General features: G+C 45.2%; 3 long non-coding RNA genes across 3 annotated transcripts; 2 read left to right on the top strand and 1 right to left on the bottom strand.

The window, feature by feature from the left end:
* The first annotated feature begins 15,174 nt into the window (after positions 1–15,174).
* On the top strand, positions 15,175–18,506 carry LOC139256804 (uncharacterized). The gene is made up of 2 exons (XR_011592201.1): positions 15,175–15,343; positions 17,117–18,506. It is a non-coding gene; the product is annotated as an uncharacterized lncRNA (long non-coding RNA).
* Positions 18,507–55,751: 37,245 nt separating this feature from the next.
* Positions 55,752–113,331, bottom strand: LOC139256802 (uncharacterized). Its single transcript, XR_011592199.1, has 2 exons — positions 113,109–113,331; positions 55,752–55,920 (listed from the first exon to the last, which is right to left on the bottom strand). It is a non-coding gene; the product is annotated as an uncharacterized lncRNA (long non-coding RNA).
* Positions 113,332–113,408: 77 nt separating this feature from the next.
* Positions 113,409–123,930, top strand: LOC139256803 (uncharacterized). The gene is made up of 3 exons (XR_011592200.1): positions 113,409–113,504; positions 120,900–121,030; positions 123,675–123,930. It is a non-coding gene; the product is annotated as an uncharacterized lncRNA (long non-coding RNA).
* The last annotated feature ends 20,249 nt before the right edge of the window (positions 123,931–144,179 follow it).

Genomic DNA, 144,179 nt, shown 5'->3' with positions numbered 1-144,179 from the left:
CTTCTCGGTCTTTCATCAGCGCATACGTCTTGGAATCACAGCTGGTCGGTAGATGTGCCCTCCGCTTGCCAGCCGCTTCCTCTCCCAGCCAGTCCTTCGTGCTGAATCTCTGCTGAAGCCTCTCAACGAAATCGTCCCAGGCCTCACCAACACAGTACCGTTCCTCTGTGCTAGCGGTGGCCATCCTCATGGGTTGCTGATTCCCGTTTTTCGTCGCCAAATGTAGTGTCCTTACACTTTACTATAGAATCACATGAGGGCATGTACTGCAGACAAGGTCACTACATGACCTGAACCTTTATTCCCAGGACCAAGAAGTGCTGACCCTGCATGGGACCTCCCTTTATATATCTGGATGACCAGGTGAGGAGTGTCTCCCACAAGTTCACCCCCTGTGGTCAAGGTGTGCATTACTCAGGTGTATACAATGTACAGTGTTGTTACATAAAGGTTACAGTTATGTGAAGGTTACAAACATGACAACCTGTGTGTGTGGTCACGCTCCCTTGGGCCATACATTGGTCCCAGAGGCACAGGCTACATGGTCGGGTAGCCCGCTGGACCTGGGTGCTTCCGACGGGAGGTTGCCCTTGTTTTTGGCGGCATGCATGTAAATCCCGGCATTGCACATCATTACTTCGTTTACTCTCACAATACATTGGTTCTGACAGCAATCACCTGAATTATCATGGTTAGTTACATTTACAAACTTGAAATTGTCAGTGACATCTTTTACATATGTATCACCATTATCACTGTATAAAGAGTGGAACTGTCCCTTTAATTGTGATGGGTTGCTGGTCTCCTTTAAGAGGGCCTTGCAATCTTTACTTCAGGTGCTTCACCTCGTGGTTCGGGCACCATCTTCTTTCTCTCCACAAGGTAGGCTGCGGTGATCTTTTTCTCCCCAGGTTCTGCCACGGAAGCAGGGAAATTGCCTTCTGCGCCGATTTTTTTCCTCCCAAGTCCTGCTACTGGAGCCTGGAAGGTGAGGTCGGGTCGTTTCAGCTGGATCATCTCTCAGTTGGGTTGAGTGGTCTGAGTCGTCTCCACACAGTCGAGTTGAGCGGCTGGTTTTTCAGGTGCTGTGCTGGATCCAACTTCAGAGCCGCGGAGGACGTCGATCGCTGGAGGTTGGGGGTTTTCCCAGCTCCAACGGATCTTTTTCATTGATCTTCTTCCTAATAGCGTTGTACCATCACCAGCAACGATCCACAAAGGTAACTTGTGTATCGCGCCGTCATGGAACACCTGGACATCCACTCTGCCAACGACTGGGATGGTGTCGTTTACATAGATGAGCTGCTTCACTTGGATCGGGATCATTTTCGGTCGTTCGATTGGATTATCCCAGAGTTTCTCAAAGGCCGCTTGATTCATCAGTGACTGGTTCGCCCCTGTGTCCACCTCCATCGTGACTGGAACACCGTTGATTTCAACTTCCATTTTCAACCAGGAACTCTCGGTGATGCAGGTAAACACTGTGCACCTCATTGTGGGGCTGAACTGCCTCATGGACTCTCTTCATCGTCGCTGGAGTCCAGATTGTAAAGTGCTTACTCTACAATATGAAACCACACGGGCACATTCTGGGGACAAGGTCACTCTGTGACCTTAACTCTTTATTCACTGGACTCCAAAGACGATGACCCTGCATGGGACCTCCCTTTTTATACCTGTGTGATCAGGTAAGGAGTGTCTCCACAAGTTCACCCCTTGTGGTCAAGGTGTGCATCTAGGCATACAATAATACAGTGGTGTTACATTGTGGTTACATGCATGACACAGATGATCGGCCAACTCTTCATCGACTCGGTGAGTATGATTTCTCTTGCACATTCGCTGGAGGTGGCCCTTCGTGTTACAGCTTTTGCCTGTATAGTTTTTATAGCAGTACTGGTGGGCCCTGTGATTTCCTCCATAGTGTCAGCATGGGGTTAGCCGGTTGGTCCCATGTGGCGGACTCAGGGTTGCAGGACTTGGGGTTCTGTCCTCTCGCCCCTGAGAGAGACTGCGTTCAGCAGCCCTGCCTCTAAAAGGCACCAGTCGGTTCACAGTACTTGCCGGGTTAGAGTCCTGGGGGTGAGTCATCCGCTTGGAACCGCAGGCCGTTCTGAGCTCCTCATAGGTTTTGGTTGTTGTCTTCGCTGGGGCTTGCAAGTTCCTGATGAGGCCATAGACGGTGGGCCCATAACTGGTGAGCAGGATAGCTCTGTGCTTATCGGCCAACGAGGCCGGATTGTCTCCCGCCAGGTTGTTCGCAATAAAGAAGTGGTCGAGCCTTTCAACAAAGGCCTCCCAATCTTCCCCATCGGCAAATTGTTGAAACTTCCAAGGTTAGCCATTTTCGCGTGGAAATTCGTAATCTCGTCACCAGTTGTAATATCTATAAGCACTCTAGGCAAGGTACTTGAACTCTGGTGGCCTTAGTCCTTTTATTACAACTCCTGAGTGAGGGTACAGCATGGTGAGCTCCCTTTTATACCTGGTTACCTGTTGTGTACAGGTGACCCCTAGGTCTCCACCAGTTGCACCCTCTGGTAGTACAGGGATAGTGTATACAGTGTGAAGGTACATCCAGTAGTCTTATGTAACTGTTCATTGAGTGTACAGGGAGTAGACTTATGTTATACATACATAACACAAAGGATCTTAGAGGCCACGGGAACCCCGGGAAGCCTTTACATTCATAAAGTAAAGGCCTTTCCAAGAGAGAGCCCAGAGGGGAAGGCAACCAAAAGGCTGATGACCTAGCCAAGGAGCGAGCTAAAACAAGAGTGTTTTGGAGCCCATACGGGTCCAGCCCAGTAGCAACGATCCGGGACAATGGGGGAACACAATGGAGTGTAGGGGTAGCATTGGCCCCAGACTTAAGGAAAATTCAGGCACAGGATCCCATCCTCAGGTTGTCCTGGAGCAGCTGGTTAGGGGAGAAAAGGTAGAAGGCCCGTTCAGGGTAGCGGGCATTACTTTAAAGGAGGGAATGCTTTTCAGTGGAGATCAGTGGGTGGTTCCAGAACAGCACCAGAGGGAATTCCTCCAGATAGCCCACGGGGGCCCAGGAGCAGGACATCCAGGGCTGGAGACTACCTGGCAGAGGGTAGAACAGGCAAGGTGGTGGCCACAACTGAGGGAGGTGTGCACAGCGAACAATCCCGATCCCCAGAAAAGAAAGGTTCCCATGGGGCACACGAGAAGGGTAGAGGGACCATGGCAGTCGGTACAGGTCAATTACATCGGGCCATTGCCCACCGCAAAGTGGAGTTACAAGTACTGTTTGGTCCGAGTGGATGTTTTATCAAAGTGGGTTGAAGCCTTCCCTTGCCAATCATTGGCAATGGCAAGGATCTTGGTAAGGGAACTGTTCTCTCGGTGGGGACTGGTCCAGATCATGGAATCTACCAGGGGAGCCACTTCATGGGGCAAGTCATGCCGGCTACCTTAAAAGTGTTCAGGATAGAAGGAAAATGGCATGTGGCTCTCAACCCACAGTCATCGGGGGTTGTGGAGTGACTTAATCGGACCATCAAAGAAAGGTTGCAGAAGAAAAGAGGACAGTCCTTGAAAAAGTGGCTGTGGTTCTGCCGTTTGTGTCATGTATCCTATGTGGTTACTGCTTGTACTATTACAAGGTGCGCCACCAGAGGGCACTGCAGTGGGAGACTTGCAGGTTACCTGTGCAGGTGTGCCAGGCCTAGTATAAAAGGCAGGCCACCATGTGTGATCCTCACTCTGGAGTTGCATTAAATGGACTAAGGCTACTACAGTTCAAATACAACACATTGTCTTGTGGAGTCATTATCAGAGCATCTGAAGACATAACAATTGGCGATGAGATTACGGACCTTCACGCGAAAATGGCTACCTTTGGTGCGTTGCAGCAGTTCGCCGATGGTGATGATTGAGATGCCTTTGTGGAGAAGCTCGACCATTTCTTCACAGCAAACGACCTGGCAGGCGACAATCTGGCCACAGTGGCTGATAAGCGCAGAGCTATTCTGTTAACTAGTTGTGGGCCCACCGTCTATGGCCTCGTCAGGGACTTGCTGGCACCAGCGAAAACAACGACCAAGACATACGAGGAGCTTGTAACGCTGATCCAAGAACAACTCAAGCCCAAAGAGAGCATCCTCACAGCCAGACACCGGTTTTATACCCACCGATGGCCCGAAGACCAGGAAATCGCGAAATATGCTGCAGACCTCAGGAGGCTGGCGGCACCGTGTGATTTCGGCGACCACCTCACCGAAGCGCTGCGGGATATCTTTGTCATTGAAATCGGCCACGAGGGCCTTCTTCACTGGCTACTATCTGTGGATACCAGTCACTCTGCAGAAGGCCATCTCTGTGAGCCAAGCATTCATGATCTCGACCTGCGGCTCTAGGCGGATGATGCATCCTCAGGACTCAAACTCGGCAAGTACTGTGCACAGAATAGCGCCTTTTAGAGACTGGATTGTAGAATGTGTATCTTCTCAGGGAAGAGAGAACATGCCCCCGAGTCCCTTAACTCAGAGTCCGCCGAGGGGGGCTAATCGAGTAGCACCATACTGGCGTTGCGGAGGGAATCACAGGGCTCACCAGTGCCGCTTTAAAGACTATGTATGTAAAGGCTGCAGCACAAAGGGCCACCTCCAGGAATGTGTAAAAGAAATCTGACTCATTGTGTTGATGAAGAGTCTGCAGATGGCCATGACTCCAACGTGGATTATGAAGCGATAGTCAGAGGGGCAGCTCAGCCCCACGTTGAGGTGTATGGCATGTTTACCTGCACCACAAAATGTTTCCCATTGAGGATGGAAGTCGAGATAAATGGCGTTCCAGTCTTCATGGAAGTGGACACGAGGGAGAGCCAGTCAGTAATGAATCAAAAAGTTTTTGATAGGCTATGGGACAATCAGGCTGAACGATCCAAGTTGGTCCCGGTTCAGGCAAAGCTGCACACCTACACCAATGAACTTATCCCAGTCGTTGGTAGTGCGGATGTAAAGGTACTCCATGACGGCGCGGTGCACAGGTTATCCCTGTGGATTGTTGCAGGTGATGGACCAGCGGTACTCGGAAGAAGGTGGATGGAGAAGATCCATTGGAGCTGGGAAGATTTCATCCCTCCAGCTATCGACGTCCTCCGCACTCAGAGGAAAACAAGCCCTCACCTGAGGTTGGATCCGGCACCAGAGAGCAGACCAGCACAGCACCCGAGGCACAGACCACTCAGCACGACTGCGTGGAGATGATCCAGCTGAGATGACCCGAACGCACCTTCCAGGCTCCAGTGGCAGGACGCCGGAGGAAGAAAATCGGATCCAGAGGTGACTTCCCAGCCTCGGTGGTAGAACCCGGGGAGAAGAGGATCACAGCAGTCGACATCATGGATGGAAGAAAGATGGCGCCCAAACCACGAGGTGAGACGCTGAAGAAAAAGATGGCGGCGGCCAGACCACGAGGTGCAGTGCTGATGGAGCAACACGTGGTACCAAACGGAGAAGAGGATTGGGGTAAAGTTAGCAAGGCTCTCTTAAAGGAGGCCTGCAACCCACCACACTTAAAGGGACAGTTCCACACTCTCAATCAATGTAATAGCAACTGTGAGTTAGATGTAAAATGTGTAATTGATGATCAGAGTTGTGTACATGCAATAAGCAAAGAAAAGTCACGCAATCGCGATCGGAGCTACAGGTTATTTACAATGAGTAATGAAATGTTGTGCAATGTCGGATTTCAACTGCATCCAGTCAATGCAGCGGGCAAACACCCATCGGGAGCACACAGGTCCAGCGAGCTACCCAATGCTGTAGCCTGCGTCCCTGGGACCAGAGGGATGCACCACGGAGTTTGGCCACATGCAGCTAATATATAAAAGCTGCAGAGCGAGCGATCTCAGGAGGGCAATGGCACTGGTATCAATACCCTGCCCCCGATCGGCTTCACCTCTCAGGCACCCGATGGCACCAACTGCCACGAGCCTGAAAGAGCAAACCGCGCTAAGTCGCAGCCCCCAGACCCTATCACCACCAAGGCCACACCCGAGAACGAAGGGTCACCCGCAACAGTTCGTCCAAATGAGACTGGGACCAGCCAGGATCCCAAACCAAATAACGCCCAGGAAAGCGAGTCAGCAATTCCCTGTGCACTGCTAGACGACTGCTCCTCAGGGAGTAGCAGCGACCCAGAGTGCAAGAAGAGGCCAGGGTGATCACAGGAGCAATGGCAAAAGTCCCAAGAGCAGGCAACTTAAGCCAACTGGGTTCCCACTGCCAGCACTGGGCACCACGCCACCACCAGACTACCTGGACACCATCCAGCAGTTCTGGCACTAGTTTGCCCTCATGTACCGGTGCTGACCCCAGCACTGACTCCAAGTATATACCTGCCCATTCAAATGTACTTGCCTCACTACGGTACTACAAATGTAATACTGTAAATGCAAATTTTTTTTTGGACTTGAATGTATATGAATGTAATGAGCCAATGGCACAATCTGTAAGTGAGGGGAGGGGTGGGCAGGAAGTGAATGGAGTGGTCATGGATGCACAAACAGAAACCACCAGCACCTCTACTGCCAACGAAATACCACCTACTCACCCAAGATGGAAACGACCCTCCAAAGGTCAACCAGATAGAGCTAAGCGCAGAGCACAGTCAATGCAAAGGCGATTTGCACTAAGGACTTGGGGGAGAGTGATGTCATGTAAACATAGAAACATAGAAATATAAATTAGGTGCAGGAGCAGGCCATTCGGCCCTTCGACCCTGCACAGCCATTCAATAAGATCATGGCTGATCACTCAACCTCATTACCCCTTTTCTGCTTTCTCTCCATACCCCTTATGCCTTTGGCCGTAAGGGCCCTGTCTAACTCTCTTTTGAATATATCTAACGAACTGGCCTCAACAACTTTCTGAGGTAGAGAATTCCACAGGTTAACCACTCTCTGAGTGAAGAAGTTTCTCCTCATCTCGGTCTTAAATGGCTTACCCCTTATTCTTAGACTGTGACCCTTTGTTCTAGACTTCCCCAACATCGGGAACATTCTTCCTGCATCTAACCTGTCCAATCCGGTCAGAATGTTATATGTTTCTATGAGATCCCCTCTCATTCTTCTAAATTCCAGTGAATATAAGCCCAGTTGATCCAGTCGCTCCTCATAGGTCAGTCCTGCCATCCCGGGAATCAATCTGCTGAACCTTCGCTGTACTCCCTCAATAGCAAGAACGTCCTTCCTCAGATTAGGAGACCAAAACTGAACACAATGTTCCAGGTGTAGCCTCACCAAGGCTCTGTACAACTGCATTAAGACCTCCCTGCTCCTGTATTCAAATCCTCTAGCTATGAAGGCCAACATGCCATTTGCCTTCTTTACCACCTGCTGTACCTGCATGCCAAACTTCAATGACTGATGTACCATGACACCCAGGTCTCGTTGCACCTCCCCTTTTCCTAATCTGTCACCATTCAGATAATATTCTGTCTTCCTGTTTTTGCCCCCAAAGTGGATAACCTCACATTTATCTACATTATACTGTATCTGCCATGCATTTGCCCACTCACCTAACCTGTCCAACTCACCCTGCAGCCTCTTAGCATCCTCCTCACAGCTCACACCACCACCCAGCTTAGTGTCATCTGCAAACTTGGAGATATTACATTCAATTCTTTCATCTAAATCATTGATGTATAATGTAAATAGCTGGGGTCCCAGCACTAAACCCTGCGGCACCCCACTGGTCACTGCCTGCCATTCCGAAAAGGACCCGTTTATTCCGACTCTCTGCTTCCTGTCTGCCGACCAGTTCTCTATCCACTTCAGTACATTACCCCCAATACCATGTGCTTTAATTTTGCACACTAATATCTTGTGTGGGACCTTGTCAAAAGCCTTTTGAAAGTCCAAATACACCACATCCACTGGTTCTCCCTTGTCCACTCTACCAGTTACAATCTCAAAAAATTCTTAGAGATTTGCCAAGCATGATTTCTCTTTCATAAATCCATGCTGACTTGTATCGATCCTGTCACTGCTTTCCAAATACGCTGCTATTTCATCTTTAATAATTGATTCCAACATTTTCCCCACCACCGATATCAGGCTAACCGGTCTATAATTCCCTGTTTTCTCTTACCTCCTTTTTTATAAAGTGGTGTTACCTTAGCTACCCTCCAGTCCATGGGAACTGATCCAGAGTCAAAAGAATGTTGGAAAATGATCACCAACGCATCCACTATTTCTAGGGCCACTTCCTTGAGTACTCTGGGATGCAACCTATCAGGCCGTGGGGATTTATCGGCCTTCAATCCCATCAATTTCCCTAACACAATTTCCTGACTAATAAGGATTTCCTTCAGTTCCTCCTTTTCGCTAGACGCTCGAACCCCTAGTATTTCCGGAAGGTTATTTTTGTCTTCCTTAGTGAAGACAGATCCAAAGTATTTGTGCAATTGGTCTGCCATTTCTTTGTTCCCCATTATAAATTCACCTGATTCTGACAGCAAGGGATCTACGTTGGTCTTCACTAATCTTTTTCTCTTCACATATCTATAGAAGCTTTTGCAGTCAGTTTTTATGTTCCCAGCAAGCTTCCTCTCACACTCTATTTTCCCCCTCTTAATTAAACCCTTTGGCCTCCTCTGCTGAATTCTAAATTTTTCCCAGTCCTCAGGTTTCCTGCTTTTTCTGGCCAATTTATATGCCTCTTCTTTACATTTAACACTGTCGCTAATTTCCTTTGTTAGCCACGGTTGAGCTACCTTCCCCATTTTATTTTTACTCCAGACAGGGATGTACAATTGTTGAAGTTCATCCATGTAATCTATGTATCCTACATGGTTACTGCTTGTACTATTACAAGGTGTGCCACCAGAGGGCACTGCAGTAGGAGACTTGCAGGTTACCTGTACAGGTGTGCCAGGCCTAGTATAAAAGGCAGGCCACCATGTGTGGTCCTCACTCTGGAGTAACATTAAATGGACTAAGGTCACTACAGTTCAGGTACAACACATTGTCTCATGGAGTCATTATCAGAGCATCTGAAAACATAACAGTTTGTCCTGATGGGGGTCCGAGCCAGCCTCTCCAGAAGCACGGGGTATTCCCTGCATGAGCTCATGACTGGTAGGGTTATGCGCACCCCCACCCATGTTCTGGCACCGGTTCTCACAGCGGGGCATGTGAGAGAGATAAACAGGGACAAGTTTGTCAAGAATCTGTTCGAATACTTGAAACAGATTCATTGGCAAGCTGCCAGCAACATGGGGAAGCAGCACTGGAGCAATCAGTTGCTGCTTGAGCTCCGGAGAACCCACGAGTGCAAGATAGGGGATCAGGTCATGGTCCGCAATTACACTGGGGTGGGCATGTTTGAGCCTTTGTACATGGGACCACACAGCATCGTAGTTAAGGCCAGTCCCATGGTGAATGCGGTTAAACTTCCGAAGCGCACAAAGTGTTCCATGTAAACCAGTGCAAGTTGTTTAACCCGGGCGAAAGAGCGAGAAACAGAAAGAAGCACCAAAGCGCTGTAAACAGCATGGTGGACGCGGGTCTTCCTCCCATTGTTTGGGAGTGAGGAGCCCGTGGTGGTGGTGGTTGGAGGAGTAGGAGGATCCCACGGCCGAGAGTACTGTGGTCGCCTCCTTACACACCGCCGAGGAGCCGTTAAAGGCCCAGGGTCTCAGAGACCTAGCGTAGCCACCCAGAGACGGGGGGCAGTGTATATAGTTTCCTTCTCAGTTTCGTGTTTTTACAGAGTGTGTTTTGATGTGGAGGTATACCTTCTCACGGAAAAGTTGCTGTTTCTTTGTATCTTCACAGGAAATTGAGAGAAAGATGGAGACAACCCTGGTAATCGTTTTTTGGAGCTTAGCCGGAACAGGGTATAGCAGGAGGGGGGGCGCCTAGTTGTCCTTCCTCTACGGATGTACTGGGGGGAGCGGACCCACCGTGACATAGTGGGGTAGGACAGGGGACACAGATGGGATGCAGCCTACTTCCACGAGGGAATGTGGCCAGGGTGGCTGGGGTCAAATTCGACAAAATACTCCAGCCACGCCGGGCTCACATACGGGGAGGCTTCCAGACCGCATCCCAGACTGAAGGTCACAGCCACACGGATTAGGGCGACCGAGGACTAGCGCCTATGCTTGAAGTGCAAGGGACACATTCCCTTGGGACGGTGGTGGTGGCTCAGGAAATTGAGTCAGGACATGGGGAACCAGACAGCGGATTGGGAACGACTGGGGAACGATACATACTGACAGATCACGGGGTCAAAGGGGGGAGTGGAAGTGTGCTGGGACAAGTGGTGGAAGGAGGAACAGGGAATTTGTGTGTGTATATGTGGGGGTCAGAACGGATCTGCCCAGCAGGTGTGTCGATTGCCTTTTCGAGGCAATGGCAGGACGTCGGGGCTGGGATCAGATGGGATTGGAGTATGGACTCCTGCGTGATCCCAGACCCTCCCAACACAATAAATGCCACTGAACTTGTCGCACACGAGAGGAAGCCCCTGCCCACAGCCCCACCGGTACAGACAACAGAAGTTAGGTGTCCAGCCACCACACCAGGCCCAGGGAATGGTTTAGTTTTAGTCCCGATGGGAAAGGTTTTATTCCAGGGGGTGCATTACGGGGTCGCTTCGGTCATTTTAAACCTAACTGGGGGTACATCTGCTCAAGTGGTGTCCAAAAGAAACTGAGCAGCTGCATGAGGCGCTCATTAAAAAAATGTTCCGCCAGTTCTTTGAATTCAGTTACGGGGATGTGAGTTGGGAAAGATTGTACGATATGGGAGTGAGGGATAACGTTAGTCCGGGGAGACAGAGGCAAGGGGTGCTCAATGATGTCGCCATGACGTTTAGCGCGGGTACATCTCTCGTCAATAGTACGGACGACGTGCAGCTGCAGATGCAGATCAGTGGTTTAAAGGACCAGCTGTGGAAAATCCTGGGGGAAGGGAACGCTGTGGTAGGGTCAGAGTTAGAGGACCAGACAATGACTGTCCATTTAAAGGAGGTTATCGCAGGGCTGGAGACACATGCAAAGACTGTAAATGCATTAATAGGGAAGGACAGGAATGCCTCGGCACAGGCAGCACGAAACAAAGTGTGCGTGTTGTACGGTGTTTGGTTGCTGAGCGAGGGGCGCAGTCATTTAGACAACCTCCAGCAGGGTGGCGTTCCGTGATGGATCAGCAACCAGCACCACACAGCACTCAGCCCGTACAGTAATTCGATGAGCCCGTGTCAGCTCTGTCTAGCCTCCGAAGCCTACCCAGTCCCAGTGGATTGTGGTCGGTCCAACCACACAATCATGGGAATAGTGTTGTGTATGCCGGTAATGAGCAGGACATCACAGCCAGCGTCGGTATACAGAGTGGAGAACATTGGGGTCATACGGGAAGGGGTGCACGTGCGGTATCATGCGGTCCCACCATTTGTTATAAAGTGGGAGCACGCCATGACTGGCACTGACCTCAAGGGGTGCCAGAGCAGGGGTGCACACATCATATTGTGTCCCCAGCATTTGAACGCTTTCGATCGGCCAGAATGCGGGTTTGAATCAGAGAGTCGAGAGCCCATCAATTGCACCATGGATGTGAGGGCCCAGAGCCACGTTCCACCTCAGGTAACATATGTGGGCAATGGGACATTCTGCGTAACCACGAGTGTGGACCGGTATCGAGTGCACCGGGACACTTGGTGTCTGGTCACCGACAGCACTTGCTGCTTCAAACCCCACGCCGAAGTTCAAGTGGCACAGGAACGTATTATTCCGATCCCAGAACCATCCACAGTACACATTACGGTAAACGACACGATCCCGAACCTGCAACAGCACATTACCCAGTTTGGGTATCAGATTCATTTTCTGCCGGAACACCTAACAACATTATTAAAGGCCATCGAGCTATCCCAAAAACATTATTTCACACTGGAACAGACGAATTGGGACACAGGGAAAAGAATTAAAGGGATAAATTCCCCGCTCTGGTGCGACCTTGGTATAAGTGTGGAGGTTCCTCGGTGGATCCGGATATGCTCACATGCTCTCGTCATTGTACAGTTTTTGATTGTGATATACCTGTTGTGTATTTCTTGTAAAAAGAGAATTCAGGCGCTCCGGATTCGATGGGAGGCCGTAGTTAAATAACCTTGAATGTAACTTCCTGTATCTATATGGTAACAGTGCGATGCACGTTTGTATTTCGGGGACGTATATTCGGAGTGTTTTAAAAGTAAAAAGGAGAGGATTGGGTGGGAACCACGATGCTTACTCACCAAAGGACATTGATATGTTCTAGTACTCTTGAAATATCATAGGGGGAACTGTAGTCATCACGTCCCCAAGAATTGGACATTATCTGCACATTGCGTTTTAATATTTCTCACTGCAGAAAAGCTGTTTATGGGAGGGGCCCAGGTACTTTTCCATCCACGTCTGATGGGCAGGGGGTGGTCTGGGAAGACAATGGCCTGGATAAGGCAACTCACCACAGGCAATGGGAAAATGGAGGGTCCATTGTTAAGCAATATGAACTCGGCAGAGTTAGATCAGATGAACTGATCAGTGATCAAGCTGGATGAGATAACCCTGAGAGGCGGGAAACCAGAACACTAGAAAGCCATTAAGCCGCAGACCGGTTGGAAGCGTAAACCCCTCACTGGACTCAAAACAGGAAGCCTCAAAACAAGGAAAACTTTATTGGTCCAGGAGAGGCAAACAAAAAGGATCCTTGAAACAAGGAAAAACTTTATTGGGCCAGAAGAGGCAAACAATTTTTGCATATAAAAGGGGCCGTGTGACCACATCTCTTTCTCTCTTGCTCTCGTGTGTTTCACCTCTACCAGAACCAAGCACTCCGTGTGGGACGGAGAGAAGAAACCAGTACGGCACCAGAAGAGACACGTTTTCGCTAGGAGAAGCAATGAGTAAGCCAACGAATTGGTGAGCATCATCCCTGCCCACGCATCTTTAAGATCACAGCCACTGTGTGAGGAGATGTAGTGGGTTCTCCCAACCAAGCCTTAGTAAGGGTTTTAGTGGGGAGGTTTTTGCTGCAAGGACCATGGGACATATACTGTGGATCCGAGCAGAGGGTTTCGACGTTGGGTACTTTGCGATAGGGGCGGTTCAGACATGCCAGGGTCACTTCTGTTTTGGACGCAGTGGGTCTGATCCCGTCTGCTGCTACCCTCTTCCCCAGGAATTCTACCTCTGGAGCTAAGAAGACGCACTTCGCCCTTTTCAGTCGCAGCCCTACCCGGTCCAGGCTGCGTAGCACCTCCTCCAGATTGTGGAGGTGTTCTTCAGTATTGCAACCAGTGATGAGGATGTCGTCTCGAAAAACCACCATCCTCGGAATCGACTTGAGGAGGCTTTTCATATTTCGCTGAAAGATCGCGGTGGCCGAACGAATCCCGAACGGATATCTGTTATACTCAAACAATCCCTTGTGTGTCGTGATAGTGGTCAGCTTCTTCGACTCACTCGCCAGCTCCTGGGTCATGTAAGCTGAGGTCAGGTCCAATTTTGAAAAATGTTTGCCACCGGATAGCGTCGCAAAGAGGTCCTCCGCTCTCGGTAGTGGGTACTAGTCTTGGAGTGACACCCGATTGATGGTGGCCTTGTAATCGCCACATATCCTGACCGACCCATCCGCCTTGAGCACCGGCACGATCGGGCTCGCCCAGTCACTGAATTCGACTGGTGAGATGATGCCTTCCCTCAGCAGGCGGTCCGATTCGCATTCTATCTTTTCCCGCATCATGTATGGCACCGTTCTGGCCTTGTGGTGTATTGGCCTGGCGTCCGGGTTTATGTGAATCACTACCTTGGTCCCCATGAAAGTGCCGATGCCGGGTTGAAATAATGAGTCAAATTTGTCCAAGACCTGTGAGCACGATACTCGCTCCTTAGAAGAAATTGCATTGACATCGCCCCATTTCCAGTTCATGACAGCACGCCAACTCCTCCCCAGTAGTGCAGGACTGTTCCCCGGGATACTCCAGAGTATTGTATTGTACTACATCGTCACTGTGTTTATTTGTTTTGCTGTGTTGAGGTAGCTTTAATAAAAGCATTGCCGGTTGTGACCAAGGTATTTGTCTGTGACTCATTCAACTGTTCAGTACAATAATCACTACCAGGTTGAGAACTATTGTAACTTGGGGGTGCATCTAAAACACTTACACATCCCAGAACAAATAATTAAAAAAAAATCTCTTTGTATTCTCCCTTGTATTACTGTCCCCTGCTATCCCTGTACTTAGTGTACACCTCTTTTCGTACCCTCAATTGTTCCCTTATGGCTTTATTCAACCTTGGAGTCTCATTAATGTTTAGCTTGTTCTTGTTTTTTAGTGGAATATATTTTCCTGGACTCTGTTGAACACCGTTTTAAATGTTTTCCCCTTCTGTTCTCCATTACTGTTTGCCAATATTGTTGTCCATTTTATTTTACCAAGCTCTATTCTCAGCCCTTCAAATCGGCTTTTCTCCAATCTATTATCCTGATCTTCATCACACTTATGTCCTTCTCAATTATTATCTTAAAGCGTATTATATTATGGTCACTATTGCCTCGATGTTTGTCCAATTTTACTTTTATCTGCTCTGGTTCATTCCCCATTACTAGCTCCAATCTCGAATCCTCCCTTGTTGGTCATCTTACCAACACTCCTGCAGTATCCCGGCAGTGATCCGCTCCCCCCACCAGCGCTCCATTGCTGCCAATCCATCTTAAGTGCATCAACAGAGCATGCACCGCCGATGTGCTCCCCACCCCCGAACGCAAAATTCTGTCCTGAAAATGTTGCTGCCGCCGATCGGTGCCACGAACAGCTTTTTCTATCGGTGCACTGTGCTTGCAGTGCTTGTAAAATGACGGTGCGCCTGCCATTAAAGGGGAGGACCTATTGCCGCAACCACCATCTTATTTTTTTGTTGGCCGAATGACATGTCAGGCCGACAGTTATGCCTCCGGATTTGGCCGGGCCATCAACAGGCAGCCTGGCACACCCTCTTGGGTGCCAGGCCACTGACCCGGCCGAAACACTCACTGGTGGTCCAGTGGACCTAACTTAAAGAATCGCAGAGCTCGCAGTGGCCCTCCCCTTTAAGTGAAGGGGAGAGACGTGGTGATGCGCCGGCGTGGTGACATCATCAGCGTTATGCTGATGAGTGGTAGCGGTGGACACTCCGCCCGCCTCCCACTTCCGCCCCCTCTTACTGAACTTCCGCTGCCATTATCACCGACTTCCAGGCTGCTCGAGAAAAAAAGCCAATGAGCAGAACTTCGTGCAAGATGGCACCACATCTATCATTGCATTAAAACAGTCGAAACATGGTAGGTGTGCTGTGTTTTTAGCGGGGGGCAATTTCGGCCACAAACTGGTCTGTACAACAATAAAACAGAGGAACTGGAGGCAATAATATATTGCGATGAAGCAGACATAGTAGGGAATACTGAAACATGGCTACAGAAACATTGCAGGGTATAACATATTTAGAAAAGATAGAGAGGGTAAAGGAGAGGTGGAGTAGCTGTACTTATAAGGAATATGGCAATAGAAAAAGTGAAGCAGCTACTGGTAAGACAGAAATAGAATTCATGTGGATAGAGATAAAATATAATAAAGGATTGATCACTTTAATAGGGGTAGTCTACAGATGACCTAATAAAGGAAAGGATGTGGAGAAAAATATATGCAAACAAATTATGAAAATGACTAAAAAACATGGAATAATAATCATGGGGGATATCAACTACTCCGATATTTATTGACCAGAAGAGGTAGTCAAAGAGTAAAGGGAATGGAGTTACCACAATATGTACAGGATTCCTTTCCAACCACATAAGAACATAAGAACATAAGAACATAAGAATTAGGAACATGACAAAATGGCGGCCATTCCACTCGGCTGCGTGGCTGCCAATTTCCGGCAGTAACAAGCCTAAAGGGAAGGGGCAATTTTGGCCCCTTTAACTCACTTTATTTTTAACCATCTTTTTACACTCTTGTTCTATAATTCTATTTATTCCCTGGCCATCAATGTCCTCCCTTACTTTATTCATTCCTATGCTCTCCTTTCCTGTTTTGTTTATAATTAGGCTAGTTTTATTTCTTGTATATCTTTACCCTATCCTACTAGTTTAAAGCCTTTGCCACCCCCCTATTTACCCTTTCCAGTAGAACACGGGTCTCATCTCAGTTCAGGTAGGGCCCATCCCATCAGTACAGCTCCTTCCTATCCCAGTACGGTGCCACTATCCCATCAAAAGGAACCCCTCTTTCCCACATGTTATACCCTATCAAAGGTGCCAGAAATGTCATGGTCTGTAACTTTACAGTGTGCACTGAGATAATCGCTCCAGGATGTGAGAGTGTCACAAGATGATGGATTTGGTTTAAAGCCAATTTGAGACTGTTCCAGATTCTGGGCTTTTCCGGACTTTCGATTTGTTTCTGACGTCACGAATCCGGAAACACCCGAGCCCAGGTTCGGGTATTTCTGAATTTCGGAATGTCAGAAAGGGGGGTGGGGGGATTCCCGCCGAGGAGCTGTTTGGGCCATTCGGCCCCGCCGAGGAGGTTGTTGTCAGGTGGGCACCGCCGATGATGCCGTCGAGCCGGCCACGCCGAGGATGTTGTCGGGCGGGACCCTGCCGAGGATGTTGTCGGGCGGGACCCTGCCGAGGATGTTGTCGGGTGGGGACCCTGCCGAGGATGTTGTCGGGCGGGACCCTGCCGAGGATGTTGTCGGGCGGGACCCTGCCGAGGATGTTGTCGGGCGGGACCCTGCCGAGGATGTTGTCGGGCGGGACCCTGCCGAGGATGTTGTCGGGCGGGACCCTGCCGAGGATGTTGTCGGGCGGGCCTGACAAGTCCCTGGTGTAAGGGCAGCGGCGGTGAGGTGAGTGGGGGGAGGCAAGCGGCGACGAGGCTCGGCCCGAGGTTGGGCAGCAGTGGGGCCCCGAGGTCGGCAGGGTCGTCGGGTCCGAATTCCGGAACATTCTGGTTCCGGATTCTCGACACTGCATCTGTACTAATCTACATTATTGGATCTGACTATGATCCTTAGTTAGAAATAGGTTCACGTTTTGCTGCTTCCTTTTCAGATAGAACACGAATCGTCAGGAACAGTTAAATTAGATCAACCAAAAGAACAGTCAAGCCTTCAGACAGGTTTTTGAGATTTGGAGCATCGATGCTATCTATGTCAACAGTCTTTCTGCGATAAGCTTATGAAGGAATTGTCTAATCGAGGTTACCAACACGATAAAGAAGTGTGTTTTTTCTCTCGGAACAGAAAGCTCAAAGTTGGAAGTAGAAGCTTACTGCATGTTTTACAATAAGAACTATGAAACCTCATGTGTAGTCCAGGATATGAGTTGTTTTTTTAATGTTTGCTGCAGGACCTCAGCAAAAATTTCCCCCCCCAACTACTTCATATATTTGTTAATTCTTTCCTCCTCCACATCTTTTCCTCAGTTATTTATGGAATCCAAAACTAAAAAAACTCCCCTCACTTCCCATGGTGTTCTTGTGGTTCTTGCCGAAGCTGTTGTTGGTGTACATGTATTGTGGCTAGCAATAAAGAATCCAATAGATAATTTCCTGGAATTTCTCAGGGGAGTTTGGCAGAAAATTGACGGAAACCCTGTTGAGAAAAATAAATTTATCCGAGGGAAATTAATCAAGTAAAGTTAAAACCATAAGCAAGGCTTACAGTAAAGACAGAAAAGACACATGTTGCTGAGTACACGGAAAACTGCTGAACTCGACACTTTGAGAACAGAATGCTTTGGCACCTCTGAACTCATTAATCGGTTTACTGTTATCAAGGCTAGAACAAAGCGCAAAGCAAACAGAGCCCATTTGTTACAGGATAAATTCTCCTTAGAAAGGGTCATAGCTGGGGTCAAGGGACTCTCAAGAAGATTGTACTTGGGCATGTGCCAGATACTAACAGCTTATAGTAGTAAAACCAAGACAAATGGTTGGGGCTGGAGACAGTAATCGTAGAAAAAACAAACTGCAGAGGTTAGCTAGGAGCCACATAGTGTTGTATGAGATAACGGGAGACAAAGACTGATTGAGGACACTCCAGGTGTGTTTGGTAAACCTCTTCAAGGATGAAAGAATCACACAAAACAAATGGATTTGGAGAGGAGTTCACAGAAATGATGTAGCACATGACTAATCAGATAAGAGGCGTACAGGATGAATTGCTGGAATTGTATGTACCAATGAAATCATTGTAATTGTATTAACCAATGTAATCGTAGTAGGTAGGCGAGGATTTGTGACACATTAGGGGAAACAACCAATGGAACACTTCCGCGCTTAGCTTCATGATTTTGTATGAATTTTGACTGTATTTTGAATGTATAAAAATAGCAGCCGGAGGTTGTTTGGAGAGAGCGGTGGAGGTGTATCCAGTGCAGGACTGGTGCGAGCCATCTCTCCCTTGATCGTTCGAGTAAAAATAAACAACTCTTCTCCATATACAGACTTGTGTTGAGTGTTATATTTAAATACTCCACAACAATTGGCGCTGTGAGCAGGGTACCTACGGGGAACAGACAGATGGGCGTTCATAGAGCATCACGAGTAAGTATATTTAAACTACCACTCATAATCCGATGTAAGCTTTTACGAAACATGTCAATTGTCTGGGGTACCTGAATCTGTGAAAAGTCTGTTATGGTGCAAAGGACTTGGGGTAATTTAAATGTGGTGTATATCCGTCACTATATAAGTCAAAGTGAGAAACCGGTAGTGGTTGCAAACTCTAGGTTTAAGGAACTAGATCAGGGAGACAATCATTATTGTTAGTCCAACCGGACGTTAGAGTTGTCCAAGGGCTTGGAGACAGTTCACAGAATCCGATGACGGGGTAGACATGCCCAAACGTGAGATTATAAGGTATGGATGGGATTGTAGACTCTAGGGAGGGACAATCAGTATCTAAGAATACAGTTTAAATCGATAGGAAAATTGCGGTGGGGCCGTAGACTCTGGGTTTAAGTGAAATCAAATAGAGGGACAGTTAGTATCTGAGAATACAGTGAAACCGATATAGGGGTAGACGTATGTCGTATAAGGATATGCTGGACTGGGGGCCGGATGACTCCCTGAGTAGATATTTTTCAGACGACCATAAGAAACTGATAGTGACTATGTTAAGTGACGGATGGGATCCCAAAGAAGACCCCACTAAACAAAAAGAATGGTGGGAGAAACAAAAACACAAGAAAACCGCTAAGGCAGGGTTGATGGTGGTTCATCAGTGCTTACAGTATAAGGCCACAATTGGAGGAATTGTGCAAATTAAGAGTAGAAGTAAGTAGTTTAAAAAAGGCACGGGCGATTTGGACCCCAGGACGATGAGGACACAAAAGTAAGCCGTAATGAAAAGGACACACAGGACGAGGCTGTGTGACCCAGTGTCCGCCACGGCGCCTGATTGGTCCGACTGGCCCAACAGTGAGGAGGCTTCCGTGGCTTCGCTGATAGTGTAGGCGGGCGGGTGAGCCAATACCCAAATAGCTAATTATAAAAGTTTTACTCCTATGGAAAAACAGGACGTACTAAGATCTCTAGGTGCTTTAAAACTCCGGAATAAAAATGTAGAATTTTGGAAGTGTTTACAGGAGATGTGTGACATACATGACATGCATGAGCAGGATGTGTACCAACTAGTAAGGGCGAAATGTCTGCGGGATAAATGGAACGGTCTACAAAATCATTTTACAGCAGGAGCCTGGTTCCCAGAGGTTAGACAAATGGCCTATGACCAGTTCCAGACAGCTGTCCAGACTGCTTTGGGGGACAGCCAGCCCAATTGGGGATTAATTATGTTAGTAAAACAGCACAAAGGTGAGAATAGTAGCGATTATGGGGAAAGATTGTGGACAGCATATCGGGAATCATCGGGACAGCTCAACCCGCAGCGAGACGATATCCCCTTTTGCAGGATGTTTAAGGATGGGTTGACCGCCGAGCATCAGAAGATCCTCAAAATGGGGGTCGTAGCGGCCAATAATTATAACGACATAGTAAGGTGGGTGTGTGAGGTTGACCATGTAACCAAAGCCGGCGGTAAACAAATTAAAACTGAAGTAGCAGCCACAACGGGAACATCACAAGATGGTCTGGAGTGCTATAAATGTGGGAAAAAGGGGACATAGAAAGTCTGAGTGTCGGTCAGCCGCACAGCAGTGTCAGAATTGCAATAAAACTGGACACACTAGCGAATGGTGCTGGGTGACGGGCAGGGCTCAAGAGGGAAAGGGACCAGGAAAGGGAACCGGGAGAACCAGAACGGACAACTGAACAAAAGAGCAGCTGCTCCAGGCCTTAAAAGACCTGGCAGCAAAATGAAGTCCAGCGGCCTCCCTTCAAGGAAGAGACGACCCGCGTATCCATGTGACAGCGGTGTTAGGGGGCCAGCAGTGCGATATGTTAGTTGATATGGGGGCATCAGTCTCTATTACCGACCTTCGCCTACCCACCACATGACACCATGTCGGTGAGGGGAGTAAGAGGCTCGGTCACAGTAGCCAAAGTAAGCGAGATTATTTTGTTAGAATTAGCTGGGATCCTACTACCGGCCCAATTTTATGTAATGCCCAACAACGAGGGCACAATATTAGGGATAGACTTATTGGATCAACTAGGAGCATTAGTAGACCCCAGGGGAAAGAAAATAGTATGGATAAAGGCGAACGGTCAGAAAACTAATACCTTCGAGGAGAAGAGTAATTTTGATGGGCATGCTAACGTGGGAAGTGTCCAACTTCTTGAAAGGGACTGGGGGGGCACTGGACAAGTGGGGAGCTATGTGTGAAAGTGTAAAAGGAGTTTGGGCTACCTCAAAACAGGACTGCGGGCTGGTAAAATGCAAGCCTGTGGTGATCCCAAGACCCGAACACTGCCAATACCCGTTAAAACCAGAAGCCACACAGGCTGTGAGACAGATAGTGGGGGATTTACTGAAAAGCGGTATACTCCGAGAGGTAGAGGGATCAACAAATTTCCCTGTTTGGCCCGTACGAAAGCCGGACGGATCGTACCGGGTAACTATTGATTATACCGCCCTCAATAAGGTGACTCCCCGTCAACATCCTATCGTGGCCAGCCCGGCCACAATATTTAATGCATTAAAAGCAGAACACAAGGAATTTACCGTATTAGACATAGCCAATGGATTCTGGTCCATGCCCTTGGCAAAAGAGTCCCAAGATGAGTTGGCGACCATCAGTACACCTGGACACGGGTTCCACAAGGGTTCCACTATAGCCCGGCCATATTACACCGGACTATGAGTCGAGCCATAGAAAAGGTGGTTTTAACCCCGAACAGGAGTACTATACTACAATACGAAGATGATCCACTGATAGCATCCGAGGACGATAGTGGGCACACAGGAGCCCTTATAGAGATCCTGGAAGTCCTGCAGGACGCAGGATTCAAAGTAAACCCCAAAAAGGCACAGATCGGACAAGCCGCGATACAGTACCTGGGACACGAGATATCCCAAGGAACTAGGACCATGTCCAATGATAGGAAGGAGGTCATTAAAATCATGCTCCGACCAAAGACAGTCCAAGGAGTGCGTAAGGTCTTGGGGCTCTAACTATTGCAGGAGTTTTGTACCTAACTTCGCGGCAATCGCAGAACCAGTACAGCGGCTGGTGAAGGGGGGAAAGCCATCCCTAGAAATCATAGAGTGGGGCCCCAAACAGGAAACAGTATATGGTAATCTAAAGGAAGCCTTAATGTCAGCTCCAGGGCTGGGACTCCCAAACATGGATCTCCCGTTTCATATATATTGTGAGAACCAGGGAGGCTTGTATGGAGCCGTGGTGACACAAATACATGGGGATAGGATGAGACCCACAGCTTACTACTCAACACAGCAATCACCAATGGCTGCCAGCTTGTCCAGATGTGTGGCCGCACTGGATTGTGCCACATGGGCCGTCAAAGTTAGCCAACCCTTCATAATGACAGGAGAGATAATACTGCACACAAAACGCACACTGGTGGAAATGTTAAATACAGGGAAGCTCCGGGCCGTCTCCAACATCCACCGGGCAAAATGGGAGGCAGTCCTATTACCACATGATGAGTCAGTGAAGATAGTTAGGGTCACTGGGGAAAACCCCACAGAGGGAGGGGAGGCCCACGAGTGTGACGCACTCGAATGGGAAGACTCTCCAGGGAATCTGAGCGAAGTAGCCCTTGAAGACACGGACCTTACACTCTACGTAGACGGGTCTCGACAGTATGTAAATGGCCATCCCCGTACAGTATGGGCAGTGGTGGATCAGAACCTATAGGTAGTGATGCAAGGAGCACTAGACGGAGGTCTCTCAGCTCAGGTAGCCGAATAAACCGCATTAACCGAAGCCCTGTTATTAGCTGAAGGGAAGACGGTGAACATATACACAGACAGTAGATATGCTTTTGGGGTGGTGCACAACTATGCGGGGAAGATGAGGACTTGTCACCTCAGGAGATGAGGCCATCAAACATGATGGCTGAATACAACGACTGTTGGATGCTGCTAGTAAACCCGCTAAAGCGGCCGTTATAAAGGTCAAGGCCCACCAGCAAGTGCTAGATGAGACTCAGCGGGGAAATAAAGCTGCAGACAATGCTGCCCGAGAGGCAGCTACGTCTGCCGAAGTAGAAGTAGATCTAGTTTGCAGCTTTACCACAGAGGAAGACATAAACACAGTAAAGTTACATACAGATGTAAGTGTTAGAGAAAAGAGAGAATGGGAAAGAAAGTGAGGAATAGTAGGTACAGATTCGGTATGGAGGAAGGATGGAAAGGTGCTGGCCAACTCCTATATAAGGAAAATGCTCATGGAACTGCATCACAGCATCAACCATGGGGCCGACATTGCAAAGTATTGTCAGCGATGTATCACATGCGCACAACACAAGCCAGGAAGGGCCGTAAAAATAAAGATGGTCCACCAACCATGGTCCCGGGGGGCATGGGAAAACGTACAGATAGATTTCACGGGGCCACTGCCAAATTCCTGAGGACAAAAGTACTGTTTGGTAATTATAGATTTGTTTACCTGATGGGTGGAAGCCTTTGCAACTCGGAATTACACAGCCACCACAGTAGCACAGATCCTAGCAGAAGACGTAATTCACTGCTGGGGAATACCCACCCAAATTGACTCAGGTCAAGGAATTCATTTCACGGGTCAAGTAATGAAAGAAACTTGCAAAATATTCGGCATTAAACAGAAGTTCCACATCCCATATCACCCCCAAAGTTCTGGGATGGTAGAAAGAATGAATCAGACCCTTAAAACTGCCCTGAGCAAAGCAATACAGGAAACAGGGCAGGCATGGCCTGAACTCCGACTGACAATATTAATGAGGCTACGTACCAACCCAAACAGAACCATGGCACTAACCTCGTATGAATTAATGACAGGGCGTGCAATGAGGTTACCAGAAGGAATAGTGACAGGAGGAGCTGAATTAGGCCCCTTACGAGACAGAATCAAAAAGTATGTGATGGAATTGAGTGGGCAGTGGAAAGGTATGTGACAGGAGGTCCGAGAAAGACAGAGAGAGGAGGACAAAGACGGTGGGACAAATACCTCAGCTATAATCCCTGAGGTGGGAGCTAAGGATCTACGGTTAAGGACGTGGCAGAGAAACCAGGATTCGCACCGAGGTAATAATGGGAAATGTGGAAATGGCTGAGACCTTAAACAATTATTTTGCTTCCGTCTTCACAGTGGAAGACACAAAAACTATGCCAAAAATTGCTGGTCACGGGAATGTGGGAAGGGAGGACCTTGAGATAATCACTATCACGGCGCGGGGGGTAGTGCTGGAGAGGCTAATGGATCTCAAGGTAGACAAGTCCCCTGGTCCTGATGAAATGCATCCCAGGGTATTAAAAGAGATGGCGGAAGTTATAGCAGATGCATTCGTTATAATCGACCAAAATTCTCTGGACTCTGGGGAGGTACCAGCAGATTGGAAAGCAGCTAATGTAACTCCTCTGTTTAAAAAAGGGGGCAGACAAAAGGCAGGTAACTATAGGCCGGTTAGTTTAACACCTGTAGTGGGGAAAATGCTTGAAGCTATCATTAAGGAAGAAATAGCGGGACATCTAGATAGGAATAGTGCAATCAAGCAGACACAACATGGATTCATGAAGGGGAAATCATGTTTAACTAATTTACTGGAATTCTTTGAGGAAATAACGAGCATGGTGGATAGAGGTGTACCGATGGATGTGGTGCATTTAGATTTCCAAAAGGCATTCGATAAGGTGCCACACAAAAGGTTACTGCAGAAGATAAAGATACGCGGAGTCAGAGGAAATGTATTAGTACGGATAGAGAATTGGCTGGCTAATAGAAAGCAGAGAGTCGGGATAAATGGATCCTTTTTGGGTTGGAAATCGGTGGTTAGCGGTGTGCCACAGGGATCGGTGCTGGGACCACAACTGTTTACAATATACATAGATGAACTGGAAGAGGGGACAGAGTGTAGTGTAACAAAATTTGCAGATGACACAAAGATTAGTGGAAAAGCGGGTTGTGTAGAGGACACAGAGAGGCTGTAAAGAGATTTAGATAGGTTAAGCGAATGGGCTAAGGTTTGGCAGATGGAATACAATGTCGAAAAATGTGAGGTCATCCACCTTGGAAAAAAAAAACAGTAAAAGGGAATATTATTTGAATGGGGAGAAATTACAACATGCTGCCGTGCAGAGGGACCTGGGGGTCCTTGTGCATGAATCCCAAAAAGTTAGTTTGCAGGTGCAGCAGGTAATCAGGAAGGCGAATGGAATGTTGGCCTTCATTGCAAGAGGGATGGAGTACAAAAGCAGGGAGGTCCTGCTGCAACTGTACAGGGCATTGGTGAGGCCGCACCTGGAGTACTGCGTGTAGTTTTGGTCACCTTACTTAAGGAAGGATATACTAGCTTTGGAGGGGGTACAGAGACGATTCACTAGGCTGATTCCGGAGATGAGGGGGTTACCTTATGATGATAGATTGAGTAGACTGGGTCTTTACTCGTTGGAGTTCAGAAGGATGAGGGGTGATCTTAGAGAAACATTTAAAATAATGAAAGGGATAGACAAGATAGAGGCAGAGAGGTTGTTTCCACTGGTCGGGGAGACTAGAACTAGGGGGCACAGCCTCAAAATACGAGGGAGCCAATTTAAAACCGAGTTGAGAAGGAATTTCTTCTCCCAGAGGGTTGTGAATCTGTGGAATTCTCTGCCCAAGGAAGCAGTTGAGGCTAGCTCATTGAATGTATTCAAATCACAGATAGAGAGATAGATTTTTAACCAATAAGGGAATTAAGGGTTATGGGGAGCGGGCGGGTAAGTGGAGCTGAGTCCACGGCCAGATCAGCCATGATCTTGTTGAATGGCGGAGCAGGCTCGAGGGGCTAGATGGCCTACTCCTGTTCCTAATTCTTATGTTCTTATGTTCTTATTATGTACACCATATGAGGTGTTAATTAATGGCGATACATGCGCTTGCTTGAATATGAAAGGTAGGGGCTGATGGAAACACTGGTCCCAACTGAAAGAATATAAGGGTACGGTGGATGGCGGAACCTCGGCTACTCCCGGTAATCCACTCCTTAAGGTACGCCTTAGAGTATAACGAGTGGAGGGACGCATTAATAGATGGACTTTTCAGGGGATTAGGATTAATATTTGCAATATTCGGAGTACTGGTCTTAAAAAAATGGATCTGGAAAAGGGCACGTCCGGAGAAACGGTGCTAACAATTTGGCTGAAATAGAAATGATAAGGATCTCTTTGAACCCTGGGACGCCAGGCTGTCATCTCTTAACAGGAAGGTGTGGCTCGTTGTGAAGATCCTGGTGGGCGCAAAAATCCCCATGAGCCTGGAAGGAACCGTCAGGAGGATACTACGAGACTCCAGTTGCATAGGAGACAGAATTTATACGGAAAAAGGAGCCCTCTGCGGGAAGTGCGAACAAGCAGAACTATACATGGTATTGAATCCAAACGACCCTAAGGGACGCAAATGGAAAAATGGTATCTGGATATGTATGGACACTAGTCCAGGTTTCATGGATGTATCACAATAAAATATAACAGCACCGAGAAAGGATGGACTCCCCTCGAATCATGTGCGAATGGGGTCGAGTTTGAGTCGGGGTGGAGGGGGACCATCTGGGTAGCCCGATTGCTGAGTTCGGCATGGGAAGGGATCATATATAAAGCAGTCCCTACTACCACAGCCCCAGTTACTACTGCCCCCCTGGAATGCCCAGATATGACCGGGGGGGCTCCAGGAGGGCTCGCGATGAAACAAACTAAAGACAGAATCCACTTCAGGGTGCGACAGCGGGTGATTACGGTATTTTTAAACCTGACGGATTTAACTATCCCCAGTTTCTGTGGACCAGAATGGTTGCACTTTATAAGAATTTGACACTATGAGCCTTGCAAGGGCCAGAGTCAAACACCATGAAATTTCTGGTGACCTGAAAGACGAGGAGAAAGAGGGCGTATTAGAAATGGGCTATGCGGTTGGGGTCGCGACAGTCAACATGATAGACATTCAGGCTATAGAAGGGCAAGTCAGTACTTTAACCCGTACCTGAAAGGACTGTTAGAAAGAGGAGATAACAACAAGCTGCAGACCCAACTAGGGGATGGGGCCGAACGGGAGATACTGCAGGTAGCCCACACTTTGAGAGATCATGCAAAGACCATTAACCTATTGAAAGACCGAACCGCTAAGGCAAGTGCGGCCGCCGTATGTGACAGGTATGGAGCATGGATGCTGGCCTCAGTGGAACATAATTTGGAACAGTTACAGAACGGGGAGGTTCCCGGACTGGATAACTAATAATGTTTTTTAAATTTGGACACTGGATAAAAACCCTATCCAAACCTGTCAGGTTCGGAGGAATAGCCACACATGGGTCCCTGAGATTAGATGCGTCACTAGCCACCAGAACATAATAGGGTTCGTAGTAAGCATTCCCCAGTATAACCTTATTAAAGGACACGGTCTATATAAGGTTATAAACATAGGGGAAGTAAGAAACCAAACACGAGTAAGGTACTACAAGCCGCATCAGTATGTTGTTAAATATAGGAATAAGACCAAGGGCGTGTCTATAACAGATTGTTCTCAGAATAACCAGGTTGTGTTATGCTGAGAGTCATTTCAGGAGGCCAAGGATGACTATGGATGGCCTGCCAAGCAAAGGAATGTGTCTTAAGCACCACACCATGGGCGTTGGACTAGGAAACCATAGCGTCATCATAAGGAGATGGGCAATGGTGTGTCAGCATGACAGCTGCTAACCTGACTGTGGGAGGGGAAATAACATGCCCCATCAGACGCCCTAACTTCTGTCTGAAGCCCAAACACGAAATCAACATAAAAGGGTATATATTATACCCAAGTTGGGGAAAGAAACCGTCAACGGTAGGGGGTAGGCATGATAAAAGCGGGGTATAAAGGTTTTGAGGAGCCACAAGGAAAACCAATCCCTAAGTTAAGTGGAGCAGATTGCATTGGAAAGGAGTGTGTTTGAACAACGAAGCAAATACGTCGTCTTGGAGGAACAAATCGAAAAACTTCAAAAGGACACTGAAAAAGAACTGCTGAACCACCGTGGTATGCTCGGTTTTACAATCTTGGACTAAATATGAACATACACCCTTGGATTAGAATTATATCCCATGTGTTGATCATAGTGCAGCTGGTAGTGGTACTGATACTCCTGGCAGAATATGCAGGCAGATACAAGAGACGCAGAATGAAAACCTTGGCTAAGGCCATGAACAAGGAACAGAGGAAGCTTTAGCTAGTTCCACATAAGGGGGAGCAATCACAAAAATGGCACGAGTACCTGATATGAGTCGTGAGTGTCCCAATCCTATTGCCTGATCAACGAAGTCAGGGTGGGAGACACACGAGTCTAGGTAAGAAAAAAAAATTATTGGTCATGGTGGGTATTTGGGGTAACCATCTGATCAAATGGGGATTGTAGAGGAAAACAAATTAATCAGAGGAAAATTAATCAAGTAAAGTTAAAACCATTAGCAAGGCTTACAGTAAAGACAGAAAAGACACGTGTTGCTGAGTACAAGGAAAACTGCTGAACTCGACACTTTGAGAACAGAATGCTGTGGCACCTCTGAACTCATTAATTGGTTTGCTGTTATCAAGGCTAGAACAAAGCGCAAAGCAAACAGTGCCCATTTGTTACAGGACAAATTCTCCTTAGAAAGGGTCATAGCTGAGGTCAAAGAACTCTCAAGAAGATAGTATCTGGCACATGCCCAAGTACAAGCAGCTTATAGTAGTAAAACTAAGAAATGGTTGGGGATGGAGACAGTAATCATAGAAAAAACAAATTGCAGAGGTTAGCTAGGAGCCACATAGTGTTATACGAGATAACGGGAGACAAAGACTGATTGAGGACACTCCAGGTGTGCTTGTTAAACCTATTCAAGAATGAAAGAATCACACAAAACAAATGGATTTGGAGAGGAGTTCACAGAAATGATGTAGCACATGACTAATCAGATAAGAGACATACAGGATGAATTTCTGGAATTGTATGTACCAATGAAATCATTGTAATTGTATTGACCAATTTAATCATAGTAGGTAGGCAAGGACTTGTGACACGTTAGGGGAAACAACCAATGGAACACTTCCGCGCATAGCTTCATGATTTTGTATGTATTTTGACTGTATTTTGAATGTATAAAAATAGCAGCCGGAGGTTGTTTAGAGAGAGCGGTGGGAGTGTATCCAGTGCAGGACTGGTGCAAGCTGTCTCTCCCTTGATCGATTGAGTAAAAATAAACAACTCTTTTCTCCATAGTCTAAGGATAAGGGGTAAGCCATTTAGGACCGAGAAACTTCTTCACCCAGAGAGTGGTGAACCTGTGGAATTCTCTACCACAGAAAGTTGTTGAGGCCAATTCACTAAATATATTCAAAAGGGAGTTAGATGAAGTCCTTACTACTCGGGGGATCAAGGTGTATGGCGAGAAAGCAGGAATGGGGTACTGAAGTTGCATGTTCAGCCATGAACTCATTGAATGGCGGTGCAGGCTTGAAGGGCTGAATGGCCTAATCCTGTACCTATTTTCTGTGTTTCTATGTTTCCATATACAGACTTGTGTCGAGTGTTATATTTAAATACTCCACAACAAACACTAAGAGAGAACCCCTTAGGAAATTCTACCCCCAAACTAATTGAAATAACCTTATTAAAGTAACACTTTTAATTAGCTTGGGGCTATATAACAAAACATACAACCAACCAGACTGCCTCAAGAGAGTTCCTCAACTTTAATCTGGAAATTTTTCTACTCCTCCATCTCCTGTCCTTGTAGTCTTTCTGAATCAGATTGCCAATATTAACATTAATTACTGTGTAATTCTGAGCAGATTTGAACTGTGGACTAACATCAACTAAGAATTAGATTAAGATTACCTCAATTCCTTTCTTAATTTCCTTAAAACCAGTAGTCTGAGTTGAATGGAAACCCAAATAGAATCATAGAATGATACAGCACAGAGGAGGACATTCAGCACATTGTGCCTATGCTGACTCTTTAGAAGAGCTATCCAATTAATCCACTCCCCTGCGCTTTCCCCATAGCCCTGTAAAAATGCAGTCAGTGCATTACAGATCACAACTTGTTCTGTAAAGGAATGTTTCCTCATGTTGCCTCTGGTTCTTTTGCTAATCACTTTAAATCTGTATCCTCTGGTTACTGATCTTTCTGTCACTGGAAACAGTTTCTCCTTATTTACTCCAGCAATGCCATTCATGATTGTGAACACCTCTATCAAATCTCCTGTTTGATAGCCAAAAATCTCTGCCAAAAGGAGAACCACCCCAGTTTCTCCAGTCTCTCCACACAACTGAAGTCGTTCATCCCTGGTACCATTCTAGTAAATCACTTCTGAACTCTCTCCAAGACCGAGACATCGTTCCTAAAGTGTGGTGCCCAGAATTGAACACAATATTCCAGCTGAGGCATACTCAGTGTTTTATAAAGGTTTAGCATAACTTCCTTGTTTTTGTACTCTATTCCTCTATTAATAAATTCAAGGATCCCCTATGTTTTTCAACAGTCTTCTCAACTTGTCCTGCCACCTTCAAAGATTTGTGTACATACACCCCATAACAATTTAAGTTCATATTGCCCCTCCCCATTCTTCCTACCAAAATATGCCTTCACACAACACTGCATTAAACTTCATCTGCCAGGTGTCTGCCCATTTTACCAGTCTGTCTATATTCTCCTGAAGTATATTACTATCCTCCCCATTGTTCACTACATTTTTGAGTTTCATATCATCTGCAAACTTTGAAATTATGCCCTGTATATTCAAGTCCAGGTCATTAATATATATGTCAAAAGGAACAGTGGTCCTCATACCGATCCCTGGGGAATACCACTGTATATTTCCGTTCAGTCTGAAAAACAACCGTTCACCACTATTCTCTGCTTTCTGTCCCTTAGCCAATTTTGTAACCACTGCCCCTTTAATCTTATGGGCTTCAATTTTTCTAACAAGTCTATTTTGTGGTACTTTGTCAAATGTCTTTTGAAAGTCCATATACACAACATCAACCGCACTACCCTCATCAACCCTCTCCATTACGTCATCAAAGAATTCAATCAAGTTAGTCAAACACACCAGATCTAAAAAGAAAATCAAGTTTCCCATTTTACACTTGCACTAAATTCTTTGCTCACGTTAGTGACTGGAGGAATGTTTCTAACTCATTGCACCACCCAATCACCCTCCCCTCTACTCCATAGCCATGTATGAAATGAAGCATGACATGCAACTACATTTTAAGTGATGAGATTTTGCAAAAGAAAAGATAACATGGAATATGTAGTGATATGGAACAAATAAGAGGGACATTTAGCTTGTCACTAAAACAATTATCCAAGCATACCCAGGTAGTAAAGAAACAAATCAAATGCTGGACTGCATAGCAAAGGGTATAACATAAATAAAAATGGCAATTTTAAAATTGAATGGGACATCAGTCAATGAGACCACATCTCAAGCACAGTTCTGGTCACCCACATCGAAAGGGATATGTTATAGGAGAGGGTTCAGCACGTTTTACAAGATTATTACCAGAACTTACAAAATAGAGCTTTGAGGAAAAGGTGAGCCTCGGTGACCCTGGATGAGCCGAGATGGTTAAGGGGGGGACTTGATTGAAGTTTTTAAGATTCTGAAGGGGACAGATACATTTTTTCGATGTATGCTGAATTCCAAAATGAGGAAAATAGATAAGGAAAATAGGCAACTTCAACAAAGTTTGTTTAGCAAAGGGTTGGTCAACATATGGAACAAATTGTCAGTGCAGGTGAGTAAAAGGGAAGTACACAAGTTCCTTTCAAAGGATTCATGATTATTAGTAATTGTTCATCTTCTTTGGACCAGAAGAGACAAAGGAAGAGAAAAGCAATCTCTTTGTAAGAACTGGCATCACAAAGTGTACACAAAAATCAATACAATCATTGTAAACAGAAGTTGATCCTGGCATATTAATTAAGTAAATATTCTTTAATCATATATACATATCACATAGATAACAATTACATTTTGAAAACAATTAATTCATTAAAAAAATGAACATACATGATTGTCTTTCTGGCATATGCTATATATCAATATAATTCCCAGTAGGGCCTTCTTTCTATATTCTTGCCAGAAAGAACACTGTCTCCAATAGAAGATATTCAGAGCCAATTCTGACTTACTGCTTCAATCATGCTCTTTATGGCTGCCATGTATGGCAGATTTATCATGGAGGTATTTTGCCAACCTTTTGTCTTATCCTATACCAAAATGGTTATTTTTAGCAAAATTAATCAGTGTTTTAACATGCTGGTAGGAGCTTGTTTACAATAAAAAATTGCAAAAATCTAACTTTGTTCTTTTTTTTTAAGAATTTCAGCATATTTTTTCATTTTGAAAAAAGATAATTTTCTAAACGGTGGAACCGTAATTTAAAAACGAATCAGAAGGAAATGGATAGTGTGGTGCTTTTAACTTAAGGTAAATATTTCCAGTAGCTAAAAAAATGTTTTTTGCAAAGGTTTAAGCAAAGTCTCTGGCAATGCTACAGAACAGATGGATAGAACACTTGGATTCCTACTTGCCTGAATGCTCAATCATTGAGTTAGTAAAGCTTCTCCTGCTGTAATGTAATAAATGCAGGCATGTTGCGATTGTGATCTTTGTGAGAGGAATATCAATTGACAGATTCTGATCCCAAGCGAATCTGTCGAAGCCAGAAATCTTGTCTAGGGACTTTTTTTTATGTTAGGCCTGTGGATTGTTGGTAACTAAAGTTGCCTTAGGAGGCTTCTTAGTTGGGAACTCTTGGCAAGAAATGAAAGCAAGGCTAGCAATATAAAATTTGCAGAAAGCAAATCACAGCCAATGTTCCTGTTAAGCTGCGTGGCCGCACAATGCTCTGGAGGTCCTACAAAGGCCGCTTGCTGGGTTCACAATGGAAATTAGAATGGGTCACGCATTTTGTTAAAGGGGTCATGTGCCCCCCCAAAATTAGAAGGATCATTGATCACAACATATCGGGGGGAAAATTGCAGTCAGAGGTTTCCTTCATATGAACGCTTTCGACCCGAAAATACCGGCGTGACCTAGGAACCCGGTCGGAGGCCTAGATTCACTGCGCAGTGCATAGGAAGATGTCTTCGAGGTATGCACGTACAAGCTGGAGTCACATGGGCCTGGACCATCGATCACTATGCAGTATTCTCATTGATAAAAATGGGAGCTCTGTTTGTACGGACTCCCATTACTATCAATGAGAAAAAACCCTAAAACACCAAAACACAGCATAATAAATAAATAAAACGCTTCACATATTTAAAATTAATTAAAATTAAATGTAATTAAATGTTTTAGAAAAAATAATATTTTTTAGATTTTTTTTTAATGTGTTTTAATAGTGTTAAAAATGAACTTACCTTAATGGACAGGATTTTTAATACAAAACTGAGTGTTTACATTTAATTTTTATAAGTTTTAAAACTCTTACGCTGGTAAAGGTAAGCTATACACTTGGATTTACCAGGCGTAAAAGTTTGAAGGCCATTCTCTGGGCATTATTTGAGCAAATAGAATCGAAGGCAACAAATCAAATAACTAGGGCATGTAGAGAGGGCTTTAAATTAAATAGTGGGGGGAGGGTGGGGGAGCGTTCAGGTGAGCGAAAATGTTAAAAGTCAAAGAACAAGGAGAACGCAATAGAGCAGGGTAGCGGTAGGAGAAATGATAACCAGAGTGTGACAGGAAGGAACAGAATGTATAAAAATAAGAGAGTGTATCAGAAAGTGGGGTCAAAGCAGGGAAAAATAATAAAAAGACAAAATTTAAAGCTCTGTATACATGCAGCATTCGTAACAAGATAGAAAAGTTGACGGCACATATAGATATAAATGGGTATGATCGGATAGCCATCACAGAGATGTGGTTGCAAGGTGACCAAAGCTGAGAACTGAATATTCAGGGGTATTTGACAATTCAGAAGGATTGAAAGAAAGGAAAGGGAGATGGGGTAGCTATGTTAATAAAGAATGATATCGGTACAGTAGTGAGAAATGTTATTACCTCAGAATATCAAGATGTAGAATCAGTTTGCGTGGGGATAAGAAATAATAAGTGGAAAAAGTCACAGATGGGTGTAGTCTATAGGTCCCCTAACAGTAGCTACACTGTTGGAATCAAGAAATAATGGAGGCTTGTACAAAGGTACAGCAATAATCATAGGTGATTTTAATCTTCATATTGATTGAACAAATCAAATTGGTCAAGATAGCCTTGAGGAAGAGTTCATAGAGTGTATCTAGGATGGTTTCCTTGAACAGTATGTTGCAGAACCAACCAGGGAGCATGCTATCTTGGAACTGAGACTGTGTAATGAGATAAGATTAAAAAATGATTAATAAAAAGAAAGAGTGGTCATAGCTTGGTTGAATTTCAAATTCAGATGGAGGGTGATAAAGTTGGATCTCAATCCAGTGTCCTGATCTTAAATAAAGGCGATTACAAAGGTATGAAGTCAGAGTTGGGAAAAGTGGACTGGGAAAATAGATTAAAGTGTAAGACGGTAGATAAGCAGTGGCAGACATTTAAGGAGATATTTAATAACTCTCAACAAAAATATATTCCAATGAGAAGGAAAGACTTTAACAGAAGGGAGAACCATCCGTGGCGAACTAAGGAAGTAAAGGATGATATCAAATTGAAAACAATGGCATACAATGTTGCCAAGATTAGTGGGAGGCCAGAGGATTGGGAAATTTTTTAAAACCAGCAAATGGCGATTAAAACTAAAATAGAGGGAATATAGATTCTGAGAGTAAACTAGCAAGAAATATAAAAATAGATAGTAAGAGCTTCTACAGGTATATAAAAAGGAAGAGAGTAGCTAAAGTAAACGTTGGTCCCTTGGAGGATGAGATTGGGGAATTAATAATGGTGAACAGGGAAATGGCAGAGACTTTCAACAAATATTTTGCATCATTCTTCATGGTATAAGATACTAAAAACATTCCAATAATAGATGCCCAATAGAGGAACTTAAAACAATCACTGTCACCATAGAAAAAGTACTTGGTAAAATAATGGGACTAAAAGTGGACAAGTCCCGTAGGCTTGATGGCCTGCATCCGAAGGCCTTAAAAGAAGCATCTGCAGAGATAGTGGATGCATTGGTTGTAATCTAACAAAAATTTGCTGGATTCTGCGGTGGTCCCAGCAGATTGGAAAACTACAAATGTAACACCCCTGCTTAAAAAAGGAGGCAGAGAGAAAGCAGGAAACTATAGACCATAGAAACATAGAAACATAGAAAATAGGTGCAGGAGTAGGCCATTTGGCCCTTATAGCCTGCACCGCCATTCAATGAGTTCATGGCTGAACATGCAACTTCAGTACCCCATTCCTGCTTTCTCGCCATACCCTTTGATCTCCCTAGCAGTAAGGACTACATCTAACCCCTTTTTGAACAGTGAATTGGCCTCAACAACTTTGTGGTGGAGAATTCCACAGGTTCACCACTCTGTGGGTGAAGAAGTTTCTCCTCATCTCGGTCCTAAATGGCTTACCCCTTATCCTTAGACTGTGACCCCTGGTTTTGGACTTCCCCAAAATTGGGAACATTCTTCCTGCATCTAACCTGTCTAAACCCATCAGAATTTTAAACGTTTCTATGAGGTCCCCTCTCATTCTTTTGAATTCCAGTGAATACAAGCCCAGTTGATCCAGTCTTTCTTGATAGGTCAGTCCTGCCATCCTGGGAATCAGTCTGGTGAACCTTCGCTGCACTCCCTCAATAGCAAGAATGTCCTTCCTCAGGTTAGGAGACCAAAACTGTACACAATACTCCAGGTGTGGCCTCACCAAGGCCCTGTACAACTGTAGCAACACCTCCCTGCCCCTGTACTTAAATCCCCTAGCTATGAATGCCAACATGCCATTTGCTTTTTTAACCGCCTGCTGTACCTGCATGCCAACCTTCAATCACTGATGTACCATGACACCCAGGTCTCGTTGCACCTCCCCTTTTCCTAAACTGTCACCATTCAGATAATAGTCTGTCTCTCTGTTTTTAACACCAAAGTGGATAACCTCACATTTATCCACATTATACTTCATCTGCCATGCATTTACCCACTCACCTAACCTATCCAAGACACTCTGCAGCCTCAAAGCATCCTCCTCACAGCTCACACTGCCACCCAACTTAGTGTCATCCGCAAATTTGGAGATACTACATTTAATCCCCTCGTCCAAATCATTAATGTACAATGTAAACAGCTGGGGCCCCAGCACAGAACCTTGCGGTACCCCACTAGTCACCGCCTGCCATTCTGAAAAGTACCCATTTACTCCTACTCTTTGCTTCCTGTCTGACAACCAGTTCTCAATCCATGTCAGCACACTACCCCCAATCCCATGTGCTTTAACTTTGCACATTAATCTCTTGTGTGGGACCTTGTCGAAAGCCTTCTGAAAGTCCAAATATACCACACCAACTGGTTCTCCCTTGTCCACTCCACTGGAAATATCCTCAAAAAGTTCCAGAAGATTTGTCAAGCATGATTTCCCTTTCACAAATCCATGCTGACTTGGACCTATCATGTCACCTCTTTCCAAATGCGCTGCTATGACATCCTTAATAATTGATTCCATCATTTTACCCACTACCGATGTCAGGCTGACCGGTATATAATTCCTTGTTTTCTCTCTCCCTCCTTTTTTTAAAAAGTGGGGTTACATTGGCTACCCTCCACTCGATAGGAACCGATCCAGAGTCAATGGAATGTTGGAAAATGATTGTCAATGCATCCGCTATTTCCAAGGCCACCTCCTTAAGTACTCTGGGATGCAGTCCATCAGGCCCTGGGGATTTATCGGCCTTCAATCCCATCAATTTCCCCAACACAATTTTCTGACTGATAAGGATTTCCCTCAGTTCCTCCCCCTTACTAGACCCTCTGACCCCTTTTATATCCGGAAGGTTGTTAGTGTCCTCCTTAGTGAATACCGAACCAAAGTAATTGTTCAATTGGTCCGCCATTTCTTTGTTCCCCGTTATGACTTCCCCTGATTCTGACTGCAGGGGACCTACATTTGTCTTTACTAACCTTTTTCTCTTTACATATCTATAGAAACTTTTGCAATCCGTCTTAATGTTCCCTGCAAGCTTCTTCTCGTACTCCATTTTCCCTGCTCTAATCAAACCCTTTGTCCTCCTCTGCTGAGTTCGAAATTTCTCCCAGTCTCCGGGTTTGCTGCTATTTCTGGCCAATTTGTATGCCACTTCTTTGGCTTTAATACTATCCCTGATTTCCCTTGATAGCCATGGTTGAGCCACCTTCCCCGTTTTATTTTTACTCCAGACAGGGATGTACAATTGTTGAAGTTCATCCATGTGATCTTTAAATGTCTGCCATTGCCTATCCACTGTCAACCCTTTCAGTATCACTTGCCAGTCTATTCTAGCCAATTCACGTTTCATACCATCAAAGTTACCTTTCCTTAAGTTCAGGACCCTAGTGTCTGAATTAACTGTGTCACACTCCATCTTAATAAAGAATTCTACCATGTTATGGTCACTCTTCCCCAAGGGGCCTCGCACAACAAGATTGTTAATTAGTCCTTTCTCATTACACAGCACCCAGTCCAGGATGGCCAGCCCTCTATTTGATTCCTCGACATATTGGTCTAGGAAGCATCTCTAATACACTCCAGGAAATCCTCCTCCACTGCATTGCTCCCAATTTGGTTAGCCCAATCAATATGTAGATTAAAGTCGCCCATGATAACTGCTGTAGCTTTATTGCACGCATCCCTAATTTCTTGTTCGATGCTGTCCCCAACCTCATTACTACTGTTTGGTGGTCTGTATACAACTCCCACTTGCGTTTTCTGTCCTTTGGTATTCCGTAGCTCCACCCATACCGATCCACATCATCCAGGCAAATGTCCCTCCTTACTATTGCATTCATTTCCTCTTGAACCAGCAACGCCACCCCACATCCTTTTCCTTTCTGTCTGTCCTTCCTAAATGTTGAATACCCCTGTATGTTGAGTTCCCAGCCTTGGTCACCCTGGAACCATTACTCCGTGATGCCAATTACATCATATCTGTTAACTGCTATCTGTGCAGTTAATTCATGATAGAGAATTCAAACAGACTGCATTTAGACAGGCTATGAAAATTCACAGACAACAAGTCAGAGATGCTACGTGAGTGGTAGCATGTTGCATTAAGCCATCAATCAACTTGACATTTTAGGACCCTTGGGTAGTGAGCCAATAAGGTCAAAGAAGGCGAGTTCTTTTCTGTAAATTGATCCAGGCATAAATACAGCCATTTTGACCATGTGGTTTCAGTAAGACAAAGGAACTGGCAATCAGCCAGCAGTTTTGTTCCTCTCTGCCAAGATTAAAAAGTTAAAACTACAATCGGAGTTCGTATTTCATTGGAAATTAAGAGATCTAACAATTTTGACGCTGCGAACAGTATCGCTGAGGAAAGAAACTGAATTTTGGACATCGGACCTACATAATGAGGTAAGGACTCCTCTTTTTAAAAAAAGTCCTCGGTCAAAAGTCTAAATTCGCCTCTCCTTCTACGCGATTCCGAAAGCCTCCGGTTTGCGAACCCTCCGGTTGGTAGTCGGCTCGAGGTCCCATGGACATCTAAACTTCGGCGGTGTGTTAGTTAATTAATCACCGACCTATTGATCGGCTAGCAAGCCTACGACTCGAGACCCCAGTAAAGAACTCAGTATAATGGCAGCAGGAGATAAGGGCAAAGAATTGCCTACAACTGTTAAAGGTGGGCAGGCACCAGCTGTAGTTTCACTCGATGAAATCCTCGAACAGTTGAAAGAATACATAGAGCAACAATTCAACTTATCTTAAACCTGTATTAAGATCGAACAAAAGTACGGAACCTCCAAAGGACAATGGTCCTTGGATGAGATTAAAAGCGTCTGGGGAAAAACGACCCTTATGAAAAATAAAGAGCGAACTAGATGGTCCCTAGCGGTTATGGGCCAGATCCGAAACCGGAATGAAATTATAATGCGTTCCCAACATGATCGAGAACTGACCAGTACAAAGGATCAATTGCAAACAGTTTGTGCACAGCTGCGACAGAAAAAGCTTGAACTTGAAAAGCTGGAAGCGGAAGTTAAAGATCTTAAAGGTGAAATTAAAGAATGGAAAAAATCATTAGGTCAAGAGACAGTAATAGGAAAAGGAAAATGTATTGATCAATTCCCAGGGTACCCATGTTTGGATAAATTAAAAGCGCAAACCCGAAGGCACGACCGAGGAATAGATACGGATTCTGAATCTTCCGACAATACAGTGTCGGAGGATGACAAATTAGGGGTGCGCTTTGCCCCGTTTAAAAAAAGACGAGTTGTAGTCAAATCAGAAGAGACTGCGGATGAGGGCGGAACCAAAAAAACAAAGAGAAGGGTGTACGAAAAATACTTAGTTCATGATCCGGCAGACCCAGAGAAAATTGATAAATGGTCCAAGGAATTGCCCAATCCAAAGAAAGGGGGAGTAAAAACGTGGGACCAATTGGACTGCTTAAGAAATATATATCAACTTCATCCCTGGGACGGAGTGCAAATTTTGAGCATAACGGTGCCAAAAACACAGGGAAGAAAATTGCACGACAAGGTAGAAGAAGCTTTGGGGCAGGATGAGCAAGAATTAGACGCAGGATGGGAGGCAATTAAACACTGGCTACAAGCCTTCAGTCCAGCTAAGACAGACTGGGGAAAAATTGCAGCCTGCCAACAGAAAGGAACAGAGGAGGTCCTGGAGTATGACGAGCGGTTTAGATGCACGTGGCTAGAACATTCGGGTATGAATAATACGGATGAGGAAATGGATGAACAAGTGTTTGGACCCCTGAAAGCAGCTTTCGTGGCAGGTCTAAAGCCAGAACTGTCCAAAATGCTTAAGGTAGTGTTACCGGACTGGAAAGGTAGAGGAACTACCTTTGCAGCATTGGTGGATCGATGTAACCAATTAGATCGGGATATGGGAGCTAAAGTCCGAGCTGTACAGGCTATGGGATGGAAATCCCAGGATTCCGATAAACAGTCATTAGGAAAATTACTCGGAAAATGTCATTATTGTGGGAAAGAAGGTCACTGGGCCAAGACGTGCAGGGCAAAACAGAAAGGTCCTGGCTGGGGAAGAGGACGCAGCCAGGGATACAATTCAGCCAACAAACCAGGCTTGTCACAAGATAATGACCTCATAGAAGCATTTAAGCGACTGACAATACAACAACAGAAGGAGTTACTTGGGAAAACAAAAAACGATTAGAGCCCACCCTGGCACTAATACAACAAAGGGGAGATGGGCTATATATAACTGTGAGGGTGGGCGATAAGGATGTGGACTGTCTTTTAGACACAGGGGCGGAATTAACATACTTACCCCTACAATATGGAGACATTTTGCCGTTGGATGGTAGGGCACGTACAGCCTATGGAGTTGGAGGCCATAAAATTGAAATTAAAAGGACAACACCGGTACTTATAGGGCTGGGTCCACATGAACTAGCCACGTCGGTCTGGATAGGCCCAGTAGATCAACTCCTTTTGGGAATGGACATTCTAATCCAAGTAGATTCATCGTTGCATTTCGAGGATGGTCGGGTGCCATGGTCAATTAGAACATTGAAGAAAGAAGAATTGAAGGAACACCCGATATGGGCTAAAGATAAGAACGATTGTGGCCTACTCCAGATGGAGCCTGCGTCATTTACATTATGTGGGATTTACACTGTCCTTATCATCCGCAATCATCAGGACTAGTAGAGCGAATGAATCGAACTCTGAAACAACAGCTTGCCAAATATCACCAAGAAGGAACACGATGGCCCCAGGCACTACCAATAGTGCTATGTAGCATTAGGGCAACCCCGAACAGAACTACAGGTCTAAGCCCATTTGAAATTATAACAGGAAGACCCATGTCACTGCCAGGAACTATCGATTTACAGAAAGCTGATGTTCACTTAATGAGTGACACTTTGTTATCATACTGTCAGAACTTAACCAATGCTATTAGTTCTGTTTCCCGACAGGTATCAGCAGCTTGGGGTAATCCACCCGAAGGAGGACACGACATCATCCCGGGAGTCTGGGTGTATGTGAAAAAGTTGCATAAAGAACCTTTGAGTGCCAAGTAGGAGGGACCTCATCAAGTGTTATTGACCACCCAGGCAGCTGTTAAAGTCCAAGGAAAGAAAGCCTGGATCCATGCTTCACATGTTAAACGAGCACCCGTAACTGAAGCTGAAATCTAATAAGGACAATTACTTTTTGCGAAAATGTATAAATTTACTGTATTATTGATTGTAGGTATTATAGGCATAGGCCTACTTCTTACTAGCCGACCCTCTGCACCAAAGGGAAATAGTAGGGTAGCAAGGGAATTACATGTAAATACCTTTTTATATATGTCATACATTTATGCCAAACAAGGTAACATTTCTAGTTGTTGGGTGTGTGCGCATATTCCTATTCACTCAAAGAGAGGGATTCCCTTGAGGCCAGTTCCCTTGAATATCTCGGAAATGGCTGAGTGGATAATTAATCAAAATAAAACAGGCAATGCGTTTCAGGATACGGAAAACTGGGCATGTAAATGGAAGTCAGCAGGTTACAATCTGACTACCTTTGAAGGGGGATACCAACCGTACTACATTAATTCCAAACGGCCCCCATTTTTTGTTATCACTAATACAACGGGAATAGGAAGACTGGGGGAATCGGTCTGTCTGATTAGAAACATCAAAGGAGGCCAAAATATGGGGTATAGTAACTGCTCCCGGAATTATAACATAATCAAGCCACGGAACCGTCCAAACTGGGCCGATGTTGGAATTTTTAACGTAACGGGGATTCTGAATAAAACAGATGGAAAAGCCTGGACAGGCCCCGGAGTGTTGCTGACAAAGAAACAGCTAACATTCATTGCATATAATAGCACGTATTGGGTGTGTGGCCACAAGGCCTACCCTTGGCTGCCCCAGAATTGGATGGGATCCTGCTATTTAGCCTACATTGTGCCTTATATGTATCATATAAAGTCACTGTCCGAACATTTACACCATCCGAAGAGAACTATCACAGAAACAGAGAGGTTCTTTGCCATCCTGATCCCTGGGTATGGGACCGCCAAACTGGCAAGGGAATCCATTAACATGGCATCCGTTGTGGAACGGGTAGCCAATGATACCTCAGAGGCCCTAGTTAAAATCAATGCAGAAATGGTAGCAATCCGCACAGTAGCCCTACAGAATAGACTGGCCCTTGATTACATCCTGGCTGAAAAGGGAAGTACTTGCACCCTACTCGGAACTGAGTGTTGCACATATATCCCAGATAGCTCCGAAGAAATTACCCACTTAGCGGAGCATATCCAAAAGGAGGTAGAAAAACTTAAGCAACCCCCATCATTCACTTTGTGGAGTGGAGCCACTGAATGGCTAGGTTCAATAGGAACTTCATTGGTGGAAGGTTTAATTCTATTTGTTGTAATTGTTTTACTTTTGTATTGTTTGTTTATGTTGATTAAATGTTGTTGCGACCAGGCGGCTGTAGCTGCTGTCCCACAGGTGAGACACCTTGCAGGTCCCAGCAGACCGTCTGTACGTGGCACAGGAGTATGTTATGCTTAAGGAAAGGTTGTTTACTGGTTGAATTAAGATATTGATTTGGATTAAATTGGAATAGGGTTAATTAACCTACTAAAACCAGACTTCCATTGTGGCCACGATGGAACTCGGGTTGGTGTAAATGTGTGTGGAAGCTACTAGTCCGGACATGTGGTGAAACACATCAACAAATTTTAGAAGGAAACTCTATTAACATGTATGAAATTATTTTGTAGAATGTTTAACCAGTGATACCTGAAGTTTTATGACTCAGTTTGTGAAAGAATCAAAGCGGGGATTGATAGAGAATTCAAACAGGCTGCATTTAGACAGGCTGTGAAAATTCACAGACAACAAGTCAGAGATGCTACATAAGTGGTAGCATGTTGCATTAAGCCATCAATCAACTTGACATTTTAGGACCCTTGGGTAGTGAGCTAATAAGGTCAAAGAAGGCGAGTTCTTTTCTGTAAATTGATCCAGGCAGAAATACAGCCATTTTGACCATGTGGTTTCAGTAAGACAAAGGAACTGGCAATCAGCCAGCAGTTTGTTGCTCTCTGCCAAGATTAAAAAGTTAAAACTACAATCGGAGTTCGTATTTCATTGGAAATTAAAAGATCTAACAATTTTTCCACCTTATTTTGAATACTCCTCGCATTGAGGCACAGAGCCTTCACGCTTGTTTTACCACCCTTTGCCCCTTTAGAATTTTGCTGTAATATGGCCCTTTTTGCTTTTTGCCTTGGGTTTCTCTGCCCTCTACTTTTACTTTTCTTCTTTCTATCTTTTGCTTCTGTCCCCATTCTACTTCCCTCTGTCTCCCCACATAGGTTCCCATTCCCCTGCCATATTAGTTTAACCCTTCCCCAACACCACCAGCAAACAATCCCCCTAGGACATTGGTTCTGGTCCTGCCCAGGTGCAGACCATCCAGTTTGTACTGGTCCCACCTCCCCAGAACCGGTTCCAATGTCCCAGGAATTTGAATCCCTCCCTGCTGCACCACTGCTCAAGCCACGTATTCATCTGAGCTATCCTGCGACTCCTACTCTGGCTTGCACGTGGCACTGACAGCAATCCTGAGATTACTACTTTTGAGGTCCTACTTTTTAATTTAGCTCCTAGCTCCATAAATTCATCTTGTAGGATCTCATCCCGTTTTTTACCTATATCGTTGGTACCTATAAGCATCACAACAACTGTCTGTTCACCCTCCCCCTTCAAAATGTCCTGAAACCGCTCCGAGACATCCTTGACCCTTGCACCAGTGAGGCAACATACCAACCTGGAGTCTCTACTGCTGCCGCAGAAATGTCTATCTATTCCCCTTACAATCGAATCCCCTATCACTATAGCTCTCCCACTCTTTTTCCTGCCCTCCTGTGCAGCAGAGCCATCCACGGTGCCATGGACTTGGCTGCTGCTGCCCTGCCCTGATGAGTCATCCCCCCCCAACAATACCCAAAGCGATGTATCTGTTTTGCAGGGGGATGACCGCAGGGGACCCCTGCACTACCTTCCTTCCACTGCTCTTCCTGTTGGTCACCCATTCCCTATCTGGCTGTGTACCCTTTACCTGAGGTGTGGCCAACTCACTAAACGTGCTATTCACGGCATTCGCAGCATCGTGGATGCTCCAGAGTAAATCCACCTGCAGCTCCAGTGCCGCAATGCGGTCTGTCAGGTGTTGCAGGCGGATGCACTTCCCGCACATGTAGTCATCAGGGACACTGGAAGCGTCCCTGAATTCCCACATATTACAGGAGGACATAACACATGTCCGAGCTCTCCTGCCATGACTTAACCCTTAGATTAACTTAATTTGGCAACAGCAATGATAAAGAAAAAAAAGAAAAACTACTCATCAATCACGAGCCAATCACTTATCCCCTTAACTGTGACGTCACCTTTCAATTTCTTTCTACTTCTTTTTTGCCTTCTCACCCTGCTGCAGCTGCACCGGCTGGCCTTTGATAGGCCGCCTCATGAACTCCCCGCTCGAAGTCCCGCTGCCTCTCCGATGTCAGCCTTTGATAGGCCGCCTCATGAACTCCCCGCTCGAAGTCCCGCTGCCTCTCCGATGTCAGCCTTTGCTAGGCCGCCTCATGAACTCCCCGCTCGAAGTCCCGCTGCCTCTCCGATGTCAGCCTTTGATAGGCCGCCTCATGAACACCCCGCTCGAAGTCCCGCTGCCTCTCTGATGTCGGCCTTTGATAGGCCCCCTCATGAACTCCCCGCTCGAAGTCCCACTGCCTCTCCAATGTCGAGCCTTTGATAGGCCGCGTCACGAACTCCTCTCTCGAAGACCGGCTGCCTCTCCGATGTCGGGCTTTTTATAGGCCACCTCACGAACTCCCCGCTCAAAGTCCTGTTCACTCCCCGATGTCGGGCCTTTTGTAGGCCGCCTCACGAACTCTCCTCTCGAAGTCCCGCTGCCTCTCCGATGTCGGCCTTTTATAGGCTGTCTCACGAACTCTCCTCTCGAAGTCCCGCTGCCTCTCCGATGTCGGCCTTTTTTTAGGCTGTCTCACGAACTCCCCGTTCAAAGTCCCACTGCCTCTCCGATGTCGGGCCTTTTATAGGCCGCCTCACGAACTCCCCGCTCGACGTCCCTTTGAGGATTTTAAATTGACAAGATCAGGATGGGAGTGCCTTGAATGTGTTTGACATTGCATCAGAAGAGGAAGACCATCACCATCAACGGCAGCAACTACATGCTGTGATGGGATCAGCACATACACAGGGGCGAGGTGGACAAAGGGAGGTGCACAGGAGGGAGTTGCATAGGAGGGAGGAAGACAAGAGAGGGCCCGAGGTTGCAGGAGGCAGTACCCACATCACAGCGTTTACAGACAAAGGCTCAGCTTCCTTACTTCCTTGGAAGAGCAGTGCTTCCGCAGGCTGAGGTTGTCATGTGATGTGTTGGCAGATATCTGCAACCTCCTACAGGAAGACCTGTTCCCTGCTGGACCTGATGGCCATGCATTATCAATGGCTGTGAAAGTGACTGCCGTCCTCAACTTTTTCGCCTCTGGATCCTTTTAGGGCGCTACTGAAGACATAACCAGGATCTCCCAGTCAGCTGCAAATAAATGCATAAGGCAGGTCACTGATGGCTTGATTGCCAGGGCCAACAATTATGTACATTTCCTCTGTGATGACAATAACCAGAATGAGTGTGCGCTCAGATTGCGTCTATGGCCGGATTCCCCAGGTACAGGGAGCCATCGACTTCACACGTGTGGCAATCTGAGCACTGCTACAGCAACCAGGAGCTTCTTGCTCAGTACTCACATCTCCCTATGGTAAAATGCTCTGAGACAGTCCTTTGTTTGAGGAAGATTATATGAATGTAAGACATTATTTTAAAAAATGGTCTTTACTCACCAAGTATGCCAGCAACAATTGACACCAGTCCTGTTCCTGATCCTATTTCAATTACATTTTTATCATTGAAACTATTCTCTTTTTGGCTGTGTTCCAGGTAATAACACAACACCAAGGCCTGTGTGATGCAGCAATAGAAATAGGAGTCAGTTTATGTTACGCAGTTTAACATATTTTATTCTATGGCCAGCAGTGGTATTTTTATTTCTATTTCTATTTCACTTTCACTGTTAACAAAGACTTGAAAATTACAAAAATTACAAAAAATACGTCTGGAAAGGGAGCGAGAGTGGCAGCGGCAATAAAAGGAGTGCGGAGTGCAGGCCCGAGACCGGGCTTACGAGTGCACAGGCAAATAGGGAGTAGGTGACCACCAGACAGAAGAGGAAGACCAGGCAGGTAGTGCAGGAATCCCCGAAGTACATCTCGCTCTCCAACCAGTGCAGGTGGGGGTAATGATTCCTCTGGGGAGTGCACCACGGGTGGCTCAGCTGCACAGGGGGAGGAGGAAGAAGAGTGGAAGAGCAATACTGCTAGAGGATTTAATAGTCAGGGGAGCAGACAGGCATTTCTGCGGCCACAGATGTGACTCCAGGATGGTATGTTGCTTCCCTGGTGCCAGGGTCAAGGATAACACCAAGCGGCAGCAGGGCATTCTGAGGAGAGAGTGTGAACAGCCAGAGGTCGTGGTCCATATCGGTACCAATGACATAGGTAGAAAGAAGGATGAGGTCCTGCAGGCAGAGTTTAGGGAGCTAGGAGAGAGATTAAAAAGCAGGACCTCAAAGGTAGCAATCTCCAGATTATTCCCAGTGTCACACGCTGGTGAGAACAGAAAGAGCAGATGAATATGTGGCTGGAGAATTGGTGCAGGTGGGAGGGCTTTAGATTCCTGAGGCATTGGGACCGTTAATGGGGGAGATGGGACCTGTACAAGCCGGATGAATTGCACATCAACAGAGCTGGGACCAATATCCTTGCAGGTGAAGGCTTGTGGGAGAAGAAAAATCATCTGTAACCTGTTTGCAAGTAGCCGCGGGGGATAGGTATTACACACTACAAGCAGTTTGGGATTCAAACAGGAAGTTTAACAGAACTGTGTAAAGTTTGAATTCAAACAGGAGAGGCATCAAACAGGAACAGGCATGTTGAAGGACATTAGCGTTGGCCAATCAGTGAAATGGTCAAGTTATCTCTGGCCAAACAAAAGTGGACATCTGGCTGTTACACGGGATCAGTTTGTTTGAGGTGCTATAAAACCCAAAAGACAAAGGAGATCTTTCTCTTGAGCCAGGCCTTCAACAGGAGTGTGGTCCAGCCAGACACACTGAAAGGCTTTTTAATCTATTGGTCTGATTAGCCATAGGATAATTGTAAACAGTTGGATATGTATATTATGAGAGGCATTGTGCATGACCAGTTAACATAGGAGCATATACATTGCAAAGTTTAAGGTTATTTTTAATTGTACGTAACTGGGGCAATTGGGGCATAGATGTTGTGAAGTGTGAATCTAAAGTCGATAAGCTAGAGGATTTTTAGTTTTGGTTTTTGATTTTAAATCTGTATGCAGTAGTGTTGAGTTCGGAACTTAGTTATTTTTAATCTTTTTAAAAAAGTATTGGAAAATCTCAGTGTTCTTATGTCTTGATGTTCGAAATCCATAGGAAAAAGTCCTACAGCATGGCAACCATGAAGGGGCATTAAGCTAAGAACGCTTACTAGGGGAGGTTAAAAAGAAAGGAATGTCTATGGATGAATTGTTCGTGAAATATATTCACAATAGAATCAGCTCAATTGACCCATGGGTACAGGACATAAGGGAGGGGGAAGACCCCACCCAGGAAGCGAGAGAGTGGACAGAGGGTCCACTCAATAAACCACTGAGGCACAAGGCAGTGTGGCTGATGGCTTACCGCAGGGAGTCACATAATAATCGGTAAAAATTGAGAGAACTAGAGAAGGCGATTGAGGAGTTAAAAAGGAAAGCTAGTGATAGAGAAGCAATGATTAATCGCCTGCTCAAGAAGCTGGAAGAGTCGTGGAATGGCAGAGCAGCCGATAAACTGTGACAGGAAAGCACAATAGAATACTTGCAGTGCCAGGTTACAGAGTGCTCGAGGGGGTGCGGTGACTATAAGGGGGGAGTATAAAACAAATTTTAGGCAGGCCCAGGAGGCTGAGACAGCCAGAACAGCTTTTAAGGTGCTGCAAAAACAAAGAGAGCGTGAGACTGATCACACAAGATGTGTGCAGAAGAGTCAGAAACTAGGAAAAGAACTGGGCATAAAAAGAGATATTATTTGCCTAATGAACCCGGTATGGAACAAGAGGTGGAGGAAAGGGAGGAGTCTAATGACGGGTCCCAGTACAGGAATGTAAGGCCTCCACCTGAGATGCCTGCACACCCGGCACCGATGAACCCCATGCCGGAACAAAGGTTTGTGCCGCCTGAACAGGACAGCCAAACAGGGGCATTGCAAAGTGATTATGTGGTCGCCTATAACACGATCCAGCTAAAAAAAATGGTTCAAGAAGTAGCGAAGCTGGGAGTAAGGGACAATCCTGAGCAGAGGTATCAGGAGATTAAGGTGGCGCAGAAAAAGGTTGTGAAACAGAATGGGCAGAAGGACCATGCGGAATCCAAAAAGAACTTCAAAGAGTTTGAATATAAGATAGGGATTCCGAGAAGAACTGCATTTGCTATATCTTTATGATCCGGAAATGTGTTATGCTGATTGTTTAAAAGACAGGGAAAAAAGAATCAGATATTTGGGGAATGGATGAATTTTCGTTAGTTTGAAAGTCTGTCTTTAAAAGAAAGTTTGTTCTGTTTGTTTTAGCTCCACCCATTTTTTTCCTGGGCAAGAGTGATGTATGGAATGTAGAGAGGCCCCTGTGTGCTGGAAGAAATAAGGTTCGAAGTTAGTTGCTGACTGCTTAAAAAAAAGCAGAAATTAATTTAAAAAGAGATGTTCAGTAGGAATCCAAACCATGAATTGAAGGCATATAGCAGAGAAAAGTGCTAAAAACTGTAGGGGGCATAGATTTAAAGTAATTGGGGGGAGGTTTAGAGAAGATGAGGGGAAATTTCTTCACCCAGAGGGTGGTGGTGGGGGGGGGGGCGGGGGGTCTGAAACTCACTGCTTGAAAGGGTGGGAGAGTCAGAAAACCTCACCACATTTAAAAAAATACTCGGATGTGCACTTAAAATGCCGTAACCTACAGGCATCAGAAATTGAAAATTGGTTGAAGGAAAAATGGATAAATAGTTATGACTGAATCAAAAGGAGAAAAGGGAAACTCATGTCTCTTTTCTACTGTTCTAGTGTTTTTCTTTGATGTTTCAATGTGAATGTTAAAGTTGTAGAAAAGCATGTGCACTGTTCCTTTGTGGGCTGTGGTTCCTCCTTTTTTTCCAAGTTGCATTGGTTAGTTTAAGATTTAGTTCTCGATATGAGGCAAACATCATCAATAATTGGTATTGTTTTTTAAAAAAAAATTTGGACCAATATATGACTGGGGAGAAAAGGATGAAATGCTATTGTGTATGCAGTTGTTTTACTGAATGTTTATTTTAAAAGCACAGAGACTTTGCAAAAGTAAAAGTTTTTTTAAACTGGAAAGGCTGCAAGTTGTGTGACTGAAGTTGACATTGATTGATGGTGTTTGTTTTTGTCAGCTTGTGAAAAAAAGGCAGTTAACTCTTTTCACAAGTAGCTGTGAACTCTTTTAATTCAGTAGATGACACCTTTTGAATATGGGAAATTTTCTTAATTTGAAGAAAATATTTGCTCCTGGGGTAGAAGGAATTTTATGATCATGTTACAAATTAACCCCTCGGGCTCTTAAGCAGAGTCACAATAGATTCTCTGTATCATTTGTTTTAAGTAGGTGACCATCGGGAAGAACGGGTGGAATTGGCGATGCTGTTTAAAGGGGTTGGTGGATTGTGCCTGAGGGATATCGGGAGGGTACACCATCATAATCAACTACACCTGGCCCCGAGTAAAACACAGGAATGGGAGATAGGGGACCAAGTTATGGTCCGGAACTACGTGCGGCTGAGTGTTTTTGAGCCCCTCTACAAGGGACTGTTCAGTATATTGTCTCAAGTGTTCAAATAAGACTAGTTGGCTGTCCATCCCAGAATTAAGATTTGCCTCAGGCCATGGGACTCAAGCTGTGTGCTTCTGGAAGGCTGGGGGAATTGATTGTACCATATTGCTGGATTAGGCAAGTTATTGTTGGAGAAATTTCTGGCCAAAGAATCACACTGGGACATATATATGTGTAGCAAGAAATTGGACAAGAGACCCGACCGAGTGTCCTAATCATCTTCAGCTGGTAATTCAATTAGCTCGGAAAGGGTGGGAAGAATTGCCGAGAGAGAAAGATGGGTGTCCTATTCCATTTCCAGGTCCTAGCAATGGATTGGTGTTGGTTCCCGGTGAGGTAGTTATGTTAAACAATGTCGTGTTGGATGAAAGAGAATTAATCATCAATATATCCAGCCTCAATTTGCCAACTTGGTGTAGTAGGCCTAGTCGAAATTGGCTACGGGATCATTTGGAACAGTTGTTTAAGGGTTGTTGGAGGGAAAACCGCAAACAAAGGGAAGAAGCAGAGAAAAGGGGAGAAGAGATTGTTCGATCACCGAGGAAGAGGAAGAAGCGTAGCTTGTGGAATAACATTTTAACCATGTGGAATTCGGCTATAGGGTGGATTCAAATGGGAGATATAATGAATTTGGATAGTCAATTGAGCCAATTGAGGACCAAGGTACAATGGGCATTAAGTACAGGGGAACATAGGGTCACAACAGCTAGATGCAGAGGTGATACTTACGGTACATATGATCGAGATAGTCCGACAATTGGAAATGCATGCTCGAGCTATAAATGATATCATTAGAGGAGTTCGAAATGCGCCACATGAGACGGCTTTGAATGATGCTTATGTAATGTTGATTTCTTGAATATTCAAGACACACAGGCCAATCTGGATAGGATAGCTGGGGGTAGGGTTTTAATGTGGGCATCAGACAAACACTTACGGGCAGACCAACGGCACGTGTCTAACCGCACAACATATCAGTTAAGAAATCTCACAGTTGTGCATGCAGCCCCTCACGAATGTAATGATTCCAGTGATGATGGTCTCATGGGGATAGTTATCCGGATGCTGGTAATGACTGAACCATCGGTATACATGGTGCATAATATTGGTTTTAGCCAAGGTGGAATTGTGTTCAAATACATAAACCTACTTAAATATGTGATAAAACACAATGGATAATTGTATTCAGTTGATTTGGATCAATGTAAAGTCTGGAGGCGATAGCCAGGAACACTGCTGGCACAGGCCTCGCAGTGGTCCCAGAGCGCGGCACTCCATCCCCAGGTTCCGCACCACTGCGAATGGCAGATGAGAGCAAGGACCAAGATCCTGCTTCTTGATCAGAGAATGTTCCCCCCTAGGCACCCCCTGCTTCTGTACCCATGCAACCACTGCCTCTGCCTTCATCCCCCGCCAATGAGACACCGCCTGAGGAGTTCTTCGGCCAGCCGGTGTGGAGCGAGGAGGGGAAGGGGTAGAGGTGGGGAGAAGAAGGGGAAGGGGGAAAGGAAAATGAGGCGCATGTCCGCAGGTGATGGCTGTGTTATATCTCCATCTGGGTGTATGAAATTTGTTGTAATGTATGTGGGGAGACCACCCTCCCGCTTTGCATTTGTATTTTGTTTTGCTGGACATGTTGACCATTTGATTGATGTCAATGGTGGAAAGAGTGAGGTGTGGGCGGGGCTGGGATGTTTTTGCCCGTGATACTTACGATTTCAGACCAATGTTGGGATAAAAATGTTTTTATTGAAGATAACCTTGTTGCGCATTGTCTCAGATAGCTAGACCGTTACACACTGGTGATTCCTCAACATGAAAGGGTTAAATAAAACTTAACTTCAATCAACATAAACTGTAACTGGCACCAAGGTGATGGCCATCAGTGATATCTGAGCTGCACACACACAGCAGTGTGTCAGCATTGTCACTCACAGCAACGTTCTTTCAGGCAAATCATTCAGATATCAGCTCCTCACATAAGAGTCTTGCAGCTATGTAGCCACTACGGGCCCTTTCCTCTGGTCTGGAGGGGGTCATGGGCATGGTTGCATAGCCAGCCTGATTGTCTGGCCCTAGGTCAGCATCCAGCCCCTTGTCCTCCTCTTCCTCTCTCTCCTGAGGTGGAGTATCAGTCCCATCTGACAATTCTTGACCCCTCCTGATAGCCAGGTTGTGCAGCATGGAGCACATGACCACAAATTTAGCTACTGGCTCAGGGTTGTATTGTAGCTCCCCTCCTGAGTGGTCCAGGCATCTGAAGTGCTGCTTAAGCACAGTTATTGTTTTCTGGACCACATTGCATGTGTCTCTGTGGCTGTGGTTGTATCGCTTCTCGGCCTCGGTGTGGGTGTCACACAGGGGGTTCATCAGCCAGGTGGCTAGGCCATATCGGTTATCACCAAGCATCCAGCATTGTCCTTCTGGCTGACTCTTAAACATGTCAGAGACAGCGCTCTCACACAGGATGTGAGCCTCATCGAAGCTGCCTGGACATTTGGCATTCACTGCCATTATGATCTGGTTGTGGTCGGCAACTAGTTGGACCTTCTGGGAGTGAAATTTTTTTCTGTTACGAAAAAGCTATGGATCCTGAGAAGGTGCCCACATGGTGATGTGAGTGCACTGTATTGCTCCCTGCACCCTGGGGAACTTAGCAATGTGGTAGAATGCTCCATCTCTGTCAGTCTAATCCTCCGTGGTCATGGGGAAGCTAATAAAGTCCATCCTTCGCGCGTACAGGGCTCCCGTGACCTGTCTAATGCAGCGATGGGTGGCATGGTGAGACAGAGGGGAAATCTCGACAGTGGAGGCCCGAAAAGAACCAGACGCATAGAAAGACCTTGACCTCGACTGACACTGATGTCATGATGACAGACTGCATATGTGGCCTGATGAGCTCACATATTTCATTGATCACCACCTTGTGCAAGCACAGTCTCCGAGGGCAGATGTGCTCGGACACGTCGAGGTAAGACCTCTTTTCCCTGTAGGTGCGGAGTGTATATGGTCTGAACCTCCTCCTCATATTTGCACGTCTTAAATTGGGCACATAATGATGTACATCACACATTGAACCAATTGCACTCTGCAGCATATGCATGTTAATCAATGCAGGCTGAGAAATGGCTGGCCCCATTGCAATGAAAACATAATAGCGATTGATCAGAAGCAATAATTTCCTCACTAAAAAACACCTAGAGTAAACCCCCAATAGTCCAGAGTCTGAAAATATGTCTGTTGCAATGGTCTCTTCATCTTAGAAGAACTCCAGAGTCAATCCAAACTCCCCCGAAGTTGAAACAGCCTCTTGAATGAAACGACCTGCGATTTTAAAAATGGTGCCCACATCCCTGTGATTCGTTCAGAACAGTTGCACTTTATCTGGGTGGTGTTTTGGGCGAGTGATATTGTGTGCGAGATGTGTGCGAGTTGATGAAAGTGAAGCTGGGCGATCTCCTGGGCGTTCGTCTTGGCAAATGTGATCTTTACAACAACAAAAAGTGGGCGGTCGGTATTATTGAATCTCGGCGTTAATTACGTGCGGAAAGTAACTTTGGGCGATATTATGGCCGTTCATTTCGCCCATTCTGATGATTCCACCCAAAAAAAGTGGGCGGGTGGTATTATTTTTTCCCGCCGTTACCGCATATGGGAAAAGTAACGCTTGGCGATAAGTGTCTGAAAAATGGGCGTCAGTTTCCATTTTCTGGCTAAATGGGCAATATCTGGGCGTTACACATCATTTCAGCGGTAAAATGGACGTTAATTGGGTTTTATGCATGCACAAAAGTGTAAAATCTAGCCCTAGGTCCCTTGCTTTTTGTGGTTAATAGCAATGATTTAGACTTCAATGTAGGGGGTATGATTAAGAAGTTTGCAGAAGATTCAAAAATTGGCCTGTGGTGGACAAAGAAGCTGTAGACTGCAGGAAGATATCAATAGACTGATCAGGTGGGCAGAACAGTGGCAAATGGAATTAAATCCAGAGAAGTGTGAAGTAATGCATTTGGGGAGGGATAACAAGGCAAGGCAATATACAATAAACGATAGGACACTGAGAAGTGTAGAGGAACAAAGGGACCTTGGAGTGCATGTCCACAGATCCCTGAAGGTAGTAGGACAGGTAGATGAGGTGGTTAAGAAAGCATACAGAACACTTGCTTTTATTAGCCAAGGTATATAATATAAGAGCAGGGAGGCTATGCTTGATCTGTATAAAACATTAGTTAGGCCACAGCTAGAGTACTGCATGCAGTTTTGGTCACCACATTATCGGAACGATATGATTGCACTAGAGGGTACAGAGGAGATTTACAAGGATATTGCCTGAATTGGAGAATTTTAGCTATGAGGAAAGATTGGATAGGCTGGAATTATTTTCTTTGGAACAGAGGAGGCTGAGGGAAGACCTAATCAAGGTGTATAAAATTAGGAGGGGCCTAGATAGATTGGATAGAAAGGACATATTTCTCTTGGCAGAGGAGTCAACAACCAGGGGGCATAGATTTAAGGGAATTGGTAGGTTTAGAGGGGATTTGAGGGGACATTTTTTCATCCAGAGGGTGGTGGAGGTCTGGAATTCACTGCCTGAAAGGGTGCTAAAGGCAGAAACCCTCACTACATTTTAAAAGTACTTGTATGTGCACTTGAAGGGCTGTAACCTACAAGGCTATGGACCAACAACAACTTGTATTTATATAGCGCCTTTAACATCGTGAAACGTTCCAAGGTGCTTCACAGGATTATGATGAGATTTAAAAAATTGACACTGAACCGCATAAGTAGAAATTAGCACAGGTGACCAAAAGCTTGGTCAAAAAGGTATGTTTTAAGGAGCGCCTTGAAGGAGGAAAGAGAGGTAAGGAGGCAGAGAGTTTTAGGCAGGGAGTTGGAAAGTGGCATTAGGCTGGATAGCTCTTTGTAGGCTGGCACAGACACAATGGGTCGAATGGCCTCCTTCCGTGCTATAAATTTCCATGGTTCTATGAAGTAAATCTGGCCATGGTGAGGCCATCCTTGGCTTCCGAGCAGCAATGTGGTGCTGATACCCTCTAATTGTGCAGTGTAAGGTGATTGCGGAGAAGGTTGGTGATGTTGTTGCTGCTGCTGGTGTGCCTGGTGCTGCATGGGATGGGGCTGATTGTGTTTGGATTTTGAGGTCCAAGTTGCGAGAGTATTCAGGGAACCCATGCTGATGGAATAGATAGCAGGTGAAGTAGAGATGACAGAGGTAATGAGGACAGACTGCATGGAGACTAATGTAAAGGCATGGTGAATCTGTTGTGGAAATGCAGCGAGGAAGAGCTTGTGGCTGATGGAAGATATCTCTGTAAAGTGGGAGCTTTTACTGTACATTTGAAGATGACATCTCATCAGCTGATTCAATGGCCACTGAACTTCCGCCTCAGCTTCACAGACATAGTCCAAGACCAGCATGGACCCCGTGGGCGAGCAAATAAAATCAAAAGGTGAGCTCAAATTTATTCTTAATGATCTCTAAACAAGGTCATAATTCTCGGATTGGGTCTCCTGCCGCTGCCTGTCAGGTCAGCTCAGCACTGACAGATCCAACATTGGGAAAGGCGTGTGGCACCGGGATCACAGCCGCGTTCCGACCCGCTGGGGGAAGAAAACACTTTCCCACGCGACCTGCCACCGATTGCACCCGCTGACCCCCTGGAAAATCTCAGCCATTATCTTCAAATGTAAATGGATAATAAATCTGCCCAAATTTTAATTCTTGTCCCCAAAACTTCTGTCCAAAGACTCATTTTATAATAAATCACTTGCCAATATATTGAACTGGTGATGCACTAAGTTAGAATACTTGGGAAACTTACCTGAGTTCCTGATGCAAGCTGCTTATGTGTTGGATGCTGTAAAATTACCTCTATTATGGGGTATCTGACTAATGGGGTGAATAGTTAGTAAAAAATCTCAGTGAAATTTGCTTGGCAAGTCTTTATTCACTTTCCAGGAGGTACAAATTCACAACACAAAAGCGTTTGTAATTGTTTAGAATTTGGTAATGATTGAAACATCACAGGGAGTACCGATGTAGGAAGCCTTGATACAGACATGGATGAAAAAGAGCTGGATGCAGGTCAGGCAGCATCTGTGGAGAGAGAAACAAAGTTAATGTTTCAGGTCAATGACACTCCATCCTGACACGTTAACTCTGTTTCTCTCTCCACAGATGCTGCCTGACTTGCTGAATATTTCCAGCATTTTCTGTTTTTATTTCAGATTCCAGCATCCACAGTATTTTGCTTTTGTAACAGTTCAGAGTAACTGCTCTCAACATCAGGCAGCTTTCAACCCAATGTAGCACCATAGAGCCCTAGCAAAGTTGAAATCAATGGAGGTCAAGGGGAAAACCGTCCAATAGCTGGAGTCATACCTAACACCTAGGAAGTTGGTTATGATTGGTAGAGACCAATCATCACAGCCCTAGGATATTGTTGAAGAACCTCAGGGTAAATTCCTCATGTCCAACCATCATCAGTTACTTCATCAATGACCTTCCTTCCACCATAAAGTCACAAGTAGGACTGCTTGTTGATGATTCCAATGTTCAGTTCCATTCACACCTCCTCTGCAAGTGACAGTCAAGGTCACCTCTTTTTTCGACTATTATCCCCATGCCAGAAACAAATAATTACTTTATATTTGAGACTTTTAATCGGGTCCATGCATGTAAGGCTGTGAATGCAGGAACATTTGCATGTGAAGACTTGGGTGTTAAAGGTCCTATTGTACCTTCTGGATATTAATGGGTAATGTTTTGAAAAATTCCTACAGATTGAGGGGAAGATGGTTGTGAGTGGCAAACATAGCACAGTTCATTCTTACCTTGTCTGATCTGGTAAGGTAATTAAACATCTTCTAGCACTGAGATGTCATGAATTGGATATGGACTGACTGACCTGGCCAGCTCCTTCCATTGTCAATGGAACTGCAAACCATGGAATTATCAGCAAGCAGCCCCATTCCTGACCTTATGATGGATGGAAGGTCATTGATGAAGCAACTACCCTAAGGAGCTCCTGCAGCGATATATTAGGCTGCAATGATTGGTCTCCAACAACCATGAACAACTTCCTTATATCATGTATGACTCCAGAGAATAGAAGGTTTTCCTCTTAACCTTCACTGACCTTTTGCTAGGTTTCCTTGGAACCAGACACAGATGAATGCTGCCTTGATGTCGCGGGTAGTTACTCTCTCCTTTCCTCCTGTATTCAGCTGTTTTCTCCATTCCTGGATCAAGGCTGCGCTGAGATCTGGAGCTGAGTGGTTCCGGCAGAACCCAAAATGAGCATCAGTAAGCAGATTATTAGTGATTAGATATCACTTGATGGCACCATTGATGACTCCTTTCATCACCTCTCTGATGATTGGGAGGAGGTTGACAGGGCAATAATTGGCTGTGTTAGATTTGTCCTGCTCTTTGTGGATAGGACAGCATCTTCACCATTAGTGGTCTGCCTAAAGAAAAGAATGACTTGCATTTATATAGTGCCTTTCATGACCTCAGGATGTCCCAGAGCGTTTACAGCTAATGATGTACTTTTTGAAGTGCAATCACTGTTGTAATGTAGGAAACATGGCAGCCAATTTGCTTGCAGCCAGGTCCTACAAACAGCAATGTGATAATGGCCAGATTATCTGGATTTTTAAAGATGTTGCTTGAATGATAAATATTGGTGTCATGTATGTATGCTTGGGATTACTAGCCACCAGGTGTCACCACTGTCGGAGGTCATTGGGTTGTGCGCACATTTGTGCGGGCCAGGTATAAAAGGCCAGCCATCTTGTAATGTGATCACTTTGGGCCCGAATAAAGTAGAGCCAGGTTTGTACCTGTTCAGAGTTTACAGTATTCAGTCTATTGAGTTATTGCATACACAACATTTGGCGACGAGGTAACAAGAACCTTCGCATGCAAAAATGAGCACAATTGGAATTCTGGAGCGATCCGTGGAGGGAGAAGATTGGGCAGACTTTGTAGCCCGCTTGAACCAGTACTTTGTGGCCAACAAAATGGAGAAAGAGGTCGATGCAGTTCGGCGCGGGCGGTCCTCCTCACGGTTTGCAGTCTGAAAATCTATGGACTCAAAGAATCTCCTCTCGCCCTTAAGTCCAATGGACAAGGACTATGAAACATTGTGTGCTCTGGTACGTGACCATCTCAAACCAGATGAAGGCATCATCATTCTCAAGGTATCGATTCTATACGCATGTTCATTCTGAGAGCCAGGATGTATCGGAATTAGTTGCCGACTTAAGACGTCTAGCTGGACTGTGTAAGTTCAAAACTGCATTGGCAGACATGCTGCGGGACTCCTTTGTAATCGGCATCAACCACGAGGCGATCCTGAGTAAGATACTGGCGGCGGAGACACTGGATTTGAGCAAGGCCATCACGATTGCCCAAACATGCATGACGATGGACAAAAGCTTAAAGCAGATATCATTGAAAAATCGGAACTCAGCAAGTACTGTACAAGACAGTATAGTCATTTGGCAGAGCTGCATATGGCAGGGCCTCCCCGACTGCGTACGCGAAACCTGTGGCTGCTCAAAGTCCACCAACGGGAATGAATCCAATATCACCGTGTTGGCGTTGTGGGGGAAATCATTGGCATCATCAGTGTCGGTTTAAACAATATATTTGTAAACGCTGTTCAAGAGTGGAGCATCTCCAGCACATGTGTCCGCAACTGAGCAAGCGTGCTGCAATACACCACATGGAGGATGATGACCAGTATAACGCGGATCCGGATATGCAATCCGAGAGACCAGAGGAGGAAGTGTATGGACTGTATTCGTTCCTAACAAACAGCCAACCAATAATGATTAATGTAAAACTTAATGGTGTGCCGGTAGCGATGGAATAGGACACGGGTGCAAGTCAATCAATAATGAGCCAGAGGACATTTGACAGGCTGTGGAATACTAAGGCTGTGAGGCCTAAGCTGAGTCCAGTCAATGCCAAGTTGCGTACATACACTAAAGAACTCATAACGGTGCCGTATGATGGTGCGGTTCACGATTTACCATTATGGATTGTTCCAGGCAATGGTCCAACGTTGTTCAGCAGGAACTGGTTAGAAAAAAATCAAATGGAACTGGATCGAGATCAAAGCATTGTCATCGAAGGAGGATACTCCATATGCTCAAGTGCTGAGCAAGTTCCCCTTGCTGTTTGAACCAGGCATCGGCAATTTCACGGGACCCAAAGTGCAGATCCACGTGGACTAGGATGCAAGACCCGCCCATCATAAAGCTCGGACAGTTCCACACATGATGAGGGAGAAGATCAAAATCAAACTGGACAGACTCCAGCGTGAAGGGATCATATCATCGGTTGAATTTTATAAATGGGCCAGCCCCATTGTTCCCGTGTTGAAAAGTGATGGCACTGTCAGGATTTGTGGAGACTACAAGGTTACGATCAACCGAGTTTCGAAACAGGATCAATACCCGTTACCAAAAGCTGATGACCAGTTTGCAATGCTAGCCGGGGGGAAGTCGTTCACAAAACTAGATCTGACATTCGCCTACATGACACAGGAGCTGGTCGACATGTCGAAGAAACTTACATGCATCAACACTCAAAAAGGACTGTTTATCTACAACAGGTGCCCTTTTGGAATTCACACGGCTGCAGCCATATTTCAGAGGAACATGGCGAGTCCGTCCCCAGAACCGTTGTGTTCCAAGCTGACATACTGGTCACAGGTCGTCACTCCACTGAACAACCTGGAAGAGGTTCTACATCGTCTGGATAAAGTGGGACTCAGACTAAAATGCTCGAAGTGCGTCTTCATGGCACCGGAAATTGAATTCCTGGGGAGGAAAATTGCTGCTGACGGTATCAGGTCTACGGACTCGAAAACCAAGGCCATCAAAAATGCACCCAAGCCTCAGAATGTGACAGAGCTGCATTCGTTCCTTGGTCTACTCAACTACTTCGATAATTTCTTACCTAGATTAAGCACCTTATTAGAGCCACTGCACATGCTGCTGAGAAAAGGCGACAACTGGGTTCGGGGTGCGTCTCAAGATAGAGCTTTTGAGAAAGCTACTAATCTGCTTTGCTCTAACAAGCTGCTGGTACATTATGATCCCTGTAAGCGTCTAGTATTGGCCTATGATGCTTCATCATATGGAGTTGGTAGCGTGCTCCAACAAACTAATGAGTTGGGAAAATTACAACCTGCTGCATATGCTTCAAAACATTTGTCAAAGGCAGAAAGTGCCTACAGCATGGTAGAGAAAGAAGCACCAGCCTGTGTGTATGGGGTTAAACAGATGCATCAGTTCCTGTTTGGTCTTCAGTTTGAACTGGAAACAGATCAGCAGCCACTCATTTCATTGTTTTTGGAAAACAAAGGTATCAATACCAATGCATCGTCCCGCTTCCAGAGGTGGGTGCTGACATTATCTGCCTATGATTATGTCATTAGCCATAGACCTGGCACTGAGAATTTTGCTGCTGCATTGAGCTGTCTGCCATTGCCCACACCGGAGGTGGAAACGTCACAACCGGCAGACTTACTGTTAGTCATGGATGCTTTTGAAAGTGAAGGAACCTCTGTCATGGCCCAAGTTAAGACCTGGATCAGCCAGGACCCGATATTATCGGTTGTGAAACGTTGTATCCTTAGTGGTGATTGATCTGCCATACCCAAACAAATGTGTGAGGAGACCAAACCTTACATCCGTTGCAAAGACAAACTATAGATTCAATCAGATTGTATACTGTGGGGTAATCGTGTTGTTATGCCCAAAAAAGGCAGCGAGAAATTTATGCATGATCTACATAGCATGCATCCCGGTATTGTCATGATGAAAACCATTGCCAGGTCTCATGTATGGCAAGCGACAACGGATCTTGCTTCACCAGTATGGAGTTTCAAGAGTTCATGAAACTCAATGGTATCAAACATGTGAGGTCAGCACCATTCAAACCCACATCCAATGGACAAGCAGAGCATGCGGTCCAAACCATCAAGCAGAGTATGAAACATGTAACTCAAGGTTCATTGCAAACTCGCTTGTCACGCATACTGCTTAGTTACAGGACAAGACCCCATACGCTTACCAAGGTCTCCCCTGATGAACTATTGATGAAGAGGTCTCAAGACCAGGCTCTCTCTTATCCACCGTGACTTGAATAATCATGTCGAATACAGACGTCAAAGTCAGCAAGGGTATCATGATCGCGCTTCTGTGTCACGCAACATTTCTGAGTATCCTGATCAATGATCCTGTGTATGTACTGAATTATGGTCAAGGTCCCAAATGGATCGCCGGTACTGTTACGGCCAAGGCGGGTAACAGAGTGTTTATCGTTAAGCTCAAGAATGGGCAGACATGCAGGAAACATGTCGATCAGATAAAGATGCGGCACACGGATGAACTGGAAATTCTGAGGAAAACACAATCATTGACCAACCAACCTACCCTCAGTCATCAGAGGACTCCACTGTCATCAATGAATCTGGACTTTCAATCACTGACATGGTCAATGAATCTGGACTTTCAACCCCTGACGTGGTCATTGCCATTCCCATCAGATCGGCTATCCAGCCCCCAGTCATAACATACTCAGAATGCTCGCCCAAGGCTCGAGTTGAACTGAGACATTCAACTCTGGAGCAGAAAGCCCCGGACCGTCTCTCTTTGTAAAAAGACAGTTACTAATATCTTAGAGGGGGGATATTGTCATGTATGTATGCTTGGGTTTACTAGCCACCAGGTGGCGCCACTGTCGGAGGTCATTGGCCTGTGCACACGTGTGTGCGGCCCAGGTATAAAAGGCCAGCCATCTTGTAATGTAATCACTTTGGACGCTAATAAATTAGAGCCAGGTTTGTACCTGTTCAGAGTTTACAGTGTACAGTCTATTGAGTTATTGCATACACTTTTCTTTAAATAGTGTCATGGGATCTTTTACATTCACCTAAATAGGCAGAAGGGGTCTTAGTTTAATGTTGGTTTCATCCAAAAGACTGCACCACTGATAATGCAGCACTCCCTCAGTACTACACTGAAGTGTTAGCCTAGATTTTGTGTTCAAATCTCTGAGGTGGGACTTGAACTCACAACCTTCTAACTCAGAAGGAATAATTATAAACTCATATTAAAATGGTGTGAACCTTAGAACACTCAACATACTTAAACCACAGTTACTACAGTGATCATTTTCTGACTTTGTACTGCCAATGGGGAATTGCACCTGCTAAGGGCATGTATTGGAAATTCAGGCATATTGCGCATGATTTTCTGACCATTCATTTAAATAATCAAATTTCTGATATACACACCTTTACTTGTGTTTCACAACTTGTTATTTAAAGGGGCACACACCCCGTTTCAAGTGTTTTCACGCCGCGGTGGATAAGGTGGCCTCTTGAGCGAAATTCCACTCTTTGGCTTTTTCTTTTCGGCGGACCGGAAGCCAGTCATAATCGGGTCTGATCTGCGGCGGTGAGCACAGTAGAGGGGTGGAAGTTGGGGGCAGGTGTAGTGACCGCCACTGTCAGTCATCAGCGTAGCGCTGACGACATCATCATGGCGCCGCATCACCACGCTCTGCCTTCACTTAAAGGGGTAAGCTTGCACAATTTTTACAGGGCTACCAGGGAGGGTTTTGGCCAGGCTGCCTGTTGGTGGCTAAGCCGAACTCAGGGGCGTAATTGTCGGCCCGATATGGCAGTCGGTTGACAAAAAATAAACCATGGCAGCCACGGCAGTGCGTCCTCCCCTTTAATGGGAGCTGCACCACCATTTTAAAAGGCTACAGCCTCACTGGACTACCTGAAAAAAGCAGCTTTTGACATCGCCCAACGGGAGGAAGATTTTCTCACCGGAATTTTGCCGCCGGGGGGGGAGGGGGAACATGGGCGGTGCACACTCTGATGATGCACTTAGGATGGATCAGCAGCAGCTGAGCGGTGGGGTGGGGAGGAGCGGATCACTGCCAGGATACCGCAGGAGCAGAATTTTTATAATGGTGGCTATTACACGAAAAGTCGGCGGCCATTGCACTCTGCAGCGTGGCCGCCGAATTCCGGTGGTAACAGGCCTTAAGAAAGGGGCAATTTTGGCCCCAAAGTTACTTGTTCTTAAGAAGTTTTTGGCAGGAGGTGTCAATTGCATGTAAAAATTATTCATTAAACTTACTATAGCTTTTCTGACACACTAACCACAGAAAGAGATATGGTGGTGTAATGGTTACGTTACTGGATGAGTAAATCAGAGGCTTGGACTAATAATCCAAATGAATGGGAGGCCATAACTCACCATGGCAGTTTCTGTATTTAAATTCAGTGTGTTCATACTCTATTTGTTTGTTACGGGACACTAGACAGGCATTAGAACCCTGTGGGAGCTATTCACTGTTGCTGTAAACATGCTGGCTTTGGGACACCATTTTGGGAGTTACTTTACTCTTGGTTCAGTTAATCTGTTATTTATGCACAAAACATAATTTGGCAATGAGGATGAATCAAATGAACCTCCCCAAACCCCAGCCTATCCTCTTCGCACCCGGGGACCCTCCAATTCCGTGGCCGAGATGGATAAAAAGCTTTTCTACGTACATCACAGCGAGTGGGTTAGACGGCGACAACGTAACACCAGCTCGCCGCCACGCAATACTTATCCACTGCCTCAGCACTGAACGCCAATGCATCTTTGGCCAAATCGAAGACACGGGGCTAGAACCTTGACTTTTATTGCCTGCTTAACGCCCACTTAATGCCCATCTTATCGCTGAAATGACGTATAATGCCCAGATATCGCCTATTTTGGCACAAAATGGAAACTGGTGGGCATTATTCGGAAACTTATCGGCAAGCATTACTTTCCCCATGTGCTTAACGCCGAGAAAAAATATTACCGCCCATCCACTTTTTTGGGGCGGAATCAGCAGGATGGACGAATTCAATGGCCATAATATCGCCCAGCGTTACTTTCCTCGTGGAATTAATGCTGAAATTCAATATTAATGCCCAGCCACTGTTTTTTGTCGTAAAGAGCATATTTACCCAAACTAGCGGCCATGGAAATCGCCCATCGTCAATTTCACCACCTTGAACACATATTGCTGACAATATCGCTCGCTCAAAAAACCGCCCACAAAAAATGGAACTAACCGGAACGAATCACAGCGTTATGGACACCATGTTGTAGATCACACGTCGCATCCTTTATAAGGCTGCTGTGCTTCAACCTCGACGGTTCCATCTGCCACAGTTAACTTGTTTTGTTTCTGTCAAAAGGAAAGTGATTGCAACCATCCTCCATTGACTCAGAAATCGAGGCATGAAGGAAGTAAACGTGTAACTCATCACGCCCACTGACATAAAAAGGCCTGCAAAATGGAAATGGGAACCTCAAACCCCTTTCACTAAAATGAAAATTAGGATTTTTAAAGAGGAAAAAACAACACACTGAAACCACCCTTCCAATTCCCCTTCCTGCTAAGAGTTTCACTGGCTTTACTGCCACCCGCCACATCCTCATTTTTCTTGCATCCCTTTCCCCCATCCTATTCTCCCCCCACGTCCTTTTCCACCCTCCCCTTTGCCCCTCTGCCTTAGCCCCTCCCCATCTCCATTTCTCTCTTCCTTCCTCCCCCCCTCTCTTCCTTGCCTCCTTCCCCTTCTCCCTCCTCTGTTGGGGTCCAATCAATTCCCCATTTTCTAACCCCATTTGATCCAAATACTGCACTTGGTCTTGACATCCCGTTTGCAATGCCATAGGAGATCAACTAGTATATTAAAAGTCTTGCGGTCTACAAATCCTACTTCCTGTGTCACTAATTTCACAACTATAACTTTCTGATACTGGGCAATCTCCTGTGGCAATACACATGGGCGTTGGGTTGGATTTTCACTTTGTGCCAACATTGAGCAGTGCCCAATATCCTTGCCTTCTAGAACCCTAAGCCAATTTGAGGGTCTCATTTCCATTTGATCGGTGATCTGCAAGCGCTAAACCAGCGCTAACAGGCAACCAAGGTGGATGGCAACTTCCACGGAATTAAGCCAGAGGTAATAGAGTGAATGGAGTGAGGAGGATGTGGATGGCCAGTAGTGAGTGGCAAGATTTTTGTGGTGCCAGGAACAGCATTCATGAGCAAGACCCCTATAAAGGACCACTGGTTATGCTGCTTAACACCTGGTACCAATGACGGGGCATGCACGTTACACACTTTACTCATTGGTATCCGAAACTTACACTGAACATTTGAACTGTATGGGACCCCAATTAGCACGTTCAAAGTAGCCTCCCCTCTTACGCAAGGATGTAGTGGTGCTGCATGGTATAAGGAATATAAATATGCCAAAAGACTTTGAAAAACTGGGACAGGTTTTGTTAGAGCAGAAGAGATTAAGGGGTGATTTTATGGAGATGTTTAAAATCATGAAGGGATGGGACAAAGTATAGTGAAACGGACCGTTTCCGGTGGTTGAGTGGGACTAGAACAGGACATCAATACAAGATTAAAGTGTGTCGTTCAAAGAGGAGGATGTAGGGTAGGGATATTTCCATTGGGATTCTCCTGCTTGCCTGACATTGTTCATGCTGTTTTTCAGGGATTACGGCGGAGAATCAGGAGAAACCCCAATGGAAATTCACCCCTGTGGACTTAAGAAATTGTAACAGGACAAGATCGACACCAAAAGTATGGCAATAATAACAGGAAGTCAAGTGGTGCAGACAGGAAGTGCACACATTTATATCATGTGACTACCAGGATGGTAGAAGAGAAACTACAGGGACTAGTGTTTTTTTTTGGTCGATCAATTCCGACAAGGGTATCAATATATTAGATAGATATATAGTTTGTGTGAGAGGGATATTTACTATCAATTGCTGGTAGCACAGAAGCAGGCCATTTGACCCATCACATTTTTGCCAGTTCCTTGCTACAGCAATCCACTAATCTGCTCTCTCCTTAAAGTCACGTATCCAATTTTCCTTTAAAATATACCGTGGTCTCAACCACTTGCTGTGGCAAAGGATTCCATGCACCGCCAATTATCTGGGTTAAGAAATTTCTCCTAACCTCTTTCTCATTCCTACTGACGATTTAAAATGAATGAGCCTCATCACTGACAACCGACAGAAATGCTTCCACTAAATCTCCTCTTAGCCCTCTCTGCTGCAATGAAATGATTCCAGTTTCTGATGTCGGTCCTCTAAACTAGATTCCCATTCTTAGCATTTTGATGAACTCTAGCTTCACACTCTCTATGGCTTGAATGTTATTTCAATAATAGGTCATCTAAATCTACACAGTAGTCTAACTGTGGCCAAACCAATGTTTTATACAAATCCACCATTATTTCTTACTCTTTTATTCCATGCCCTTATTTATAAACCATAAAAGGTACAATAGCATAGTGGCTATAATTCCTGGACCAGTAATCCAGAGAACATGAGCTCAAATCCCACCCTGACAAATTATGAATCCGAATTCAGTTTAAAAAAAACTAAAAATAAACGGAGTGACTCCTGATAACAAACTGGAAGCTACTGTAGTCCAACCATCCCCTCTTGACATTCAACAGCATCACCATCGAATCACCAACCATATACATCCTTGGGGGCAGCGGGGGAGGGTGGTCATTGACCAGAAACTCACTGGTTCAGCCACATTAATGCTGTAGCTACTAGACTAGGTCAGAGGCTTGGCATTCTGTGGTGACTTAATTACCTCCTGACTCCCCAAAGCCTCTCTGCCACCTACAAAGCACAAGTCAGGAGTGTGATGGAACACTCTACTTGCTGGATGGGTGCAGCTGTAACAAACCTCAAGAAGCTTGACACCAGCAGTCCGCTTCATCGGCAGCCTATCCAGTACCGTGACTGCAGTGTCATCTACAAGATGCACTACAGCAACTTCTTCAAACGCATCTCACAAACCCACCATCTTCACCAGTTAGCAGGACAAGGACAGCAGATGTGTAGGAACAGCATCATCTTCAAGTTGCCCTCCAAATCACACACCAAGATATAATATACCGTGTATTGCCATTCCTTCATCATTGCTTTGTCAAAATTCTGCAAATCTCTACCCAGGGGCATTGTGGGAGGACCTTCACAACATGGACTGCAGCATTCAATAAAAAGGTTCACCACCGCCTTCTCAAGGGAAACACGGGTGAATAATAAATATTGGCCTTGCCAGTGTTGCCCACATGCATAGAACGAATTAAAAAAAATATTGTATCTACCCAACTTCATCTGCCAGCACTTATACTTACAAGCGATTATATATTTAAACTGACAGTTGTGTTCATTCACATCATTCAGTATTTCCATAAAGTTCCTTGCTTTTTCTCCCAAAGTGTCTTACCCCACCCATCCACATTAAATTGCATCTGCCACTTATCTCTTCCCCTTACTCCGATGCCACTTTCTCCCCCTTCAAGCATGTCTCTTTGTTCCACCACTCATCTCTCCTTTAAAATCCTTGTACACTCAAATCCCATCACAAGTTTCTCCTCAAAATATCCACCCTCCTTTCTAACCCCGACCTCTGCACAGAGTAACTCCACATCCCTTGTGACCTTAATCTCCATCTCAAAGATTATTTTATCCTCTTCCCTCGGATTTCAGTTCCTTCCTGCCCAAATGTGAGGAGCTCACAGACTTCGTCACCAAGATTGAGATCATCCTTTTTGCTGCTTCTGCTGCTTCCCGATGCTCACCAAACCAAGCTTCCCCATAGACTATCCCTGAACCTGTGTCACAGAAAGTTGTTGAGGCCAGTTCTTCAGATATATTCAGAAAGGAGTTAGATGTGGCCCTTATGGCTAAAGGGATCAAGACTTATGGAGAGAAAGCAGGAATGGGATACTGAAGTGCATTGTCAGCCATTATCATATTGAATGATTTCTCCTCCATCTCCCCTCATGCCCCTTCCAAGCTTATCTTGTCCATGACACCTACCTCCTGCTCCCTGGACCCCATTACCACTAAACTGGACGGCCATTCTTCCTGGTCCCCATGCCAGCTGATACTGTAAATGGTCCCTATCCTCAGGTACTGTTCTCCTCCCTTTTCAAAACACACATCCTCATCCTTCAAAAAAAAACTAATCTTGGCCGATCTGTCCTTGTAAACTGCGGCTCTATCTTCGAATATGCAAAGGTAGTGAATGTGATGTCACCTCCCAAATGCATACCCATCTTTCTTGCAGCTCTGTTTTAATCTCTCCAATCACATTTCCACCCTTGTCAGAGCAACAAAACGACCCTAATCAAAGCTACAAATTACACCTTATGTGACTGTAATTGTGGTTCATTTTCCCTCTTTGACATCTCTGCAGTTTTTGACATGGTCAACCACGCCATTCTCCTCCAATGCTTCCCGTCCATTGTCTAGCTCAGTGGAACTGTCCTCACTTGGTACCACTTATCTGTGAATGGTAGCTAGAGTATCTCCAGCAGTGGCCTTTCTTCATGATACTGCAGCTGTTACCTCCAGAATCCAGCAGGGATTCAACCGTTGCACTCTCCCCTTTCTCATCTACATGCTGCCACTAGATGTAATATTCAGACATGGAGTCAGCTTCCACATTTACAGTACAGCTCCACCTCTCCATTACCCCTCTATTGATCCCAACATTGTCTCATTAGATTGCTAGTCCGATATCTAGTCTTGGAAGAGTCATAATATCCTCCAGTTACACGTTAGAAGGCTGATGCCATTGTCATCAGACCCCATTACAAAATCAATTTCAAACCCTCCCCAGCTATGGTCAGAGGTTTAACTCGACTGTTTGCAACCTCAACATCCTAATCAAGCTGAACGTCCAACCACAAATCTTCTCCATAATAGAGATCACTTACTTCATCCTCCTAACATAATCTACCTCCGTCCTTGCCTCATCTCAACTGCTGTTGAAAGGCTCATTCATACCATCATCTCCAGACTCAACGATTCCAAAATCAAAGAGCAAGTTATTATTTAAGTGGAGAAAGATTGCAAAGTGCTGCAGTACAGCGGAACCTGGGGGTACTTGTGCATGAAACACAAAAAGATAGTATGCAGGTACAGCAAGTGATCAGGAAGGTCAATGGAATCTTGGTCTTTATTGCAAAAGGGATGGAGTATAAAAGCAGGGAAGTTTTGCTACAGCTATACAGGGTATTTGTGAGGCCACACCTGGAATACTGCGTGCAGTTTTGGTTTCCATATTTACGAAAGGATATACTTGCTTTCAGAGGCAGTTCAGAGAAGGTTCACTCGGTTGATTCCAGAGATGAGGGGGTTGACTTATGAGGAAAGGTTGAGTAGGTTGGGCCTCTACTCATTGGAATTCAGAAGAATGAGAGGTGATATTATCAAAACGTATAAGATTATGAGGGTGCTTGACAAGGTGGATGCAGAGAGGATGTTTCCAATGATGAGGGAGACTAGAACTAGAGGGCATGATCTTAGAATAAGGGGCCGCCAATTTAAAACAGAGATGAGGAGAAATTTCTTCTCTCAAAGGGTTGTAAATCTGTGAATTTGCTGCCTCAGAGAGCTGTGGAAGCTGGGACATTGAATAAATTTAAGACATAAATAGACGTTTCTTAATCGATAAGGGGTTGTGAGGAATGGGTAGGGAAGTGGAACTGAGTCCATGATCAGATAAGCCATGATCTTATTGAATGGCGGAGCAGGCTCGAGGGGCCATATGGCCTACTCCTGTTCCTATTTCTTATGTTCTTATGTAATGCTCTCTTGGCTGGCCTCATCCTCCACGCTCTGTAAACTTCAGCTCATCCAAATCTCCAAGGCACATATACTATTCCGCACTAAATCCCACTCAAAGGCCATGGACCCCGACAACATTCAAGTTGTCATGCTGAAGAATGAGCTGCACCTCTAGCCAAACTGTTCCAGTACAGCTACAACCACTGGCATCTACCAAACAATGTGAAAAATTGCCCAGTATATCATGTCCACAAAAAGGACAAATCCAATCCGGTGAAATACCACCCACCCCCTCTGTCGACTCTCAATCATCAGCAAAGTGATGGAAGGTGTCATCGAGAGTGCTATTAAGTGATCCTCACTCACCAATAACCTGCTCACCAATGGTAAGTTTGGGTTCTACCAAGACCACTGAGCTCCAGGACTCATTACAGCTTTGGACCAAACATGGACAAAAAGAGCTGAATTCCAGAGGTGAGGTGAGTGCGACTGCCCTTGACATCAAGGCATCATTTGACCAAGTGTGGCATCAAGGAGCCCGAGTAAAACTGAAGGCAATGGGAATCGTGGGAAAACTCTCTACTGGCTGGAGTCATACCTACCACAAAGGAAGATGGTTGTGGTTGTTGGAGGCCAATCACCTAAGTCCCAGGACATTGCTGCAGGAGTTCCTCACGCCAGTATCCTAGGCCCAACCATCTTCAGCTGCTTCATCAATGACCTTCCATTCGTCATAAGGTCAGAAGTGGGGATGTTCACTGATGTTTGCACAGTGTTCCGTTCCATTCGCAACTCCTCAGATAATGAAGCAGTCTGTGCCCGTATGCAGCAAGACCTGGATGATATTCAGGCTTTGGCTGATTAAGTGGAAATAACATTTACGCCACACAAGTGCCAGGCAATGGCCATCTCCAGCAAGAGTCTAGCCATTCCTCCTTGACATTCAACGGGATTATCATCACCAAATCCCCCACCCATCAACACCCTTGAAATCATAATTGATCAGAAAAGTACCTGTACCAGCCACATAAACACTGACAACAAGAGCAGTTCAGAGGCTGGGTATTCTGTGATGAGTGACTCACCTTCTAACTACCCAAAGCCTTTCCACCAATATCAAGGCACAAGTCAGGAGTGTGATGGAATGCTCTCCACTTGCCTGGATGAGTGCAGCCCCAACAACACAAGAAGCTCAACACCAATCAGGACAACACAGCCCGCTTGATTGGCAACCCATCCACCACCTTAAATATTCACTCCCAGTGCACCGTGGCTGCGGTGCGTACCATCTACAAGATGTACTGCAGCAACTCCTCAAGGCTTCTTCAACAGTACCTCCCAAACCCGTAACCTCTACCATCTAGCACAAGAGCAGCAGGTGCATGGGAACACCAACACCTGCAAGTTGCTCTCCAAATCACACACCATCCTGACTTGGAAATATATCGCTGTTCCTTCATTGTCACTGGGTAAAAATCCCAGAACTCCATCCCGAACAGCACTGTGGGAACACCTTCATCACACGCGGTTCAAGACGCTATCCTGTACAACTATGAGAAAGCCTTTCAATCTGTCTGTGTGCTGTGCGGGAAACAGAATTTTTAAAAATTCAAATGAGGTCCTGCTGTTAAATTCAGCAGGACTTCACCCTTTCTCGTATCTCTGAGTTTCCTGACTGTTGACAGTCGCTCCCCCCCCACCCCACCGTAAACATCAGGGCCTAAGAGTTTGCCCACAATTGATATTAGACTAATTGGTATAGAGTTATTTGGTTTTCCTTTACTCACTTCCTGAACAAAGATGTTACATTAACGCTCTTCAGCCCCATGACACAATTTGCATTCTTAAGTTGGCCTGAAAAACTGTGGCCAAAACCTCTGCTATCTTCCTCTAGCTCCTTCTAATATGCCATCAGGACTCAGTGACTTATCCACCTTGGGTTTTGCTAATTTTTTAAGAACCAATTTCTCTTCCATAGTTACCTCCATCAATTGTTCCATCTCCTATTATCTATGTTCCCACTATCACCAGCATTTGTTAAAAAAAAAGAAAATATTTATTTAATTTCTCCTCCGTCATTCCTTCACTCTCCACAATTAGACTCTCTGCTTTATCCCCGAGTGGTACGATAGTTATTCTCTATTCTTTTACATTTTATATACTTATAAATTCCCTTACTATTTCCTCATATTATCTGCTAGTCTTGTGTCACATTCCCACTTAACCTTTTTCACCTCCCTACTACACTTTCTATATTTTTCAGAATTATCTTCAGTATTTTTAGCCTCAACTTTATCATGCATCACCTTTTTAAGGTTCAGTTTTGTTTTAATTTCCCATTCCATAGAACTCTATTTTTTGATGCGTCCTTTTTCATTTTATTGGAATGTATTTATTTTATACTCCATCCATCTCATTTGAAGATTACCCACTGCTGATCTTTCAACCCATTTGCTAATTTTTCTACACAGTTAATTAGGACCTGATCCCTTTTAACTTGGTAAATTTGCCTTTTTACAATCCAGCACCCTTACATTTTGGTCATCGTTATCATTTTCTATTCTCACTATGTTGTGGTCACTATTTCCCAGTTGTTCTACTGTAATTTCAGTTATATACCCCACCAGAACCTAATTAAGCAATAAAAACAGAAAATGCTGGAAATCTCAGTGGGTCAGGCATCATCTGTGGAGAGAAACAGAGTTAATGTTTCAGGTCGACGACCCTTTGTCAGAACTGGCAATAGTTTGAAATGTATCAGATTCTTAAGGAAATGCTGGGGCCCTGAAAGAGGGAGGGTGGAAAGAACAAAAGAGAAGGTCTGTGATAGGGTGGAAGGCAGAAGAGATCTGAGAGACAAATGGGATGATGGACCAAATTGAGATGATAATAGCAAAGTTAGGAAACAAAAGAAGAGTCTGGATAAGGTATGAATGGTGGAATAATTACCAGCTGCCATGGGAAACAAAGAGAAACAACATAAAAATAAAACGGGGGGGGGGGGGGGGGTGGAGTTTTTGTGGAAAAGAAAAGGAGTAAGGGGAACAAAATATAGGCAGGGGTTATGGTCTGAAATTGTTGAACTCGATGTCGAGTCCGGAAGGCTATAAAGTGCCTAAACGAAAGATGAGGTGCTGTTCCTTGAGCTTGTGTTGAGCTTTATTAGAACAGTGTAGGAGGCTGAGGCCAGCGTGGGAGTGGAGCGGAGAATTAAAGTGACAGGCGACGAGAAGCTCGGGGTCACCCTTGCGGACTGAATGGAGGAGTTCCACAAAGCGGTCACCCAATCCGCGTTTGGTCTCCCCAATGTAGCGGAGACCACATCGTGAGCAGCGAATACAATATACTAAATTGAAAGTGTTCTGTATTTAACCCCTTGCAACCTATATTACCGGAGGTTCTACCACCAGAGGTCCTACCTGTTGGGAGTCCCAAGGGATCACAGAATCCTTTATTGTGAGCTTATCAATTGGCGATGAGGTAACGAACAACCGCGCGAAAATGCAAAGAACAGTCGTTATCCTGGAGAAGTTCTCAGAAGGAGACGATTGGGAGGCCTTCGTGGAGAGACTTGACCAATACTTTGTGGCCAATGAGCTGGAAGGGGACGAGAATGCTGCCAAACAAAGGGCAATCCTCCGAACTGTCTGTGGGGCAACAACCTATGGCCTTATGAAGAATCTCCCAGCTCCGGCAAAGCCAATAGCTAAATCCTATGAAGAATTGTGTATGCTGATCAGGGAGCACCTAAATCTTAAGGAAAACGTTTTGATGGTGAGATATCGGTTCTACACGTGTCAACAGTCGGAGGGCCAGGAAGTGGCGAGCAATGTCGCCGAACTAAGGTGCCTTGTAGGACATTGTGAATTTGAGGGATTCCTGGAACAAATGCTCAGAGACTTTGTACTGGGCATTGGCCATGAGGTAATCCTTCGCAAACTGTTAACCGTTGAAACTCCGAATCTAAGTAAAGCCAAAACGATAGCCAGGCATTTATGTCCGCCAGCGACAACATTAAACAGATTTCACAAAGCAAAGAAGCTTCAGCCAGTACTGTGAACAAAGTTACGTCGTTTTCGAGCAGGAATATACATGGCAGAACGTACACACCAGCTGCTGCTGCCCGACCTCAGATGACCCAGAATCCGCCATCAATCGTTAATGTGAGGCAGTTAACATCTTGTTGGCACTGTGGAGGTGATCATCGGCCCCATCAATGCCGCTTCAAGCACTATGCGTGCAATGGTTGCAGAACAATGTGACACCTCCAGCAAATGTGCAGGCGAGCTGCAAACCCTGCAAACCACCATGTTGCAGAGGAAGATCGATCCACTATGGATCAGACTGATTCGGAGATTCGCACTAAGGAGGCAGAAGTGTACGGGGTACACACTTTCACCACAAAATGTCCACCAATAATGTTGAAAGTTGAACTGAACAGAACTCTAGTATCGATGGAACTGGACAATGGTGCGAGTCAGTCCATAATGAGTAAAAAGGCCTTCGACAGGCTGTGGTGCAACAAGGCACACAGGGCCAAGCTCAGCCCCATTCACACCAAACTAAGGACTTATACCAAGGAACTAATCCCTGTAATTGGCAGTGCAGATGTCAAAGTCTCCTATGATGGAGCAGTACACAAATTCCCGTTGTGGATTGTGCCAGGGGATGACCCCACATTGTTTGGCAGAAGTTGGCTGGGATAAATCCGCTGGAACTGGGACGACATCCATGCGTTCTTGTCCGTCGATGCCGCCTCACGTGCCCAGGTTCTGAACAAGTTTTCATCGTTGTTTGAGCTAAGCATTGGAAGCTTCTCGGGGTTGAGAGTGCAGATCCATTTGGTTCCCGGTACACGACCCATCCACCACAAGGCATGGGCGGTACCGTACATGATAAGTGAGAAAGTGGAAATTGAGCTGGACAGGCTGCAGCGAGAAGGCATCATCACGCCGGTGGAATTCAACAAATGAGTGAGTCCGATTGTCCCAGTATTTAAAGAGGACGGCACGATCAGAATTTGTGGGGACTATAAAGTAACAATTAACCGTTTTTCGCTACAGGGCCAGGAGTACCCGCTACCCAAGGCAGACTACCTATTTGCGACCCTGGCTGGAGGGAAGACGTTCACCAAACTGGACCTGATCTCGGTCTACATGACACAGGAGCTAGGGGAGTCTTCGAATGGCCTCACCTGCATCAACACGCACAAAGGTCTGTTCATCTATATCATATGCCAGTTAGGGATTCGGTCGGCCGCGGCAATCTTCTAACAGAACACGGAGAGCCTGCTAAAGTCGGTTCCTCGCACCATAGTTTTCCACGACGACATACTGGTTACAGGTCAGAACACCACCGAACACTTGCAGAACCTGGAAGAGGTTCTTAGTCAGTTGGATCGCGTGGGGCTCAGGTTGAAACACTCGAAGTGTGTTTTCCTGGTGCAGGACGTCGAGTTCTTGGGAAGAATCGCAGCAGACGGTTTCAGACACACTGACGCCAAGACGGAGGCCATCAAGAACGCGCCACGACCACAGAACGTGACGGAGCTGCAGTCATTCCTGGACTCCTTAACTATTTTGGGAATTTCCTACCTGGGTTAAGCACCCTGCTAGAACCCCTACATGTCCTAGGGGGAGTGTTTACTAGTGCTGTTGGGGAGGATTTAAACTAATATGGCAGGGGGATGGGAACCTATGCAGGGAGACAGAGGGAGACAAAAATGAGGCAAAAGCAAAAGACAGAAAGGAGATGAGGAAAAGTGGAGGGCAGAGAAACCCAAGGCAAAGAACAAAAAGGGCCATTGTACAGCAAAATTCTAGAAGGACAAAGGGTGTTAAAAAAGCAAGCCTGAAGGCTTTGTGTCTTAATGCAAGGAGTATCCGCAATAAGGCGGATGAATTAACTGTGCAAATAGATGTTAACAAATATGATGTGATTGGGATTACGGAGACGTGGCTCCAGGATGATCAGGGCTGGGAACTCAACATCCAGGGGTATTCAACATTCAGGAAGGATAGAATAAAAGGAAAAGGAGGTGGGGTAGCATTGCTGGTTAAAGAGGAGATTAATGCAATAGTTAGGAAAGACATTAGCTTGGATGATGTGGAATCTATATGGGTAGAGCTGCAGAACACTAAAGGGCAAAAATCGTTAGTGGGAGTTGTGTACAGACCTCCAAACAGTACTAGTGATGTTGGGGAGGGCATCAAACAGGAAATTAGGAGTGCATGCAATAAAGGTGCAGCAGTTATAATGGGTGACTTTAATATGCACATAGATTGGGCTAGCCAAACTGGAAGCAATACGGTGGAGGAGGATTTCCTGGAATGCATAAGGGATGGTTTTCTATACCAATATGTCGAGGAACCAACTAGGGGGGAGGCCATCTTCGACTGGGTGTTGTGTAATGAGAGAGGATTAATTAGCAATCTCATTGTGCGAGGCCCCTTGGGGAAGAGTGACCATAATATGGTGGAATTCTGCATTAGGATGGAGAATGAAACAGTTAATTCAGAGACCATGGTCCAGAACTTAAAGAAGGGTAACTTTGAAGGTATGAGGCATGAATTGGCTAAGATAGATTGGCTAATGATACTGAAGGGGTTGACTGTGGATGGGCAATGGCAGACATTTAGAGACCGCATGGATGAACTACAACAATTGTACATTCCTGTCTGGCGTAAAAATAAAAAAGGGAAGGTGGCTCAACCGTGGCTATCTAGGGAAATCAGGGATAGTATTAAAGCCAAGGAAATGGCATACAAATTGGCCAGAAATAGCAGCGAACCTGGGGACTGGGAGAAATTTAGAACTCAGCAGAGGAGGACAAAGGGTTTGATTAGGGCAGGGAAAATGGAGTACGAGAAGAAGCTTGCAGGGAACATTAAGGCGGATTGCAAAAGTTTCTATAGGTATGTGAAGAGAAAAAGGTTGGTGAAGACAAACGTAGGTCCCCTGCAGTCAGAATCAGGGGAAGTCATAACGCGGAACAAAGAAATGGCAGACCAATTGAACAAGTACTTTGGTTCAGTATTCACTAAGGAGGACACAAACAACCTTCCGGATATAAAAGTGGTCAGAGGGTCTATTAAGGAGGAGGAACTGAGGGAAATCTTTATTAGTCGGGAAATTGTGTTGGGGAAATTGATGGGATTGAAGGCCGATAAATCCCCAGGGCCTGATGGACTGCATCCCAGAGTACTTAAGGAGGTGGCCTTGGAAATAGCGGATGCATTGACTGTCATTTTCCAACATTCCATTGACTCTGGATCAGTTCCTATCGAGTGGAGGGTAGCCAATGTAACCCCACTTTTTAAAAAAGGAGGGAGAGAGAAAGCAGGGAATTATAGACCGGTCAGCCTGACCTCAGTAGTGGGTAAAATGATGGAATCAATTATTAAGGATGTCATAGCAGCGCATTTGGAAAATGGTGACATGATAGGTCCAAGTCAGCATGGAATTGTGAAAGGGAGATCATGCTTGACAAATCTTCTGGAATTTTTTGAAGATGTTTCCAATAAAGTGGACAAAGGAGTACCAGTTGATGTGGTATATTTGGACTTTCAGAAGGCTTTCGACAAGGTCCCACACAGGAGATTAATGTGCAAAGTTAAAGCACATGGGATTGGGGGTAGTGTGCTGACGTGGATTGAGAACTGGTTGTCAGACAGGAAGCAAAGAGTAGGAGTAAATGGGTACTTTTCGGAATGGCAGGCAGTGACTAGTGGGGTACCGCAGGGTTCTGTGCTGGGGCCCCAGCTGTTTACATTGTACATTAATGATATCGACGAGGGGATTAAATGTAGTATCTCCAAATTTGCGGATGACACTAAGTTGGCTGGCAGTGTGAGCTACGAGGAGGATGCTATGAGGCTACAGAGTGACTTGGATAGGTTAGGTGAGTGGGCAAATGCGTGGCAGATGAAGTATAATGTGGATAAATGTGAGGTTATCCACTTTGGTGGTAAAAACAGAGAGACAGACTATTATCTGAATGGTGACAGATTAGGAAAAGGGAAGGTGCAACGAGACCTGGGTGTCATGGTACATCAGTCATTGAAGGTTGGCATGCAGGTACAGCAGGCGGTTAAGAAAGCAAATGGCATGTTGGCCTTCATAGCGAGGGGATTTGAGTACAGGGGCAGGGAGGTGTTGCTACAGTTGTACAGGGCCTTGGTGAGGCCACACCTGGAGTATTGTGTGCAGTTTTGGTCTCCTAACTTGAGGAAGGACATTCTTGCTATTGAGGGAGTGCAGCGAAGATTCACCAGACTGTTTCCCGGGATGGTGGGACTGACCTATCAAGAAAGACTGGATCAACTGGGCTTGTATTCACTGGAGTTCAGAAGAGTGAGAGGGGACCTCATAGAAACGTTTAAAATTCTGACGGGTTTGGACAGGTTGGATGCAGGAAGAATGTTCCCAATGTTGGGGAAGTCCAGAACCAGGGGTCACAGTCTAAGGATAAGGGGTAAGCCATTTAGGACCGAGATAAGGAGAAACTTCTTCACCCAGAGAGTGGTGAACCTGTGGAATTCTCTACCACAGAAAGTAGTTGAGGCCAATTCACTAAATATATTCAAAAGGGAGTTAGATGAAGTCCTTACTACTCGGGGGATCAAGGGGTATGGCGTGAAAGCAGGAAGTGGGTACTGAAGTTTCATGTTCAGCCATGAACTCATTGAATGGCGGTACAGGCTAGAAGGGCTGAATGGCCTGCTCCTGCACCTATTTTCTATGTTTCTATGTTTCTATGTTTCTATGTGCTACTGCGCAAGGGAGACGACAGGGTATGGGGTAATTCACGAGAGGCTGCCTTTAAGAAAGCCAGAAATCTGCTGTGTTCAAACAAACTGCTTGTCCTGTATAACCCTTGTAAAAGATTAGTGCTGGCTTGCGATGCGTCGTCATACGGGGTTGGGTGTGTGTTACAACAGGCTAACGAATCGGGGATTTTGCAACCGGTCGCTTATGCGTCCAGGAATTTGTCCAAGGCTGAAAGGACCGACAGCACGATTGAAAAAGAAGCTCTGGCGTGCGTTTACAGGGTAAAAAAAATGCACCAGTACTTATTTGGCCTCAAGTTTGAGCTTAAAACTGACCACAAGCCGCTCATATCGCTGTTCTCTGAGAGCAAAGGGATTAAGACTAATGCCTGTGCCCACATCCTAAGATGGGCATTCACGCTTTCGGCATACAACTATGTAATCCACCACAGACTGGGCACAAAGAACTCGCAGATGCTCAGTCGGCTGCCATTGCCCACCACCGTGGTGGAAATGGCACAGCTAATGGACTTGCTCATGGTATTGGATGCATTCGAGAACGAGAATTCCCCTGTCACGGCCTGCCAGATCAGGACCTGGAGCAGCCAGGATCCTTTATGTCCTTGGTAAAAAAACTGTGTCCTCCATGGGAGCTGGTCCAGAGTCCCAGCGGAGATGCAGGAGGCGATTAAGCCGTTCCACAGGCGCAAAGAAAAAATGTCCCTGCAAGCGAATGTCTGTTGTGGGCAATCGCGTGGTCTTGTCCACGAAAGGCAGAGATACGTTCATTTGTGAACTGCACAGCACCCACCCAGGCATTGTAATGATGAAAGCCACAACCAGATCCCATGTATGGTGGCCCAGCATTGACTCAGATTTAGAGTCATGCGTGCGCCAGTGCAACACTTGCTCTCAGCTGACTAATGCACCCAGAGACGCACCGCTAAGTTTGTGGTCGTGGCCCTCCAAACCGTGGTCGAGGATCCACGTGGACTATGCGGGCCAATTTCTCGGCAAAATGTTTTTAGTTGTCGTGGACGCGGATTCAAAATGGATTGAATGTGTGATAATGTCTGTAAGCATGTCCACGGACACTATTGAAAGCCTACGAGCCATGTTGCCACGCATGGCCTGCCTGATGTCCTGGTCAGCGACAATGGGCCATGTTTCACCAGTGCTGAATTCAAGGAATTCATGACCCGCAATGGGATCAAGCACGTCACATCTGCCCTGTTCAAGCCCACATCCAACGGCCAGGCAGAAAGGGCAGTTCAGACCATCAAGCAAAGCTTGAAACGTGTGTCGGAAGACTCCCTGCAGACCCGGCTATCCCGGGTGCTGCTCAGCTACCGCACCAGACCCGACTCACTCACCGGAGTTCCCCCAGCCGAACTGCTCATGAAAAGGGCGCTCAAAACAAGGCTCTCTCTTGTCCATCCTGATCTCCATGATCACGTGGAGGGCAGGCTCCATCAACAAAGTGTGCACCATGACTGCGCAAATTTGTCACGTGATATTGAGATCAATGATACTGTGTTTGTACTCAATTATGGAAATGGTCCCAAATGGCTCGCTGGCACAGTCACAGCCAAAGAGGGGAATAGGGCGTTTCAGGTCAAATTGGCCAGTGGACTAACATACAGAAAACATTTGGACCAAATCAAATTGCGGTTCACCCACAGCTATGAACAAACCGAAGAAGACACCACCAACTTTCACCATCCAACACACACACACACACATACAAAGTGGCAACTGACATCACGGTTGACCACAAAACTCACCATTCCCAGCAGCAAGGCAAGCTCGGCTGCCCAGCAGCCCAGTGAAGAACTAACCAACTCACCCACACCCGCATTTGTACCGAGAAGATCGACAAGGGAGCGAGGAGCCCCAGCTGGTGTAAATAAGTGTACTATTGACTTCGCGGGGAGTGATGTTATGTATTTAACCCCTTGCAACCTGTATTACACCACCAGAGGGCCTACCTGTTGGAGTCCCAAGGAATCCCAGCATTTCTTGGAAGCACATTATATAAGCAGGTCACCCACGAGGTTCCTGCATTCTGGAGTCTCATTAAAGGAGCTAAGGTCACACTTGCTCATTGCACACAGTACTCAGTTTCATCCTTTATTGTAAGCTTATCAGAAAGAAGTACTGACATGTATCTTACATTATTATATATAACTGTATCCTAACATGCTATACATGACTGTAATAAGATATGACCTGTAACCACCAGCATAACTTACCACCAGGGGTGCACTTGCAAGAGACAGGTATATAAGAACAGGTCTCAGGCAAGTGCAGCATTCCAGAGCTGTGAAATAAAGGTGCAGGTCCAGAGTGACCTTGACTTCACTACATGCCTCATGTGAATCTGTACTGAGGGGACAGGACTTTACAGTGGTGACGAGGATAGGATGTCGATTTCCGCAGGCTGTTTTGCAGAAATTGTGAATATACAGGGCATTTGGCCCGCATGTGCAAAAAAACGGCAGCTCGGCTGGTATATGAATCGGATGGGTCGGAAAGCGGACCAGAAGATGGTGGGAACAGTACACAGGACACCGGTGTACAGCGGGTCAACACGATCAATGGCCGCCGCTGCTCCTACAACAGGATGCCTCCCATAATGATGAGGGTACTACTCAATGGGATATCTGTCAACATGGAGCTGGATACGGGAGCGAGTCAATCTCTCATGGGCGCTCAACAATTTGAACAACTGTGGCAGACCAAAATTCACAAGGGTCGACACCAAACTAAGGACCTATACTAAAGAAATCATGCCAGTCCTTGGCAGCTCCATGCTCTCTGTCACACACAAAGGGACAGTGAACCGACTTCCCCTGTGGATTGTCCCCCGAGACCCCCCCCAGCACTGCTGGGGAGAAGCTGGTTGGCAAAACTAAACTGGAAATGGGATGATGTCCATGCCATGTCATTGGAGGAATGGACCCCCTGCTCAACAGTTATAAAACGATTTGAACATCTCTTTCAGCCAGGTGTGGGCACTTTCAAAGGGGCCAAAGTCAAAATCTACATCACACAGGATGCTAGACCGGTCCATCACAAGGCCAGAGCTGTACCCTATGTGATGAGGGAAAAGATTGAACACGAACTAGACAGGCTTCTGCGGGAAGGCATTACATCACCTGTGGAATTTAGCGACTGGGCAAGTCCCATCGTCCCAGTCATGAAGTCTGATGGATCCGTACGAATCTGTGGGGCTACAAATCTACCATAAACAGAGTCTCCCGACAGGACCAGTACCCGTTGCCCAGAGCAGAGGACTTATTTGCCACATTGGCTGGAGGTAAACTTTTCTCAAAATTAGACCTCATATCTGCGTATATGATGCAAGAATTGACCGAGAAATCCAAGCTACTCACCACCATCAACACGCATCGAGGCCTTTTCATGTACAATCTATGCCCATTCGGCATCAGGTCGGCAGCTGCCATATTCCAGCGAACATGGAGAGTCTGCTCAAGTCCATCCCGGGGATGGTTGTATTTCAAGACGACATACTTATCACGGGCAGGGACACCGACTCCCATCTCCGTAATTTGGAGGAAGTACTAAAGCGGTTAGATCGGGTAGGCCTACGAGTCAAGAAATCCAAGTGCCTGTTTCTCGCACCCGAGGTTGAATTTTTGGGCAGAAGGATTGCTGCTGATGGAATCCGCCCAACAGAGTCCAAAACAGAAGCAATTCGCCTGGCACCCAGGCCCGGAATGTCTCAGAACTGCACGCCTTTCTCGGGCTACTCAATTACTTTGGGAACTTTATGCAGAACTTGAGCATGCTGCTGGAGCCTCTCCACGTGCTACTAAGGAAGGGGTGCAATTCATTTTGGGGAGACGCCCAGGAACGCGCCTTCAATAAGGCACGCAACCTTCTGTGTTCCAACAGTGTTTTGACTTTCTTTGACCTAGGTAAAAAGCTAGTTCTCACATGCGATGCGTCAGCGTATGGGGTCGGGTGCGTTTTGCAACATGTCAATAGTGCGGGCAAATTACAACCCATAGCTTATGCCTCCAGGTCACTTTCGCAGGTGGAGCGCGGGTATGGAATGGTAGAGAAGGAGGCGCTCGCGTCCGTATACGGTGTTAAAAAGATGCACCAATACCTTTTCGGGGCCAAGTTCGCATTAGAAACCGACCACAAGCCCCTCATGTGCCTCCTATCCGAGAGCAAGGCAATAAACGGCGTGAATTCAATGGTGGGCACTCATGCTGGCGTCCTACGACTGTACCATAAGGCACAGACCAGGCACAGACAACTGTGCTGACGCGCTCAGCAGGCTACCCCTGGCGGCCACGGAAGGGTCTGACGAACAGGACTGTGAGATAGTCATGGCAATCAATGCCTTTGAGTCCACAGGTTCGCCCATGATGGCTCACCAAATCAGAGCCTGGACGGCCAGCGACCCCACGTTATCCTTAGTAAAAAGATGTGTCCTAACCGGTGGCTGGGCAGAGGCTCGCAATGCCTGCCCCGAGGAATTAAAACCTTTTCACAGGCGCATGCATGAGCTATCACTACAAGCAGACTGCCTGATGTGGGGCAGTCAAGTAGTCATGCCTCTACGAGGCAAGAGGTATTTGTCTGGGAGCTCCACTGCGAGCACCCGGGGATCGTTCTCATGAAGGCCATGGCCAGATCCCACGTCTGGTGGCCTGGTATTGACGCGGACTTGGAGCTCTGCGTCCGAAGGGGCACCATTTGTGCCCAACTCAGCAATACCCCCAGGGAGGCTCCACTGAGCCCCTGGCCCTGGCCTACCAAACCGTGGTCGTGAGTGCACGTAGACTATGCGGGCCCATTCATGGGCAAAATGTTCCTCGTAGTTATAGATGCATTTTCAAAGTGGATCGAATGCACCATTTTAAACTCGAGCACAACCTCCACCATTGTGGAGAGCCTCGCAACCATGTTTGCAACGCACGGAATCCCTGACATATTGGTCAGTGACAATGGTCCATGCTTCACCAGCGCAGAATTTCAAGACTTTATAATTGACCACGGCATAAATCACGTCAAGACGGCATCATTCAAGCCGGCCTCCAACGGCCAGGCGGAGAGAGCAGTGCAAATCATTAAACAAGGCATGCTTAAAATCCAAGATCCCACGCTGCTTCGCCTGTCGCGACTGCTGCTGGCATACAGATCTCGTCTGCACTCATTGACTGGGATCCCCCCTGCGTAACTGTTGATGAAAAGGACTTTAAAAACAAGGCTCTCATTAATCCTCCCAGACATGCACGAAATCGTTGAGGCAAAGCGCCGTAAGCTGACTGAGTACCATGACAGAAATTTGAGGGGGGAGATGGAATGAGATAGGGGACAAAGTGTTTATACTAAACTATGGCAGGGGTCCCAAATGGCTTGCAGGGACAGTATCAGACAAGGAAGGAAACAGGCTACTGGTAGTACAAATGGACATTACAGCCTTCGGGACTCAACACGGAGTTCAACAATTTCACATCATAACCACTGCTCCTATTTTTTTCGGACGGCAGCTGTTGCTGATGCTCCTGCTATTTTCCATTTACACCTCCCCTAGACCCATTACCATCTCCTTCTGCCTTGCATCATTCCTTTTGTCATTTAATCTCTACCACCTTCCATCAATCACAGGTCTTTAAGAACATAAGAATTAGCATCACAGTCGGCCATTCAGCCCCTCGGCCCTGCTCCGCCATTCAATGAGATCATGGCTGATCATCTTCCTCAACTCCACTCCCCTGCACTGTCCCCATATCCCTCGATTCCCTTAATAGCCAAAAATCTATCAATCTGTCTTGAATGTCCTAAGCCTCCACAACCCTCTGGGGTAGAGAATTCCAAAAATTCACCACCCTTTGAATGAAGAAGTTTCGCCTTATCTCAGTCTTAAATGGCCAACCCCTTATTCGGAGACTGTGACCCCTGGTTCCAGACTCCTCAGCCAAAGGAAACATCCTCCCTGCATCTACCCTGTCAAGCCCTGTAAGAATTTTGTCTGTTTCAATGAGATCAATGCGATTTTATTCTTTCCTCCCCTTCCCATCTCTGTACTTGCTTAAAACCTGTTTTACCCAACTTTTCCAGATCTGACGACAGGTCTCAATCAGATTAGACCTGAAATCTCAACACTGTTTCTCCACAGATGTTGCCAGACCTGCTGAGTATTTCCAGCATTTTGTGTTTTCATTCCTAAAGGGTACTTGCTACTTTAAAGATATGCAGGTTTTTGAAAAAGTTCATACATTAATAATTGTGTTAAATGTGAAAAGAAAAAAGGTTTTGTTTGAGCCTGAAGTCAGTTTCATGGACAACTGGCCGGTCAAACCAAAAGGCATCATTGCAAATTTACTCCTGTCCTAGCTACAGCAACCCAACCTTAATAATCAAAGCAGCTCACAGACAAGCTGATAATAGAACATGAATTTCTCATTTTTAATTTTCCAATTGCTAACAGTTTTTTCATAAAAGGCAGACCATAGGTCAATCATTTAATTGATTTGTTCATTATTTCACATGGAATTCCCTCGTGTCCAGAGTAATCTGACCACGGTTTAGTCCAGCCATTTTTGCAATATGTAACCTTTCTGCTTCCAATCTCATCTCTACCATATTCATAATCAAACCAAATGACAAAGACAGAGTTCTCACAGTCACCATGAGGAGATTGGACCAACCAAATTGCAGAAAATCATCTGTTGGACCAATCGGCAGTTCCTGTACTGTCATATAGGAATCTGTTCTTATAAAACTGAAATAATGAACAAAAAGGGATATTCTAACCATTTCCACAGCAGCAGCATTTTAACACAACGAGCAAAATCAGAAAATAACCATACCGAGACACATTAATTTCACCACAAACACGAGATTAGCAGACAAACTAGCTTCTCATCCATCAGTTTTGAACACTAATGGCCACAGTTATCAGTTTCAATGACACAAACACAATAAAAATACATTTAAAAGCCCGCCCCTATTACTAACATCTAAGTAGATATTGAGATTGTCACCAAGTATACGGATGACTTTCACCACACACTGCCTGGTAGAAGCAACTTGCAGCTTCCAGAAATTCAGGAAAGCTCAACCAGAAAGAGTTATCTTCTGGGTAAATCACAGACAAACACTATTTCTTGTATCGCTCTCAAACACAAAAGTGGGAGTTGGCAAACAGCGAGATGGATTAAAAACCACTTCAGGAAAACAGGTTAGTGGAATGGACAGAGGCACAAACGCAATTGAAGGAGTGTGACGAGGAAAAATAACAAATGGGAGTAAACACTCAAGAACGACACTGAAGGGTGGTATTGATGAACAGAGACACCTAGGGGTTCAAATATATAATCTCCTGAAAGTGCCATTGCTGGTAGATAAAGCTGAACAGCATTTTGAATTTTACAAATGGGCAGAGAGTAGAGGAGCATTGTAGTAGTATTTGTGCAAACAGAGTACTGCATGCAGTTGCAGACACCCCATGATGGAAGGATTTAAAGCCATAAGGAGCACATAGCTTGATTCTAGGAATGGGAAAGTATAACTGTAAGTAGAGACACAAGATACACGGGACTATTTATCCTGGACCAGAGAAGGCGAAGAGGAAGTTTATTAGAGAATTTAAAAATATTAAAGGGGTTTGATAGAGTAACTAGAGAGAGTAAAAGAAATATGGTTTCCTCTCAATGGTGAGTCAGTGAAGAGGGGGAAATCAATTTAAAATTCTCACTAAGTGAATGGGAGAGAGATTAGGAGAAACCTCAAAATATTTTGCCTCATGGAATTGTTGAGGCTGAGATTGGTGTGTATTTGAAAGGGAAAATGGATAAATATTTGAAACTGAGATACAGGGCTATGGGGACAGCAAAGTGGTGAGATTAGTTATGGATTACTCCAAAGAGTCAACACAGGTAAGATGGGCCTCACAACAACTTGCATTTATATAGTGCCTTTAATGTAGTAAAATGTCCCACGGCGCTTCACATGAGTATCAAACAAAATTTGACACCAAGCCACACAAGATGATATTCGGGCAAATAGGCAGGTTTTAAGGAGCATCTTGAAGGAGGAGAGCATGGTAGAGGGGTGGAGAATTTTAGGGAGGGAATTCCAGAGCTTAGGGACTAGGCACTGAAGACATGGCCACCAATGGTGAAGTGAAGAGAATTGGGGATGCACAGAGATCGTGGAGGATTGTAGGGCTGGAGGAGGATACAGAGCTAGGGAGAGGGTGAGGCCACGGAGGGATTTGAGAACTAGGATGAGTATTTTAAAATCAAGGGGTTGCCAGTGTAGATCAACAAAGACAGGGGTGATGGGTGAACGGGACTTGGTGCGAGTTAGGATACGGGCAGAGTTTTGGATGAGCTCAAATTTATCCAAGATGGGAGGCCGGCCAAGAGAGCATCGGATAGTCGAATAGCATGGATGAGGGTTTCAACAGGTGAGCTGAGGCAGAGGTGGAGGGGGGGCATGTTATGGAGGTGGAAGTAGATGGTCTTGGTGAAAGAGGATATGGGGTTGGAAACTCAGGTCAGGGTCAAATAGGGAGCCACGGTTAGGAATGGCCCGGTTCATCCTCAGACAGTGGCCATGGAGAGGGATGGAGTCGGAGGCTAGGGAACTGACTTTGTGGTGGGGATCGAAGACAATGGCGTAGGTCTTCCCAATATTTAATTGGAGGAAATTTCTGCTCATTCAATACTGGATGTTGGATAAGCAGCATGACAAATCAGAGGCAGTGGGGGGTCGAGAGAAGTGAATGGACTTATTGTGTGCTGTAAACTTCTCCAATTTATCCTTAGGCACCTCATTCAAGCTTTACAACCCAAACAAATTAACCCCAATCACTGGACCAACTGGAGAAGGACAACCCTGCAAGCAATACCAAGAGAAATGAACTATGTTGAATTTTATAAAATACAGCTTACAAGCCCAATCTCTGCCTCTTTACGTTAATCTTCCACCTAGATCCCCACACACCAGCACCTACCATACAGCCAATCCTGATGTACTGAGCAGTCCTAACAGCAGTTAATACTTCATCCAAAACCCTGATTGAGAATCTTACCTATTCCCCAGCCTCCATCATCACCCAGATCAACTTCCTGTGTCCACACGCCAACAGCCTCCATTTCCACCTCCTCTCCCAGCTTTCACTCAACCCTATTGCTTCCCCACACTCCTACCTTACCCTGAACCCAGGCCGAGCCTGCAGACTTTGTGAATTTACCCCATCGCCAATCCCACAGCTTATTTTCTTCCCGACACAAGGTTTGTTGTCCCACACTCATCTAACTCTCAGCCACAGCCTGCACGTGCACTTTGACCCAGACCAGTTTCTCCCACGCCTGACTGCCACAAACTCAGCCCAGTCCAGTTTAGTCTCATCCTCAGCCTGCAAGCAATACTCCAGGAGATGCATTTGTATTACTTAAAGGAAATAATATACCTGTTAAAAGTTGAGCATGCAGCACTTTGTATCCATTACCTATCAAAACAAGGCTACATTAATTACAAGGTTAATATAGAATAAAGAATACACAGGAATAGTTAAAAGATAAAACCAGCTGAGCGGTTTAGACGCACAGGCAGGCAGACACACACCTAGGTTACAGCACACCTGAAGCTCTCAACTTCATTTGAGGTCATCTTATTTCTTGTGTTGTATTAACTGTCGTGAATTATTCCAATTTCATGTCAGGGTTTGCCAGTGCATTCAGGGGCCAGTCAGAGAGAGAAATTATATATTTTAGTTTAAAAGTTATAAGATAAATGTTGGAGCTTGAGCAGAGAAATTCAACGGGCAGTAAATTTAGATGTGGGTGTTTGATAGACAAAATCTTCCCGCACCTTTGCTGTTAACACTTAAAAAAAAAATCCACATTTGCCAGCAACTAGTGGAAATGCCCTCAAATATTTAAAAAAGGGCAATCACGATTAATTCTAAAATACTGGACAGATACAAATGAGAAATAAGTTACTGAAGAGATGTTACTGGAGGCAGCAAAATTTACCCCCTGTGAAAAAGCACCCTCCGAACCATCACAGTGATTCTCTCCATCCTGCACCTTTTGTTAAGTCAGGGTTCATTTCAGTGCAGTTTTTAAAAATCAAAATCATGGTCTGGATTTCCGTTCCCCATGACGCGTATACACAGCGCACACCGTCGGATGCCTTGTAAAAGGCCTCGCAAGTTCCAGGTTTCTGTAAGCGTCAAAGCGGAACTTGCGATCTGTCAAGGTTCGCCTTGACAGATCATCCACACCGATCCAAAAATCACTTTCGCTGGTACAGTGTTGAGCTATTTGCCCAACTGCTGCCCAGCAAATGGCCACACACCCTTACGCCTGGTAAAAGCAAGCATAGGACCTGCTTTCACCAGCGTAAGGGTTAATATAAATGTTAAATTAAAATTATTTTTAAAAATTATTCATACACATTAGTTTATGTAAATTTTGGCCCAGATTAAAATGTTTCAAATTATTTCAAAAAATTTAATTTTTTATTGTAAATGCTTCATTAAAGGGGCTTTTAATTAAATTTCAAAATGGGAACATTTCTTTTTATTCCAGTTGTATAAATTACTTCGTTATTTGGGGATTCCCAATATGCTTATGGGGATTCCGTTCGTAAATGGAATCCCCATAAGCAGATGAGGAATCCTCCTTTCTGATAGGAGGACCTGACCCACATGATCCCAGCGACTCTTCAGAACTGCCTACATCCCGGAGATCCTTGGACCTTTATGAAGGCTATTGCCAATCACCCAAAGTACAATAGCACCATCATTGCAGAAAACAGTGTTCAGAAGCAGAATAGGTCATCAATACCAAAAAAATCTGCAATGGAGAATTCCTCAGATAATGCTCGTGATGCTCAGTTCATCCAAGCCCAGAGTAGAAATCTGGTGACTAATGGACTACCTAGAGTCTGTACACCACAGCTTGAAAACCTAGGGTGCAGAAAGTGTACACCGTCCCTAACATTAATCACACTGATGTAGCACTAAGCTATGCTGACCAGGTAGTCTTAAATTCAATTCCTAATCTTTATTGAGTAAGCCGGTCTGAGACAATTGACGTGCTACAATTGGCCTCAGTGTCCTAGGCTTTTGGAGATTTGTGTGTTGGGTGGGCGGGGAGGGGAAAAGAGAGATAAATCAGCCAACATTCCCACTCCTGACTGCTGTTCGGGAACATCCGTGTGATGTCCTCCACAGTTAAATAGCCTAGATTCTCACTATCTAGACTCACATGAACTTACCTTCATAGTGCCTTTAATGTAGAAAGATGTCCCATGGCGTTGCAGAGGCATAACCTAAAATACTACGTGGGTAAGGTAGCGGATAGCTGGTGGTGCCCATGGAACCGTACACTACATTAAGTCAATGCCCTCAGGAAAGGAGAAGAAAACACACTCGTGTAAAATCTATTACATTCAAATTAGCAATAGAACTGCGGCATTTTTTTTAAAAAGTTAATCATCTCTGCTTGTCATTTACACCAATCTTCAGAGCAAAAGGTTTAATTTTGGGGGTGAATTTGTGCACGAATCGAGAGAGAGCTTGGAACATACTCCATTCTTGCTCCCTAAGCTCAACATTAAGTACTCCTAGGTCAGGTACAGCATAGATTAGATGCTCTATCTGCACTGTTCCAGCATTGCATCTTAATCCCAAGTATAGTCATACTGCAGGGGTGCCTAGTGCCCTACCTAATTTGATCGTGAGCAGGAAAAACTGAGTGGCCCCCGGGATATTAGCTGAGCAGCACCCGACTTAAAAGTACTGCTGTACCTCATGGACACAGGCAGGCATACACTGTATAAGAATGGATACAAGTTGCACGGCACTTCATTTGGTCTCCTAGAGTGGTTGGAGTGACAATTTAATTGACGGTAACATATGAAGCAGTGTTTGGGGCTGCACATAATTCAATGGTGATGCTGACTAGAAATGTGAGTCCTCCTATGGAGAAGTGGTGCTTTCATTGGTGTCAATATGCAAGGACTCTGGGATTGCTTTTCAGTTACAGAATGGACAGTGTGGCAATCAGACCAGCTCTCAGAAATTCAGCACTTATAAATTTCAATGCCCAGACTGACCGGGAACATCTTACATATAAACACACAACACCGCAACAAGGAAAGCACACAACAAAGACCCTAGAGTGCGTTTTGGTTCATGTGGGCTCCGGTTTCCTTTGACCTCTGTGATTGAGCACACACAAGGGAGAAAAACCAACTATCAGAAGTGAGCGAGAAATCAACCACAGGATCAAACCAAAATCACAGAAAAAGATCACCAGAGGCAAGAGATATTCAAGTGAAGCAAAGAGAAGTAGAGCAATATGAGGAAACAGTCAGTGATGACACTTCAGTGCAGTACCGAGGGAGTGCTGCAATGTCACATGTACTGGGTGCGTGGGGAACACTATTCGGAATCTATAGTCAGCAGTGAAAGGAGAGGCTCAATCAGTCTGCAACAGGTTCACGGTAACATTTATTACACAAGCATGCCAATTCTGTGGCAAGCATACAGTGCAGTGTGTGTAATCTGGTTTATTATACTGTCTAAATGCTCTAACCACCCACAGCCTTAAATCCAAGCAATCAAGTGACACAGTAGCTTGCATCAAAGATTCCTGCATTTCAGCTAACATCTCAAGAACTGCTCAGCCTTTTAGTCCTATGTAGTGATCAAGATATAAATTGTATACCCACTTCAAAAATAGGTTTGACTTTCAGCATTTCTATTATAGGGAATATGTTGTCGTCAAGGATTTGAGGTTTCAATTAGCTTGGAAAATAGTCAATCCTTCCTCCTGCCCGAGCTTACAGAAGAGAATTGTAGCCAGCATGTGGAATAATATAGCTGTCCAGCAGATACCTACTGAACACATGTTTAAAATGCCAAATTTCTATCATTTATTCAGTCAGAATTGAAGAAAACCACATTAATTTATTTTATGAAGTGTATACATTTTGAAACAAAGTGCTTGTCCAATCTCATCAATATCACAGTATGGTTGAATGTGGCAAAATGAACATACAAGACAACACTTAGGGAGGGAACTGCAGCCATGGAAAAAGATGGCAGCAGCGGTGAAAAGATATCATTATGATGAAAAGCTTGAAATATTGGGCTTGTATTCACTGGAACAGGGAAGATTAAGAGGCAATCTTATAAAAGTGTCCAAAATTATGAAAAATGTTTAAGTAGACAGTGAAAGATTATTTCCATTAATCAGTAACAAGGGAGAATAAATTTAGGATTAGTACTATTAGCGAGGAGGGAAAAGTTGGAAGAACTCTTCATGCAAAGAATTATTTGAATATGCAAAAATATCACAAAGTAACTGTTATATATGCAGACTATAGATATACTCTCTGTGTAGTCACTGTATAGTTGCATAAGATGGAGACTTGTTTACCTGATGTACTATCAATAAGGCTTGCACTGTATATATCCATGCTTGCACCACTAGAGGGTGCAACTGGCGGAGACCGAGGTTTCCTGCCCTGGTGGCAGGGGCTGTATAAAAGAGGAGCCACCATGCGGCTGCCTCACTCTTGAGTTAGGAATAAAGGACCACGGTCACTACATTGCCTTGTGGAGTCATTCATAAGTACATTACAGACATAATAGTAACTATTGAAGCTAATTCGATCAATGTTTAAGAGGGAAAAAATAAAGGTGGCGGGAAAGGGCAGAAAGTTGCGAGCAATGAAATAAGACACAATGGGCCAAAATGGCTTCCTGAGCTTCCCACATCATAGAAACATAGAAAATAGGTGCAGGAGTAGGCCATTCGGCCCTTCAAGCCTGCACCACCATTCAATAAGATCATGGCTGATCGTTCACCTCAGTACCCCTTTCCAGTTTGCTCTCCATACCCCTTGACCCCTTTTGCCGTAAGGGCCATATCTAACTCTCTCTTGAATATATCCAATGAACCAACAACTCTCTGCAGTAGGGAATTCCACAGGTTAACAACTCTGAGTGAAGAAGTTTCTCCTCATCTCAGTCCTAAATGGCTTACCCCTTATCCTTAGACTATGTCCCCTGGTTCTGGACTTCCCCAACATCAGGAACATTCTTCCTGCATCTAACCTGTCCAGTCCCGTCAGAATTTTATATATTTCTATGAGATCCCCTCTCATCCTTCTAAACTCTAGTGAATACAGGCCCAGTCGACCCAGTCTCTCTCATATGTCAGTCCTGCCATCCCAGGAATCAATCTGGTGAACCTTCGCTGCATTCGCTCAATAGCAAGAACGTCCTTCCTCAGATTAGGAAATCAAAACTGAACACAATATTCCAGGTGAGGCCTCACCAAGGCCCTGTACAACTGCAGTAAGACCTCCCTGCTCCTATACTCAAATCCCCTAGCTATCTTAGGCAATGTTCCCTGTAATTTTATTTGGCACCACACGGCCCCTTCAAAATACCGCACATGCGCAATTTCTGCATTAAAAAGCCGGCTGTGCGAGATCCCTGGAGTACTGAGCGGCTATATGGTCATGCGGCCATGCAGCTTACAGGGAGCATTGGTCCCGGACTCAACTATCCTCAGCTGCTTCATCAATGACCTTCCCTCCATCATAAGGTCAGAAGTGGGATGTTTGCTGATGATTGCACAGTGTTTAGTTCCATTCGCAATTACTCAGAAAATGAAGCAGTCCATGCCTGCATACAGACTTGGGCTGATAAATGGCAAGTAACTTTCGTGCCACACATGTGCCAGGCAATGACCATCTCCAACCAGAGAGAGTCCTACTACCTCCTCTTGACTTTCAATCACATTGCCATAATCGAATCTTGCACCATCAAAATCCTGGGGGTCATGATTGACCAAAAAAAAGGCTTGCATTTATTTAGTGCCCTTCATAACCTCAGGACATTCCCAAGTGCTCTACAGCCAACGAAGCACTTTTGAAGTGTAATCACTGCCGCAATGTAGGAAACGCATCAGCCAACCGCGCTCAGCAAGGTCCCACAAACAGCAATGCGAAAATGACCAAACAATCTGCTCCTCTGTGATGTTGATCGAGGGACAAACGTTGGATATACTAGATTTGATTTTCATTATCATAGGTTAACAATACACTTTCTGTATAAACAAGACTTCCATGTGCTCAGGATTCTTGACATTCTAATTTTTGGTGTTATAAAAACCTTTTCCTATTTCAACAGCTACACTTTTGCCAAATGTTAAAACAAATTAGTTTCACAACATTTATTCTTTTTTGATGTACAGGAGAAGGAAAGGAAAGCAAACATTACAAACCAAATTAAACACGCCTACTGTGTGCTGAAGAGAAGCAGAGAAGATTTCAGTATTCAAAGTCCTGAGATTTGGGGAAATTGAGAGTCAACAATTGTTAATTTTTGGGCAATATAATTGGGAATGATTTTAATGGGGACCCTTTATGCGGAAAATCTGTAAAAATAAAACTGCATCCTATATATACTGAAATCTGACGTTGCACGAGTACAGGATACATTAATGCTATTGTTGATGCAGGATTATCATGTTAAACAATAGTAAACAGGATAGTTCAGTATTCATGTGCCTTGTAAATAAAGGAGCATCACTCATATAACTATGGAACGATGGGCAATAATCACTAACCTCATACCCAATGCCACAAAAATCCTCATCCACACCATCATCGACAGATTCAATTTCTGTAACTCTGTCCTTACTAGTCTCCAAAATTTCAATTCATCCAGAACTCACCATCTACATCCTATTCCACTCGCTGTTCACCTGTTTTCACTTGCCTCTCAACGCCTCATCCTACAGTACCTTGATTTCCAAATTGTCATCCATAAATGCTTTTCCCACCTCCTGCTTCTGCACCATTCTACAGCCCCAATTCCCAAGTCGCACGCATCACTCTCGACACTGATCTTCTGTGAATCCCTCCTCGTGTCACACGTTCAGAGGCAAAGCCTTCATCATTCACACCGCATAACTCTACCTTCTGCCCCACTTTGATGCATCTCTCTTGAAACCTACCTTTTCGTCTGCACTTTTGTTCACTTTCTCTAAAATCCCATCCAAATTCCGTGTTCGATGCCCGGTTTCAACTCTGTAAAGTGTCTGAATATTGCAGATTGGTAGATAAGTCTAGAACCAGGGGTCACAGTCTCAGAATAAGGGGTCAGCCATTTAGGACTGAGATGAGGAGAAACTTCTTCACTCAGAGGGTGGTGAATCTTTGGAATTCTCTACCCCAGAGGGCTATAGAGGCTCAGTTGTTGTGTATTCAAGACAGATCGACAGATTTTTGGATATTAAGGGAATCAAGGGATATGGGGATAGCGCAGGAAAGTGGAGTTGAGGTAGATCAGCCATGATCTCATTGAATGGCGAAGCAAGCTCAAGGGGCCGAATGGCCTACGTCTGCTCCTTATTCTTTTGTTCTGTATCAGAAGAGACAATAATTAATATTTCTTTATATTTGTTGATTAACAGGCTGGTAACAAGTTTAAATGTTGTCTTTACATCTGTTTTTCTGTGCTGGGGAAACTGAGGAAACATGCGTCTTGGTTGAAGAGCACAACACTTCAGTCATAGGTATTTTCACCTTAGCTTAGTGAATATTAGAGACAATGTTTATCCAGGTGATAGAAATAATTAATATGGATCATTGGAGCGCTGGTCTTTCTAATTTTAGTCTATTTCATGTCTTATTGTTCCAAGCCTTTAGAGCCAAAAGCAGTTATGGCTGACTCAATAATGTGGCCTGGCTCCCAGACACACAACTCGGGTTCTGGAAATAAACCACTGGCTGGAAACAAGCTTCTGAGGGTATCATCCAAGGGTCTTTGAAGGTCTTTCTTTGGTCGACAGAATCGTAGAAGCGGCCGAGTTTGGATGCAAGTGCCACACTTTGCCAGGTTACTACTTCCTTTTCCCGCCATACTGCTTCTTGGGTTGAGGCAAACAGTTTATCCCTTGTCAAGGACAAAAGTTGCTTACGATACTGCAGAGTTTTTGAAATTATGTAAGATATTGTTTTGTGAACCTCAGCTTTGCCAGGCAATTTAATAAGCTGGCACTGTTGGAAAAACAATGTTGAATTTCACGTATAAGCTTTCCCTCACACATCCATGTCCCAAGTTATGGGGATTATTAAATTTTTGAAATGTTTATTATTTTGAAATAGGATTACAACGTTGGTGAGAAAATAGACTATTCAAAGATAGATAGATAGATAGATAGATATAGATAGGGTGGTGTTTGTCAGTTGGAGAGATCAGGAGAGCACTACATGTCTATAAGCACTGACTGTTCATTCCGAGCACACATTACCTTTGTGCAGGCCATAAATCAGATTTATGGAATTGGCTTTTTGCACTGGATATAGAAAAATTTTCAGCAAGAGCCTAAATCATGAGGTTTCGCTGTGCTAAAGGTGCTATACAAGTTGTTCCTGTGCAGGATAGTATAGTATACACTAGTGTTCCAGGAGATAGCGGATCACCGCATTGCTGCACAGGATAATGCTGTATACTGTATGCCTGCAGATGGTAAAAGATAGTGCTCCGTTTAATTTTAATTTATTGTTTCTCGTATATAAAAGAGCACTGTACTGTCATACATGCACTAGAGGTTTTTAAAAAAACCCAGATCATATACACTATACCCATTAAACTTATCCGGTAAACATCTACAACACAATTAGGTTATACTAGGACAGCTCTGTTGTTGTAATTGTACACTAATTTCAATGTTCCCGTGGGAAAGAGTGTCAGAAACTCAGTCAGCATTTTCTAGCTGTGTTTAAAGTCACGGTCACACCTGAAGGTTTTCTGGGAAACTTCTCTTTAAATTCTGCAAGTGATTGTTTGGCTGCAGCTGTGCAGAATCCACTACAAAGCACTTGGCCAAAAATGTTATTTTTACCCAACACAGCGATTACAGGAAAGTCATCACTGCAAAACTAAAGTTTGCACCTTCAGCAAGGACCAGAGATAGTTCTACCAGTTTGTGTCCTGATCACTTTTATATCAGTTAAAGTATTTAATACAACTCCTCCTACCTCCCACCTGCTCCGCCCTCTCCTGAAGAAAAACACACACTCAGTTCCACAGTCTTCCACTGCCTTGCCAGCTTCATTGGTCATTCTTGAAATACAAGCTAGACAAAAAGTGTTTGCGCCCATAGGAAACATCACAACTAACTGCAAGCCCTGTCCTTATCCAATATCTATACCTGCACACTTTACAATGGCCGGGGGGGGGGGCAATGGATATCAATCACGAGCAGAACCTTGGCCTGATTTTTTCTAATCTGGGATCTTGATGGGGAAAATGTGTGTAAACTGTATAAAATAGGGTTACTCGAGGTCAATCACAGTGCCCACCACTGCCCGTCCCATACTTTGAGAATCAAAAGTTAGCTCGTTGCTCCATTATTTTATCTACAAAGAAAAAGTTTTAAACTGAATGTTTTCCACATCATGAAAGCATCTATTGTTCACTATAGGAATATTGTTAAGCTTTATGTGACATCTATTAGCTAAAATATAGTCATTACAATAGTGACTACGCTTCAAAAAGTACTTCATTGGCTGTAAAAAGCTTTGGGGCGCACAGTGCTCGTGAAAGTCTCTTTTTTTTACAAAATGGGGGCTTCAATTGCTTATAAAAAGCCTTTTCCACAATAAAAGAATTACTCATTGGCCATCAATGGTCAGCAGAGAGTACATTAAGTAAAATCGGAGGGGGAGATAAATGATCCATGGGCACTATATACAACACTTGCATTTATATAACACCTGTAACAGATATGCATCCCAAAGCATTTAATAGAGGGACAGTTAATAAAAAATGAACACCAAGTCCAAGGATGTTAGAAAACATGACAAGAAGCTTAAGACGGCTCAGACAGACATACGGCTGGAAGATTATTGCCTTCAGGTGTTTAGTCCCTGAGCTCAAGAAATCCCTCCCTAAACCTCTTCCGCCTGTCGTTCTCCTCCTTCAAGACGCTCCTTAAAACCTACCATCTCCTTATATGGCTTGGTGTCAAATTTTGTTTCACAACACTCCTGTGAACTGCCTTGGGATGTTTCACTGTGTTAAAAATGCTATATAAATGCAAGTTGTTGCTGTTAAAGAAATGGAGGAGCAAGGGTCCTGGAGGAATTTAAACAGAAGGGTGAGAATTTTAAATGCGAGGCATTAGGGGAATGGGAGCCCATGTAGTCAGCGAGGACGGGGGTGATAGATTAGTAGGGCTCGGTGCAGGATAGGATAGCAGCCGAGCTTTGAAGAGACTGGTGGAGAAAGGGAGGTGAACCAAAGAGAATATTGGAACAGTCAAGTCTGGAGTTGAAAAAGAAATGGATGAAGGTTTCAGAAGCAGCTGGGCTGTGGGAGGAGAAGAGGTAGGCATTGTTACAGAGATGGAACTAGGTAGTCTTTGTGATTGAAAGGACTTGGAGGTAGAAGCTTAGCTCGGTGCCCAATAGGACGCAGAGGTTGCAAACAGTCTGGTTCGGCCAAAGACAGTGCCGAAGGAAGAGAGAGTCAATGGCAAGAGTATTGACTTTGTAACACAATGGCACTGGTCTTACAAATACTTAGTTGGTGCAAAATTGCAGCTTATCAAAGACTGGATTTCAGATAAGCAGCATAACAGATGGAGAGGTTGAGAGAGGTGCGTGGAGATAGAGCTGGGTGTCATCAGCGCACATATGAGCGTACATATGGAAGCTGAGCCAGTGTCTGTAGATCACATTGCCAAGGGGAAACATATAGATAAGGAAGAGTAGGTTGGCCAATAATAGACGCTTGAGGTAAAGGTCCAATGGCAGGAAGAACAGAATTGTAGAAGATGCTCTGGTTGCGATTAGATAGCTAAGAATGTATGAAGTTAGACATTAGCTTTAAAAAAATGCTTGGGGAATTTTGAACTTTATGTACTTGGGAGTACTTTTGTAAGAAAAAAATTAACACAATTTCATCCATTATACAAAGACAAAGGCTGCAAGCAATCTTTGCCGACTTTAATACCAAAACCTGAAATATGACCGTGACTACATCCCGCACTAAAAAACCTTGGACGACTATTCAGAAAAAAATACAATTTGCTAACATATGTTAAAAAAGAAAGAAATCTACTTTGAAGTATTCCTTCCTTCAACTTGGAATCTGTCCAATTTTCTCCCTACTCCTAGCTCTTTGGCGAGGTTAATTGAACGATGAATAGCTCTGCATCAACTTCAAGCCGTATGCAGGTCTGCAATTTGCTAAGTGCAAAGTTGCACTTTGTGACAGATTTAGCAGTCTTGGGAGCTCCTGTAAAAACAATGTATTGTCAGACTCAGTAATTGCAGTAAGGCAATCACAGTCTCGGCCTCAGAATAGCAGACACGACTAAAACTCAATACCAATGTAACTAACTTTGTGAATACAAGCTTTGGTGCAGTGGATGCAACTCCCACTGTTGTCTGGTAGCCTTGAATGGCATCAATAGCAGACGTGGATCAGTAGAACAGGGCCGAAAATAGATGCGTGTGTTGGTCTCAGCAACTTTAATTAAATATATTAGAGATACAGCAGAGAACAGACCTCTGCAAATCAGATTATCAGGCCCCTGGGGTAAGAGTAGATTTAAAGTGGTGTTGGGGATGGGGTGGGGGGGGGGGAAAGAGAGGGGATTCTTCATTTGCTTGAATAGACAACTTAACATAGAAACATAGAAACATAGAAAATAGGTGCAGGAGTAGGCCATTCGGCCCTTCTAGCCTGCACCGCCATTCAATGAGTTCATGGCTGAACATGCAACTTCAGTACCCCATTCCTGCTTTCTCACCATACCCCTTGATTCCCCTAGTAGTAAGGACTTCATCTATAGTAGTAAGGACTTCATCTATGTTTAAATATGTTTCAAACTGATCCTGGACAAGTAACTTAGAAAATAGCTGCGTCAGTTTCTTAAATGATGATTGATATCCAGCTCTACCAGACTGGGGCTATAATTGTAGGGGAAAATCTTTCAAATTATATTAAGGGATCTATAGTGGGCGAACCGCTCCCCCCCCATTGGACCCGACCCAACCCGACTCCCGCTCCGCGACCCCCCCCTCCGACTGGACCTGACCCGAGCTCCTTTTCCCGCTCTCCCCCACCCCCCCACCCCCACCCCCGACTGGACCCAACCCGACTCCCGCTCCCCCCCCCCCCAGACTGGATCCGACCTGACCTCCCCCTCCCCTCCCCGACCTGACCCCTCTCTCTCTCTCTCTCTCTCTCTCTCTCTCTCCCCTTTCCTCCCTCCCCCCCTCTCTCTCCCTCCCTCCCCCCGACCCAAACCAAACCGAACCGAACCTCCCCGACCTGACCCAATGCCTCCTACCTGTAAATCTGGTGCTGGGGACGGGCCCTGCCCGAATTCTCGCCGACCCGTTCAGCCTTCGGTCCCGAAAGGCCTGCCTGAAGCACTTTCACACAGGTAGGAAGATGGTTTATTTAATCTTTTCTTTGCTTATAAATGTTTATTCGGGTTGGATTTATTTGTATAATATTTGTATAAGTATAAATAAGGATTTATTATAGAATTTAATGACTTCCCTTCCCCCCCACCTCGTTCTGGACGCCTAATTTGTAACCTGCGCCTGATTTTTTAATGTGTAGAACAGGTTTTTTCAGTTCTACAAAAATCTTCGCTTGCTCCATTCTAAGTTAGTTTGGAGTACGTTTTCACTGTGGAAACTTTGAAATCAGGCGTCAGTGGCCGGACACACCCCCTTTTGAATAAAAAATTCTGTTCCAAAGTGGAACTGTTCTACCTGACTAGAACTGCAGAAAAAAAAATGTGGAGAATTGCGATTTCTAAGATAGTCCGTTCTCCACCAGTTGCTCCTAAAAATCATGCGCAAATCATGTGGAAACTTGGGCCCCAAGAGTTGGCACTTTGCAGAAAGAACAAAATGCCAGCGATAGCCAGATATAGGGGCACCAAGCCTCTTGGATTTTGTTGGTAGATACCAATGCTACCATCTATAATTGCAACTGCATTCCATTTAAAATTACTGTATTATAAACACTTTTGAAATACGTGAGACATTTTGGAAAACGATTTAATTGCGAATACTGATTAGATAACCCCTTTCCCATAATACAGTATTTTAAGTAACTATACTTACAATGAGTTTACTCATCATCCCAGGACCATCTCTATGATTGATTTGGAAATGCACCTGCCTATCAAGAGTGCTCCAGCTCTAATTCCCACCACAAAAGGAGCCTTGTTTTCATTTTGATTACAAACTATTAAATGTGTATAGAGGAGGACTGGTACATTCTGGCACAGTCCTTTGTGATAGACAGTACACGACAATTGGAAAATATTCAAGCCATTTCTTATTCTCGCTTTCAAATGCCTTATACAAGTTGTTTTTGTGCCTTGTTCTGAAGTGGCCCTAAAGGACCCAGTTCACTTTGCATCACTCTGGAACACTGTGCTGATTGAGTAGGAAAGGCAACAACAAACTGTGTTAACACAAATGAACCCATAACCACACAGCTTTAAGGAAGTACGCAAAGAAAATGACAACATGCTGCCCTGGTGCATATAAGCAGTTCCACTGGACTCTCCAATGTGTAGTAAGTAGATCATCACTATCTGAATTCTAAATGCCTCGCAACCCAATTTCTGCTAGCTCCAATCAGGTAGTCAGCCAAACCGCATGTAATTTTTGCCCACCCATACAAGTGGATTTCAAAGTGACCCTTACAGCAACAAAGCCAGTCCGGTTCATTATTCTGCAGTTCTTAGTACTATACGGAAACATAATCAATTTCTGTTTAAAAAAAAAATCTTGTAAACATTTAAAAATAGTCTTTTGCAAGTATGGCACCAGCACTGTAACAATTTTAAAATGTGCTCCAGCAAAATATACTTTCAATACAGAAAGCACTGCTAATGAGAACAGTTTGTTGCCACAATTATCCTTTAATGGTTTACAGTAAAATTTTTCACAAAGACTAAATTATAAAACTATTCTTTTGGAGGGACGAGTGATCCTAGATACCGCCCTGTAATCTGCACCATCACATTCAGAAAAGCGCATCTTCAGCCCGAGGCTCAGTATCGATGTGGTGGCCCATGCAATACATCAGTAGCTGATATATGCAGCAAGAGATACCAGTTACAACCTCGTAACTAGATATGGGACAATATACGGTTCTCTCTGGATTATGGGAACGACTGGTGATGCTGAACCAGAGAAAATATTTAGCCAAATACCCCAAAATTGACAGGTTCTTAAAAATCAAAAAGAGTGCTAAATATTCTTGAACAAAACCATCAGCCTGTTTATATCCTAATTGAATGGCTTGTTTTCTCCCACCCCCTCAGGTATCTGATGTAGACTAGGATAAGAATAGGAGCAGGAGGCGGCCATTTGGTCCCTCGAGCCTGCTCCGCCATTCAATATCATGGCCTCAAATCTACTTTCCTGCCCGCTCCTGGTAACCCTTGACTTACCTATCGTTCAAAAATCTGCCTATCTCTACCTTAAATATATTCAATGACCCAGCCTCAACAGTTCTCTGGGTCGAGAATGCCAAAGATTCACAAACCTCATCTCCGTTTTAAATGTGCGACCCCTTATTCTGATATTATGCCCCCTAGCTCTAGATTCCTCCACGAGGGGAAACATCCTCTCTGCATCTACCCTGTCCAGCCCCCTCAGAATCTTTTACATTTCAATAAGATCACCTCTCATTCTTCTAAACCCCAATGAGTATAGGCCCAACCGGCTCAACCTTTCTTCATAAGACAAGCTTCTTCATCTCAAGAATCAACCTAGTGAACCTTCGCTGAACTGCCTCTGATGCAAGTATATCCCTCCTTTCTCCAGGTGTGGCCTCACCAATGCCCTGTACAGTTGTACTGCCCTGTCTGGTTATGTAAATGTGGATTCTTTTCTCTCAATCTGGTTCAGTAAAATTACTGAGTCGAATACCTCTTGTGCTTTGAACAAAGCAGTCTTTATTTTACCGGCCGGAAAGACGTATCAGACAGGGGATATACATTCTCGATCGAGCATACACACTCCCTACGGATAAGTGAAGTTACATCGTAAAGCGACAACAGTTATACATTCTCGGCAAAGGATAACAAGATAGGGCTAGAGTGACATCCTAGTTCAACCTATCTCTTTTGGTCCCTCTTTCCCTTTGTCCACTCATAAGCCGACCTAAGTATGGTCTGATTTTAAACAAAGACCTTCTGTTAATGTTTCAGGTTAATAACATGATTTAATAAGACCTTGAGGTTTTTCTGCAAGCTGTGGGTTTTGTTTCAATACGTGTTAGTGTTGTAACATTTCGCAGTCTCGAGTCCGAGATGTCATGGCTATTCCTCCATGAATTCTTTGTTAGCTTATACTGTCCCTATACAATTCCCACGTTCTCAACTTCAATGTCTCTATACATTTTAAACATTCACAGTTATGTGTCAAAAATATTTTCATGAGAAAATATGGTTTTTAACCCCGTTTATACCTTGACAGAAGAAAAACTATTCAGACAAAGAGGTTCCTTATTTGTCACCAGATTAATTTTAATTTGCATATAGCTAATTAAAGCTGCCTCTCTTCCTGGGGGGACAGGCTTTATGAGACTGGTTTTGGGATCCACTTGCAGTACATACTGATTTTCAAAATACAGTCTGCATCCTATATTGCCAGCAAAACTAAATGGAATATACCTCCAAAAAAAGCAACGAGATTAGACATTCTTTTAATATTGAGATAAACGCAATGTGACACATTTTGTTACAGGTGCATCATAACGTGTCTGATCATGTGGATGCCAAGATAAATTCAGCCACTCTGGACAACCTACATCAGTGGGCACTGTTTGGTTAAAACAAGGTCCCAAATTAATGACAAATTTTAAACCTACCTTGGTCCACAGAGACTAATGTTTAGATATAAATTTGAACACCCATGCCTACAATTTAAGGCAAGGGGTGCTGCTCAAGCACCTAGTAACTGCACTGGACCTAGCAAGGGCTCAAATCCGTGCTCGTTAGCTATCAACAACCTGGTTTGTACCTTCCTCTTCCTTAAGTGCAGAGCAAGATAGGCGGGGTACCTTTAGTTCAAGATGAATCAAAGATAACATTCCTGGTGATGGAAGGTGGAGCCAAGTGAAGTGTCTATGACAGACTTGGTAATTCAATCTCCAAGCCAGGCAGATCCACAGTATTCCAGGACACTGTTGACCTACCAGCTGACCTGACTTATTAGAAGCTGAAGGGGTACAGCAGTAACAAAAGGGTTGGATTTTTCCCACTTGGCCCCAGATAACGCTGCTTCCCAAAGCACTAATGGGTAGGGTGGCCCTAGCCAGACAAGAGCAGGAAGCTTACCAGAGTTCTGCTCCGGTAAATCACGCAGTTTTAGCTTCAATTTTAACATTATCCATGTGCACACTGGTGGATCCCAAAAACATAGTTCCACTAAACTGCACACCTCTGCACACAAGATAGGAACATAAGAAATAGGAGCAGTAGGCCATACGACCTCATGAGACTGCTCCGCCATTCAATTATCATGGCTGATCATCGACCTCAACTTTACTTTCCCGCACGATCCCCATTCCATTAATTCCCTTAAGAGTCCAAAAATCTAACAATCTCAGCCTTGAATAGACTTAACGACAGCATCCACAGCCCTGTGGGATAGAGTGTTCCAAAGATTCACAACCGAATGAAGGAATCGCTCATCTCAGTCCTAAATGGCCAACCCCTTATCCTGAAACTAAGCCTCCTAGTTCTAGCCTCTCCAGCCAAGGCAAACAGCTTCTCAGCATCCACCCTGAGATCACCTCTCGTTCTTTTAAACTCCAGAGAGTATAGGCCTATTCTTCTCAATCTCTCCTCAGGACAACCCTCTCATTCCAGGAATCAATCTACTGAGTCTTTGTTTCATTCCCTTTAAGGCAAGTATATCCTTCCTTGAGTAAGGAGACCTAAACTGTACACAGTACTCCAGGTGTGGTCTCACTAAAACCCTATACAATTGCAGCAAGACTTCCTTACTCTTGTACTCCAACCCTCTTGCAATAAAGGCCAATATATGATTTGCCTTCCCAATTGCTTGCCGTACCTGCATGCTAACTTTGTCTTTCATGTACAAGGACACCCAAATCTCTCTGAGCACCAACATTTAATAGTTTTTCACCATTTAAAAAATATTTTTTTCTATTCTTCCTACTTAAGCGAGGTGTGTCCATACTAGGAAAATGTGTGCATTCCCTACTGGGCAAACAAAAACTCTACAGGTGGGTGTAGATTTCTCAGTAGCTTCAATTAGAATCAAATATGGCAATGGGTTTCCAATTGTGTCAGACATCCACTGACCCAAAAAAAGCTACAATGAAATTTTGGGGTCAAGTTCAATGAAAAATTAAACGTGTTCTTGCTAAACAATTAAAAAATAAAGCTTTGATGCTAAATTTTACTTTATGACATATTGTAAGTGTGTCTGGTGTTACATTTTAAGTGTATGAGTAGACTATATTTGTGACTAAAATGAATAAAACAAAAGATTCCTGTAATCTGCTTCCTTCCTGCATGAAGTCAGTTTATCATTCAACTGCTTTATACCATATGGACATTGTGTTTAGTTATTTCTAATCTACCCATGTGCAATAATTGACAGATTTTATTAGGAAAGGGTATCCATGGATATGGAATCAAAGGTGGGTAAATTAATTTGAGGTATAGACGAGCCATGATATAATTGAATAACAGAACAGGCTCAAAGGGCTGAATGGGCTATCCCAGTTCCTAATTTGGAAATTTGGCACATCCCGAATATGCAAAAGATTGGTATATTCGTACTACCTAGTGCCAGTCCCACGTGGCGCCTGGCACTACGATTCTCTGCTTCTCCAGAAGTAAAAGACTTGATTCAAGCTTAAGCTCATCAGAAACTACATCACTAAACCCACTGAAGAGACGAAGAATCAAGTGAGAAACATAAAGTACTCCTCATCCTGGGACTGAAGCAAAATTCCATATGCCATGGTGCCCAGTGTTGGCTCTCTCTTCCTTCCCCATGTTCGTTAGTCAAGCTCCCAATATCAGTACATTAGCTGAAAGTGTCAATTTTTTTTTGGAGGGGAATAAGGAGAACTTAAGGGACTGGAAAAGAAAGTCATCCTTCTATCCAGGAAAAGAAGTCACCAAAAGTCACCGAATTTCACAATTGGGTTAAGTGCCTCTCTCTTTGCACAGAGGGATAAAATTATTTTAATAACTCTAAATGTTAAAGGATTTTCTTTGTAAAACATCAAACATTTAAAAAATTTAAATAGTAAAAATACACATCTTGTCCTCAGTAGTATTGGTTCAGAACATTCAAATGCCAAGAATACCTCAAAATTGCCTGTGACACTAGCTTTCTGTGCATCTATCAGCTTTTTGCTTTCACTTATAAATTAAAAATCTTCCCTTTGCCTATCTGCGGTGCTGAAACTGTAGTGGCAGCAAATAGCGACAACTCACTCAAACATGTACATCAACAGAGTTGGATAGACTGGAATCTTGTTTTCTCAGTATTACTGTGCAAAATTCCACTCCAAATTTCTGCTGCCACTGCACATGTGCAAGTCACAGGATTTCACTGCATATAGCAGAGGACAAACAGCACAAGGATATCTCACTGCTTTGTGGCATTCCCCCGCCAGTAGATCATGAAACATAAATGCATGGACAAAAATAGTCAGCCACACTAATTCTCTTGACTGTTCGTGTACTGCTGAATCTTCCTCTCTTTTCGCCTCTGAGCTTTTTCCAACCCTCCCCAGTTTCACGGTTGTAAATGTCACTCGGGAGGCAATTCAAACAATTCTCCATGACTTGATACAGCCACACTGACATTAGGAACAGTGTGATGTTAATCAGGTCTCCTCAATGTATCTGATGACCTTGTGTTGCTGACTAGCCCAGTGAGCACATGGTCCTCTTGATGGACACTTCCATTCTGATGGCTGCAGTTTGGTAAAGATCTGTCTAACTGATGCCTCAGTGGGGCCAGGAGTGCTATTGAGCAGCATGTCCAAAATAACTTTCTGATTCTTTATGTTGTTTAAGGTTGATTGGAAGCAAGTGTCATTGGCATCACTTGCAAGGCTGCAGTTGTAACGATTAGTTCTCTTTTGGAAAAAGATCAGTGTCAGATTCCTGGGATACTCCAATATAAATTTTTAAAGCCAGCATGCACACAGCCTCTTTTGTGAGGATAGAGTGTCCGCTGTGGCTCAGTGGGTGGCACACTCGATGCCCCGACCTGCCAGGAATCATCTGCGACAGGTCGGGGCCATAAAAGGAGCAGAGGTGTGGAGACCTGGCCCACAGCAAGGCCCCGACCTGCGAGGAGCTATCTGTGGCAGGTCAGGGCCATAATAAGCAGAGGTGCGGAGGCATACCACTACAAGGCACAGCGCACGAGGCGGTTCAGGAGGGCGACGACTTGGAGGAGGGCAACTGGATTGGTCGTCACCAAGATCCAGATTGCTGATTGGAGTGTGAGCAGGTACAGCAGGGAGAGGCAACAAGCAGCAGAGGAGCACAAAGGTCAGGGCGAAGGAGCAGCGAGAGATTGTACAGCAACGTGATCAGTGCCCAGAAAAGGCGCGAGTTCAGGGTCAAGAGGCAAGGACCCAGACCGCACTGTGATGTGTGTGCGCACTAGGTCCATGCAGCAGAGTTGGTCTCCAGTCGCCTTGGTTAATCCTTGCCACTGGAAGACCTAGCTCTGTCAAGCCCGTGTGGTGGCTGGTGTGCAACGGTCACCACACGATAAAAAAATACAAAAACAGGCATCTTCCACTCTTCAACATGTAGTTCGGGATCCAGAATATCAGGTCCTTCATTGAAACACCTGCGAACTCATCCCTTTTTGGTGTGGAAGCAAGTCATTCTCGATACGAGGGACCACATCACACTCGTCTCTGAGTCAGATGGTTGTGGGTTCAAATCCCACTCCAGGGACTTGAGCACACAAACCTAGGCTGCGGGAGTGCTGCACTGTTGGAGGTGCTGTCTTTCGAATGAGAATTTAAACTAAGGTCCCATCTGCCCTCTCAGGTGGACATAAAAGATCCCATAAAAGATCTCATGGCACTATTTCGAAGAGCAGGGGAGTTATCCCCGCTGTCCTGGCCAATATTTATCCATCAATCAACATAACAAAAACAGTTTAACTGGTCATTGTCACATTGCTGTGTGTGTGAGTTGCTGTGCGCAAATTGGCTGTCGTGTTTCTCACATTACAACAGTGACTACACTCCAAAAGTACTTCATTGGCTGTAAAGCACTTTGAGACATCCGGTGGTCATGAAAGGTGCTATATAAATGCAAGTCAGTCTTTCTTTTCTGGGCCAAAATAAAACGAGAGAGCAACTTTTTCATTCCCCAATGGCTAAAATCAATATAAATGTGACTTGACACTTCAATTAAAATTTTAGAATATACAAAATATTTTACAATAAGGAGGTAATAAGGAGGGTCAATGAGGGTAGTGCATTTAATGTGTTGTATATGGATTTTAGCAAGGATTTTTGATAAGGTCCCACATGGTAGACTGGTCACGAAAGTAAAAGCCCATGGGATCCAAGGCAAAGTGGCAAGTTGGATCAAAATTGGCTCAGAGGCAGGAAGCAAAGGATAATGGTTGATGGGTGTTTTTGTGACTGGAAGGCTGTTTCGAGTGGGATTCCAAAGGGCTCAGTTCTAGGTCCCTTGCTTTTTGTGGTATATATCAATGATTTAGACTTGAATATAGGGGGTATGATTAAGAAGTTTGCAGATGATACAAAAATTGGCTATGTGGTTGATAATGAAGAAGAAAGCTGTAGACTGCAGGACTGGTCAGATGGGCAGGATAGTGGCAAATGGAATTCAATCCGGAGAAGTGTGAGGTAATGCATTTGGGGAGGGCTAACAAGGCAAGGGAATACACAATAAATGATAGGACACTGAGAAGTGTAGAGGAACAGAGGAACCTTGGAGTGCATGTCCACAGATCCCTGAAGGTAGCAGAACAGGTAGATAAGGTGGTTAAGGCGGCATATGGGATACGTCTATTAGCCGAGGTATCGAATATAAGAGCAGGGAGGTTATGCTTAAACTGTATAAAACACTAGTTAGGCCACAGCTAGAGTACTGCGTGCAGCTCTAGTCACCACATTACAGGAAAGATGTGATTGCACTGGAGAGGGTGGATGTTGCCTGGACTGGAGAATTTTAGCTAGGAGGAAAGATTGGATAGACTGGGTTTGTTTTCTTTGGGACAAACGAGGCTGAGGGAAGACCTTATTGATGTGTATAAAATTATGATAGACTGGATAGGAAAAACAATTTCCCTGAGGGGTCTCTAGACCAGGGGCATGGATTTAAAGTAATTGGTAGGAGGTCGAGGGGATTTGAGAATTATTTTTCGCCCAGAGGCTGGTGGGGGTCTGGGACTCTCTGCCTGAAAGGGTGGTAGAGGCAGAAACCCTTAACACATTTAAAAAGTACCTGGATATGCACTGGAAGTGTCGTAACCTACAAGGCTACGGACCAAGAGCTGGAAAGTGGGATTAGGCTGGAAAGCTTTTTGTCGGCTGGTGCGGACACGATGGGCCGAATAGCCTCCTTCTGTGCTGCAAATTTCTATGATTCTACAAAATAAACTGAACCAAATAAAAAAAGTAGCAATGTTTTACTTCAGTTAGAAAATGATAAGGATTTTGAATGCACCAGCCCGTCACAACAATTTGAATTTATACAGTGCCTTTAATGTAGTAAAAATGCAGGAGCGTTATAAAAAAAATTGATAATGAGCCAATATAAGGAGATATTAGGACAGATGATCAAAAGCTTGGTCAAAGAAGTAGGTTTTATGGAGCGTCTTAAAGGGGAAGAAAGATTTAGAGAGGCAGAGAGGTTTAGAAAGAGAAGTCCAGAGCTTAGGGCCTAGGCAGCTGAAGGCACGGCCACCGCCAAATATTAAAATCGGGGGTGTGCAAGAGGCCAGAATTGGAGGGGCACAGAGATCTTGGAGGGTTGCAGACAATGTTTCCTATAACTTTTATATTTGGTGCGCTGCCCCTTTAATTTGTGGCCACGCATGTGCGGTATCTTTTCCAGCGGAACAGCTGGTGAGCAGCGGCATATCCGGGCAACATAGGTAATAGGGCTGGTGGAGGTTACAGAGATCGGGACATGGCCACAGAGGAATTTGAAAATAAGGATGAGAATGTTTAACTCGAGGCATTGCCAGAGAAAAAGCCAATGTAGGTCAGCGAGCACAGGAGTGATAGATGAATGGGATTTGGTGTGAATGAGGATACAGGCAGCAGAGTTTTTGGTGAGCTCAAGTTTATGGAGAAAGATGGGAGACCAGCCAAGAGAGCATTGGAATAGTCAAGTCTAGATACCCAAATATACCACAACATCTAATGCAACATTGTGCTCAAGGCTTCCTTCCTAAATCATATAAATATGCCTTTCTATAAGCTCTTTAATATGGCACCACGAGAGCCCAGAGACATCAATGCCTTCCATATTTCAGCATTACATTATAAAGTTCATTGTCCTCGCCAACATGCTTTGAAAATGACATCACTGGAGAATTACTGAACACCGCATCCAGCACAGAGCTCCAAAAGCAGAGTGGATTGATCCTGAGCTTGGCACAGAGAGCCAAGTTTTAACAGGTGCACACACCTAGAACAAATGGCAGATCTCTCTCTCATTGGCAGAAATGTGAATCAAAACTCAGTACACAAGATACAAGTGCAATTAAATGGCAAGTAAACTGCCTTTTTATACTAAGGTCTGGACAGGCTAGAGATTGATTTAACATCACATTGCTCCTCTCATTGCCCGTTTGTATATCATCACATCCCCGACAAAAGGAAGTACAGTAGTTTTGACTTTGACTGTTTACATAACACTAGATGTGCAAAGCACCCAGCGCACATATTCAGCTCCATTTGTATTCAACACTTGCCCGATCACCAGGTACTACAGACCTACAGTATGAAAGTTAGCATTTGGAGACTTTCTGCACAAAAAGGTTACTGATCATTTCACTGTGATAAACAAAAAGCAACATACTGCAAATGATTTAAACCAAACAGAAAATTCTGCAAAAAAAGGTCAATTAGCATCTGTGGAAAGAACCAGCACATTAACGTTTGGGTACAGATACATCAGAACTGAAGAAATAGAAAATGAACGAGATTTTAAATAGAACCAGAACAAAGGGCAGGGGGAGCAACAAGAGGGAGACGGTTAGATGGCCGAGATGATTTTTTACAATCAGATGAAGAAACATTAGAAGTCCGAAAAGAAACAAGCCTGAATAGGCAAAGCAGTGGGAAGAAAGTCAGGTTTGAAGCTGAAGCTGTCAAACACCAAGGGAATGGACCCTCCCCCCGTACCCCACCCACACAGAGTGTGTTCTCACTCGGGGTCTCTAGTCCAAATATCAATCCGTGCACCCCACACGCTCCGCGGCGTCAAAATCCCATCAGGTTTATTGTAATCACTGTTTTGGGGGTTACAGTGTATTTCCAAGTTGGTGGAGCCTCTTACAAAGCAGGCAGGAATCAAGGAGTCACTCCAGCAGGGCGTTGAAAAATATACAGTTGTTATCATTTGAACGCATCCAAAACCAAACAAAACAACTTGTATTTATATAGCACCTTAATGTAGTGAAATGTCCCAAGGCGTATTATGCGATATAAAATTGACACCGAGCCGCAAAAATAGAAATTAGCACAGGTGATTAAATTGGTCACAGAGGTATGTTTTAAGGAGCGTCTTGAAGGAGGAAAGAGAGGTAGAGAGGCGGAGAGGTTTAGGTAGGGAGTTAAAGAGCTTGGGGCCGAGGCAACAGAAGGCACGGCCACCGATGGTTGAGCAATTATAATCAGGGACACTCAAGAGGGCAGGATTAGAGGAGCGCAGATATCTCTGGAAGTTGTGGGGCTGGAGGCAATTACAGAGATAGGTAGGGGCAAGGCCGTGGAGGGATTTGAAAATGAGGATGAGAATTTTGAAATCGATGTGTTGCTTAACCGGAAGCCAATGTCGGTCAGCGAGCACAGGGGTGATGGGTAAGCGGGACTTGGTGTGAGTTAGGACACGGGCAGCCGAGTTTTGGATCACCTCTAAAAAACCACAAAGCTTGTTAATTATTGGCCAAAAGCCAATCCAAAATAAAAGTATAAAATCCTTAAGCTGACTGGCACAGCCAGGAAAGAACACAGTTGAGAGGGTTGGGTGAGTTCATAGTGCTTCTGGTGTATGAAGTGATACGCCTTGGTGAACATTTAATTACATCTGTAATCACGACACAGATTCTCTCTGGTTTTACTACCTGATGAGGAAGAACAATGTGTCCAGGCTAAATTAACCCATCACATAGAGAAAAGAAAATTTGATTAAACAATCGCTACTAATAACCAAGATTTAGAAGTTAGCCAGGCTGTGTTTATATTACAGAACCTCCTCTTAGGCATTCAGTTTGAATCCAGTGATTTGTGACAATTTTATAGCCATCAGATATTCTCCAAAGCTCAGGAAGGTCCATTGGTGGGCAATGATCAGGTAACAACATTGCTCGCTTGCACAGGTAGGGCTCTCAGTACCCAGTCTGCCCACAGGCACAAATGCAATTGGCAGCTGTAACTGCTGGTGGCAATTTTAAGCTGCTCCTGTTGCACCAATGACTTCATAAGCAGTTGTGGAAAAACATCCCATAAGGTGATCTTTGCGGCCCCAGAGGGAGCAGCAATATCTCGTTTACCTTACAGCTAAAGTTGGGGCTGGTTAGACACGTGTAAAAGAGCTGATGTAATCGCCAACATTGAAATTCAAGCACCTTGGGTTAATGACATAGAAGCAGAACAAAAACATTCACTGTCAGGATGTTTGATCAATGATCTTTGAGCTCTAAACTATCTCCTTGGTTAAACTGCTCCAATAACTAAGTAAAGTCTTTCTTGCATCCATCTGAACCTGTCCATTTCAGTTTATAATTATCTCCTCTTGTTCTGCTATTCTGTACCAAATCAAGCATCTGCTGATCCTCTAAATCCCAAGCAATATTAATTTGATTACCTCAATCATATTCCCCCAGCCTTGTCCTCTACATCAAAAAAGTGTTTTCATACATTTTATTTAGTCATTCCAGTAGCTCATCTCTGGACAATTTTCCAGCGTAGCTACCTCCTTCCTGTAGTGAGGGTTTAAGAACTGCACACATTATTAAGGGAATCAAGGGATATGGGGGCTAGTGAAGGAAAGTGGAGTTGAGATAGAAGATCAGCCATGATCTTATTGAATGGCGGAGCAGGCTTGAGGGGCCAAATGGCCTAATCCTGCTCCTAATTCTTATGTTCTTATACTCCAGGTTGATCTGACCAGCACTCTACATTGTTACAATAACCCTCTTCGATCTGCACTATGTTTCTCTTTTAAGACATCCCAACACCCAATTGCTTTCTTGCCAGAGGCTGGACAACTGGATGAGATGCTGAGGGATCGATCTGATGATTTTTGATGAATTTACGGATTATTAAGGTTTTCCCATTAATCCTGCAAAATCTCTGCTTATTATGCATCCCTACATGTGTACTACAACACTTGTTTAAACTGCATCTGTCAAATGTCTGCCCACCATTCCCTGTTGTTATATTTCACCATATTAATCACCACTGCTATTTAGGTGTTGTCCATAAACTTTGTGATCAACTTACTGACGCTCCTCCTGATTATTTCTGATGTTGAGAAGTACCAGTCCCAACACAATGGGCCCAAATTTCCCTAAACTCGTTTTCCAACATTCTCACTCAAGCTGTGCAGCTTTTGCCCGCCGAAAAAAAGACCTCATTACTTTGGCCGCTCCCCAGCCTCTCCTCCGTCATGGCGCAGCGTGGCCCAATGGATTGTGGGCGGAACCAGGTCCCGGCGCTGAACACAGTGCCGTGACCTCTGCAAATGCGCGCAGCAGACTCTAGCGCGCATGTGCAGTAGCTCCTGGCAGGCCGTTTCTGCAAACGCGTGCTGCAGGCTGTGTGGGAGGGGCAAAAGCATTCCGTCCCTAGCCCTGGCCAAATGGGCTCCCTCATTGGCGGCCCGCTGCATTCCCTAAGGTAGGACTTCTATTTTTTATTTGTTATTTACTGATTGATTTTGGTGCTTTAGGTGCAGGGTTCCTTCTATTTTTTTGTGTGTTATTTATTGATTGCTTATTAATTTGGTCTTGGTGCTTTAGGGGCAGGGTTCCTTCTATTTTATTTGTTAATTAATTGCTTATTACTTTTTGTGCTTTGTTTGGTGCTTGGTGATGCTTTAAATGTAGTTACTTGCGCCAATTCCTTAACTACAAGTAAGGTATTTCTGTGCGGACAAAAGTGGACACATACGCTGCCCTAAGTTAGTTTAGTACAACTTTTTTTCTGGTCAAATTGGCATAAATGGTATAAGTGGCTGGGAACACCCCCTTTTGAAAAAAAAACTGACCCAACAAAAAAACCTAACTAATTCACTTACATGGGCACAAATTAAATGGCCATATTTGCAACTAAAAAGATAGACCAGAAAAATCAAGTTACACCAAAAAAAACGGTGCAACGCATGGGGAAATTTGGGCCCCAAGTCCTGTGGGATCCCACTTCTAACACCCCTCCACCAAGAATACCCATTTACACAGGTCAGTTTCTTCTCAAACTGTTGTCGCAGTCATTTCTTCTATTCGGTCCTTCCAGCAATGATATTAGCATTAATGTTTACACAAAAATATAGAAAATTCTATTTTAATAGCTTGCGGAGGGAAGATGAGAAATATTACAATTGATATTTGGCGTGCATTTTTCTTTACAATATAAAAAGGGCAGATTGGGGCAATAGCTCCAACATCAGCAAGTCATAATTTGAAGTAAAAACCACTACTCTTATCAGAACTAAAAATAGACATACCGCCCCTTGCACACACGGGTGTGCATACACTGGATCATCTGCAAGAAGCTTGCACAAACTGTTTTCTGCACGTGGGAGGATGTATACTACAAGCAGATACTGTGCATTTTCAAGCATGGGTTAGCCCAAATTCTATTCACTAAAACAAAAGCAACATAATAGTGAAACGGCACAGGCCTCTATCCCAGTACTGTGTTCTGAAGGGCAATTGGCGGAGGAATCTGTGACCTTGGTACTGGCCTGTTTCTTCCCCTTCCACAGCCAGCGGACCTTTATGCTATTTTGACAGTAGCTCCCATTTTAATTTCAGAACCAGCTACAAAGTTTCAATCCAGCTTGCTGTCTCTTCCTTGGGTTACCTGCCACAGCTTTAGCTAGTCACATGTTGTTTCCCTAATGTCTTCAATTTTTTTAATGCTTCTTTCTAATATCATTTAACAAGCTTCTTTTTTTTCTTTCAAGTAGGTTGAAGGTCATTCCACTCCTATACTTTTAACTCCCTCTTCCCCATTCCTTTCTATTAAAATGCTTGTCCCGTTTCATTCGCAGTTTTTGATGAAGGGCTTCATGTGCGACTTTAACCTGTCTGGTCTCCCTATACTGCTTCGTATGGCTGATGCAGAGCAACAACTATAATTTTACATTTGGGTGGTTAAGCCAGATAATTGCATCAGGAGTAGCAGGGTGTATTGCCGTGATGCCTCCTTTGTATTTGTAAATCGGGTTGTGAATTGAGTAGTTACCTGTGTTCTGGGTGACCATAGTCGCACACTGGAGAGTTTTTAATTCTCCATTTGTGCATCAAGCATCTGCATCTGTCATGGTTTGTGCGCATGCGGTTTAGGGTTTCCCATAAGCTTTGCGAAAGATCAAAGCCAGGGATCTTCCACGTCTGGTCTTCCATGAGGTATTTCTTTGTGGCTACTTGTGAACTCCATTCGGCTTTCCATCAGGGTTGAAGTCGCATTGTCTAAGGTTACAAAAGGGCTTGCGCGACTTCAAGCGCTGGTGAAGGATGTTGTTCAGATCCTGGTGGATGGGGAGACCCTGGACAACATGGTCCACTTTCCATATCTCGGGAGCCTATTATCAGCAAGGGCAGACATAGACGACGAGATTCAACATCGCCTCCAGAGCGCCAGCGCAGCCTTCAGCCGGCTGAAGAAAAAAAGCGTTCGAAGATCAGGCCCTCAAATCTGCCACCAAGCTCATGGTCTCTACAGGGCTGTAGTGATGCCCACCCTCCTGTATGGCTCAGAGACATGGACCATATACAGGAGACACCTCAAATCGCTGGAGAAATACCACCAACGATGTCTCCGCAAGATCCTGCAAACCCCTGGGAGGACAGATGCACCAACGTTAGCGTCCTCGATCAGGCCAACATCCCCAGCATCGAAGCACTGACCACACTCGACCAGCTCCGCTGGACGGGCAACATTGTTCACATGCCTGACATAAGACTCCCAAAGCAAGTACTCTACTCTGAACTCCTACACGGCAAGCAAGCCCAAGGTGGGCAGAGGAAATGTTTCAAGGACACCCTCAAAGCCTTCTTGATAAAATGCAACATCCCCACCAACACCTGGGAGTCCCTGGCCAAAGACCGCTCTAATTGGAGGAAGTGCATCTGGGAGGGTACAGAGCACCTCGAGTCTCGGCACCGAGAGCATGCAGAAACCAAGCGCAAGCAGCGGAAAGAGCGTGCTCGTCCCACCCACCCGTTCCTTCAATGACTGTGACAGAGACTAATTCCCGTATTGGATTGTTCAGTCCCAAGAACTCACTTTTTGAGTGGAAACAAGTCTTCCTCGATTTCGAGGGACTACCTATGATGGATGGGGAGACATTTGTTTTCCACAATTCGTTAGACTTCCCGGAGGGTTGTAGCATCGCGGCAAATGGATGGGGGAACGAAGTGCAACAGCGCAGCCAGAGTGTTGGGTCGACTTGAGGGTTCCAGTTGCAATGTTCAGTTGGACATCAACAAGTCAAATGCGGCTATTTCTGGTCTATACTTGTAGATGCTGACTGCATTTTGTTTGGGTTTCAGATTTGCAGTTTTTTTATCTGCCCTGTTCACATGCTTTGTTGATCCAGTCGCAGTGTATTTGCAGCAGTAAATCCTGTTCAGCAGAGATACTGAGATGACAGCTGGAAGATTTTCAAAAAGTTTTTGTAGTTGTATCATTAGCTAATTTTCAGCTCCTCACTATTGATAGCTAATTTTGACTGTCAATTTCTCATTGAAAAGTTTAAAATTGCTGATCAACAGTTTTCAGTATCACTCGCTACACGTTTATTACATTACATGACTGTTCGGTTACGATTTGTCAGATTTAAAAAAAATAAATACTCAATTTCAGCCAATCAAGTATACCATGACAAGCATTTCCATGAGTCGCAGTATGACACAGGATAAATGTGTGCTAGACAATGAATACACACAACTTGAGGATTGATTGACAGAAAACAGTAGGAATGAACAGGTCATTTTTGGGATGGCAGGATCTGGATAGTGGAGTGCCACAAGGATCGGTGCTTGGGCCTCAGCTATTTACAATCTATATCAATGACTGAGATGAGGGAACTGAGTGTAATGTCTCCAAATACGCTGACGATACAAAGCTAGGAGGGAAAGTAAGCTATGAGGAGGAGATAAAGAGACTGCAAAGGTATATAGACTGATTAAGTGATTGGGCAAGAAGATGGCAGATGGAATATGTGAAATTATCCACATTGGAAGGAAGAATGGAAAAGCAGAATGTTTTTTAAATGGCGAGACTAGTAAATAGGATTTGGCAGTCCTTGTACACGAATCACAGGAAGTTAACTTAACATGCAGATACTACAAGAAATTAGGAAGGCAAATTATATTGCAAGAGGGTTGGAGAATTGTACAGGCCTTTGATCGCACCTGGAGTACTGTGTACAGTTTTGGTCTCCATACCAAAAGAAAGGATATATTTGCCTTAGAAGGGGTACACCAAAGGTTTGCTAGATTGATTCCTGGGATGAGAGGGCTGTCCTGAGGAAAGACGAGAATGGGCCTATATTCTGTGGAGTTTAGGTGATCTCATTGAAACTTATAAAATTCTTAGAGGGCCTGACGGGGTAGATGCTGAGAGGATGTTTGCCTTGTCTGGGGTGTCGAGAACAAGGGGATCAGTCTCAGCATAAGGGGTCGGTCATTTAGAACGGAGATGAGGTGAAATTTCATCCTCAGGAGTGTTGTGAAACTTTAGAATTTTCTACCCGAGAAGGCTGTGGATGCTTAGTTGATGGGCATATTCAAGACTGAGATCAATAGATTTTTGGGTATTAAGGGAATCAAGGGATTATGGGAAGGTCGGCAAAGTGGAGTTGGTGTAGAAGTTCAACCATGATCTTATTGAATGGTAGAGCAGGTTCGAGGGGCCATATGGCCTGCTCCTGTTCTTATTTCTTATGTTCTTAAAGCCAGTCACAACGTTCCTCAATTGGGAACTACCAAACTGATAATCTGTTCATTGGGAGCAGTCTCACATTTCTACACATTTTCAGCACCGATAGGAGAAAATGCCACCACCTCAAAAGAAAATACTTTTCTACCTTCGAATCTGGAGTTTACATATGCTTCAACTTATATAATCAGCCATGGTCTCAGTTTTCCTCATGTGGGTCAGAATTGATCCACTCGCCCTAGTAAAACACAGTTCATGGAGAACCAGGTCATTACCAACCCCGAGGCTCTCATCATCACCCTTCACGTCCCTCAGTAAACCACAGCAATTCTAAGTTGCTACCCTTGCCTCACATCTCATAGGTGCAGCAGCCTAACATTCCAATCCTTCAGCAGCCATATTTGTCAGAGATATTGTTAGCATTATTGTGAAGGAGAGGGAAGCGAACACATGGTCAACCTTATTTCACATTAACTACATCCACTACTATGGCAAACAGTAAGGTCAAAATTAAATACAATTAAAAAGGATCAGAGTAAGGAGAATATATGGAATAAAAATGTGACGGGGGGGTGGGGAAGATAATAGATCAGTGAAAGCAATGCACTGTGCTATCACCAATTTGATTTTAATCAGTTATTTATGCTGTTAAATGATGGAAGATATCGGACCAGGGCATTGCCAGTTACATGATCTGTATCAGAACACTCTCCCGGCCTGATATCAGAGGCAGTGTTTGCAGCTACTGCTTTTACTAATGCCTTACAAGGAACTGTTGCATTCAAGTGCTCTTCAGCCAATGGAATGCAAGTAGCGAGCAGCTGCTTGACTGCCCTGTCAGTACAGCAAATACACACAGTTCAGAACATCAGGAGCCCAGTTCAACTCAGTTGTTTGACTCATTTAATAGAACCAACTTGCTTTTCATGCCCCCAGAACGCCCCAAAGCACTTCACAGTCACTGAAATAAGAGCTATGAAAGTTGTTTTCAATATTTCAGAAAGTCATTGAAGTGAAATACATTTATTAGCTCTGGTCAAAATTAAAAGATTAAAGGTGTCACGAACAGGCAAAGTACTCCCATCTTATTCAGGGCAATGTCAACAATCCTTGACCTTTGTCGCTCAAAGCTATTCAAATTTTCTGTTAAGATTACAACTAAATGCAATATACTATATGTAAGGCGCCTAGCAACTCAACACTAAAATAGGAACAGGCTGACAGAACAAATTGGTGCCAGAACACAGAGTTAGGATGTGGGGCTTGAGTCCATCATTTCAATGTGCTGCATTGATTTGGAGGGTAGGGACTTCCAGGCAGGGAGAGAAGAAAGCATGGAAACTGACTAGGTTACAAATAAAGTTAACTGAAACAAATCTCTCACTGCGTGAAAAGACATTAAGTGGTCTTCAAGCTCTGGGTACCCTAACTTCTGAAAGACAGCATCACCGTCAACTTAAAACAGTACCATCACTGCAGAAATGTACAGAAATGGAGATAACATGCTAGTAAGTCAAATACAGAATAAAAACAGAAAATGCTGGAAATCTCAGCTCAGGCAGCATCTGTGGAGAGAAAGCAGAGTTAACGTTTTGGGTCGATGCCCTTCGTCAGAACTGGAATGTGTTCGGAAAGAACAGATTAACAAGCACTGAAAGGGGGAGGGGAAGAACAAAAGGGAAGATAGGTTGGAAGACAGGAGATATTAGAGACAAAAGGGATGATAGCCCAATTTCATATAATGCCAGGAGTTAGAAAAACATTCATGTAAATGGTGGGATAATGACCAACTGCTATTGGAGACAAGGAGAAAAAGAAACAGGCTCTGAGGGGGATGGGGAGGGGGGCGGGGGGGGAAAGGGAGCCAAAAATTGGGAGCGGTTACGCTCTAAAATTTTTGAACTCGATGTTGAGTCCAGAAGACTGTAAAGTGCCTAAATGAAAGATGAGGTGCTGTTCCTCGAGCTTGCGGTGAGAGCTTCGTTGGAACAGTGTAGGAAACCGAGAACGGAGAGGTCAGAATGGGAATGGAGTGGAGAATTGAAGTGACAGGTGACCGGAAGTTCAGGGTCACGTTTGCAGACTGAACGGAGGTGCTCTGCAAAGTGGGTCACCCAATCTGCGCTTGATCTCCCCAATGTCGGCGATCACATTCTGAGCAGTGAATACAGTATACTATAATTGAAAGTAGTACAAAAGTAAATCGCTGTCGCTGGAAGGAGTATTTGCGGCCCTGGATAGTGGGAAGAGAGGAGGTAAAAGGGCAGGTGTTGCATCTCCTGCGTTTGCACAGAAAGGTGCCATGGAAAGGGGAGGGCTGCTGGGGGTGACTGCGGAATGGACGAGGTTGTCACAGAGGGAGGGGGAGATGTGATTGGTGGTGGAATCATGCTGGAGGTGGCAGACATGGCGGAGGATGCTCCGTTGAACGTGGGGGCTGGTGGGGTGAAAGGTGAGGACAAGGGGAACCCTGTCATGGTTCGGAGAGGGAGGGGAAGGGGCAAGAGCAGAGGTGCGGGAAATAAAACGGACACGGTCGAGGGCCATGTTAACCATGGCGGAGGGAAATCCTCTATTGAGGAAAAAGGAAGTCATGTCAGAGGCACAAGTGTGAAAGGTGGCGTCGTCAGAGCAGATGCGACGGAGACGGAGAAACTGGGATCGAAGAGAGTCCTTACAGGATGTGGAGTGGGAGGAAGTGTAGTCCAGGTAGCTGTGGGCTCCGTTGGGCGGACCACGTCGTCCGCATGCCCGACACGAGACTCCCAAAGCAAGCGCTCTACTCGGAACTCCTACATAGCAAGCGATCCCCAGGTGGGCAGAGGAAATGTTTCAAGGACACCCTCAAAGCCTCCTTGATAAAGTGCAACATCCCAACCGGCACCTGGGAATCCCTGGCCCAAGACCGCCCTAAGTGGAGGAAGAGCACCCGAGAGGGCACTGAGCACCTAGAGTCTAGTCACCGAGAGCATGCAGAAACCAAACGCAGACAACGGAAGGAGCGTGCGGAAAATCAGACTATCCACCCACCCCTTCCTTCAACCACTGTCTGCCCCATCTGTGACAGAGACTGTAATTCCTGTACTAGATATACAGTCACCTGAGAACTCTTTTTTTTTTAAATAGAGTGGAAGCAAGTTTTCCTCGATTTTGAGGGACTGCCTATGATGATGAGTGGATATTGGTCGAAAACCTATCCCCAGAGATGGAGACGGAGAAGTCGAGGAAGGGAAGAGTTGGAGATGGACCACGTGAAGGTGAGGGAAGAGTGGAAATTGGATGCAAAGTGAATGAAATTTTCAAGTTCAGGGCGAGAGCAGGAAACAGCACCGATAAAGTCATCAAGGTACCGGAAAAAGAGGTGAGGGAGAGGACTGAAACAAAGAATGTTCCACATATCTCACAAAAAGGCAGGTATAGCTAGGACCCATGCGGGTTCCCATAGCAACACCTTTAATTTGGAGGAAGTGAGTGGAGTTAAAGGAGAAGTGTTGGGGAAATTGATGGGATTGAAGGCCGATAAATCCCCAGGGCCTGATGGACTGCATCCCAGAGTACTTAAGGAGGTGGCCTTGGAAATAGTGGATGCGTTGACAGTCATTTTCCAACACTCCATTGACTCTGGATCAGTTCCTATGGAGTGGAGGGTAGCCAATGTAACCCCACTTTTTAAAAAAGGAGGGAGAGAGAAAACAGGGAATTATAGACCGGTCAGCCTGACATCGGTAGTGGGTAAAATGATGGAATCAATTATTAAGGATGTCATAGCAGTGCATTTGGAAAGAGGTGACATGATAGGTCCAAGTCAGCATGGATTTGTGAAAGGGAAATCATGCTTGACAAATCTTCTGGAATTTTTTGAGGATGTTTCCAGTAGAGTGGATAAGGGAGAACCAGTTGATGTGGTATATTTGGACTTTCAGAAGGCGTTCGACAAGGTCCCACACAAGAGATTGATGTGCAAAGTTAGAGCACATGGGATTGGGGGTAGTGTACTGACATGGATTGAGAACTGGTTGTCAGACAGGAAGCAAAGAGTAGGAGTAAATGGGTACTTTTCAGAATGGCAGGCAGTGACTAGTGGGGTACCGCAAGGTTCTGTGCTGGGGCCCCAGCTGTTTACACTGTACATTAATGATTTAGATGAGGGGATTAAATGTAGTATCTCCAAATTTGCGGATGACACTAAGTTGGGTGGCAGTGTGAGCTGCGAGGAGGATGCTGTGAGGCTGCAGAGCGACTTGGATAGGTTAGGTGAGTGGGCAAATGCATGGCAGATGAAGTATAATGTGGATAAATGTGAGGTTATCCACTTTGGTGGTAAAAACAGAGAGACAGACTATTATCTGAATGGTGACAGATTAGGAAAAGGGGAGGTGCAAAGAGACCTGGGTGTCATGGTACATCAGTCATTGAAGGTTGGCATGCAGGTGCAGCAGGCGGTTAAGAAAGCAAATGGCATGTTGGCCTTCATAGCAAGGGGATTTGAGTACAGGGGCAGGGAGGTGTTGCTACAGTTGTACAGGGCATTGGTGAGGCCACACCTGGAGTATTGTGTACAGTTTTGGTCTCCTAACCTGAGGAAGGACATTCTTGCTATTGAGGGAGTGCAGCGAAGGTTCACCAGACTGATTCCCGGGATGGCGGGACTGACCTATCAAGAAAGACTGGATCAACTGGGCTTGTATTCACTGGAGTTCAGAAGAATGAGAGGGGACCTCATAGAAACATATAAAATTCTGACGGGGTTAGACAGGTTAGATGCAGGAAGAATGTTCCCAATGTTGGGGAAGTCCAGAACCAGGGGTCACAGTCTAAGGATAAGGGGTAAGCCATTTAGGACTGAGATGCGGAGGAACTTCTTCACCCAGAGAGTGGTGAACCTGTGGAATTCTCTACCACAGAAAGTTGTTGAGGCCAATTCACTAAATATATTCAAAAAGGAGTTAGATGAGGTCCTTACTGCTAGGGGGATCAAGGGGTATGGCGAGAAAGCAGGAATGGGGTACTGAAGTTGAATGTTCAGCCATGAACTCATTGAATGGCGGTGCAGGCTAGAAGGGCCGAATGGCCTACTCTGCACCTATTTTCTATGTTTCTATGTTTCTAAGTTGTTCAATGTGAGAACAAGTTCAGCCAGGCGGAGGAGGGTGGTGGTAGATAGGGACTGGTTTGGCCTCTGCTCAAGGAAGAAGCGGAGCGCCCTCAGGCCATCCTGGTGGGGGATGGAAGTGTAGAGGGATTGGACGTCCAGTGAAAAGGAAACGGTTGGGGCCGGGAAACTGGAAACTGTTAGTGACGGAGGGCGTCGGAGGAGTCGCGTATGTAGATGGGAAGACTGTGGACAATGGGAGAAAAAAAAAGTCGAGACAGGAAGAAATAAGTTCTGTGGGGCAAGAACAGGCTGAAACGATAGGTCTACCGGGGCAATCCTGTTTGTGGATCTTGGGAAGAAGGTAGAAGCGGGCTGTGTGGGGTTGGGGAACTATGAGGTTGGTGGCTGTGGAGGGAAGATCTCCAGAGATGAGATGAGGTCAGTGACGGTCTGGGAAATGATGGTTTGATGTTCAGTAATGGGGTCGTGGTCCAGGGGGAGGTAGGAGGAGGTATCAGAGAGTTGGCGATCAGCCTCTGCAAGGTAGAGGTCGGTACGCCAAACAGTGCCATCCTTATCAATAGGTTCGATGACAAGGTTGGGGTTGGATCTGAGCGAGCGGAGTGCTACTAGTTCAGAGGGAGGTCTCTCTAATCTCTCCCGTCTTCCAACCTATCACAGACCTTCCCTTTTGTTCTTTCTTCCCCTCCCCCTTTCAGTGCTTAAGAATCTGTTTTTTCCGAACACTCTCCAGTTCTGACGAAGTGTCATCGACCCAAAACGTTAACTCTGTTTTCTCTCCACAGATGCTGTCTGACCTGCTGAGATTTCAGCATCCGCAGTATTTTGCTTTTGTAACAGAATTGCAGAACTCAGATAGACTGATCACGATCTGATATCGTGGATCCACAGGGTTCCAGGACTGCAGCTTGAAAATCTATTATGCAAGAAAAAAATAATCTTAAGCACAGTAATGAATTAAAGCCTTCACCAAACATATTGTTTGGAAAAAAGTCAACAAAAAAAGACAATAAATGTTTTTATTTGAGCAGAAATGCTATAGCTTGAAGTGTCGTGGCATGTTTTTCTAATTTAAAGACGATTAAATATAAATGCAAGTTGTTGTTCTAAATATTCCTCATTGCAATGTCAGTAACTAGCAAAAGTACCTCATTCTAACAAAAGGTTAACCTGTTGCTTTCAAAAATTGAGCAACTTGCTGTGTATTGCTAGCATTTGCATTACTGTGCAGTCCCAAATGTGGAAGTAATAATGCCCATCAACACCTCGTGTTTAATGCGAAGTTTATTACACATTAAAAGACTGGTAGTTGTCAAAGGTCTAATTGACAGACAGGCAAATACCACATTCCTCATTATGTAGTGCTACCATCTTGCAGCAAGTAGAATGTGCTCTGGTGAAGGCACACAGGCACTATCAAATGCCAGGTCAGGATTTCAACTTCTTAGCCAGCTGGTCAATAATCCAACAAAGTACATTTATTAGCTGTCTAGGTGGATTGATTTAATCCATGACACACCGACAGTAGGAAAATTATACCATTGACAGAAGTTTTCTTAACTCGGGTGTAAATATGCTGAATCCATCGAGAGAAATGCACAAATCAGGAATTGTACAGCCAAACCATCTACCCAGGTGCAATAGCTACTTTCTCCCTCTTGGACAGCTAAATTTAAAATAATGAAAGGACCATGTGGATAGGCTATTCAAACTAGACTTGTTAGAGAGGACATGGGGGCAAAGTAGAAGTTATGTAAGCAAGTACTAGGTTACTTGGAAGCAAGTCATCCTCACTCCGAAGGACTGCCCAAGAAGAAGAGACATGTTAGAATGTACCTAGTGTCAAACATGGTTCAGTTGGTAGCGCTCTCAGCTGAATCAAAAGATTGTGGGTTGAAGTCCCACTTCAGAGACTGGAGTACAAAAACCTAGGCTGGTACTCCAGGGCAGTACTGAGGGACTGGACTGCTGCACTGTCGGAGGTGCAGTCTTTTGAATGAGACATTAAACCAATGTAAAGGATCCCAGGGCACAATTTTTAAGATGATCGGGGGAGTTATCCCCAGTGCCCTGGTCAATATTTATACCTCAATCAATATCACTAAAAACATCACATTACTGTTTGTGGGAACTTGCTGAGTACAATTGGCTGCCACATTTCTTATATTAGTGATTACACTTCAAAAACGGTACTTATTTGGCTGTAAAGCGCTTTGGCACATCCTGAGGTCATGAAAGGTGCTGTATAAATGCAAGTCTTCCTTTTTTTTTAAATAAAAGAAAACCTGTTTTCGTAGAGAGTGGTTTACTTCTGGAACAAGTTCCTAGCATGTGGAGTGAATTCGCTGTAAGCATTCAAGAGGGGGCTGGGTGAGTTCCTGAAGGTGACCACATAACTGCATATATAAGGTAGATGTGTTGGAATATTCCAATTTTTTTCCCTAAATTGGCTTACACTTTTGGCCTACAAGAGAGTGCAGATGGGGATGAAGTACAGTAGTTACACCATGCCTTAATCATCATCATAGGCAGTCCCTCGGAATTTTGGAAGACTTGCTTCCACCCTTAACATGAGTTTTTAGGTGACTGAACAGTCCAATACGAGAGCCACAGTCCCCGTCACAGGTGGGACAGACAGTCGTTGAGGGAAGGGGTGGGTGGGACTGGTTTGCCGCACGCTCATTCCGCAGCCTGCGCTTGATTTCTGCATGCTCTTGGTGACGAGACTCGAGGTGTTCAGCGCCCTCCCGGATGCACTTCCTCCACTTAGGGCGGTCTTTGGCCAGGGACTCCCAGGTGTCAGTGGGGATATTGCATTTTATCAGGGAGGCTTTGAGAGATGTCCTCGTAATGTTTCCACTGCCCAACTTTGGCTCGTTTACCGTGAAGGAGTTCTGAGTAGAGCGCTTGCTTTGGGAGTGTTGTGTCTGTCATGCGAACTATGTGGCCTGCCCAGCGGAGCTGATCAAGTGTGGTCAGTGCGTCAATGTTGGGGATGTTGACCTGGTCGAGGATGCTAACGTTGGTGCGTCTGTCCTCCCAGGAGATTTGTAGGATCTTGCGGAGACATTGTTGGTGCTATTTCTCCAGCGACTTGATGTCTACTGTACATGATCAATGTTTCTGAGCCATACAGGAGGACGGGTATTACTACAGCCTGTAGACCATGAGCTTGGTGACAGTTTTGAGGGGCTGGTCTTTAAATACTCTTTTCCTCAGGTGGCCGAAGGCTGCACTGGCAGCGTTGGGTCTCGTCGTCAATGCCTGCTCTTGTTGATAGGAGGCTCCCGAGATAAGGGAAGTGGCCCACGTTGTCCAAGGTCGTGCTGTGGATCTTGATGACTGAGGGGTAGTGCTGTGTGACAAGGACAGGCTGGTGGAGGACCTTTGTCTTACTGATATTTAGTGTAAGCCCCATGCTTTCGTACGCCTCAGTAAATATGTTGACTATGTCCTGGAGTTCAGCCTCTGTGCGAGCAGATGCAGGAGTCACCCATGTACTGTAGCTTGACGACAGAGGTTGGGGTGGTCTTGGACCTGGCCTGGAGATGGCGAAGGTTGAACAGGTTCCCACTAGTTCTGTAGTTTAGTTCCACTCCAGCAGGAAGCTTGTCGACTGTGAGATGGAGCATGGCAGCGAGGACATACTCAATAATCTTTACCTGTCCATTTTGTGAATTAACAAATGAACTTACATTTCACCACCTCAATGCCCAAAGTGTTCCACAGTTCTGTAGTCACTGTTGTAAATGCAGCAGCCAAGTTACACAGCAAACTTTCATAAACAGTAATGAGAGATAATCTGCTTTTGGTGGTGTTGGGTGAGAGATGAATATTGGCCAGGTTATCTATAGGTGTCAGCCATGGCTCAGTGAATCAGAAGGTTGTGGTTTCGAGTCGCACTCCAGAAACTTGACCACATAATCCAAGCTGATACCTCAGTACTGAGTTGGAGGGTGCAGTATTTCAGATGAGACATTAAACTGAGGCCCCACCTACCCTCTCAAGTGAATGCAAAAGATCCCATGGCACTATTCAAAGATCAGGCAAGTTCACCCAGTGCCCTGGCCAATATTTATTCCTCAATAAACATCACTAACAAAGAGATTATCTGGTCTTTAGCACATTGCTGTTTGTGGGAGCTTGCTCTACACAAATTGACTGCCTCAATTCCTATATTACAACAGTGACTACACTTCAAAAGTGCACTTTTGGATGTCTGGACACCATGAAAGATGTTATATAAATGCACGTCTTTCTTTTTTTCTTCACATAGTGCCACCTGAGGGGGCAGATAGGACCTCGGTTTAACGATCCGGAAGACAGCACCTCCAAAAGTGCAGCACTCCCTCAGTACTGTCAGCCTAAATTGTAAGCCCAAGTCTACTTTGCCCCAACTTTGAATGGTGATCACCACATTGCAGGAACTCAAGAGCCAGGCTTAGCACCCATCAATCAGTTTGCAATTGGTAGGTATTATGATCTGCGATTACATTAGCCAACTACTCTTCAGGTCTGCTAAACATGCAGTTAGTTCTGTGCCTCTGCGTGTTTGCATCATGGCACAGGCACTCAGATGCACAGAACTGGCAAAGCTCATTTACTTCTAATATTAAACAAACAGCTTAATCTCATCAATTAGCAACTCTGGCTAAAACACAAATTTAAACTGTCACATTGCAGTGTTTGCATTATTAAAAGTTTGAATCATGATTCTGTCTCCTTCACTTATTTTTGCCTACAGCTAAGCAGAATCTATTGTAGTCTACAACCATACATTGACACTAGTGTTCTCCACAGATAATAGGCCTCTGTCCCAGGAAAAGGCTTCAATAGGAAAGTGATGCCACAAGATCCGACAAATCTCCTGGGAGAACAGGCGCACCAACATCAGCGTCCTCGTCCAGGCTAACATCCCAGCATTGAAGCACTGACCACACTTGATCAGCTCCGCTGGGCAGGCCACATAGTTCGCATGCCAGACACGAGACTCCCAAAGCAAGTGTTTTGTGCGGAGTTCCTTCATGGCAAATGAACCAAAGGTGGGTAGCAGAAATGCTACAAGGACACCCTCAAAGGCCCCCTGATAAAGTGTGACATCCCATTGACACCTGACCCAAAACTGCCCGAAGTGGAGGAAGTGCTTCTGAGAGAGCGCTGAGCACCTCGAGTCTCAACACCGAGAGCATGCAGAAATCAAGCGCATGCAGCGGAATGAGTGTGCGGCAAACCAGTCCCACCCATCCCTTCCCTCAACAACTATCTGTCCCACCTGTGACAGAGTTTGTGGCTCTCGTATTGGATTGTTCAGCCACCAAATAACTCACTTCAGGAGTGGAAGCAAGTCTTCCTCAATTCCGAGGGACCGCCTACGATGAATCATAGAAACATAGAAATTTACAGCGCAGGAGGAGGCCATTCCGGCCCATCGTGTCCACACCGGCCAACAAAGAGCTGCATGGCCCTTGGTCAGCAGCCCTAAAGGTTACATATAAACCTATGAACAATGACAGAAAGGCAAAGAGCACCCAGCCCAACCAATCCGCCTCACCACAACTGCGACACCCCTTATACTAAAACATTCTATACTCCACCCCAACCGGAGCCATGTGATCTCCTGGGAGAGGCAAAAACCAGATTAAAAGCCCAGGCCAATTTAGGGAGAAAAATCTGGGAAAATTCCTCTCCGACCCATCCAGGCGATCGAAACTAGCCCCCTCGTAGTAAACCCCTCCACCAATGGAAATAGACACTTACTATCCACTATGTCCAGGCCCCTCAATATTTTGTACACCTCAATGAAGTCTCCTCTCAACCTCCTCTGTTCCAGTGAGAACAAACCCAGCCTATCCAATCTGTCCTCATAACTAAGATTCTCCATTCCAGGCAGCATCAGAGTAAATCTCCTCTGCACCCTCTCCAGTGCAATCACGTCCTTCCTATAATACGACGACCAGAACTGCATGCAATATTCTAGCTGTGGCCTAACTAAAGTCTTATACAATTTAAGCATAACCTCCTTGCTTTTATATTCTATGCCCCTGCTAATAAAAGCAAGCATTCCGTATGCCTTCTTAACCACCTAGTCCACCTGGCCTGCTACTTTCAGGGATCTGTGGACAAGCACTTCAAAGTCCCTTTGTTCCTCTACACTATTAAGTGGCCTACCGCTTAATGTATTTACCCTTTCCTTATTAACCCTCACACTTCTCTGAATTAAATTCCATTTGCCACTGCTCTGCCCACCTGACCAGTAGGTTGATATCCTCCTGCAGCCCATGACTTTCCTCTTCATTATTAACCACACAGCCAATTTTAGTATCGTCTGCAAACTTCTTAATCGTGCTCCCTATATTCAAATCTAAACCATTGATATATGCCACAAAAAGCAATGGACCCAGTACTGAGCCCTGCGGAACCTCACTAACATCCTTCCAGTTACAAAAACATCAATCATTACCCTTTGCTTCCTACCTCCAAGTCAATTTTGGATCCAACTTGACATTTTGCCCTGTATGCCATGGGCTTTAACCTTCATGACCAGTCTACCATGTAGGACCTTATTAAAAGCTTTGCTAAAGTCCATATATACTACATCGTACGCACTACCCTCATCGACCCTCTTGGTTACCCCCTCGAAAAATTCAATCAGGTTAGTCAGACACGATCTTCCCTTAACAAATCCGTGCTGACTGTCCAATTAATCCTTGCCTTTCCAATTGCAGATTTATCATGTCTTTCAGGACTTTTTCCAATAATTTTCCCACCATTGAGGTTTGGCTGACAGGCCTGTAATTACTCAGCCTATCCCTTTCTCCCTTCTTAAACAAGAGTATTACATTAGCAGTCCTCCAATCCTCCGACACCATGCCCAGATCCAAAGAGGACTGGAAAATGATGGTCAAGGCCTCTTCTATTTTCTCTTTTACTTCGCTCAACAACCTGGGATACATTTCATCCGGGCCCGGGGAATCATCTACTTTCAAAGCTGCTAAACCGCTGAATAGTTCCTCCAAATATGATGTGATTGGGATTACGGAGACGTGGCTACAGGATGATCAGGGCTGGGAACTCAACATCCAGGGGTATTCAACATTCAGGAAGGATAGAATAAAAGGAAAAGGAGGTGGGGTTGCATTGCTGGTTAAAGAGGAGATTAATGCAATAGTTAGGAAAGACATTATCTTGGATGATGTGGAATCTATATGGGTAGAGCTGCAGAACACCAAAGGGCAAAAAACGTTAGTGGGAGTTGTGTACAGACATCCAAACAGTAGTAGTAATGTTGGGGAGGGCATCAAACAGGAAATTAGGGGTGCATGCAATAAAGGTGCAGCAGTGATAATGGGTGACTTTAATATGCACATAGATTGGGCTAGCCAAACTGGAAGCAATACGGTGGAGGAGGATTTCCTGGAGTGCATAAGGGATGGTTTTCTAGACCAATATGTCGAGGAACCAACTGGGGGGAGGCCATCTTAGACTGGGTGTTGTGTAATGAGAGAGGATTAATTAGCAATCTCATTGGGCGAGGCCCCTTGGGGAAGTGTGACCATAATATGGTGGAATTCTGCATTAGGATGGAGAATGAAACAGTTAATTCAGAGACCATGGTCCAGAACTTAAAGAAGGGTAACTTTGAAGGTATGAGGCGTGAATTGGCTAGGATAGATTGGCGAATGATACTTAAGGGGTTGACTGTGGATGGGCAATGGCAGACATTTAGAGACCGCATGGATGAATTACAACAATTGTACATTCCTGTCTGGCGTAAAAATAAAAAAGGGAAGGTGGCTCAACCGTGGCTATCTAGGGAAATCAGGGATAGTATTAAAGCCAAGGAAGTGGCATACAAATTGGCCAGAAATAGCAGCGAACCCGGGGACTGGGAGAAATTTAGAACTCAGCAGAGGAGGACAAAGGGTTTGATTCGGGCAGGGAAAATGGAGTACAAGAAGAAGCTTGCAGGGAACATTAAGGCGGATTGCAAAAGTTTCTATAGGTATGTAAAGAGAAAAAGGTTAGTAAAGACAAACGTAGGTCCCCTGCAGTCAGAATCAGGGGAAGTCATAACGGGGAACAAAGAAATAGCAGACCAATTGAACAAGTACTTTGGTTTGGTATTCACTAAGGAGGACACAAACAACCTTCCGGATATAAAAGGGGTCAGAGGGTCTAGTAAGGAGGAGGAACTGAGGGAAATCTTTATTAGTCGGGAAATTGTGTTGGGGAAATTGATGGGATTGAAGGCCGATAAATCCCCAGGGCCTGTTGGAAATAGCAGATGCATTGACAGTCAGTTTCCAACATTCCATTGACTCTGGATCAGTTCCTATTGAGTGGAGGGTAGCCAATGTAACCCCACTTTTTTTAAAAAGGAGGGAGAGAGAAAACAGGGAATTATAGACCGGTCAGCCTGACCTCAGTAGTGGGTAAAATGATGGAATCAATTATTAAGGATGTCATAGCAGCGCATTTGGAAAATGGTGACATGATGGGTCCAAGTCAGCATGGATTTGTGAAAGGGAAATCTTCTGGAATTTTTTGAGGATGTTTCCAGTAAAGTGGACAAAGGAGAACCAGTTGATGTGGTATATTTGGACTTTCAGAAGGCTTTCGACAAGGTCCCATACAAGAGATTAATGTGCAAAGTTAAAGCACATGAGATTGGGGGTAGTGTGCTGACATGGATTGAGAACTGGTTGTCAGACAGGACGCAAAGAGTAGGAGTAAATGGGTACTTTTCAGAATGGCAGGCAGTGACTAGTGGGGTACCGCAAGGTTCTGTGCTGGGGCCCCAGCTGTTTACATTGTACATTAATGATTTAGACGAGGGGATTAAATGTAGTATCTCCAAATTTGCGGATGACACTGGCAGTGTGAGCTGCGAGGTGGATGCTATGAGGCTGCAGAGTGACTTGGATAGGTTAGGTGAGTGGGCAAATGAATGGCAGATGAAGTATAATGTGGATAAATGTGAGGTTATCCACTTTGGTGGTAAAAACAGAGAGACAGACTATTATCTGAATGGTGACAGATTATGAAAAGGGAAGGTGCAACGAGACCTGGCTGTCATGGTACATCAGTCATTGAAGGTTGGCATGCAGGTACAGCAGGGGGTTAAGAAAGCAAATGGCATGTTGGCCTTCATAGCGAGGGGATTTGAGTACAGGGACAGGGAGGTGTTGCTACAATTGTACAGGGCCTTGGTGAGGCCACACCTTGAGTATTGTGTACAGTTTTGGTCTCCTAACTTGAGGAAGGACATTCTTGCTATTGAGGGAGTGCAGTAAAGATTCACCAGACTGATTCCCGGGATGGTGGGACTGACCTATCAAGAAAGACTGGATCAACTGGGCTTGTATTCACTGGAGTTCAGAAGAATGAGAGGGGACCTCATAAAACGTTTAAAATTCTGACGGGTTTAGACAGGTTAGATGCAGGAAGAATGTTCCCAATGTTGGGGAAGTCCAGAACCAGGGGTCACAGTCTAAGGATAAGGGGTAAGCCATTTAGGACCGAGATGAGGAGAAACTTCTTCATCCAGAGAGTGGTGAACCTGTGGAATTCTCTACCACAGAAAGTAGTTGAGGCCAATTCACTAAATATATTCAAAAGGTAGTTCGATGAAGTCCTTACTACTCGGGGGATCAAGGGGTATGGCGTGAAAGCAGGAAGGGGGTACTGAAGTTTCATGTTCAGCCATGAACTCATTGAATGGCGGTGCAGGCTAGAAGGGCTGAATGGCCTGCTCCTGCACCTATTTTCTATGTTTCTATGTTTCTATTATATTTATTTCATCCAGAATATCACACTCTTCCTCGATAGCAGTATCTGCATTGCCCCTTTCCTTTGTGATAACAGATGCAAAGTATTCGTTAAGAACCCTCCCAACATCTTCCGCCTCCACACAAAGATTACCCTCATGGTCTCTAATAGGCCCTACCCTTTCTTTAGTTACTCTCTTACTCTTAATATATTTAAAGAACATCTTCGAGTTTTCCTTAATTTTACTGGCCAAGATTTTCTCATGCTTTCTCTTAGCGTTCCTAATATACTTTTTAATTTTGCCTCTTAACTTTCTATATTCCTCTAAAGATTCTATAGTATTTAGCCGTTGATATATGACATAAGTGTCCCTTTTTTTCTTAATCCTCCCCTGTAAGTCCCGAAACATCCAGGGGGCTCTAGAATTATTTTTCCCAACCTTTTTCTTTAAGGACACATGTTTGGCCTGAGCCTTCCGGATCTCCTTCTTATGATGATGATGCCATATTGGAATATAAAATTAGCAAGGGGGGAACACATGCAGCACATGAGCAACTGTAGGTGTGTAATGTGAAATTGCAGTATGGTTTGCCACAAGTAATTTGAGAACATTGGGCCCAAGTTTACACATGATTTGCGCCTGATTTTTAGGAGCAACTGGTGGAGAACGGACTATCTTAGAAATCGCAATTCTCCACATTTTTTTTTCTGCAGTTCTACTTTAGAACAGAATCTTTTCTTCAAAAGGGGGCGTGTCCGGCCACTGACGCCTGATTTGAAAGTTTCCACAGTGAAAATGTACTCCAAACTAAAGTAGAATGGAGCAAGTGAAGATTTTTGTAGAACTGAAAAAACCTGTTCTACACATTAAAAAAATCAGGCGCAGGTTACAAATTAGGCGTCCAGAACGAGGTGTGGGGGGGGGGAGGGAGGGGTGGGGGAAGGGAACTCATAAATTCGACAATAAATCCTTATTTATACTTATACAAATATTATACAAATAAACCCAACCTGAATTAACATTTATAAGCAAAGAAAAGATTAAATAAACCATCTTCCTACCTGTGTGAAAGTGCTTCAGCCAGGAAGAATTCTGCAGCAAGCCTCACAAAACGAGGCAGCCGTTACCGAACGCGGGGTGGGGGTGGGGGGGAGGGAATGGGAGCCGTCTGAACGCGGGGAGGGAGCCGACCGAACGCGGGCGGGAGGGAGGGAAGGGAGCCGTTCCAGACGGTTGGCGGGAAAGAGAGAAGGCTGCAGGAAGCCTCAGAAATTGAGGAGCCATTTCCCGACAGCAAAAGGGGGAGGTTGTCGGGAAACGGCTGCCTCAACTTTGAGGCTTCTCACTGCTACAAGAAGCCTCAGTGCTGATGGCAATGTACTTTTATTAAAAAATGTTCAAAAACTAAACAGCTACAAAGAACTACAAAAATTACCGAGTGCCAATGTTTTTTTTCACACTGAGCATGCGCAAACGCTTCAACGCGCACGCGCAGCGTTGCCGGCAGGAAATAAAACTAATTTAAATAGTACCCGCCCCCTCCCACTTACAAAATCGGCGCGAGTGTAGGCTCCGCCCCCCTGGGCGCCGCGCCAAGCAGACAAGGAGCTGCAAAGCGCTCCAGAATCGCTCGTTTTTTTTCCGGTGCCGTTTTAGGCGTGAAAAATGGGCGCCCAGCTCGGAGGGGCGCCCGTTTTTTATCGTGTGGAAACTTGGGCCCATTTGTGTGGGTTGTAGAACAGGAATGTCCATATTGTGGACTGAGAGCTCCAGCCATAACCACTCAACCGGAGCAACTCAGTTCTTATTTGTACTTGAACTGCTTAATGGTTAGTTTTCAACGCTTGAATTTTATGGGCCTGGAAATTTGGGAAGGCTGTTTTTAATGCTGTTGACTGGTGGATAAATTCTAAACACCAAGATCTGTTAGAGACAGATGCAGACTAATGATAACATGGATGTAAAACCACATAAAAACAGAAATGCTGGAAATCTCAGCGGGTCAGGCAGCACCTGTGGGTCGTTGACCCGAAATGTTAACTGCTTTTCTCTCCACCGATGCTGCCTGACCCGCTGAGATTTCCAGTATTTTCTGTTTTTATTTCAGATTCCAGCATCCACAGTATTTTACTTTTGTAAAACCATATAGGTAGCTCTCAAGGCTCCATGGTATACACCAGAGCGGCTCACAAAGACACAAAATTTGGATCTCCTATTGAAGAATATTCTAGAACATTCCCCAGCACCACCAAAACACATATATACACACACACAGTCACCAGGCCTGTGTACATAAATAACAAATAAACGCTAGTTTCATGCTTAGAAACTAAATCCAGAAAGAAAAATGACAGTACGTTGTACATTTACACCATAACCCAAAAGCACATACTCCAGCAATACAGCCAATATTTGTTACGTTTGGCATCTCACTACACTGCTCAAAATATCAATGTAAAGGGCAAGAACTCTCTGAAACACACAGAAAGCTGGCACAGTGTCACTTACTCCTAAACAGTGCTGTGGTGGCACAAGAAAAGCACAAGTAAGCTGGACACATTTTGCCTGGGCTATAAGTGCAGCTGTTACCCAAGGATGTCCTTCTGTTCACATTGCCAGTGCTTTTTCACCACAATTTGTTCCTGAAATACAAACTATTTATTTAAAAATGTTCCTAACTGGAGTTTCATATGCAAGATATGCACAAACACAACTAGAGTTAAGGCGGTCAAAAGTTTATACCAGGTTTCCTGATAAACAATGCATGATTGCCACAATCAACTTTAGCATCATAATCATCATTGGCAGTCCCTCGGAATCGAGGAAGACTTGCTTCCACTTTAAAAATGAGTCCTTCGGTGGCTAAACAGTCCAATACAAGAACCACAGTCCCTGTCACAGGTAGGACAGATAGTCGTTGGGGGAAAGGGTGGATGGGACTGGTTTGCCGGACGCTCCTTCCGCTGTCTGCGCTTGATTTCTGCATGCTCTCGGCGACGAGACTCGAGGTGCTCAGCGCCCTTCCGGATGCACTTCCTCCACTTAGGACGGACTTTGGCCAGGGACTCCGAGGTGTCAGTGGGGATGTTGCACTTTATCAGGGAGGCTTTGAGGGTGTCCTTGTAACGTTTCCTCTGCCCACCTTTGGCTCGTTTGCCGTGTAGGAGTTCCAAGTGGAATGCTTTAGGAGTCTCGTGTCTGGCATGCGAACAATGTGGCCTGCCCAGCGGAGCTAATGAAATGTGGTCAGTGCTTCAATGCTGGGCATGTTGGCCTGGTCGAGGACGCCAACGTTGGTGGGTCTGTCCTCACAGGGGATTTGTAGGATCTTGTGGAGACCATTGTTGGTGGTATTTCTTCATTGACTTAAGGTGTCTACTGTACATGGTCCATGTCTCTGAGCCATATAGGAGGGCGGGTATTACTACAGCCCTATAGACCATGAGCTTTGGTGGTAGATTTGAGGGCCTGGTCTTCAAACACTCTTTTCCTCAGGCGGCCGAAGATTGCACTGGCGCACTGGAGGTGGTGTTGAATCTCGTCGCCAATGTCTGCTCTCGATGAGGCTCCCGAGGTATGTGAAATGGTCCACTTGTCCAGGGCCATGCCGTTGATCTTGATGAAACATAGAAACACAGAAAATAGGTGCAGGAGTAGGGTATTCGGCCTTTCAAGCCTTCAATAGGATCATGGCTGATCATTCCCTCAGTACCCCTTTCCTGCATTCTCTCCATACCCCTTCATCTCTTTAGCCATAAGGGCCATATCTAACTCCCTCTTGAATATATCCAATGAACTGGCATCAACAACTCTGTGTGGCAGGGAATTCCACAGGTTAACAACTCTGAGTGAAGAAGTTTCTCCTCATCTCAGTCCTAAATGGCCTACCCCTTATCCTAAGACTGTGTCCCCTGGTTCTGGACTTCCCCAACATTGGGAACATTCTTCCCGCATCTAACCTGTCCAGTCCCGTCAGAATCTTATACGTTTCTATGAGATCCCCTCTCATCCTTCTAAACTCCAGTGAATAAAGGCCCAGTTAATCCAGTCTCTCCTCATATGTCAGTTCAGCCATCCCTGGAATCAGTCTGCTGAACTTTCGCTGCACTCCCTCAGTAGCAAGAACATCCTTCCTCAGATTGGCAGATCAAAACTCAATACAATATTCCAGGTGAGGCCTCACCAAGGCCCTGTACAACTGCAGTAAGACCTCCCTGCTCCTATACTCAAATCCCCTAGCTATGAAGGCCAACATACCATTTTGCCTTCTTCACCGCCTGCTGTACCTGCATGCCAACTTTCAATGACTGATGAACCATGTCACCCAGGTCTCGTTGCACCTCCCCTTTTCCTAATCTGCCGCCATTCAGATAATATTCCGCCTTCGTGTTTTTGCCCCCAAAATGGATAACCTCACGTTTATCCACATTATACTGCATCTGCCATGCATTTGCCCACTCACCTAACCGCCCTAGTCACCCTGCAGCCTCTTAGCGTCTTCCTCACAGCTCACGCCGCCACCCAGTTTAGTGTCATCTGCAAACTTAGAGATATTACACTCAATTCTTTCATCTAAATCATTGATGTATATTGTAAAGAGCTGGGGTCCCAGCACTGAGCCCTGCGGCACTCCACGAGTCACTGCCTGCCATTCTGAAAAGAATCCGTTTATCCCTACTCTCTGCTTGCTTTCTGTCTGCCAACCAGTTCTCTATCCACATCAGTACGTTACCCCCAATACCATACGCTTTGATTTTGCACACCAATCTCTTGTGCGGGATTTTGTCAAAAGCCTTTTGAAAGTCCAAATACACCACATTCACTGGTTCTCCCTTGTCCACACTGTTAGTTACATCCTCAAAAAAATCCAGAAGATTCGTCAAGCATGATTTTCCTTTCATAAATCCATGCTGACTTGGACCGATCCGGTCACTGCTTTCAAAATACGCTGCTATTTAATTCTGAATAATTGATTCCAACATTTTCACCACGACTGATGTCAGGCTAACCGGTCTATAATTACCTGTTTTGTCTCTCCCTCCTTTTTTAAAAAGTGGTGTTATATTAGCTACCCTCCAGTCCATAGGAACTGATCCAGAGTCGATAGACAGTTGGAAAATGATCACCAATGCATCCACTATTTCTAGGGCCACTTCTTTAAGTACTCTGGGATGCAGACCATCAGGCCCCAGGGATTTATTGGCCTTCAATCCCATCAATTTCCCCAACACAATTTCCCATCTAATAAGGATATCCTTCAGTTCCTCCTTCTCACGAGACCCACTGTCCCCTAGTACATCCGGAAGGTTATTTCTGTCTTCCTTCGTGAAGACAGAACCGAAGTATTTGTTCAATTGGTCTGCCATTTCTTTGCTCACCATTATAAATTCACCTGAATCCGACTGCAAGGGACCTACGTTTGCCTTCACTAATCTTTTTCTCTTCACATATTTATGGAAGCTTTTGCAGTCAGTTTTTATGTTCCCTGCAAGCTTCCTCTCGTACTCCATTTACCCCTTCTTAATTAAACCCTTAGCCCTCCTTTGTTGAATTCTAAATTTCTCCCAGTCCTCAGGTTTGTGGCTTTTTCTAGCCAATTTATATGCCTCTTCCTTGGTTTTAACACTATCCTTAATTTCCCTTGTTAGCCACAGTTGAGCCATCTTCCCCGTTTTATTTTTATTCCAGACAGGGATGCTGTTGTAGAGCGTAGAAATATATATAGACTTAGGCATTAGGCACCTGCTGGATATTTAAAACTCACATGAGCTTAAATGGACACACACATAAAATGGCTGCCCAGGCATTATGGGAAATCAGGTAGTCAAACTGTGAACTGTTGAACGTTCACTGACCGAGCAATAACCCTGTGAGGCCCACTGTAGGAATGCCTGGGAAGACAGAGATAAGAAGGAAACCATCTCCTGTGAACAAGGCCATGAAACCAATTATTTCAGGAAGAAAGATAAGAGGGAAACCATTTGCTGTAAACAAGGATATATACCAATTATTTCTCCCAGATGAAAGAACTAGGGAGAGAACCTATAAAGCCATCGATCAGCCCAAGCTGACAATAACCGAACATATAGTTCCCTGGATATTAGGAGAATTCTATTGGGTTAAAGAACCTATATGTAATCTATAATCGTTGTGATTGGCTTGTGTCCAGCCGTGATGGGCTGTGTAACTGCAGTAAACTGTTTTGTAACTGTTGTGAAACATATAAAGGTACATGTAACTCTTTGTTCTGTGGAGAGAAACCTGGATACGGTCCTGTGTGTTTCCTCCCCGCTGAGCGTTATTAAATACCGTCAGGCATTGGAACCGACTCTGAGTGTTGAGTGATTCTTCAGAGAAAACACTGACTCTAACAATGGCGTAGTCGACGGGATTCCCCGAAGTCGCTGAACGCACTTGGAGTAAACCCGGGTGAGTATAAACACAAACGATTTTTAAATTATAAAAGTGCGGAAGGTGGATGCTGGTTGATCGACACGAGGGAACGGTCCAATATCTCAAACACCTAGCCTGAGCCTGAATTAAGAGGACAGTAGTCCCACGTAACGGCCAGGAATTAAGTAGGTGCCGGGAACACACTTGGACCGTGGGATCGTGATACCGAAAGACACCTTCCGGACCCAGTAGTGTAATTGGAGATAAACCCCGGGGTAGAACCAAGCAGTGTGCAGCGGCTAACGGAATCCAAACCTGTGAACAGGGTCGGACCAACGGGCTGAGCGGTGGTAGGTAGTCGTTAAGGATATGTAGAGCACTGCGGGAATTGCTTAAACGCGTTTTTAAGAATTGTATAAGTTTGTGTAACAGCAGAACTTGTGACCTGACAGTAGTCAAGAGACAGTTTACTACAAGTCGCGCTAGAAAGAAAGCGGACCTCTGAGAGTAGATTCCTAACGGTACTAGTCCTACCCAGGAATGGCCATGGAAACGAATAAACTCGCCACCTGGCGGAAAAACAAAAGAAGCTAATCGAAAAAATGATCAAAGCAGGGTGGAATCCTCAGGAACTACCAGCGAAGCAAAGGGAATGGTGGGAGAAGGAAAAGAAAGATAAAGAGGAAAAGGCAGTAATTTTGATATTGCGAGCACATATAAAGTTAACAGAAAAAGTTAACCGGTATGTGCAAATAAAAAGGAAGCAAGTAGAGGCTGATAACGGACAGACAGTTTTGCCAGTTCTGGCAATAAATAGCCCAAGTGCACCACCTAGTGAGGAAGACTGGGAAAGCCTAGAGAATGAAACAGATAGTTGCAACTCCATTAAAGGGGACGTCTTACCTCCCCCATATAATACTATTAACTCAGCTCCGGCTGCCCCGTTGAAGGTAGAACATATACCCAGGATCCCAGCCGGGACAAGACGTCATGACAGTCCCGCTATACCCGCGCAGACACGAGTAACATACTTATCGCTGACCCCAGGGGACACGATGCAGTTGTTAGAGAAACTGCCACCACTAGTGCCCCGCCATAACAACGCAACCTTCTGGCAGAAGCTCAAAGAAATGACAATTTGCCACCAGCTCCATAACCGAGATATCGCTGGTATAGTTAGGATTAAAATGCCAGAGAGTTACTGGGACAGACTAGATAATGATCACCAAGACGGTACCTGGTGTGCCGACCTGTCCTCTACAAAAGAGGAGCAGGAGGATTCCATGATAGAATTTAAAGCGAACGTGATACGCGTTTTAGGCCAGGTCCCCGTAAACTGGAACGTTATAGTGGGAGTAGTACAAAAGAAGGATGAACGGGCACCAGAATACGGGGCAAGGAAATTTGAGACGTTCCTAGCACACGGCGGAATACCCGGAGCCGACCGGCAGAACCCGGCTTTCATACAATTGTATAAGGACGGACTAAGCCCTGCACACCAAGCCATTTTAAAAACAGGCTTGGTGATGTACAATAATTTTGATGACCTGGAAAGATGGGCGACCTTGGTAGATAATCAACAAAGGTCCAAAGTAGCCGCAAATACAGCAGAGGTCTGTGCAGCCACTGACAAAAAGGTGGCTGAGACATGCTATAATTGTAACAAGACGGGGCATCGCCGCGCTGAGTGTAGAGCCCCAAAACGCAACGGACGAAAAAAGTGTAGTAATTGTGACCGACTAGGCCATGAGGCAAAGGACTGTTGGGCCAAGGGAGGTGGCAAAGAAGGGAAGGGACCTAGATCGGGAAAAACGATCAATGAAAAAGCCCCGGACGTTAGTGCCCTCGGGAACCAGCAGCTGCTGGACATCATACAGCAGCTGACCCAGAAGCAGGCGAGTCCCCAATGAATCGCATCGGCCCCCGGCCAAGAACCCGATCCCCGTATGTGGATCAACGCATCGTTAGGGGGCCGGCGATGCGATATGTTGATAGACACCGGGGCGTCGGTATCCATAACGAACCTCGACCTACCCACTACCCGAAGATCCATCACGATCCAAGGGGTAGGGGGGACAGGACCACGGCATATCAAAGTGAAACCCAAGTGCTAGAGGTGGACGGTATAATGATGCCGGTCCAATTCTGGGTATGTAAAAACTCAGAGGGAACTATACTAGGGATGGACCTACTCCGCGAATTAGGAACAATAGTGGATGCGCAGCGAAAACGGGTAACCTGGAAAGGTACGAAAGGGTATAAGGATAAAGTGGCCAGGAAATGGGCACTAGTAAAGAACATAGCCACATTAGGTAAAACGGATACTCTGACGAGAGACTGGTCTAAGGACGGGATGTTGGGATTACTGTGTCAGGCTATCCCGGGAGTTTGGGCAAAAAGCAAACAGGACTGCGGACTTGTTGACATGACACCGGAGAAGGTCACGGGACCGGTACACCCTCCCCACAAGCAGTACCCTATCAAACCAGAGGCCATGCGGGCCACTGAGGGGATAATACAAGCCCTGGTAGAACAGGGCATACTACGACAGACCGTGTCAGTCACAAACTCCCCGATGTGGCCAGTTAAAAAGCCGGATGAAAGCTACCGACTAACGATAGATTACACAGCCCTGAATAAAGTTACACCCAGGGAACACCCGATTGTGGCCAGCCCAGCGACTATCTTCAACGGTCTGAATCCGGAACATAGGATTTTCACCGTCTTAGATATCGCTAACGGATTTTGGTCAATCCCGCTGGACCCGGAGTCTCAGGAGAGATTCGCATTTACATCCAGAGATAGACAATACACATGGACCCGACTCCCTCAGGGATTCCATAACAGCCCGAACATTTTCCACCGAGTCATGAGTAACGCTTTGGAATCATGTAACCTAACCCCGTATAATAGTACAATCCTTCAGTACGTGGACGACATCCTAATAGCCTCATCAAGTGACCGAGAGCATTTAGGGGCCGTAGCCATGGTCCTAAGGACTCTAGATAAGGCAGGGTTTAAAATAAATCCAAAAAAGGCGCAGATCGGACAAGCCACGGTTCGATATCTGGGACACGATATCAGTCAGGGAAAAAAGACTCTTCCGACAGACCGAAAGACAGCCATCGTTGATATGCCCCGACCAACTACAGTCCGGGCAGTGCGGCGGGTGATGGGTTTGTTCAACTATTGCAGGAATTTCATTCCTCAATTTGCGAACATAGCCGAACCCATTCAGCGACTAGTGAAGGGAGGAAAACCAGGAACAGAGCAGGTAGACTGGGGATCGGAGCAAGAGGAAGCCTATGGGAAATTAAAAGCCGAATTGGTGGCAGCCCCAGCGCTGAAGCTACCGGATATGACAAAGCCGTTCCATGTACATTACGATCTCGATGGAGGTTTTTATAGCGCCATTATAACCCAGGAGAAAGGGGGGGTAATGAGACCAGTAGCGTATTACTCAACACAAGAGTCCCCGGTAGTGAAGGGACTCCATCGGTGTGTGGCTGCCCTCGATTGTGCCGCTTGGGCTGCCAGGATATGCGAACCAGTCACAATGTCGGGGCAGATAATTTTACACACGAAGCACACCATAGTGGAATTGCTAAATACCGGGAGGTTAAAAACAGTGTCAGATGCGCGACGAGCTACCTGGGAGGCAGTACTATTACCCAAAGATCAGTCCATACAAATAATTAGGGATATAGGCTTTAATCCCGCGGAGGGAATAGTAACCGAAGGTGAACCCCATAGCTGCAAGACTGAGATAGACGAAGAAATAGAAGGGGGAATAGCCGACGAACCTCTGAGGGACCCTGATTTAACCCTTTACGTTGATGGGTCCCGACGATATGTCGACGGAAGATTCCGCACCGGGTGGGGCGTGGTAGATCAGGATGGTGTCACCCTCCTGCGAGGGGCACTGGAAGGAACAGTGTCCGCCCAAGTGGCGGAGTTGGTAGCGCTGACCGAAGCCCTCAAATGGGCAGAGGGGAAGCGTGTAAATGTTTATACAGACAGCCGGTATGCATTCGGGGTAGTACACGATTATATGATAGCGTGGAGTAGACGCGGATATATAACCTCGGGGGGGGGACACATTAAACACGAGAATATAGTTCGGGAGCTGGTCGAAGCCGTTAAAAGGCCTACGACGGCAGCAGTAATAAAGATCAAGGCACATCAAAAGGTAGAGACCAGGGAACAACGGGGAAACATGCTGGCAGATCAAGCAGCTAGGAGCGCGGCAGAAGAAGATGAGCCCCAGATAATTAAAGTGGCCATGATAGGACCAGGAGAGCTAAGTGTCCGTAAGATACAGGAAGAAAGTAGCTCGGAGGAACGGTCACAATGGGAAAGCAAGGGGGCCAGCATTGGGGAGGATGGGGTGTGGAGGAAGGGATTACAAGTAGTCGCCCCGTCTTCAATCCAGACCGAACTACTCCGGCTACACCATGAGCCGGACCACACTGGGCGAGACGGAATGCTGAGCCGTCTGCTCAAAGACTGGTGGTGGGCCGGGGTAGGGCGAGATGTAGCCAAGCACTGCCAGCGCTGCATAGTATGTGCACAGCATAATCCAGGCAGACCCGTAAAGGTCAGAATGGCACATCAGACACGTCCCAGGGGCCCGTGGGAGAATCTACAAATTGATTTCACAGGACCCCTACCCCTCAGCCGGGGAAAGAAATACTGCCTGGTTATTGTAGATCAGTTTACCAGGTGGGTTGAGGTCTTTCCCACCCGGGATTGCGGAGCATCCACGGTAGCGCAGATTCTCGCATTCGACATAATCCCACGGTGGGGAGTGCCCCTTCAAATTGACTCGGACCAGGGGACGCACTTCACAGGACAGGTCATGAAGCGGGCATGCGGTCTGCTCGGAATCCGACAACGGTTCCACATCCCGTACCACCCCCAGAGCTCAGGAATGGTGGAGCGAATGAACCGTACCCTTAAGACAGCAATTGCCAAAGCTATAACAGAGACCGGGAAGGAATGGGTAGACGTTTTGCCCTGCATATTAATGAGACTTAGGGCTACCCCTAACCGAACCACAGGACTGACCCCCTTTGAATTAATGACAGGAAGGGCAATGAGACTTCCTGAAGGGATCATAACAGGGGGG

The sequence above is a fragment of the Pristiophorus japonicus genome, unplaced genomic scaffold (genome assembly GCF_044704955.1).
Source record: "Pristiophorus japonicus isolate sPriJap1 unplaced genomic scaffold, sPriJap1.hap1 HAP1_SCAFFOLD_774, whole genome shotgun sequence".
Taxonomy (NCBI): Eukaryota; Metazoa; Chordata; class Chondrichthyes; family Pristiophoridae; genus Pristiophorus; species Pristiophorus japonicus.
This window is presented reverse-complemented; position numbering and strand designations above follow the sequence as displayed.